At 32.9% G+C, this 143640-nt stretch overlaps 12 protein-coding genes, 3 non-coding genes and 3 pseudogenes across 23 annotated transcripts; 12 read left to right on the top strand and 6 right to left on the bottom strand.

Moving 5' to 3' along the window:
* The first annotated feature begins 14925 nt into the window (after positions 1–14925).
* Positions 14926–19801, top strand: LOC137809407 (homeobox-leucine zipper protein HDG12). The gene is made up of 8 exons (XM_068610525.2): positions 14926–15111; positions 15195–16142; positions 16248–16349; positions 16436–16642; positions 18062–18242; positions 18339–18610; positions 18693–18782; positions 19367–19801. The coding sequence occupies exons 1-8, from the start codon at positions 14992–14994 to the stop codon at positions 19742–19744; spliced, it is 2298 nt and encodes a 765-aa protein (XP_068466626.2). The 5' UTR covers positions 14926–14991; the 3' UTR covers positions 19745–19801.
* Positions 19802–27599: 7798 nt separating this feature from the next.
* On the top strand, positions 27600–30416 carry LOC137811674 (transcription factor bHLH89). Its single transcript, XM_068613497.2, has 4 exons — positions 27600–27760; positions 28056–29104; positions 29445–29840; positions 29962–30416. The coding sequence occupies exons 2-4, from the start codon at positions 28064–28066 to the stop codon at positions 30064–30066; spliced, it is 1542 nt and encodes a 513-aa protein (XP_068469598.1). The 5' UTR covers positions 27600–27760; positions 28056–28063; the 3' UTR covers positions 30067–30416.
* Positions 30417–33199: 2783 nt separating this feature from the next.
* POLH (Y-family DNA polymerase H) lies at positions 33200–39815 on the bottom strand. 2 transcript variants are annotated; one of them, XM_068613502.2, is made up of 16 exons: positions 39639–39815; positions 39415–39535; positions 39019–39130; positions 38756–38926; positions 37901–38065; positions 37673–37776; positions 37371–37490; positions 36974–37097; positions 36591–36704; positions 36227–36442; positions 35827–35935; positions 35637–35734; positions 34877–34946; positions 34669–34796; positions 33756–33864; positions 33200–33676 (listed from the first exon to the last, which is right to left on the bottom strand). In XM_068613502.2, the coding sequence occupies exons 1-16, from the start codon at positions 39712–39714 to the stop codon at positions 33414–33416; spliced, it is 2100 nt and encodes a 699-aa protein (XP_068469603.1). In that variant the 5' UTR covers positions 39715–39815; the 3' UTR covers positions 33200–33413. The 2 variants fall into 2 exon arrangements, with proteins under 2 accessions (XP_068469603.1, XP_068469602.1); XM_068613501.2 differs by having other exon boundaries at positions 35637–35716; positions 39639–39793.
* A 3752-nt stretch (positions 39816–43567) lies between these two features.
* On the bottom strand, positions 43568–49482 carry LOC137811680 (translocator assembly/maintenance protein). Of its 7 annotated transcripts, none has more exons than XM_068613503.1 (12): positions 49103–49482; positions 48782–48891; positions 48596–48652; positions 48418–48480; positions 48235–48303; positions 47937–48029; positions 47042–47146; positions 46891–46968; positions 46308–46436; positions 45363–45468; positions 44976–45196; positions 43568–44316 (listed from the first exon to the last, which is right to left on the bottom strand). In XM_068613503.1, exons 2-11 carry the CDS (start codon positions 48878–48880, stop codon positions 45006–45008), a joined length of 990 nt encoding a protein of 329 aa, XP_068469604.1. In that variant the 5' UTR covers positions 48881–48891; positions 49103–49482; the 3' UTR covers positions 43568–44316; positions 44976–45005. The 7 variants fall into 7 exon arrangements, with proteins under 7 accessions (XP_068469604.1, XP_068469607.1, XP_068469605.1 ...); XM_068613506.1 differs by having other exon boundaries at positions 43568–44334; positions 48782–48938; positions 49103–49444; XM_068613504.1 differs by having other exon boundaries at positions 48782–48938; positions 49103–49444.
* LOC137809408 (transcription factor bHLH10-like) lies at positions 43654–44475 on the top strand (annotated as a pseudogene).
* A 1063-nt stretch (positions 49483–50545) lies between the features above and the next one.
* LOC137811682 (uncharacterized) lies at positions 50546–52692 on the top strand. 2 transcript variants are annotated; one of them, XM_068613511.2, is made up of 3 exons: positions 50546–50782; positions 51958–52138; positions 52281–52692. In XM_068613511.2, the coding sequence occupies exons 2-3, from the start codon at positions 51968–51970 to the stop codon at positions 52350–52352; spliced, it is 243 nt and encodes an 80-aa protein (XP_068469612.1). In that variant the 5' UTR covers positions 50546–50782; positions 51958–51967; the 3' UTR covers positions 52353–52692. The 2 variants fall into 2 exon arrangements, with proteins under 2 accessions (XP_068469612.1, XP_068469613.1); XM_068613512.2 differs by having other exon boundaries at positions 50556–50782; positions 51964–52138.
* Positions 52693–66303: 13611 nt separating this feature from the next.
* UFO (F-box family protein) lies at positions 66304–67848 on the top strand. Its single transcript, XM_068610813.2, has one exon. The coding sequence runs from the start codon at positions 66435–66437 to the stop codon at positions 67737–67739; it is 1305 nt and encodes a 434-aa protein (XP_068466914.1). The 5' UTR covers positions 66304–66434; the 3' UTR covers positions 67740–67848.
* A 3565-nt stretch (positions 67849–71413) lies between these two features.
* LOC137811683 (uncharacterized) lies at positions 71414–77137 on the top strand. Its single transcript, XM_090298701.1, has 8 exons — positions 71414–71926; positions 72282–72454; positions 74006–74099; positions 74373–74484; positions 74586–74674; positions 76186–76271; positions 76352–76416; positions 76658–77137. Exons 1-8 carry the CDS (start codon positions 71591–71593, stop codon positions 76765–76767), a joined length of 1065 nt encoding a protein of 354 aa, XP_090154827.1. The 5' UTR covers positions 71414–71590; the 3' UTR covers positions 76768–77137.
* Positions 77138–79415: 2278 nt separating this feature from the next.
* Positions 79416–79487, top strand: TRNAG-UCC (transfer RNA glycine (anticodon UCC)). Its single transcript has one exon. It is a non-coding gene; the product is annotated as a tRNA-Gly (tRNA).
* A 138-nt stretch (positions 79488–79625) lies between these two features.
* On the bottom strand, positions 79626–84504 carry LOC137811684 (UDP-D-xylose:L-fucose alpha-1,3-D-xylosyltransferase MGP4). Its single transcript, XM_068613514.1, has 4 exons — positions 83795–84504; positions 82481–82642; positions 81329–81544; positions 79626–80184 (listed from the first exon to the last, which is right to left on the bottom strand). The coding sequence occupies exons 1-4, from the start codon at positions 84278–84280 to the stop codon at positions 79975–79977; spliced, it is 1074 nt and encodes a 357-aa protein (XP_068469615.1). The 5' UTR covers positions 84281–84504; the 3' UTR covers positions 79626–79974.
* Positions 84505–85119: 615 nt separating this feature from the next.
* TRNAG-UCC (transfer RNA glycine (anticodon UCC)) lies at positions 85120–85191 on the top strand. Its single transcript has one exon. It is a non-coding gene; the product is annotated as a tRNA-Gly (tRNA).
* An 11196-nt stretch (positions 85192–96387) lies between these two features.
* Positions 96388–96459, top strand: TRNAG-UCC (transfer RNA glycine (anticodon UCC)). The gene has a single exon. It is a non-coding gene; the product is annotated as a tRNA-Gly (tRNA).
* A 1433-nt stretch (positions 96460–97892) lies between these two features.
* Positions 97893–103523, top strand: LOC137811685 (cellulose synthase A catalytic subunit 4 [UDP-forming]). The gene is made up of 12 exons (XM_068613515.2): positions 97893–98077; positions 98194–98392; positions 98518–98609; positions 99016–99082; positions 99194–99341; positions 99557–100169; positions 100312–100449; positions 100717–100842; positions 100946–101158; positions 101252–101770; positions 101923–102273; positions 102571–103523. The coding sequence occupies exons 1-12, from the start codon at positions 98021–98023 to the stop codon at positions 103150–103152; spliced, it is 3105 nt and encodes a 1034-aa protein (XP_068469616.1). The 5' UTR covers positions 97893–98020; the 3' UTR covers positions 103153–103523.
* Positions 103524–105917: 2394 nt separating this feature from the next.
* On the top strand, positions 105918–106023 carry LOC137813085 (small nucleolar RNA R71; annotated as a pseudogene).
* A 3750-nt stretch (positions 106024–109773) lies between these two features.
* On the top strand, positions 109774–112943 carry LOC137809724 (polygalacturonase QRT3). Its single transcript, XM_068610814.2, has 3 exons — positions 109774–110167; positions 110291–110515; positions 111729–112943. Exons 1-3 carry the CDS (start codon positions 109985–109987, stop codon positions 112728–112730), a joined length of 1410 nt encoding a protein of 469 aa, XP_068466915.1. The 5' UTR covers positions 109774–109984; the 3' UTR covers positions 112731–112943.
* A 4410-nt stretch (positions 112944–117353) lies between these two features.
* LYM2 (lysm domain GPI-anchored protein 2 precursor) lies at positions 117354–120615 on the bottom strand. Its single transcript, XM_068613516.2, has 4 exons — positions 119926–120615; positions 118191–118311; positions 117889–118079; positions 117354–117746 (listed from the first exon to the last, which is right to left on the bottom strand). The coding sequence occupies exons 1-4, from the start codon at positions 120596–120598 to the stop codon at positions 117616–117618; spliced, it is 1116 nt and encodes a 371-aa protein (XP_068469617.1). The 5' UTR covers positions 120599–120615; the 3' UTR covers positions 117354–117615.
* Positions 120616–131466: 10851 nt separating this feature from the next.
* Positions 131467–136585, bottom strand: LOC137809409 (inositol oxygenase 2-like; annotated as a pseudogene).
* A 302-nt stretch (positions 136586–136887) lies between these two features.
* LOC137809725 (inositol oxygenase 4) lies at positions 136888–138910 on the bottom strand. The gene is made up of 11 exons (XM_068610815.2): positions 138880–138910; positions 138693–138786; positions 138507–138588; positions 138175–138379; positions 138005–138064; positions 137804–137856; positions 137591–137713; positions 137389–137458; positions 137201–137279; positions 137014–137095; positions 136888–136914 (listed from the first exon to the last, which is right to left on the bottom strand). The coding sequence occupies exons 1-11, from the start codon at positions 138908–138910 to the stop codon at positions 136888–136890; spliced, it is 906 nt and encodes a 301-aa protein (XP_068466916.1).
* Positions 138911–143640: the final 4730 nt, after the last annotated feature.

Raw genomic sequence — 143640 nt, 5'->3', positions numbered from 1 at the left:
TTACCGATAAAAAAAACACTAATATTTTAGATTCTAAATTAGTCTCTAAAAGACTAATAGAGACTAATTTAGAATATAAAGTAGTAAGTAGCTAACCTTGCCAATTAATAATTAGATACCAATTTAGAAACTATTTTATAATTTTTTATTAATAATAGAAACTATTTTAGATAAAAAAAATAATTTTTAATTTAATCAAATAGTAACTAATTATTTTGATCTCTAAAATTAGTTATATTTAATGATTTTCTTATAGTGAGTAAGCCAAAAGATGGATACCACATCCTTCCAAAAAAAATACATTCCCTTCCCACCATACAAAAAGCCATTCATATTTCTCTAAACATAGCCCCTAATATACATCAAACAAAATATCTGCAAACAACGTAATTAACTGTCAAAAAACCCAACTAAGCACCCAAAGTGATAGTTTTTCTTGCATTGGTGAATAAACGTGGTATGTCATAACAATCTGCAAAAGTACATTACATCTAGGTTTGGCAATCCAGTACCACCACAAAAAAATATAGAATTACATAGTCACTATTACATATGCATGTGTGTCATATGCATGTGCGTGTCTGAGGTTTGGAGATGCTAATAATGTTCCTTACTTTATCGTCACTTTTTTTAACAGCTAATAATGATCATACTTTACTATATATTATTATATTAAAAATTATTGTATACTTATACATAATTATTTACTTCTTTATTGTTAAGTTTTAATTCAAATAATTTGAGTTATCTTGAATTTAATTACATTACATATTTAACAATTATTACCTCTATTTACTATTCAAATGAGATATATTTTAAAATAATTAATATAAAAATAAATAAACAATATGTAATATTATCCTATTTAATGTTATTATTTAATATTCAACATAATATTTTATTTTTCTATTAACTGATATGAATATGTATTTGTTAGATCAAATTTTGATTTTTTCCTTATTTGCATGAACTTAAAAACAAAATGTAAAATATGATTTTTACAATAAGTTTCGACAGACATAAACAATGTAAGAATGTTTTATATTTTATATTCACTCTAGATACATCATGTATTTCTTAATGCTAAACTTAGGGGAAGTTTAATGCACAACCTAAAGAGATTTTGTTAATTTTTATAGAGAAACCTTATATACACTACAAGAAAATCATCAAATAGAAACTAATTTTTAGAGACCAAAATAATTAGTTGCAATAGTAACTAAATTAGAAACCATTTTAGAAACTAAAAAAAAAAAAATTGATTTCTAAATTAGTTTATATTGTTGTTAAATAGTTTCTAAATTGGTATCTAATTAGCTACCAAGGTTTTAACTACCAATTATTTAGATTTTAAATTTGATAGCAAAAACCTTGGTTGCTAATTAGATACCAATTTAGAAACATTTAACAATAATAGAAACTAATTTAGAAATCAATTTTATTTTTCAGTTCCTAAAATGGTCTCTAATTTAGTCACTATAACAACTAATTATTTTTTGTTTCTAAAATTAGTTTCTATTTCATGATTTTCTTGTAGTGATACCGTATAGCTAAAAATATGAGACAATAATAACAAAATTTATTTTAAATAGTAAAATTTGTTAATGTTTAACTTTGAAAAAATGTATGTAGTCTTGTTTGAATAAATTAGGACAAAAAAATTTCTCTTATTTGAGTATTATCTATACTAATTATCTTCTTAGAAAATAATTGTTGAAAACTTCTATAAAATTATCAGATGACCTGCTTACATTTAATAACTATAAAAAAATTACTAAATAATAACTAAATTTAGAGATAAAAATAATTAATCAATATATTAACTAAATTAAATATTAATTTAAAACTAAAAAATTATTCATATTTAAAGTGGTTTTTAATAAAGACTAATTTAGATTATAAAGTAGTAAATAGCTAAAATCTTAGTAGTTAATGATTATAAACCAATTTAGAAATTATTTTATAATTTTTTATTAATGATAAAAATTATTTTAAATATAAATGGTTTTTTTAATTTATAAAATGTAGGGATGGCAAAGCGGGTCAGTCCGCCCCGTATTGGCCCGCCCCGCGCTTGGCCCGCAAAAATGTGGGACGGGTTGGCCCGCCCCGCAAAATTATTGCGGGCTAGAATTCCCAACCCGCCCCGCATAAGAGCTGGCCCGCATTCTTTTTTTTATTTTTTTTTACATTTTGTTCTTAAAAAATTGTCAAATTAAACCTATATATTTGTTACTATCAAACCTAATTTTTTTTTCTTCTTTTTCCGACATAGTCAAACATCAAAACATTAAACATTAAGATAAATATCAAATATCACTATTCTTCCACTTTCAAAATATTAAAAATACCTAATTCTAAAACATAAACATAAACATTAATTCAAAAACATTAAACATAAACATTATAAACATTGTTGACATTCTTTCATTTCAATAACATTGGATATCGTCTTAGAAAAACTTTCATCCATTTTTTTTCTTGCGGGTTAGCGGGCCAGCCCGCCCCGCCCCGCTGCTGGCCCGTACGGGCCGCGGGCTAATGCGGGTTAGCGGGTTGAAAAGGTCAGCCCGCCCCGCGTTTTTTACCAGCAGGCCGCGGGTCGGCCCGCACGGCCCGCCCCGCCCCGCTTTGCCTTCCCTAATAAAATGATATCTAATTTAGTCAAATAGTAACAAATTATTTTAATCTCTAAAATTAATTTATACTCAATAATTTTCTTGCGTAAATTTTTTTCAAAATACTTAAAATAAACTCTATTCAATTTCTTCTAAAAGTAACGTATAACTTTAAAGATAATCAATGTCATTTCTGTATTTGTCACTTGAGATAACTGTAGTTTACTCTCATAAAAAAAGTTAAATAATTATTATATTTTTCAAATATTAAATATTATAATAATTGACCTTTAATATTGATCAAAAGAATTATAATGGATATGTAAATGAAGAAGCATTTAAGAAATATAATAAATGTATGACATTAATTTAATATGAACTTTATTAATATTATTTAAACTATTAATTATATTTTACTTTAATAAAAAAAATTTAAGAGTATTTTGTAATTAACTTTAGTCATTCATGCGTATTATTGCATTGTGATAAATACCATATTTATTCAATAATTACCCTTTGGAAAAGAGTTCTCTGTATACGTGAAAAACCCCACCTACAAATAATTTCAAATGCAATAAATTTAATGAATACATTATTAAATTTATTTAATTTCAATTAATAAATTTAGAATATGCTACTAATTTTCCTTAATTATATTTATTGATGTATGATTTGAAAAGTATTTGCGTGTGAATAACTTTTATACGTGGGAACGTATTAAATATACAAATAATTATATAATTTTACTGCAAAACTGTGTTTTTTTTATATTATTTACACACGTAGGACGTAGTTAAAATTATTTTTAAAAAGTTTTTATTTTGTACGGTGGCGGAGCTGCGTGGGAGGGAGTCTTCCTCGCATCCCCGTTTCTTTTAAGTATATATAAATTAATGTGTAAATAAGTTTTTTTTTTTTACTTTTAGTATATTTTATATATTTGGCACCTCATCTAATTTGACACATACAATATTTATTGGAGATAGGTAGTGGATGACAATGCGAATCAAGTCATGCGAGTCGAGCAGACAGATCATTAGAGAAAGTGTGAGGTGGACTAAGTATTTATTTCAGTGATCCGTCAAATATAATTCAAAGTCGGCACGAGTAAATGATAGGATGAAGCAGTTTAGTATGCATAATCTGCAACAACAAAAATCATTATGTATCGAGACTGAATAAGCCATGTCACTCGGTCTCTATGATCAACCGCCCAATTGGTCAACCACATTAAAAGCATAACTACAATAAATGATAAATAAGAAAATTTCCTATAAATCAGAACCACATCCCATCAAACCCGGGTGACACCCTGAGAAATCAGCTAACATTGATTTATTAAAGATATGCTCCAAACATACCTCCCTATAAATCATGGTTACATTTCGAGAAATCAGCTAACACGGATTTAGTGCAGATATATGACAGATACGACCCATCAATCAGATGGTCCATTACTAAATGTTATAAATAAGCCTTCTACAATAGAGTAAGGTACGTTTTTATCAATTTTACAGTATATACTCTCAATACAAAGTATTTACTTGATCGTCGGAGAACCTTCTACAGGTTTACTCCCGATCGAGCATTGAGGAATTAAGGAGAATAAGTGTTGAAGTATGAAGGAGTGAAGCATTGAAGCACAAGGACACAAGGGAGCACGAACAAGCAACCGACACCTACGACAATAACTACAGTCAATCTCAAGTACTATCTAGACCCACTTTGTTTACACAAGTACACAAAATATTTTAATGTTATTGAAATAAAACAACAACAATTGATGTTTTTGAAGTCAAGACAAAAAAAAATCAACAGTAAACGAATTAAATTAATGTAAAACACAAAGGTGTGCTTCATTCTTTTTACAAAAATGGGATTCATTTAAACTCCTTGAAATAAAGCCAAAACACATTGTCGTAGCCCCTCATTGTAAGACCTCTACTTTCTTATTCCATATAACGAGGTCAACTAACTATAAAATTATTCCTCTTCATAGCTACTGCATGTATGCTTAAATTATGACAACAATAGTGAGCAACCAAAATATGTATTTCATTTGGATTAACAAGTGTTGGCCAACATCCGCTCAGTTGTATTCAGTATGAACCATTATGGAATGTAACTATAGATCCTCAAATCAAGGGACAAATGTCTTTTTTTGTGTGTAAGGCCTATTGCATGTATTAGCTATGCAAGTAAAGTTGGACATATAAAACACAAGGATCGTTGAACTGATCAAGACTTAAGGCATATATGTCTACAATTATCTGTCAAAAACCAACAAATGCTTGTTAATCATAGTATCTCCACTTTATGGATTATTTGCATGGAAATCACCATGTCTTTTCAAAGTGGCAATTCCCATCAATCATACAATTACAACATGGGAATTCTATTCTCAATTTTATTCAAAGACACAAGTAGATCACAATGTAAGGTACCCAACTCAAGATTTGGTCTTGCTTATCTGTCGGAAGTAGCTATGAGTTCATATGTTGAGAAGGTTTGATGGCTACAAACATGTCTCACCACAACTTATGCTATATTTATGTCCAATGTTATCTTGGAAGCGAAGTATTTGGGAGGGGAGGGGAAGTGCTATGATGTAGGAAACTATATAGGTGCAGTGATTTTCCCAATTTGTGGAGTATTATAGCAAGCAACAATCTAGATGGATATCTTTTTCAAATTTTACTTATAGGAAGGAACCCAAAATTCTAGTAACCAACTTTTATGTGAATTAAGACTAATAAAATTAATCGAATTCTTACGTGAAAGGGTCAAGACCCTTTAGGTCTATTGAGGTTTGGAATTTAGAAAGGGGTTTCTAGGAGTTCGTGAAGGACAAGTGGAATTCATATACAGTGCAAGGTGATGGTGTAAGAAAATTCAAAGATAAGTTGGAGACTTAGAAAGTTGATCTTAAAACATGGAACGGGGAAGTGTTTAGGTTGTTAGATGTAACTAAGATGAAAGTGTTAAAGGAGCTTGAGGAATTGGATAGTAAGGATGATAATAGTGAGCTTGATGATAGTATAAGACTTAAGAGGATGGAAGTAGTCAATCAATTGAGAGTTATAATTAAAAAAAATTAGATTGGATTTTGCACCAAAAGGCTAGGGCTAGTTGGTTAAAGGAAGGTGCTCAAAATATTACCATTTAATTATTAAATGGAGAAGACTTAGGAATGAGGTTAAAGAGTAACTATGGGATGGGGTGTGTGTGTGTGTTGGGGGGGGCAAAGAATTTTTTTTAAATTAGCAATAAAAAGTAATATAAATGGGAGTACTAGGGGTACTCCAACCAATGTACAAAAAACCTTATATTTTGCACATATAGAACTCATAAGCCTAAACCTCAATAAAAAAAAAAATCTGCACATATACAATATACTACATCTACCAAAATAAGCCAACAACTTAGCCCAGGTCTAGGATATAAAGCATGGCAGTTATAAAGAAGGTATGTTGCTTCCTTGCTACCTATTGCAACTTCCCACGCAATAGTTGTGGCTATAGTTATACGCAACAAAGGATTTAGGTGTTAGGTCAGGAGCAGTAGAATTTAAATTTGTATTTGAGGAGGATAATGCAAGACTAATTGCAACTTTTTCAGAGGATGAAGTTAAGGAAGCAGTGTGGCAATGTGAAGGTTCAAAAAGCATGGGGCTTGACGGGTTCAATTTTAATTTCATCAAAAATTGTTGGTAATACTTAAAAGGAAAATGGAAAGAGATACTATTGTTTAAGTATGGTGTTGAATCAAGAAGGACACAGATTCAGACTAAATATCAGTCCTGGTGGTGGAAAGATTTAGATGAAGTGTGTGTGAAGGACAAAGTGAGATTGGTTTGAAAAAGAAACATGTTGGAAAATAGGTGTAGGGGACAAAGTCAGATTCAAAGAGGATGTATGGTTAGGGCAAGATAATCTTATGCATAAATGTCCTAGACTTTTTCAATATCATTAGATTAAGATCGGAAGGTAGGCGAATTAGGAACATAGGCGGGTTTAGAATGGTCTTGGAGATTAATTTGAAAAAGGAATAGGTTTGAGTGGGAGAGAAAATAAGAAGATGAGTAGTTAATGGCATTATCAAATGTACATCTGAATAGGAAAGCTAAAGACTTAAAGGTTTGGGAAGGTGAGGATTCATATCAATTTACAGTTAAATCAACTTACAGATGTTTATTTAAATACATCAAAAGTCAAAGTAATGATATTTATAAATGTCCATGGTCGTCAAAGCGATGCCTAATACTTTAACTCTAGCTTGAAGGATTTTGTTGGAAAAAATTCCAACTAGGGTGAATCTAATTAGAAGAGGTCTTCATGTTAATGTATCAACATGCTCTTTATGCTAATTAGGGGTTGAATCAATACAACACTTATTTGTGGAATGTAAAACAACAGATCAAGTATGGACTCATTGTTATAAGTGTATAGGCATTCAATTTGTTCCACATAAGGAAGTGAAGCACAATTTTGAAAATTTTTATTTGGCTCACGTCAATGTAAAACAATATCTAGTATGGAAAGGGATTTAGGTGATAGTTGTTTAGAGCATATGGGATCATGAGAACAAAGTTATTTTCAAAGAGGGTAAAGTTGACGAGGAAGAAATTTTTAATATGGCTCAATTTTTTTTTTTATTATCAGCTCATATGGCTCAACTTAGAGCTTGGTCATGGATGAAGTATAAGGTTAGTGTTTTTAATTTCTCATTTTCTAATTTGCTTTTGAATCCTCTTTTATACATTAAAAGTGGTGTTTACTAAGCTTTGTAGGTATAATATGGGGAAGAATTATGAAATAAAAAGCATGTATAGGAACTCTTTTAAGGAGACTTAGTTTGTTGTTTTGAAAATTCTGGTTTATATTAGGATGAGAAAGATATTGGGATGTTTTGGGTTAGAGGAAATGGAATATTATATATAAAAGTAGTAATCAGTATTAACAGTTTTTTATTACTACAATGATGGATAACAAAAGGCTGGAAAGGTTTTTCTTAGTAGATGTGCAAGAAATCAAACAACAAAGGGGATAATGAAGGAAAATTATTATGATATGAAGCATGTGAAGGGCGAAAACCAAAGGTGTAGAATCAGGAAGGATTGATCTTGATGATATATTTGGAACTAGTACAATAGAACAACAACAAGGTTTTGGAAAGCACCTAGAAGAGACAAAATAGCAAAGGCACACAACAATGGAATTAAAAGTCTGCTGGGATAGATACAATGTAACAAACAAAAGCTTTGACAAGGTGAGGAATAGACGTTTGTTGGATAAATATCCTGAAAGAAGAAATACTTTGACAGTAGGGCATAAGAAGAAACAATGGATGCTTTTAACTACTCCTTCTTCAATTGGCATATGAATCCTATTATCTGCATTAAGAATGTCTTGTGAGAGGAAGGGTGCGGTAGGGAGTTTGTGGCTTGTGTTGTGATCAATCTTGTTGGATTCAAAGAGGAAGGGTGTGGTAGGGGGTTTTGGAGACTGTTATTCTGTAGAAGCAGTCCAGGGCGGGCGTCTTTGTTCATTCTATCTAGATCTAAAATCTTATTTATAAAGCTCATCCTTTCTTTTGATGGTTGGTTCCCTCTAGCACTAAACTTGTCTTCTTATTCTGTTGCGACTTTCTTTGTTTTGTGAGATGCTCTTAGTTGATATAGGGTCGTGTGTAGGGTGATGCGCAGTGTATTGTGTTGCTATCTATGGGCTCTGCTACTGCAACAAGGAGCCATCGATGTTGTTGGTGCACTTTTTTACTCTTATAAATTTTTTTTGTCAACACTTAGCTGCATAATTCTGCAGTAACCATTTCTGCAACTGGTGCATAATTAATTTAGCAACTATAACAATTTGAAGGTCTTGAAATGAGGAGGCAATCTCAAGCTTTGAGTTTGTTCAAATTAGTTTTGGGATTGTTGTTTTAAGTAACATGGTTTAGATTCTGTATAAGGGTTGGGACACCCTTAAAGTGTTATCTTTAATTATTTTATTAATGTTTTGCTGATAAAAAAAAAATTGACAGTAAGGCAAAACAAATTTGATGATTAGAGTAAAGAGAAAACAACATTTTGATAGGACAGTAAGATCTTGTTGGAGTACACTTAAGTAGTCAATGTAAGATCTTAGTAGGAAGTTATTTAGTGATAACAAGAATATGTGGCTAATAGAAAGAAAATACATATTTTAATTAGTAATTCTAGTAGAATATAATGCATATTTGTTTTATTATGAAATTGTTTCCATGTAAAGAAAAAATTATTAGATTTTTAAATATTTTTATAGACTCAATACCTCATATAGCACTACTTACACTTTTATTTCCCTATCTAGCACCCTTTTGTTTTTATTTCTCTATCTAGCACCCTTTTGTTTTTATTTCTCTATCTAGCACCCTTTAGTTTTTATTTCCCTATCTAGCACCATTTCAAAATTAAAAAAATAAATTAATTAATAAATTTTAAAAAAATTGGTAATTTTAATTTTGAATGCATTAAAAAAATAAATATTTTTAACTATTAAAATAGTTAGAAATATAATTAATGAATAAAGAAATAAGCTTTTACAAAATAAAAATAAAAAAGTAATAAATTAAAAATATTTAGTTTAATTTATTTTTTAAGAATGAAGAAAATAAAAAATTAAACCCTACAAGAACATAAAAGTTGAATCTATAAACAAAAATTAGTATTTATTTTTATTATTATTGATGATGTAATCATGTTAATTTCAAGTAAAAAATACAAGACATAATTATAAAAAAAATAAAGTCAATTAGTATTAATTAGTAGTAGACATAGATAATATTGAAGTGTCTACCCTAAATGCAAAATCCTAGAAAAAAACTAATGCAAATGCTACACTTAATGCTTAAAAATGAGAAGAAGAAAAATGCAAAAATAAATAAATATAGAAAATAAAAACAACAACAATACAAATAAAAACAAAAACAGAAATAAATAAAGAATAGCAGAAAAAAAATAATAACTAAAAACATAAAATATATAAAATAAAGGAAAAACAAAATAAAATAAAGATAAAAGATATAAAAAAAATAAAAAAAAATAAAAACAAGATAAAGATAAGAGATATAAAGTGATATTAAATAATAAGTATATATTGAACATAAAAAGGAAAATAAATGAGAGATGATCATTCATTTAATATTTTCTTCCATGATATATTAAATGGTTTGTACAAAATGAAAAATAATTAATGACGAGAGGTAGACGATCAAATAATGTTAAAACACGTTCTTTTTGTGTGTTTTTGTGTTTGACAATATGAACATTTTTTGTTCGATTATATTGTTATCTTATGTCCATATTAGTTCTTATGTTTATAGATTCAACTTTTATGTTGTTTTAGAGTTTAATTTTTAATTTTTTCATTCTTACAAAAAAGAGTAAACTAAACATTTTTAATTTTTTTTTAATTTTGTAAAAACTCATTTTTTATTATTAATAATTATTTTAAACATTAAAAATATTTTTTTTAATGCATTCAAAATTAAAATTATTAATTTTTTTATTTTTTATTTTTACTTTTGAAATGGTGCTAGATAGGGAAATAAAAATAAAACAGAGAAATAAAAACAAAAGGATGCTTGATGGAGAAATAAAAGTGCAAATAACAAAAGGATGTTTGATAGGGAAATAAAAGTGTAAATAGGTTTATATGTGAGAAATTATTTTTTATAAAGATTGAAATATCATTAATGTCCATCTTTAATTTAATTAATTTTTTATTAATAAAAAAACATGAAACCACTTTTGCATGACAAGAGAGGAGCATCCCTTTTTTGAACTTAATTACACTGTTTAGTGGATATAAATGTAACCTTGATCCCTTATATGGTAAACTTGCTCCTCTTATTAAATTAATTTCTCACTAGTAAGAACTTATAATTTCATAAAAAAAATTATTTTTTACTTTTATATATTCACTAGACTGAGATATTTATTAAAAAATTATGAAATGTAAAAGCTATCTTCAAAATTCACTAAATTTTTAACACAATTATGAGTTTTACAATTTTTTTTTCATTTCCGTTTAGTCAAGAAACTGACTTCTATGTTAAAATGTTTTACATATTTTTTACTTAATTCTGACTAACGTTTATAAATCTATAGTTATATATGTTATTCATTATTTATATTAAATTTTTTATAATAAAATTAAAATTGTGGGGCTAAAATTATATTATTTTATTGAAAACCCAGTTGACTTAAAGGTTTAAGACAAAGTTAAATATCAAATTATTTTTGTCCTTTTCTTTTCCTTCTTTAATATTTTTTCTCTTCCATTACACGTTTTCAACCATCTCATGTATATGCATGGTAAAATTATAATATATGAGAATATATAAATTTTATCTTTTAAATCAGTTTTATGTGATTAAATCAGGTTTAAAATTGAGTTTCTAAATATTCAAATAGAAAAACTCTGGAAAAAATATTATAAAATGAATTTATTTGTAGTTTATTTTTTTATTTTTGATCTTCATCCCTCACTCACTTTTTTTCATATTCATACACTTGTGAAACACTATTTGAGTGTGTTTTGCTTTTTTAAATAAAAGTTTTCATGTTAGATATTATTATGTAACTTGAAATCTCAACTTTGAATGAGTTTGCTTTAAGTTTGGTAATATATGTTAGATATTATTATACAACTTGAAATCTCAACTTTGAATGTGTTTGCTTTAAGTTTGGTAATATTTGGAAAAACTGAAGTAATTGAAAACCTTCCTTAATTAATCTGAATTTCCCAAATTTATCTTTTCCATATTGGATATTGTTCCAAAGCATTTTTTTACTACCTTCTAAATTATTTACCCGTTTTGGAGAAAAAAAGTGTTCAGAATACCACTTCATCTTATAAAAAAATAATCCTTTGAGATTTAGGGGTTTTATAAGATTGGACAAATTGACCCGTGTGGGGAGACGTGTGGGGAGAGGTGTATACGTGTGAGCATGCTTTAAGCCCTTGTGAAGTGGCATATAAAAACATCTGAAGAGTTCACTTGTTCACACAAGGTACATTTGCTTACTAGGGTTGAAAGAATGAGTAGTTCAAAGTTGAGTGAGTCAGATCGTGGTGAAGAAGGTATTTACCATTGTCGTCATCGTCATGATCCAGAAATAATAGCTAGACTCGAAGAGTAAGATCATCGATCCTCTATTCTTCACAATTTTTTATTTTTTTTATTTTTACTGTCTTTGATTTCAAATGGAATCTTGTTTTAGGGTTAATGGATAGGAAATGTATGAGATTTGATGAATGCTATCACTTACAACTATTAAACAATTGAATTTATTACTAATGTTATTTTATTATTTCAAACATTACGAGATGGAGAAATATTGAATTTTGGAGTTGCAACACGATTCTTTTGACTTTATTGAAAGATTGTTTTTATTTATACTTTTCAAGGAAACACACAAGCCCTTTCATGATTCAATTTTAATTTTTACATGAGAAATTACAACAATTTCCTACTTTTTATGGGATATTTTTTTTAAAATATCTTTTTTATGATAGTTTTTCAAGTTTTTTTGTATTTTTTTTTTGTCCAAAACAAGGATAAATACTTGTATAAAATAGTAAGATAACGCATTCCTCACTCTCTTGTAGGGACTAAAAAAATTAAATAAATAAAAAATAGGATGCTGAGTTAAATAGTTTTAAAACATATTTTATTTATCTTAATACTGAATTAACTAGTTTATTATTAAGAAAATTACTTAATTTATTTAATAATATTAATTTTTTCTAAAATTTAGTATTTTTTCTAAAACGATCAATAATGGGAGATGCTTTTATTTTTCTTTTCTTTTCTAAATATTTTTACTTCTTTTAATCTCCCTCGTCACTAATATATGATGATTGTGAATAGTAGAGAAATAGATGAACTTAAGGTTTGAAATTATAAAGAACTTAAAAAAAAAAATATATTTTTATTAATATTTAATTTTATTATAACTTATTTATGTTTTATTATTATCACTATTATTTATTTTTAAAATTCATATATTGCTGTTGTTGTTTTCTTGGTTGTACATGTGAATAGGCAAACTAAGAATACCAAAACAAAGTTTTCTTAGTAGAGAAGAAGAAAATCAAGGGATAAAGTAGATGGTAAAGAAAATAAGAGTAATAAATTAAAAATATCATAAATAGAGGTTGTTTGATAAAGAAACTTAGATGAAAATTAAATTTATTATCATGATTTATTTATTAACTATTATTGATTGTTCATATCACAGTCTCTTTTTATTTTCAAGATCTTTTATTAGACTAATATAGGCACATTTTTAAATTTGGACTTTGATATCTTCACATCTATTTATAAAAATAATCACTTGATAACTAATTATCTCAATATTTTAATTTTCTAATTTTTTTTTAAATTTAAAGTATTAATATATGTTATATATTATTAAAATGTAGTTCTTAAGTAAGTGTTTTTTATACAAAAGTGTTAAAGTATAATTTTTCTTTAAATTTTGTTAGAAGTGGATATTTTATCTTATTAATATTTTTTCGTATCTCTTTCCTTTCAAGTGCACGCAACATTTTAGAGAGGTGTCAAAAAATTTCTAGTTCAATCTTTTTCTATTTAAATGACTTTCAAGTTTATTATTCCCTTTTATTGGATGGGAATAATTAATTTCTATATTTATTTTTGTTGGTCTTAATTTTGGAAAGTGTACAAATTTTTTCATGTTCTCCACAAATTATATCTCTTAGGAACTGTGTTTTTTGTTCACAATGATTGGTATGCCAAAATTATTCTAAAAAGTGGGAGACATGTCTGTAAAAGAATTTATTCCTTTGAGAATCTTTGATATCTATCTCTTTCAAGAAATCTTTTTGTGAAAAAATTAACTAAAAATATTCTTGGAAATGTTGGGCTTCTTTAAATGATTTTTAAAATGTTCATATTTCTGAACTTAAGATTCTCAGTAAACATAAAAAATTCTCCTATAAAACACTCTTTTAAGCTTTAAGGAGACTTAATTCTTTTTTTATTTCCCCTTAATAAACTGCAACTATCATCCATTTTTAGTTAATTGAATTAACAAAAATGGTCTCTCTTCTATGATTGGTAGTTATTCCTCTTTTTTTTTTATCTCTTTCAAATTTGAAAAAAAAAAAAACCATATTTGATGGTTATTTGATTTTGATTCCAAAAGACAGAAATGTCATATTTAAGTTTAAACTAAAATAATAACGATTTCAGTTCTAAAAGGCAATTTTTACAATACCAGATTTTTAGATATTATAAGTATTTTTAGTATCCTTCTCTGATCAAAATTTAAATTTTATACTCTAATAATCTATCTATATAAGGATTTATACTAAGAGTTAACATATGGAGGTAAAACTTTATTGAAGGTTTAATCTGTGTGCATGGCATATATATTTTAATTTCTGGTATATACATATATGATACCATGATTTTTTGTTTTGCTTTTGGGACTAAGATGGGTACTGTTTTTCAACATGCAGGTAGAAGGTAGATACAGAGGGATTGGGAACATGTTGGTTGGTTACGTTTTATTTTCATGCATAAGGGTTCACTATATTTAATAAACTTTATATATATATATATATTGAAAAACAGTACTCAAAATATATAAAGAAAACTGCGTAGAAGTTTTATCCCAACATATACATAGAGACATAAAATACAATCCAGAAGGTACACCTGGTGCTCGAGCTGAACATGCTGAATGGTTAGGTGATTCCTCAGAAGTTCAAATTTAACCACTTTTCTATTTCTTTGGTTTCTGACCCTAAGAACTTTCATTGTGATGTGTCTTATATTTTAGATATCTTTCATGTGTTTATTGATCTCTATATATATATGCAAAGTATAATACTGTGCTTTCTTGTCTCGTTGATTATGGATTTCCTTCATCTATTTATTGTTCGTGCCTTTGCTCAAAAACCTTGATACATGTAGTATTGTTTGGTATTCGATATTTAACACTCTCTCAATGCTGCTGAAAATCTAACTATATTTTCCATTTTGAAACTCAGAATCTTCAAAGAATGCTCACATCCGGACGAAACACGACGCCGTCAAATAGGAGAGGAGCTTGGGCTTGATGCTAAACAAGTAAAATTTTGGTTTCAGAACAAGAAAACACAATTAAGGGTTAGTCTCATGATACTTCATTTTTAAGGACAAATATCTTACATGCTTATGCTTAGTTAGTTAATAGTACGTACTTAGTCACCATCTTGTTCATTAACTGATTTGGTGCAATTTTCAGACTAAAAGTGAGCGATTAGATATCGATGCTCTTCGTCTTGAGAATGAAAGAATACAGACAGAAAACCGTATAATGAGTGAGACTTTGAAGAGTGTAGCATGCGCACCTTGTGGGGGTCGATCCATGGGACAAGAAGAGCGAGAACTTTCTTTGCAAATCTTGAAGGTAGAAAATATTCTATTAATCAAAGAGGTTAGTATATAATAAAGTATATTAATTAATTGCTTCTCTTGTGGTGTGAATCTCAGGACACACTATTCTGAATTATTTTTCAGTGTGAGAGAGTAATCTCATTCATGGCAAACAATGGGGTTGATCCACAACTACTTCCTGCTATTCCTTCTTCTTCTTCTTCTTCTTCACTTGATACCTTACGAGCAAGTTTGACGGTTGGAACTTCACAAAACCCATTCATTCTTAATGATGATCCTCACATTCCTTCCCCTGCTCAGCATAATATTCCAGCAGTTAATCAACATGTTCCTACTGCTACATCAACCCTTTCTCAGGATATTCCTATTCCTATTCCTATTCTTAATCATGGCCATAGTCGAGAAATTCCTGCTCCTGCACTTGTTCAACGTGTTTCTTCTCTTACTGCTACTTCTCCTGCCATTCTTGATCCCTTTCCCAGTCAAGATGATTCTCTTTTGATTTCATGTCTTGAGTATAATATTCCAGCTTTGGTTACTGCTCTTGATCAAAATATTCACACACTGGCTTCTACTCATAATCAAAATAACAACAACGTTCCCGCTGCTGAGGAACAAAGCCAATTGCAAGGACCAAATCCATGTTTAAGCGTTCCTTCTGTTACTCCTACCCTAGATCAAGATATTCCACCTCCTTGTCAAGACATTTCGTCCATTCTTCAGGACCATACGCCATCTCTTGATCTTGATCTGGATGGGATACTTAAAATTTTGAACAGCGATAGGGCATCCCAACCGACGAGCATCGAAAATAGAGATACGGAAAAGGCACGAATGCTGAAGATTGCGAATACTGCGATGGAAGAGTTGATGAAACTCTTAAGTATGAACGAACCCTTCTGGTTCAGGTCTATGGTGGATGAGAGATTCATTCTGCAGCGTGATTGCTACCAAAGGATATTTCAAAGGAGTAATACCTTAAACGGACCTCATGCTCGAGTAGAGTCTTCGAAAGATTCACGAGTGGTGAAAATGAGTGGGACGGAGCTTGTGGAAATGTTTTTAAATTCGGTTAGCACTTCTATGATTCTATTCCATCAAACATTTTACTGGTTATCTGCATATTTGAAACATGAATACTCTTAAAATATGTTATATATACTTTGATCTTTGAAGGAGAAATGGGTTTATCTATTCCCAACAATTGTTAAAAAGGCCCAAACAATTGAAGTACTCGAAAGTGGTTCGTTAGGAAACCGAAATGGAGCTTTGCAGTTGGTATGTTTTCCTGAAAACCTTGCTTCATGTGATTTTGGTATAACAATATCTCTGGATTAGGTGATAAGTGAAGAACATTTGTATAGATGAATGCAGAAATGCACATTCTTTCACCTTTGGTTCCAACTCGGGAATTCCACTTCCTTCGTTATTGTAAACAAATTGAAGCAGGTGTATGGACCATAGGGGATGTGTCAGTTGATTCTTCGACACACAAAACCTCTACTGTTTCCACCACTCGGAGGCTCCCATCTGGATTGTTGATTCAAGAAATCACTGAGGGATTGTGCAGGGTTAGTAACTCTTCATAGCTCTTTTCTTTTTCTTCATGTCCATCTCACGCTAACCAATTTTGAATTGCATTTATAGAATAGGATAACTATGTTTATTTAACTGAATAAATGTCACTTGTGTATTGTTGTTACAAGGTAAGTTTTTTTAATCAACAATAAAAAAATATATTAAATTGTAGTACTTCATCCTTTTAACAAAAAAGAGACATGGATATATTCCATCTATATCTAAATTGACTCAACCTCTATATTGAGGACCGTGAAGTTGCAGTTCCTAATTATAGAAGTGGAAACCTAATAATTCATCACTTCACTCCACACAAAAATTCATGTCAAAATTTTAGAAACCTCCATCCCAAAAAGCCTCTAAGTTATTACATTAATAAACAAGTTTATTGATAGCTAATAATTACAATCCAAAATACTATAAGCATTTAAGATGTCAGAGAATTACCATGGTCACCCTTCTCTCTATAAAAGAACAGTTGTGAAATAGATCTGAAATTGAAATTTAGTTATGTAAGTGTAATTTAAACCCACCTCCTATACTACAACAACTTCCAAAAAGTCAAACTTGATGTCCTCATATCATTTCAAAAAGAAAGAAAAAGCTAGCACTTTAGATATGCTGATCATATTGCAAAACCACAACAATTTGTGTAGACCGCAGCAATAGAAGTTAACTGTAAAAACATTGGTTAGGGATTAATACATTTGTAACTAAGTTTTCATACGGAGTCACTAGTTTGAATAAGAACACAATTGTTTTTATTTAGATTTGTAATTCATGTCCAACATTTTAATTGTGTTAAAAAAAAGTCTCTCAAGCACATACTCCATTTTTTAATACCATTTTGTTTATGTGATTCCAAATTTCCCTCATGACAGCCGCCACATTATTTTTCATAACATATTCTATTTTTTGTTGAAACCTGAATAATTAAATTGATAGAAGTGATTGAAAGTAGAGTTATATGATACAGTTAAAATTCCTATCTACTTAGAACAGTGGTTCCAAACAGAATTAGCTAGTTTGTATAGATTTAGTTTTCATCTGGTACACAACATAAATTTGCATCCAAGATTACACCCCTTTTTTGTTACAAGGTGAGTAATGATCATTTATGACCTATATGAAGCATGGAGCCCATCAAATAATTAATACAGTGGCACTTAATATGTCTTCCATTTGTTGGTTAAAAAACAATTTTCATTCATGTTTTTGAGAATTTAGTGTATTGTACCAATATCTCGAGAAAAGTTTGGAAAACTATATTTTTCAAAAGAAGCTAGTGTTGTTTTCACTCATTGCCGCACTGTTTGCACAGTATTGTTGAATCTCAACCATATCCTTTCCTTTCTATGCCCTAACAGAATGCTAGCTAGTTCAAAAACACTCCTATTGTTTAATTTTGACAGGTTTCTTGGGTGGAGCATGTGGAAGTGGATGATAAGATCCAAACTCACGATCTTTTCAGAGATCTTATTTGTGGCAATAATGCATATGGAGCAGAAAGATGGGTTTTGGCACTTGAAAGAATGTGTGAGAGGATTGCAAGTGCCTCAAGTGAAACTATACCTAGTTGTGAAGGTGGAGGAGGTTGGTTACACTTGGTTTTCTTCTATCCAAACCCTACTTCTCATTTTTAATTTGTGATCTATTATTATTTGTTCATATGCCATTCGTTTTTCTCAGTGATTAGGACAGCTGAGTCAAGAAGGAATATAATGCGCTTGACTCGTCGTATGGTTAAGTGTTACTGTGAGAGTTTGTGTATGAAAGATAACACGAACTTCCCACACCTAACCAGGATGAACAATTCTGGTGTTAGAGTTGCCGTTCGAGTGAACATGAGCGACCCTGGTGAACCTAAAGGCATGATTCTCAGTGCAGCTACCTCCTTTTGGCTTCCTCTCTCTCCACAACATGTTTTTGACTACTTGATAGATGACAGGAAACGAGCTAAGGTTCAAACCCCAAACTTTTTTATACTAAATTTTAATCTTGCATCGCAAAATCATCAATGCTTCCATGTTATTTTCATTGTAGTGGGATGTTCTGTGCTCTGGAAACTCAGGGCACGAAATTCAACGCATCACAACAGGTAGTAATCCTGGAAACTGTATTTCAATCATGCGGGTACGTACTTGTTATTTCTATTTCAGTTTCATGCTTCCATGCTATATTCAGAACTAAATTAGTATGTTTTTCAATAAGATTACGTTAAACATATTATTGAAACTCACAAATACGTGTTTCAGAGTCAATAAACATGAATCAAGGAAAATATTAAATGGGGCTGATACATTGATACCATCTACTTTTCTTTGACACTGCAAATAGTAGGTGGATTTTTTATTGTGGACGATGGTGTGAATGTATCAGTACCCTTTTCCATATTTAATACACTAACTTTCTCTTCTCTCTCATTTTCTTTTCCATAGTATAAGCTATCACTTCTGGAACCTGTTTTAAAATTCTTCGTCATATCTTCTCTTCTTTCCATCTCAAACTCCATTTTGAGACAAGTTTTTTGTAACTTGTAATGCATATGAGCTAATTTTTTTACCAGTACTGTAATAACATAGTGTATCTAGTTTAGACTTTGTAACTTGTTATGCATATAAACAGTCTTGTCTATTCTTCTTCATATCACTTTTAAATTTGAAGTGTTGTTTTACTGAGAAGTATCATAAAAATTAATTTGAATTGTTCATATGCAGCCTTTCATCCCTAAAGAGAACAACATAGTGGTTCTCCAAGAAAGTTACGTAGATGCTTTGGGATGTGTGATGTTATACGCTCCTTTTGACATGAAGGCACTGAACTACGTGATGAACGGAGATGACACATCACTGTTTCCGATTCTTCCCTCTGGTTTCACCATATCTAGGGAAGGGAAAGCAAATGTTCCTGAAGGAGAATCTGGAGAAGTTGGGAAATCAGGAGGTTCCTTGGTGACTCTAATGTTTCAAATTTTGGCTTCTAGTCCATCAAGAATGAGCATGGTAGACATCGAAGTGGTAAGTAACGTTAATGCACTTGTCACCTCAACAATAGAGAATATTAAAGATGCTTTGAATTGTTTAGATTCAAAGTAATATGTTTTCAAATGTACATTATTTTTGGAATGAAACAAAACATCCAGTTTTTGTTAATGTTCTATTCTGTCGTTAGTTAAATTGAAGTCAACATTTCTTTCCATGTTTTATTTGTTATTATAAATCATGTCATAAGATTGATGTAACTAATTTCAGAATTTTTTTTTTACTATTTCTGCCTAATTGAAGTTCTCTAGACAAGGTAACTGAATAAAGCAAAATGAATTAAGCCCACAAATTTTAAGTGTTTTTTTTGAAATAAATATAGGTAAGTTTAAACTTAATACAACATCACAAAACTAATTTATAAATTAAAGCTTACTCTAATTGTGAGATATACTTAAATATATAATATTTAATATTGATTTTAAAGTATTACTAGTATGATATATTAGTATAGATATGAGTACTTTAATAATGGGAAGTAAATATCATATGGAAAAATATATCTATATTATATTTCTAATTATTTCATAATATATTTTCTATAATAAAAGTCGATCTCAGCCAAACAAAATGGCATAGCACAGACTAATTATAACAACATGTTTTGATGCAAAGATTCAAAACGTCCATGAAGTCTTGATTTATGCAGTTTCAAGTATTCCTTTTGAAACTAGGGTGAAGCTTTTACTTGTATCAAACAAGAGCAACAAATAATTTTCAACTCCGCAACAATCTTTAATAATTGAGAGACTCAAATTCCTTGTGAAACACTATCTACTTATGCCTTTTCTTATCTGTATTCATACTATGATGGTTGGATTCAGAACAATAATAAACAAGAAAATATAAAAATAAGATTAAAAGAAATCACTTTTATTAGTATTGAAAAAATTTACAAACAGAGAATTTATCAAATTACGGTGTGTCGTCTATATACCAAACAATATGTACATATAGAACCTAACTTAAAGTAAATAACATAAAAACCATTACTAGATGATTTTTTCTCCATTCCATCATACGATCTAATAGAGACGATCTAATAGTTTAAATGATCTCTCTAATAGATCTTGCTGAACATAATTTAGATTCGATCATCATAATTCTCCCATTCTATGATCTCTCAACATTATCTTTCTATGACCTCAAACAAAAAATTTAATCCATCCAAGCACTATTTGAACCTCAATCTTGGCAAAAACTTTATAAATATATTTGTGGGATTCTTCTCCGAGACTATCTTTTTGATTTTGACCTCCCTAAACTCAACAATGTCTCTCATGAAATGCAGTCTATCATCTATGTGTTTCATTTTCTCGTCGTAGATTTGATGATCATCTAGATGTGACACTTTGACTATCACAGATTCAAGGTCCCAATTTCAGTATGTAATGCAATTAAGATTTTGCAAAGAAATTTGTTATGGGATTGGGGTAGTTAAAAAAAGGAAAATTGCTTGGATTAAATGAGAGTCCTTATGCAAATCAAAAAGCGGGGGAGGGCTGGGTTTTAACGATATTAGGAGTTTTAATAGTGCGTTGCTTGCAAAATGGAGTGGAAGTTGTTAGTAGACAAATCGGGTTTATGGAGAGAAATGGTGCTATCTAAATATGATTTTGGTGATAATAATATAGGATTCACAAGTAATTTACAATCATGATGGTGGAGAGATATTTGTAAAATTTGTGAAGAAGGTCAAACGGAAAGCTGGTTTGATAAACAGGTAGTAAGGAAACTAGGGAAGGGATAGACTATTTACTATTTACTTTTGGGAAGACAAGTGGTTTGGCAATTATTCTTTAAAATAAAGGTACCAAGGTTATACCTTATATCTAATGACAAAAGGAATTTTGTTAACCAAGTTGGTTTTTGTTAGGGATGACAAAGCGGGGCGGGCCATGCGGGCCGACCCATGGCCGCTAGTAAAAAACGCGAGGCAGACTCAACTTTTCAACCTGTTGACCTGCTTTAGCCCACCTCGCATAACTCGCAGCCCACGCGGGCCAATGAGGGGGCGGGGTGGGGCAGACTGACCCGCTGGCCCGCAAAAAAAAGACAAAAAATAAAAAAAGAAAATATGTGTGTTGCGCTACGCCACTACTACTGCACAAGCACATCTAGGTTTTCTTCCTTCTCCATTCCATTCCACTTCAACCCACACACATTCACGGTCACCAGCGCCACTATCACGCCGCTCTGCTATCGTGCCACCTACAACGTTGTTGTACCGCTCTGTATGCAACGCTATAACAGAGGTAACCCACGAGACGAGCCTCCACGGGGCGGGCGGGCCCGCTTTTTCATCCCTAGTTTTTGTAATGAAAATGGTTGGAATGAAATTTTGATTAGATAAGGCATACTTTCGAATGGGAAAGAGAACTTTCACTTCTCTCTAATGAGATAAATAGTGTTAAGTAAAAAAGAGATAGGATAGGTTGTTATGGCTAGCTGATGAGGGTGGAGATTTACTTCTAAGAAGAGGAGTTATACTTCCATCTTCGATAATGCCCTTTATGTAATCAAGCAGAAGAAATGGTTCATCACCTTTTTGTGGAATGCAAGATTGCTTATCAAGTCTGGTCAATGGTTTCTAAGTGGGCAGGGATACAAATGGTTTATAACAACGACCTAATATATCACCTTCTACGATTCTTATTGCCACATTTTAATTAAAAAAGGAACCATGTATGGAAGGGAGTAAGGGTAGTTGTTTTATGGAGTATTGGGGCCAAAGGAATGGGGTTGCTTTTAAATAAGGGAGAGGGTGGATGCTGAATGGGGTTACTTTTAAATGAGGGAGAGGGTGGATGCTGAAGAAATTTTTCATTTAGCAAAGTTCCAAACATGGTCTTGGATAAAGAGGAAAATAACAAATGTTAGTTTTGCATATTATGACTCGGTTTTATATCCTATGAATTGCTTGCAATCCATGAGCTAGTTTCAATTTACATTGGTTCTAAATACAAAATAAGATTGATATAGGACTAAATACTTTGCTTTTGATTAACTAGTGTAGAAAGGAGTTAATGTAATAGTTGAAGGAAGAAATTTGTTCTTGCCGGTTGACACTCTCGCCAGTTGACTTGGTAAAAAGCTTCGCTCTAGATTCTGTTATGCGTCTTCTCCTTTCCTGATACATGGCTCCGTTGGGACAAAGGGATCACACTCTGACGATCAAGTCAGTGAGAACATACAAAATAAGATAAGTATTCAGTTTCAATCTAGTATTCAAAAACACCATAGGGTCTCAAGCCCTTTTTTATAACATAACTATCTCTTTAACGACTTTCTCTTAAAAGAATATAACCTCAACAGAAAGCATAACAAAAGTAATATTCTGCTTACGGGCACCTTTACTTACGATGCTAAGTAATATTCTGCTTACGGGGACCTTTACTTACAATGTTAACTTGCAAAAGAGAATCTTGAGCGCCCTTATTCTCGGGTGCTCACCATTTAACTAATATCGTCATGTACATTCAATTAACAATGCACATATTTATTTAACTAACAACTACGTATATTCACATATATTCTATTCTAACAGCTTAATGTATATATCTATATCTATCTATCTATATATATAACTAATAATCTTATATCAACATATGACCAACTTGTTATTTTCTCTATTTAAATCATTCACCATCGGGCTTACTAATGAAACTGGGTCAGACTCATGACCACCCTTTGGGCCCAATAACCGAGTTGACCACACCCACGGACTGAGGTCCCAAGCACATGAACACTTTGTCCAGTACACAAGTCCCCAAACTCGAGTTGAGTTTAGCTAAGCGAAAAGGCAAATGATCCAACAACCCATGTGTTAAGTTGTTCATGGACGAAGCATCTGTTAAAGACTTAACTAAGGAAAACACATATGCAACATCAAGTTTAATGAAGACGAAGGTGTAGGAAGAGTAGGAAAAGTCTAATGTAAATGTTTTTAGGCTACACAGTTTGATGGAAGCATTTTCTTATGTAAATGGACCTAATTACTCAAACTCCAATTCGCTAATTTGAAACATATTGAGAAACAAAATATACTAACAATTTGAAAAGAAAATGAAACAAAATAATCAGTTACATAATACTTATAATATCTAATTATATTTTATTTTAATAATAATGGAAATCCGACATCAACTAAAAATAAGATTAATTTACAATATATACATAAGGTAAACCTTACCTTGTTGAGTCAGTTTTGTAGGGTTGAATTTATAGGTTTTTTTCCATATTTATGAAGTTTCACTAATAAAGAGTACTTTATAGAAAGAAAATTGCTCAATAATAAAAAATAAATTAATAAAAATAACCACTACAGATGTTTCAACCCATATATAATAACAAAAAATTATACTATATAATTCCAATAATTGGGTGTATGCAAAAAAAAAAACATATAGTCATGCAGTAAAAATATTCAAATAGCAATAATTTGGACCCATATAACACTGAACAAAAAATTGTTTAAAGTGAATTTATCCTCTCAATTTGTTGGTAAGATCAAAACTGATATTTAATATTCATGCTTTTATTTGCATAGTTATAAATATTTGTTGTCTATATGGTTAAAAATAATATTGTATCTCATATTCTATATGTTCAAAACCGTCCAAATAATTTTCAAATTCAGTTTTTGTTAAAACCCACCAAATAAAAATCACATAAATGTAAGTTTGTTGTATCATGATGAACAGATAAATCCTTCCCAACATCAAACACTCTATATATAAATATTATTTTCTCACTCATCAAATACTCTTAAAATAAAACTGTAATTAAATTAAAGTAAAATAATACTTCCAATGTGATGATCTTACCTATGTTATTATATTTCTCGATAACAAACCTACCAAAATAACCATAACTAGCAAGAAACATAAAAGGGAAAGGGAGTTGTTATGAGGAAAAGGGTTCCTATAAGTTAGTTTAAGTTACCAATCTGCATGGAGATCAATTTCTTGGTGCTGTGGGGACCACAAGTGCCGTTAATTATACATTTTAGAATCCCAACTAACGCGTTTTCTTCTCAATCACCTTTTGTGTGAACCCTCCTATTCTACCTCATCTTTGCTTCTCCATAATTCCCACTTTAATTCTTTTTTTTATTTTCTTTTCTAAAATATGTTCACAAAACAAAAAACAAACATTTCTATTTCAATATACTTCCCTTCAAAAATTGAACAAATGTTTTAGAATGTACTTTTTATATAACAACTGAAATAATGTTAAAGCTTTATTCCATATTATTAAACTCTAATTATTGTTAACTTTATACGATCAAATGAAGAAAATGACACCAATCCAATTATTTTCACCTTTTTATGATGTTATTTTGTTATGTTCGGAAGGATTTTCTTAAACAATACCATTTAATATATTTTTTGATTAAATGTTTTTTTTACTATAATACGATATTAGTTCTGCTTTATGCCAAATTTTAAATAATTCAGGTATTTATAGTATGGAAATTATTAGAATAGGTTCTTCTCTATATGAAATTAATTTAATTTGACGTTCCACTTCATCAACTCATGTAAAATTAATTTAATTTTCACTTAATCAACTCACTAGAAGTAGTTAGTTATAATAGACATTGATCTTCAATCAAAACAACAACTAATTTTGAAAAGAAACTAACAATCTTTTAAGAAAAAAACTACTAACAATCATTTCATATACAGAATGACACATTTTAATCATTTTCATATTATAAGTGTTTGGATGGTATAAAGTTTGAATCATAAACAAAAATCAATTTTATATTATAGTAGAGTAAAAAAAAATATTGACTATATTTTTTTTTACTGATAAAAAAAAATTAAAAATCTTCTTAAAAGGTTGATTGAAAGAGTATTATACTTCTAAATACGAAACTTGAACTAATTTGGTGGTAAATGATAAAAGAGAGATTAGCATAAGTGAAGATATTATCTTAAGAAAAATAATATTGTTAGGGTATATGAAATTATGGCCGAATAACATAACTCATTTTATCTCATTTTCATTCTTCTCTTTATATCTCTTCTCTTCTTGTAATTATAATAATTTTTATTATCCAATTTCTTTCCATGCCCCAAACGTATCAACATTTTATATATATATATATATATATATATATATATATATATATATATATTATTTATTTATTTTAGGCATCTATTACACGTTAGTTGAAATAGGAGACAGGATTAACGTATGAGTTTAGGACATTGTTTAGGAAAGAGATGTTAATAATATCTCAAACAAGACAAAATTAGACATATACAACTATGGGAAACTATGCAGAATACATTTTAATAATATCAATTAAAAAATAATCTTTATTAATGTCGACTATAAAACATTAACTTACATAGTCTAAAAAATAGTGTAATTACCGTTGGTGAAAATTTTGAATGGTATGTGAATTTTAAAATAGAGACTTTTTTTTTAACACTTCAATTGCTTCCTTTTAATTTAATTTATTTTTTACTGATAGAAAAATATAAAATAAATTAAAAATGCATCATATTAGAAAGACCTAATAAAAAAGTGTTAGAGAACTTATGGAAAATACAATTAATATATATGTATGAATGATTTAATTATAAATATATGGTAATAAAAACTAATCCTTAACGCTTGAACTGTGGAGACTATAATTTAATATATTTTTACATATAGGAAGAAAATTGAAAATTTTACATGTGAAAATATTACGTTATATGTTTAACTTATTTAAAATTCAATGAATAGACATGCATAATTATATATTATGGTATTTGATTCAAATTTATAGTTTGAAAAAATAATTTGAAGATTATGAATGTATTCTTTTAGGGATATAAAAATGCTTATGGTTACACACAAAAAATGCTTACTTCAGTTAAGAAGTTTTTAATTATGATAAAGGGTTACTAAGAGAGTTGGTAAAGGTAAATAATGTTATAAAATTAGTTGAATTACAAATACTATTCTGTAATTTTGTTTGATAATAATAATATTTTCAACTGTATTGTTAAATGGAATCACGTAATACTTGTGTAATGTGTTTATAATACATGCAGTTGCTATAATTACTCACATTTATCAAAGCAACTTGAGAAAGGGATGAAGATGGAACATTTTGAAGACTTTTATAGCTTATCAAACCAATACTTTGTTTTATGTGCATTATATTGATGTATAGAAATTATTTAGACTTTTAGAAATTACTAGAATTAAAAAAAAAATTATATCATATTCTTTTCTTATACCAAAAAAAAGAATTACTTTTTTCTGTTTTAGTTTTTCATGCATGTAATCTACATTGTTTTGGAGGTTTGTAAGGGCTTTACCTTCCTAATAAAATAATGAATTATTTCTTCCATAATTACAACAAGATTAAACATTTCGTAAAAGTTATTTATATATGATATTTCCATAACTATTCTAACTTACTTCAATACCATTTTTTAAATGTAAATAAAGTTTTACAAAAATAAAATATTTATTTTAATCTTTAAGAAGATCCTATATGATATTATTAAATTTTATAAGGTTGTTTTACCATTAAAATATAACTTCAAAGGCCACTTCAACAATAAATCAGAGATTTTTTTTTTTGTCATAAAATTATAATATTAGAAATTGATTTAAATATTTTACAAATTAAATTAATATTTTGACTCTTTTAAATATTAACTTAATAAAGGGTTTCAAAGGAACAAATTGTTGGTTTATTTTTGTAATGAACCTATTACATGGTGGTAGTTTAATTTAATCAAATGTGACTTTTTAATTATAGTGGTCCTACAATGTGGGTCCTGAAAGCAAGAATCTGAATTGTTTGTAACTGAATGACTCTTTTTTCTTCTTTTGTTCCAATTCCTATGCTTAAAAGATTAAACTAAACATTGAGATATTTGCCTTTTTTAAGTGACACCATAGTTCCTACCTCTCCTCTACTTTGTCTCTTCCTTTCTCACAACAAACTCTCTCTAAAGAAAATAAAGAAAGGAATTCCAAATCCCTCTGGCTTTCTATATGAAACTACTGCTTCCTACTCTGCATTATATTTAGTTTTCTTTCTTACTAGTATAGGTAATTTTCAAGTTTACAAATACAATAGCAAGTAGTTACTTTCTTCATTCAATGGTATCAATTTTTCAATTTGATGTTAGAGACACCTACAGCAAAACAAGATTCAAATGATCAAATTTAAACATCTTTTTCAGTGAATTCTCAAATTCTGGTGTCTAAGTGTTGTGTCTTTTTTCCTTTGTTTCTTTTTCCCCTTTTCTCTTTCTTGGGTGATATTTTTGTATTCACTCAGATGGTGTGTTCTTTTTGTTTATTTTAAATATCTGATTCTGTTGATTTGTGTCAACTACTGCAGAGAGACCAATGAGTACAGGAGACAGGGCAAAAATGCATGAGCAAACTGGTTGCTTTGATCCCAACACTATGGGAGAAAGCATACCCTCTCTAAAGGATAACTTCCCTCAAACTCTTCCAGACCCTCTACCTCCATCACCTATGGTTCTAGGCAACACCACAAACACTGATAATGGCCTTGAAGAGAATCTCAGGCTTTCTGTGGAGGAGCTCTCCTTTAACCATCCTAATCTACAACACCAAGATGTCTCCATCTATGCAAGTGGAGTCACTTCCACATGTATTGACATCCCTCATTCACAGCATCTAGGTTTGAACATGGGGAACTCCTACATCAACAACACCAACAACATGGATAACCATTTGGTGCAAGAGGTCATTGATTCCCTTCCCTATCAGCAGTCCACTTGGGACCCTACTACTGTTCAGGAATTGCAAGACATAGCCTATGCTAATCAAATAGAACAGCAACAGCAACAAAATGAACAACAATTTCAGCAAATGGAGACTCAAAACTGCAGCCAAAGCTACAACCCCTCTTCCATACTAGACCCTCCTTACACTTCACCAGATCTCCTAAACCTTCTCCACTTACCAAGATGCTCAGCCTCATCTTTGCACACCAATCCCACCATTTGCCTCACAAACCCAAATCAGAACACACCAAACTTTCAGAATCCACTGGCATTTCTTGGAGACCTTCCAATAGGGTCAGACAACACAAATGCATCCTCAGTTTTGTATGATCCTCTATTCCATCTGAACCTTCCTCCACAGCCTCCAGCCCTCAGAGAGCTGTTTCAGTCTCTCCCTCGTGGCTACAGCTTGCCAACCAACTCAAGGAATGGTTCACTCTTTGGAGGGGATGAGATAGAGGGAGATGGGAGCCAGCTTGACATGGGAGTGCTGGAATTCAACAGGGTCACACCCTCTGTTAGCAAGGGAAGAGGAGGAAAAGCTACCAAACATTTTGCAACTGAGAAACAAAGAAGAGAGCAACTGAATGGAAAATACAAAATCTTGAGAAATCTTATCCCAAACCCCACCAAGGTATACATCATCTATGAATTTTCTGACTAATAAATAACATACTAATTCCTACAAATGTAACGATGTCTCCAATTTTAATTTCTAAAACATAAGTATCTTCTAATCCTTATGAAAATATGTTGGATACAGTCTTTGTCGGTATCTATTTGATTCCATGTTCGTGAAGTAAAAATCATAGAAGACCCATTTCTATACATGAAAGACTAAAAGAAACTGATCTTTTTATGAAAAAATAAAAGTGGACATTCTCTTAACTATATGGACTTAAAATATATTTGAACTTTTATTTTTTTTATGGATCAACTGGTCAATCTTATTGGTTAGGTTTGATTAAACACAGATTGATAGAGCATCCGTAGTGGGGGATGCCATTGACTACATAAGAGAGCTTATTAGAACCGTCAATGAACTCAAACTATTGGTAGAGAAGAAAAGGTATGGGAGAGAGAGGTGCAAAAGGCCCAAAACAGAAGAAGATGCTGCTGAGAGCTGTAACATAAAGCCTTTTGGTGATCCAGATGGGGGCATAAGGACCTCATGGCTCCAGAGGAAATCCAAAGACAGTGAGGTTGATGTCCGGATTATAGATGATGATGTCACAATCAAACTCTTCCAGAGGAAGAAAATCAACTGCCTGTTGTTTGTCTCCAAGGTTCTGGATGAACTTCAGTTGGAGCTTCATCATGTTGCAGGTGGACATGTTGGTGAATATTGCAGTTTCTTATTCAATAGCAAGGTTGGTATATATCATTTGTCATAAAACTAGCTAGTAGTTAGAATTATGAATTCTTTGCAATAATAGAATTGTCACATTGGTCTGATTGTGCGTTTAATTGTGACTTGTTTCACTGAGGCAGATAATTGAAGGTTCCTCAGTCTATGCAAGTGCCATAGCCAACAGGGTCATCGATGTTTTGGACTGTCAGTACACAGCATCAGTTCCTCATACAAATAGCTACTAGAATAGTGAAGATCACCAAATGTTTGAAACAGTATTTTATAGTGATAATAATAATAATGATAATAATGGTTATAGTATTAGTATTCACTAATAAATTCAGAGAGACTTTCAGAAAATAGGAAATTTTATGTTTCAAAGTTTTAAACTTTCTCATTCATAATATAATTTCTATAATTATCATACAAAGTTATTGTTAAATTTTGTTGGGGTATGTTGTTTTGGGTTACTTTTATAGTAAAAAAAGGTTGTTTTGTTAGCATGGCTTGACATTGTGGCTGAACATGCAAGATATGAGTGCTTTATTTTTTGTTTTCATAGTAGTTGGTTAATTAGTTGAGTCATGCATCAGCTTTTAGAAATAACTCCTTTAGTATACTTATTACTTTCCATTGTTGTTAATTTCCACGATATCACATTAAATTTCCATGTCTATAGAAAGACTATGTAATAACAGAAGTCTTAATATCTGTTACATGATCTAAATAAATACAAAATTGATCTCGTGAAGAGCTACAAGTAGAGAACCTGCATTGTCGTTCTAAAACAAACAAAAAAAATAAATGAGGAGAAATAAATAAATAAAAACATTAAAGGAATCAACTCCTTGAATTTGCATGTTTTTAACAATTTAGATTCTAACACGTTTTTATTTAAAGCTTTCATTCATGTCAAGTTTGTGTAATATAAATATATAGTGTAATTTAGATATAACATTATTTAAAACTCTGATCATATGAAATGACATTAAATCAACTAAAAAAATAAAATTCATAAAATAATCAAATTTAGATTTAAGTTTAACTTGAAGGTTTCCATAAAAAAACTAAATTATAATTTTTTTTATTATATATACTTTTTCAACTTTGTACAACATAAATATTTGATTTTTAAAACAATAGTTAACATGTATATCAAGAAAAAAAATTTCAAAGTAAATACTTTTATCTAATATATATATATATATATATATATATATATATAATATTTAAGTTAGAATTTATAATTATAAATAAATATAATATAAATGAGAAGTGCAACTAATTTATTGAAAAAAGAAACATAAGTAAAGTTAGGTTATACATATAATTTATGAAAGCTCCATAAACATTTCTAATTAAAAAAAATCCAAATAACTTTTTATAAGCTAAAGATATTCTGTGGATAAGTTATTTTATAGAAATTTCATTGTAGAACTTTCTAAAATCTTTATTTTTAACCTGCATAAGCTAATTATTATATCTTACAAAAAAAAAACTTACTTTCATTCTTTTTCTTTAACTCTTTCTTTCTTAGAAGTGTTTATGGATAAATTCATCCAGACGGATCCTAAACTTTTGTTTAAAGTTTTTTCGTAAGTTAATTTTTACATGTGAAGAAACTTTTTTTTATCATCTTATTAACATTTTTGTAGACTAGAGTTCCAAAACTTGGTCTCTTCGAAAGGGAATTTAAACTCTTAAAATTGATAAGAACTCAAAATTTAAAAATAAAATGGCGAACATACGAAGATACAAAAAGGGTCTAGACAAAATACAGGTGTTCTAAAAAACTATATTCCATTTTCCTAACAAAGCATGGCTAAATTTATCTATAAAATGTACTGACAAACCAAACACCCTGCCTAGGTTGCCAAGTATCTGTGGTCACAAGAGAATTAAGGATAAGAGAATAGGAAAGATGGAAATGAAAACAGAAAATGGTCACTAATCTAAGTGTAAACTTTCCAAGATCAGCAAGAAAACCTCATCCTTATGACTGTTTACATTTCAATATTTTTATCACTTAATGTGTTAAATAATTGATTTTGCTTATAATACTTTCATTTATGGAATGTCACAATGGTTAAAGCAAGAAAAGAGCAAAACAGGTATTCAGACTATGTCAAAATCTACAATATTGGGCATTTGTCATGAATCTTGTTGCTACATTCAAGTTTATATCACATGTGCTTGCTTTAGAAAAATGCTAAAGATGATTCGTGCAACAAAAATTGTCTAGACCAAATAAAATTTGGGTTGAGGGGAAAACTTTTCACATCCTTCACGGTAAATAATAGAGTCCAATACTACATTCAAAACAATTTTGTTCATGGTTAACAGAAATGACCACATTCCATTCCTCTAAACGAGCCAACTTGGCCACATTCATGACCTCCCTCTTCTCTTTGTTTGAAGTGTTTGATAACCCCTTCTTAGGAACTTCTATCCCATCCTTCAACTTCCCTTGCAAGGAAACCCCAAAATATACTATTTTACTGAGAAAATGGGTCTAAAGCTTCTTATTTTTTATGAATTTTCAAAAAACAAATACCAGAAAAAATTATCCAGTTCTTAAATCCAATCATTAATTTGAAAGAGAGAACTGCCTTCATTTCTTTAGCATTTGTGACAATACAAAAATAATGATAAAAATCACAAGTTAAATCAACTATTTAACAGAAATTAAGGATCCCAACCATGAGAGAGATCTGAGTATCTCCAGAGAAAACATGAGAAGTTGAGGAGAGGAAGGGGAAGCACAGCACACTGAAGAGGAAGGAGAATCACAAAGAGAAGATTCATTTTTTAAATCCAAGCATTTAATGGATAAGTGAGAGAAATGTCAACCAGAACAAAAAACATTGACCTATTGACACTTGACACATCATTCTTCAAATTACCAATAGAGTTACTATATTATAGAATGAGTATTTCAGGGTTTAGCATTCAATAATTCTATGCAAATGCAAAGAAAGTGTCTTGGTGCAGTGGCGTTATTGCACTTCAATCACTTTCAGGTCAAGGATTCAAGCTTCTCTCACCCACATGATTTACTGTAAAAAAAAAGTCTTCGCAAATGCTAATAAAACTATGCAAAAAACCACTTCTGGGTAAACCCTAATCTTCAATATTTAACATCTTGTTTTTAGAGGCAATGAACTAACTACTACAACGCTGACTTGGAACCACTTAACCAAAAAACAAAAAGGGCGCATTTATAACCTATGCTTTAAGCTAAATTAAGACAAAGCTTACCCAGCTTAAACAATAGTCCTTATTTATGACATCTAAATTCTAATACTTATTTTCTTTTCTTTTTTGACAATATCTATCGATATAAGATAGAAATCCACTTACTCTCGAAGCAGCCAAAAATGAGAAAAATAGCAATTTTTGGCTGAATTGGTTGGAGAGAATCATAAGAATATTTACATGGCATCTTAACAAGGAGCATCATACAACACAACCAGAAGGTTCCTCGTGCTGATTCCATAAAACTTAACCAAATAGGCAATCACAAATCAGCTAGCTTACATATTTCTAATAAAACATTCCAAAATATGTACATTAAATCAAAGTCAACAATTATTTATCTACTTTTGTCAGGTAAGAAATAGTGAGTAATACTAGAACCTCGTTTAGCCACATTAGGCCGCTTTTGTGGCCTAAGCCAGGTTCGAAACTCTTCCTGAATTTCTGGTGGTAATTCATCAATGATAGAGGGATCAATCTCATCAATATTATAACTACTCCAAGTTTCCCTCCCCTGTGGTACACCTACACTACATCCACCCTTGTTGGTATCAATCTCTTCATTACAAGTTGAATAACTATCATCAGCAGACTGGGATTCTGCAGTATTGATGATATTAGCATAAGAAACAGAGATGGAAACCGAAATGTAAGAAAAGGAATGTGATTAGAAAATTACCAAGCGATAATGATATTTTAACATCGTGGGCATTTGAAACATTCTTCTGCTCCAATGAAGACCGGGAATTATGGTAATTATTGAAGATATTTATAATTGAACAGTTCTCCTGCAACAAAAAGAAATCTTATGCTGTAAAAACTTAAATGCAATAGGTTCATGGCTGACACACCATATTTTTATATCAGCATATCATGTAAGTTGATTAGTTGATATGATATGACAGCAATTCTTTTCATATCTGAGACTTCTTCAGTAATATATATATATATATATATATATATATATATTATTAAAAATTAGAACAGGCAGATTGGGAGCCAAGATTCTGAAAACTTAACCATGGTCAAACCAGACTGCACAACATGAGACATTATCCCCACCATTTACATGTAAAAACCAGTAATGACATGTCATTAAAGTTCCCCACTAAACACAATATCTATTCTTTCAGACACAAAAAAGATATGTTGCAAGGAGTAGCTGGACATAAATTGTATATTCATTTCTTCTTTAATAATTGAAACCATATTGGTTTTGGAATTAGCTGAAAAGTATTAAAGAAAACTTTGAATCATATGACCTTGTGGAAAAGTACTGCACTGACACCTGGTCTCAACCAATGTTTACCAGTTGTTGAAATAAATAAATTTATATACTGCAATTGGATCAGAATTATGCTGCAATTGGTCTTCTGGCATAATTACCAGCTTAACCAATCTCATCCAGTTTACAGAACTATGTTATGATCAGAATTTGGAACAAAGATAACTACTCTCGGTCAAAAACATTATTCCGCATCCTAGATCCTTGCATAACATTATAACTGATTTGAAGGTTTTTTATGTTCATGATTGCATTTAAGATATGTAAAATTATGCAATCAGTAGCTAAATAGTGTCAAAAAGCATACATGAAGCATCTTTCCTGCTCTCTTTTTCTTCCCAACTGCTTTCAAACTAGAGAGATTTGAAACATGACTAAGATCTTTTTCAGGTAAAACTCTATGTGGCTCACCGTGTGTCACTCTGTCTTCACTTCCTGAAATAAAAAATGATCAAATCTCCAAAAGGAACCAATAGAAGAGAGAATGAAGAGCTAAAACCAGTATTTCACAGTACCTGAGGGTGACATGAAGGAGGATTCTTCAGTCAAGCCTTCCACTTTAGTGGTTGAATGATTCGATGGATCCTGCAAAGGAAAAGGATAAATCCCCATGAATCATTACTGAACATGAAGCATTTGTATTAGTGAATAAAAACCATAGGTTTGAACTCTGATGCACACGCACATTGAATATTAACAGCCAGAAAGAATATAGATCAAACTCTTCTAGTTGAATTTCGTTACAAATATAATAATCTTGCCTACAAGCAAGTTTGTTTTTGAGTTCTTGGCTCTGAACTTTATAGCTGATAGACCCTACCTAATAAATGTACCTCATTCTTAATGGATCTAGTAGTAAAAGCTTAATTCTCATTTCTCTGAAAGTCATACATTTTGCTTCAAGAATTCTACCCATGAAGAAAACCCAGTAAAATGAAAACTAATATTAAGTCTGATAGATCACCAATAAGCAAAACATCTATATGATGATTCATGAGAAATTTGAGTTTTGGGATACTTTAATATATTATGCTTATTTATAAAAGCATGACATGTCTATTTGCTAACTGGTATAAAATATTTCTACCAGATCCTCATATTAGCCATTAGAAACCCTTCAAAATCTATCCCACCTGGCAGTTTTGCCACTTAAAAATAATCGGGTAGATGTCTCATCTGAGAATAATATTAAAAGAAATTGTTTTATATGGGTTATAATATTATACATCTTCTTAACATGAAATCTGAGCATGATATATACTTGCTTTGATATACCTGTGGATCCAAACAAGCATTTGAATGCTTCATTTCTGCATAATCAGGATATTGAAGCTGTAAATCATAGGGAACCATTCCTGTACAATTTTCACTACCTGCTTAAGCACATAGCCTTCATCAAATTAAATGTGAATGCAAGAGAATGAGTTCTTTGATAATTAAGCAACCAATGAGATGATGTTAAAACCTGAAGGTGATGATGGTACAGCATCATGAATGACAATATCTATTGATGGATTTGATGTAGAACTGGATGGAAATTGCCCACCAAAGTATTTAGCAATTGAATGTGTTCCCTAGACACAAATGTCATTTAATATGTAAATTTTAAATAACATTATATGATCCTAAAAGGTACCACTTGCTAAGGACCAACCTAAAATAGGAAAGTAAAACTGCAAGGCTCATGTTAAGCAGTATAAACCAAACACTGAACACATATCCCTCAGAAATACCAAATACTAGTAGTAACAGGTATACTTAATAGTAATTCAGGTTATTTCATTTCAAATGCTGGTTATGTTACTCAATGCTTTAAGGTGATCCTATATCAGGAAAGTTCAGAAAATCAAACAGTTCTAACTTACAGATGGTATGGACACAATTTTACTCGCAGAAACAGAAAGTGATGTCACTCCCCAGATGCTATTTTCGTTTCCATGAACCTTAAAGCTGTAGGAGCCCAAAAAATCACGTAACCCAGCTTGAAACAGAATTAGGGCGTCCTCTTGAATCTTTCTAGTCCCATATCTTAAAGGACAAGATTTAGAAGGGAACTTTCTAAGTGAATCTGAATCCCCTGTCTGCAAGATAAAAGCTCAAACAAAATATACATAAAATAAAACCACTGAAGAGGATAAAAGAAAAGTTGGTAATCAGAGATGAGAAAATCTAAAAAATGAATATCCGAATAAAAGAGAATTATGTAAAGATCAGTCACAGAATACCCACCTTATATGCTCTACCATGTAGCGTCAGTGTCTGTGCAATCCGTTTGTTTTGATCCAGATCAGAGTAAAGGCGTTCATTGAGCTCTTCACACAGTTGATTAAGCCAATGTTGAACCTGAAAATAAAAAATGAATCACAAAAAGAGATGTACAAGCTTGTAAAACTACACAAAATAATAAATCATAATCCTGCAAATGCCAGCCAACAGAAACTATAAAATACACAATATTTATGAGAGCAATAAAAATATCTGATCCAAGGAGGCATTAAAAAATAAAGCACAAGCAGTTTTCATCGTGCATAAATAATAAAATGTTGCTGCACTCAGCATCACCCAAAATAAAGTGCTACTGCTAGGAGTAATGCTCATATGAGGACTCTTACGGAATCAATTGTCTTCAAAGCCTGAGGCCCAGGAAATGTCTTGCCAGAACCATGGCTCTTGGGAAGGAGTCGCCCCTCAACTTCTTCCCCACTGATTCCTCTTGCAATATTCCACAACCAAGTACTGTAATGCTGTAAAAGCTAGAATCAGGAGTAGAATACCAACATATTGCAATGGAGACAATCAAACAGACAGTAATGAGCAACTAAGACACTGATCAGAAATGCAAGCCATTAGAGGATGACACAAAATTGCTATTTAAATGAGATCTCAAAATTTAAATTGGCAGACAGCCAAACGATATTCTGGTAGCAGATATAATATAATATATATATGTGTGTGTGTGTGTGAGTGTGCATTTATATAACTCACCCATGTTAAAAGACAGAAACTCACCCAGTATTGATCCCATACCACTGTTGTAACTTCTCCTCTGAAAACTGAAGCAGATCACCAACGGTGTTGACACCTAGATCACACTGTAAAGAACTCCCCAACTTTCCTCCGAGGTGTTTCCTGCAAGTCAACTTTTCTTTAACAACATGCTTTATGATATCAAAGATCATCATGATCAAAGAAATTTTAACAGTTAGAAGAGTTACACGAAAAGCTGAAACTTGAAAAATGTAAATTCAAGACAAAATTGGATAAGATTTAATTATGAGTGAAATACATGATAACATATAATGACACATTACATTTTCTTTATTGGCAAAGATGCAAGTAACCCTTCAACCGATGAGTGTGGCACAACAGTTTGTTGTGCAGGTTTGTTCATAGCACTTGCAAGTTTAGCCAGCATCTGAGAAAAGCATCAGACACTAGTTATTCGTCATAAAAAAATATCAAGGATCCTTAGGAAGAAAGATGTCAGAACTTATGACAGATAATATATGGATATATAAGCATATCAAGACTGCCTTTACCTTATTATGAGCAATACCGGCAGAGCATGTGAATTCTGTGTCTTTCAGCACCTGCATCCTGAGGTCACTAACAATGACAGCCCCACAAGCTAATAGCTTATCTTGGTAACTAGCATCACTTCTACAAAGCCACTTCCTAACCTCTTCTTTGGTATCACTTCCATCCTGAATAAGAAACCAGTTTCAGTACTGCCATATACTCTCATGCCTGTGCTGCCATTAACTTATTTAAAAAAAATTAAAGATAAGGTAAGCTAATTGAGTGCATTAAAATTTCCAAAATCAATGGTCCTGATAAATGGACAGGACTGAACAAGCGAGTTTGACAGGTATTTCAGTAAACAGGTAAATGTAAATTCCAACTGAAGTTTCAAGTTGTACTGCATTTAATGTTATTATACAATTTCTTATAATTGTATAATATTTATATCAAAAGTGATGACATTGAATTCTTTTAATATAGCTATGAAAGTTAATATTAAACAATGTTTATAACTTAATGGCATAGAAATTTTGAAACATTCATTTTACAAATCAATTTTTTATTCAATTGATATTTTATGATATATTTTAACATAATTTGATCTATATACATGTGCCCACATACAGACACACATTAAAATTAAGATTCAACTCCTGTTTCACTTCTGAACTAGAAAACACCTTTTTTCAGTGCATTGATTGACTGCGTTTACAGAATTTTGATTTAATATTGAAAGGTTTGCCTACTAAATAAAACATTTTCTTTTAAGACAGACAGAGAACATGTAAAATAAACAAAAAAAGAAAAAACTGTATTTTGTATCTTGATAGTAACATCAATAAAGCAATCTCAGAAAAGGGAAGGCCTCTGACCTCAATTTCCAGCCCCAAAACATGTGACTTGAGAACTTCCTCCTCAAAGTCTTGCATGCTTTCTGGAGATGTTTCCACAAGCATGGTTTCAGCTGCATGAGTTAGATCAAGATATACCTCATCAATCGAAGCCCTCTCACAGCGACCCTTATGCGAAAGAACTGAAACAACCTGAAAATTTTGAAATCGGGCACAATTCAACACAAGGGAATGAATGACTCCAAAGGTAAACAATCATTTTGAAATGCCAGTGACACGCGCACCTCTGAACCCGCATTCCTATAAGAGTTGAGATCAGCCTTACCACGTGCTACCGGAACTTGGACCAGTTCAATTTGCGGGCATGCCTCCTTGGCTTCATCACCTCGCATTGAACTAAAAAAAGGCCAGGGAAGATGATCGCTAACGCAGATAATAGAATAAAATAGAAAGTAAATAGTCAATTTAGTATATGAAATTGCGATTTATTGTCATTTTAATCTCTAGAATTAGCAAAAAAAGTTCCCGTATTTGTTATCCGTGACTAGTCCAAAGTCACATACAAATGACTTAAGTGATCATGTTAACTCATTGAGTTTAAGCACTTAGATGAAATAAAATACAATATCAAAATTAAATTGGGTATTTCTTCTAAAATCAAGGGTTTGGTTCAAAATTACCGTTTGACGCCACATCTGCGAGCCTCATAGCTGACAGCAATGAGAGCCCCACCTTTGTAGGAGTTGTACTGTATGACTGCAGCGGGCAAGCCCCTTAAATTTGGTTGTTTTCTCTGTTCCACTACACCAATCAAACAACAACAACACAATCATCATATAATTGGGAATTATTTGCAGAGAAGAAGAAGGAGATTGAGTTCAGAAATGAGAGAGAAGAAAGGAACCTTGAACGTAGAAGCAATCCATGTCTACGTGAGCAATCACTCTTGCATCGCAAGTTTCTCGCCTCGCTACTGGCATGGCTTCTACAACCCTTTTTTTCCCTCCAAATCTCTTCTCTTCCCTCTTTTATCTCTACGCCACACTCACTCCCCTTCTCTTTTTTACTTTTTTTTTCTTTTAACATTTATCATCTAGATTCTTCTAAATAACCGTTTTTTATTATTTTTAAAAAAAATTATCTTTATATTAAAATAGTTATAAGAAGATTTTAGTTATTTTGTAATTTTTTAAAACTTTAAAACAGAACTTACTTATCAAAGCTAATGGGAAAAAATCCAAATTACAAAATCCAATCCATAATTTTCCAAATCCATATTAGTTTTCATCCATTTAAATGGATTTATTTCAAATCCAAATCCATATTTTTGGATTTCAAATTCAATCCATTTAATTGGATATGGATTAGATATGGATTGGATACATTTTTTGATTATCCAATTTGTATTTTGGGTTGAATTTTGACTTGGCCCGATCCAGGTTGAGCCAAGACAATTCAGGCGCAGGTTGAGCAAAGTTGACCCAAGTCAACGTCGAGCTGAATGGGCCCGGACCGATGTCAAGCAGAGCGGGCCCGGACTGATGTCGAGCCAAGAGGGTCCAAGCCGATGTCGAGCCGAGGGGGCCAGGGTCGATATCTAGTCATTCGAGCTTGGGCCAATGTTAAGTCGTGCGAGTCCGGGCCGATGTCTAATCGTGCGGGCTCAGGCAGATTTTGAGTCATTCAGGGCCAGGCCGATGTCGAGCCGAGCGAATCCAAATCGATGTCGAAGTGAGCGGGTCTGGTCGATGTCGAGACGATCGGGACCAGACTGATGTCGAGGCGAGCGGGCCCAGGCCGATTTCGAGGCGAGCGGGCCCGGGCAGATGACGAGCCGACCGGGCCCGGGCAGATGACGAGTCGAGCGGGCCCGGGCCGATTTCGAGTCGAGCGGGCCCGGGCCATTGTCGAGTGAACTGGGCCCGGGTCGATGTCAAGTCGACCGAACCCGGACCAAAGTCGAGTCGACATCGGCCCGGGCCCGCTCGAGTCGAGCCCGGTCGAATCGATGTCGACTCGAGCGGGCCCAGCCCGATTTTGAGGCGAGCCAGAATGGACCGATTTCGAGGCGAGTGGGCCCGGGCAGATGTCGAGACGACTGGGCCTGGGCCGATGTCGAGGCGACCAGGTCCGGGCTGAAGTCGAGCCGACCGCGCCTGGGCCGATGTCGAGGCGACCAGGTCCGGGCTGAAGTCGAGCCGGGCCGATGTCAAGCAAGCTGGGCTCGGTCAGATTTCAAGCGGGCCCAGGCCATTGTCGAGTCGAGCGGGCCCGGGCTGATGTCGAGGCGAGCGGGCCCGGGCCGATGTCGAGGCGAGCTGACCCAGGAAGATGTTGAGTCGACCGGGCCCGAGCCGATGTCAAGCAAACTAGGCCCGGACAGATGTCGAGCTGAGCGGGCCCAGGCCGATGTCGAGTCGAGCGTGCCTGGGCCGTTGTCGAGTCGGGCGGCCCCGGGCCGATTTCGAGGCAACCGGGCCCGCGCCGATGTCGAGCCGACCGGGCCCGCGCCGTTGTCGAGCCGACCGGTCAGGCCGATGTCGAGTTGAGTGGGCCCGGGCCGATGTCGAGTCGAGGGGGCCCAGGCCGTTGTCGAGCCGAGCGAGCCTGGGCCAATGTCGAGTTGTGGGGGCCCGAGCCGATGTCGAGGCGAGCGGGCCCGGGCCGATGTCGAGGCGAGCGGGCCCGGGCCGATGTCGAGGCGAGCGGGCATGGGCCACTGTCGAGCCGACCAGGCTTGGGCCGATTTTGAGTCGATCGAGCCCGGGCCGATGTCGAGCCGAGCGGGCTTAAGCTGATGTCGAGTCGAACGGGCCCGAGCCGATGTCAACGGGCCCGGGCTGATGTCGAGTTGTTCGGGCCTAGGCTGATGTCGAGTCGTTCGGGCCGTGCCGATGTATAGTTGTTCGGGCCCGGGCCGATGTCGAGTCGTCCGGGTCGAGGCCGCTATTGAGTTTTCTGGGCTCAAGCCGATGTCGAGTCGTCCAGGCCCGGACCGATGTCGAGTCGTCTGGGTCGAGGCCGATGTCGAGTCGTCTGGGTCGAGGCCGATGTAGAGCCGAGTTGGTCTGTGTTCAAGTTGAGTCGACTTAAGCCCAGTTCGAGTCAAATTGGTCTTTATCCATATCAAAATGGATTTAATGTAATTGATAAAGTGAATTTAATATAATTAACAAAGTGGATTTAATCTGGATTCAATCCACTTTAAATGGATTTTAAAAAAATCCAAATATATATTTGATCTAGTTAAAGTGGATATGGATTTTAAATCCAATCCACTGGATTTGGATCTAGATTAGATTTTGGAAAATCCAATCCATGTCCAGCCCTACTCAAAGTTACATCTTCAATCAACTACATTATAATATTTAATTTATTAAGTTATTTTATCATTTATAAATTTATAATTAATTTTAATAAATACAAAATAACTATATAATAAATATAAAATTAAAAAATGTGGACACATGCACGCGTAATGCTCTACGTTTCCGATGATCTATATAATGAAATTTTAATTTGATAATTATTTTCAAATTATTTTTAAATATAACTATTTTTTATATATAATATAGATTCCATTATATTTTTAATAATACATATATACAAATAAAAAATTTAATTAAAATTTCTTTAAAAATACTTTTCATAATTTTTTTTAAAGTGTGAATAAAAAAATGACTCTTGTATTTTTTGTAATAAACTTTAAGACAATATAAGATGTAATATGATGTAATATGATTAAATTTTATATTGCTTAAATTATTAAAAATCAAAATATAATGTTATGATATATTAAAAAAAATCACTTCCTTGTTTCTTTATAATTTACCTGACATTAGTTATCAATTTTTCAAAATTAAAGAGAATTTAAAAAGTAAAATTATTCTACACAAATATTCACCAGAGTTTAACTATTCTAGTATAGTTAGTATTTTTAGTATAGCATAGGAATAATATTTTCATTTAGTATATCATCTCATTACTATCTAATAATAGGATTTTTTTATTAGATGTTTATTTTAAAGAAATTGACAAAGTATATAAATTAATATCATAATATATATATATAATAAAGTGATACCAACTTTTAATATCTAGATTTTTTTATCATTTTAATTTTTAATTGTTGTTTATGATGCTTTGTAATTATAACTCATTTTTTTTATGCACCAAAGACTAAAAATGTTGACATAAAAACATTTTATCTTCTTCTCACTAAATATAAATATCATTACTATTACTATTATTAAATCTTAATAATATTTTGATTTATTGATATAAAAAACATAATTTACTAAATTTTAGATGAAATCACATTGGTAAATTTCACATTCTTTAATTGATCTAACTCCCGGGTGATTTTGTAATTTTTTTATAAAAAGGATATATTTATAATTGTTTCTGGTATAAACATTTTCTCACAATTTTATTTTAAATGCTACTCTATAATAATTGTTTTTTATTACTAATGAAAACACATAATTCATTTTTATACTAAATGTTTTTTTTGTTTTTATTTAAGTATTTTAATTAATTATCTTTGTTTAAAATCCATTAGTACTGCTTGTCTTTTTTTAAGAAAAATGAAAATTGATCGATTAGTATTAAGGGATGGAGGTAGTGTCGGTTTCCCAACCCATTATTAGATCCATCACTTCTTAACAGAGTTAAGTGTTATGGATGATTAAGAAATATTTCATATCATTTGTTTTGAATTAGAGTTTTTCATATACTAATAGGGTTGAGGAAAATTATAAAAGTGAAAAAAGAAATTAAAAAAAAAAGAGTATGAATAAATTAAATTGAGGTTATTTGGATCGAATAAAGAAATGAATAAAAAGGGAGATAAATTTGTTTATTTATATAGATATAATTTAACCATCACAATCTACAACACCAAGATGTCTCCATAACAGCATCTAGGTTTGAATATGGGGAACTCCTACATCAACAACACCAACAACATGAATAACCATTTGGTGCAAGAGGTCATTGATATCAGTAGTCCACTTGGGACCCTACTACTGTTCAGGAATTGCAAGACATAGCCTATGCTAATCAAATAGAACAGAAACAGCAACAAAATGAACAACAATTTCAGCAAATGAAGACTCAAAACTTCAGCCAAAGCTACAACCCCTCTTCCATACTAGGCCCTCCTTACACTTCACCAGATCTCCTAAACCTTCTCCACTTACCAAGATGCTCAGCCTCATCTTTGCACACCAATCCCACAATTTGCCTCACAAACCCAAACTCAGAACACACCAAACTTTCAGAATCCACTGGCATTTCTTGGAGACCTTCCAATAGGGTCAGACAACACAAATGCATCCTCAGTTTTGTACGATCCTCTATTCCATCTGAACCATCCTCCACAGCCTCCAGCCCTCAGAGAGCTGTTTCAGTCTCTCCCTCGTGGCTACAGCTTGCCAACCAACTCACGGAATGGTTCACTCTTTGGAGGGGATGATATAGAGGGAGATGGGAACCAGCTTGACATGGGAGTGCTGGAATTCAACAGGGTCACACCCTCTGTTGGCAAGGGAAGGGGAGGAAAGCTACCAAACATTTTGCAACTGAAAAACAAAGAGCAACTGAATGGAAAGTACAAAATCTTGAGAAATCTTATCCAAAACCCCACCAAGGTATACAATACATCATCTATGAATTTTCTGACTAATACAGAACATACTAATTCCTACAAATGTAATAATGTCTCCTATTTTAATTTCTAAAAAATCAGTATCTTCGGATCTCTTATTTAATAAAATATATTAGATACAGTCTTTGTCAGTCACAAAAAACGTATCCATTTGATTACGTGAAGTAAAGATCATATAAGACTCATTTCTATATATGAAAGACTAAAAGGAACTGATTTTTTTGTAGACTAGAGTTCCAAAACTTGGTCTCTTCGAAAGGAAATTTAAACTCTTAAAATTAATAAGAACTCAAAATTTAAAAATAAAACGGCGAACATATGAAGATACAAAAAGGGTCTAGACAAAATACATACTGGGTGTTCTAAAAACTAAATTCCATTTGCCTAACAAAGCTCGGCAAAATTTATCTACAAAATGCACTGACAAATCAAACACCATGACTATACTTGTTGCCAAGTATCTGTGGTCACAACAGAATTAAGGGAAACATTACCTCCAAGAGGAAAGGAGGAAATGAAAACAGAAAATGGTCACTAATCTAAATGTAAACTTTCCAAGGTCAGCAAGAATACCTCATCGCTATGACTGTGAATACATCAAAATCATCTCCATGATTTCCAGGCTTTGCTAACTTTTTTAGCAAGGTACCTGCTTGCATTTACCGCACCAACAGCCAGAACACCAGATACAGCCTGCCTTGCACTTGAAATCATTACTCTACGCCTTAGAATTCTCTGTAAGCAATTGGCAGCTCCTTCTCTTAAGCTGTTTCGAGTATCATTTATGGCTCTTCCTGAAATCATAATACCCTTTTTTCACAATTTGACACACATCAATGTTAAGTGATTATCTTGTTAAATACCCCCTTCCCCCTTTATGTGATTTGGACCTCAACCATATTAGCAGTTAAGAACTAAAGCAATAATTCAGAGAAACGTCTAATAATATAAAAAACATACCAGTTTCCCATATTTTTTCTTTCTCTCCTTCCTTCATTCTGATCTGGTTTCTGATCAATGGAGGAAGTGCAGAAACTATAGAATAATCAACTGAAAAGTCACAATCCTGTTATAGAAGAGTAAGGAAGTTTCTTTACTTGGTATGTAAACTCTGAATATTCATTTTGTACAACTTGCCTGCTTTTGCAAGGTATTTTGACTTAACGAATTTTCTATGCACTAAAACATTGGGAAGAAGCTTTTCCATTTAGTACTATTAATAAATGAGCCAGAGTGCCATACCTTATCAATAAATGTAATGAAATATATACATATAGCAATAACTTTCAAGAACAGAAGGAAAGCTATGCTGTTTCTACAAGATATAAACCTCAAGAATGTCTTCAACAATTAAATAGCACCCAAAGATTAAAATTAGAATATGTAGAAGAAGATGAAAGGTACAAAATAACAGTAGAACATTGTTTATATTTCTCCTAAACAGAAGCTACAGAAAAAGAAAAAAAAAACATGCAAGAAAGAAAAATGCATTCTCATGACAACTTCAAGTGGAACCAAATAACGAGATGGACATAAACAGAAGGAATCACATGTTCATGCATTACAGGATACATGCCTACTCTTTTTTGTAAAAAACAATTCAAGGGAAGTGAATCAATACAAGTTTGTTTGTAATATTTAATTTTCAAGACGTAATACTTTAGCATATTGTTTAAGGCACAACAAAGCTAAATTCCTTCAAATGCATGAGAGAACTATCATTCGGGATACATGGTTAATAATTATATAATTCCAATTAACAACAAATGAACCAAAAAATGGTTTATCAGATTTTTTTTAATATTGTCGACAATTATTTTAGTTCATTGTCCTAAATTGGAAATATGTTGGTGAAGATATCCAAAATTCTAACACTTCCAAAAGTCAATACCAAATAATATAGACCTGAGAGATATGTATTTGATTATTGGCAGTTGATGAAAGTCTTAATAACTTCTTAGCCTCATATTCTTCAAGAAATGGCTTATACATTGAGTGGAATAGATCAAACTGCCCAGAAACGATCTTCTTCACCTGGACAGAATGTGAACATAAAGGAAGCTCAGTAAAACATAAGGCAACAGGATCCATATTTGCTCAATCCAGCTTCCTTCACAAAGAATATGCCACAAATGCAAACAGTTTCTAACAAGTATCTGTCAGTTCCTAAGAGGACCAAAGAAATATGTGCAGATTCAGCAAAAAAATATTCATAATGTCAGTAGATAGTTCTAATCACGCTGATGAAAATCCAGCCTGACTGTCAAGGATGGGGTAGACATATCAGTAAAAGGACAACTATCCATTGTTTCACATTTTAACTATAAGAAACAACAAAAATTTGTTAGCAAACTGAGATATAACTTCTGTAGACACAAGTTCCTCACATGGGATGGTATCAAGTAATCATGGAGAATTTAAATATATCTAAATTTAAAGACATTAACATTTCCATACCACATCCTACTCTACTAGTAACAAGGAATACCTTGTTTTTATCCTCAGCAAATAACATGCGTACATCACCCATGTAGGAGAGACTACATACTTTCGCATACAGATCTTCCTGCAAGGGGATGGTTAAATCAATTCAGTTGTCCAACTCTCAAAGTAAATAATTTAATAAGAAAAAAGTATACCTCTGTAAATTCCGATGGAAGCAGGAGAAGAGCAGCTGACACTGCAGCTCTCAAGTTAACAGAATTGGTGCTGTTGACATCTAAATTGTCAACAACAATATGAACCTGAATGAAACACGTCAAAAAATATAGGGACCAAATTAGACCTCAATCATGGAACCAAGTTATCAAGTAAATTGAGGACAGGCAAACTATGAGATAGATATGAGAAACTAGCACTAGAGCATTGTTACATGAATTTTTGTATATTTTGTATATTTCGTTATCTCGTATTGAATGCATACAAGTATACAAAACAGGACTTTTCTTGATATGGAATACAGGGCAGCGACTTAGTCGATTTGGTATTTAAAATCCATATTCACCTAGAATTTTATCACCACATATAAACTTCCAATAATTGCATAGTCTCTTGCTCATTTTAGAAAACTAGCCAGGGCCAGTAATTTCTTTTATTTTCTTATTTTTCCTATCTGAATGATCCTGAGATTCTGAGAACTAGGGGTTATTTTTCTTCAACCCTTCCTTTTTACCACAACCATCTTCCTCTCCCTCCCCTTCTTTGCAATGCCAATGCCACTTTCTTTCCCCTCTCTGTCACTAGAGTTCTGTTTTTATATCTAACTACACTCATGACAGTAGTCTCCAATAAGATGTAAATGATAAAGCTTAGAATTAGAAGTACTTGTTATACTACTTTAAATCTCTCTCTAATTAAACATGAGAAAATATAAATTAGCATAAATGTCATATATAAAATATCTATAGCTCTCATACTTAGAGAATATTTCATATAAGAAAATTAAGAATTTTGTAAACAAATAAGCTTAGACCACAAGGAATATCAAGAATCAACGATTCTAGACATGAAGAGGATAAAAAGCATATAACATACTGGTTTCTGTAACCGACCACATAAGTAGAATTTCTCCCAATAGTGTACATCTTGAAGTAAGTCATGCATTCTAACAACCCCATACTTGAACAACTGCATAAATTTGTTTGTAGAGACAAGGAATTCGTGAAAAAAGGTAATCTTTGTTTAACAAAAAAGCCAAAAAATATGTTAATAGAAAACTATAAATATCCCAGCATTCTAAAATAATTTCTCTAGAAGGTGAGTTTGCAGGAACTAAACTAAAGGTCTTAATCACACACTACAGCACTGAGTCATGATGAGAGGCTACCGATACCTTTCCATTCCAACTAACAAAAGGGTTGAAATGTACTCCCACACCAATTTTATCAGCAACTCCCGTAATCTAATATGTCACATCAAGATAAACCGTGAGATAAGACTGCCCATCTAATGAAAAACAAGTCAGATACGAGAGGCCAAAAACAAAAGGAAAATGAAACTAAATTTGAGCAAGTACCAGCCTCTCCCCACCAAGATGCACCATCCAGGACGCATAGTGATGCTTGTTCAATTTCAGATTCTTGATTCATGTCATTGCATGACCAGTAAAAGGAAAAACAAAAGATATCAGTGGAGCAATCAAACAATATTAAGCAATTCATAACAAATCATCAGTCATGATCACATATCAGTACCTCAGAATGCCACTGCTTGGGGTCAGCCACACCAAGAATATAATCTGTCATGGTAGTCTAGAAATCCAAAAGCAGAGAACAGAGAACAAATATTGAAACAACAATTAAATAGAGAGTGAAAAAAGACCCATAACAACGAAGAGGGTCAACAAGCAAATAAAAACTATGGGTTTAACAAAAGACGACCTTGTCGCGGTTGGATGGATGAAGAGATGATCCATAGACGCATGCAAACTCAACGGGGGGAAGAACCTGAAGAAAACTGCCAAATGCTGCATTGTCCATAATGCCTATGGCTACAACGAACAGTGTAGGCACAACTTCAACTCAGCGAATAGCTTTTCTATAGTGTGATCATCAAATAACTTTAGTATTAAAAAGGACGAAAAACAAGAAACTAATAATATGTTCGAAAAAATTAAGGATCAGTGGAGAGTTTCTTCGAACAGTTTAAGTGCATCGGAATCGGAAACAGAGCATTCGATAAAACTGTCCACGTAAACTCACTTTATCTATGACGAGACTTCCACGCAATTCGTCCAGGCCGCGCCCCCCGTCACCGAGTCTGAGCACCGCAATCCTCCGCCGAATGAAATACCGGAGGTCGTGGTCACCCGCCCCTCGCGCCCGGAGGCTCGCTCGCCCGGCGCTGGCTCCCGCGGGTGAACCAGGGCGGCGTCGCCCTCTGCTATTGTAGTGCCGAAAAGAGAGGTGATGCTGAAAACGGTGGCGTTAGGGTTCCGGTTGAGCGAGGTGGTGTTGTGTCTGATTTCGTTTTCCGTTATGGCCGCGGAAAAGACCAGTGGTTGAAGCGGTGCCTCTTTTGATCGTTACAAGGAATACAGGTTTAAGTTTTTTTTTTTCTTTTGAGTTTTTATTCATTGATTATTTCTTTTCTTTTCTTTTCTTTTTTTGTTATTAGGGTGAACGTGTTATTTCTTCCTAGTAAATATATTTATAATCATTATTATTGCTACCGGAACATAGTCACAATAACACCTCTCAATTTATATATTTTAATCTATTATTTATATATACTCATATTTAATATTAAAATTTGAATAAAAAAATTATATGTATCTATTATATATTTAATAAGTTTTAATAAAATTAAATTTATCAATTAAACATACTAATAAAAAAATATTTTAATAACTTTAGTATCAAACAAATAAAAATATATACTTGTATCATTTTCACTTCGCATCTCTTTCTTTATTTACATAAAAGAGTTTGTGAAAAAAAAAACAAATAAAGAAACACTTGTCAATATAAAAAATATATAATAAAGAAACACTTGTCAATATAAAAAATATATAATATTTCCTCTTCAATCCAAACATGGTATAAAGAGCATATAATATTTTAATTAATTTTTTCCATATACTAATATAATTAAGGAAAATTATGAAAAAAATAAATGGGAATAAACGAAATTGAGATTATTTGAATTAAATAAAGAAATGAATAAAGAGGAAGATAAATTTATTGATTTACTAAAGATGTAATTTTCTTTTTTTACTTATTTATAATAATTATTATTGATTATGTAAGGTAAATATTTATTTACATAATCAATTATATAACTTTTCATGTAAATCTTCTCAATGAAAAATTGTGATGGGTTTCTCCTTCTGCTTATTTCGCGTGAAACAAGCGAGTTTGGGAACGTTTATAAATAAAGAAGGCTAAATTTATAAGATGTAATGAAGTTAATTTTTGTAAGAACGAAATATTTATTTTACTTACTGAGTATGTAAAAAGTCTTGTAATTATGTCCTACTCTTAAATTTTATATGATTATTTTATTATTAAAATATAATTTAAAAAATCAATGTAAAAATAAATTAAAAATTATTTTTTCATTAAAATATAATATTAAAAAATAATTTGAGTTTTTTTACATATTTAGAAACTACATCAGTTTTAAAAAAAAATCAAGGATTAAATTAACAGAGTCACGACCAATTTGGTAAATCGACGCCCCTTGGAAAACCCTAAATTTCGAAATTGCCCAGGCCCAGGCCCATCATCTTTCACTTCCGCTGTATTTTCATTTTCTATTGCGTTTGCATTCACTTCTCTGATTTTCTCACACTCTCCGATCGCCGGCGTCTTCTCTGTTTGTTGCAGACTTAATCTCGTCGGATTTCTTCTTCAATTGGCGTCTCCACTCTTCTATCTCCGGTAACCTCTTTATTTGCTTCTATTTATAATTAGATTTTCACAAAGATGTTTTTTTTTTTTCATTTTCTACAGGGTGTGAGTTGCATAATAGAAAAGTTAAATACCTTCAACAGTTATCACAGGCATCGAATCTCCTAAGAAATATTAAAATTAAGGGTACCATTTGGTGAAAGACGAAAGAGTTTCCTCTAATTACTATCACAATTATTTCCTATTAGCTATAATACATTCTGCTTGAAATCTTAAACTGTATAAATTGCAGCAAATTGCACTATCCTTTTCTTGTACGCGTTGATTTTTGTTTATACTTATTTAAATATTAAAAAGTAGTATTTTACCAAGCATTCAGGGAATAAATTGTTGTTTTAACATTGGGTGAGAGGTGGATTGTAAGGGATGAGTTGATATATAGATAAAATAGGATTACGAATTAATGCATTAGAGAGAAAGTTGGTTAGTACCTATTGTAAAAATTGGTAAAATCTTGGCATGAGTTGCTTGAAATGTGTGACGGAGACCCGAAGAAGTTTAAGGAGAATAAATTAATGTAGTGTGGTTGGTTCCATGGGGTAGAGGAAGACCAGGAAAAATTAGAGGTGAAACCATTACGTCTTGATTTGCAGAGATGAAAAAATAGTTTAGATGGAAATAGATGATAAATAAAGTAGAAATTAAAGGTTTTTAATTGAATAGAAATAGAGAGGAAGTGAGGAGAGAGATGAGTATAAATAAGTGAAGGACAGTAAAGTGGATCCACCATTATTTAAAATTATTTCTCCTCTCATGTTAATTCCATCTTCTCACATCCTCTCCCATCTCTCAACCAAACGGGCTAAGGAGAATTTAAAGGTCTATGGTTTGTTATATTTTTTAGTAACATGATTCGCAGAAGAACATCATGATATTCCGTGTTCATGTCTTATGATTTGTAATAATAGCAGTAAGCACTTGGCAGTACTACAGTATTTTAAGTTGTTTTAGTGATCAAATGACCAACTGCATTAGACTGTTGTTAGTGTTGTGTTGACCGTTCATTTATAACTTTCTTGATGTATAATTTCTTTTTTTAATAAAAAGGTACATAAAGTTTTCAATTATGGGTTTTTATGACATGTTTATGTATCTGTATGTATCAATTGAAAATGAAGTTAACATTTTCCTGGATGTATGTGAAGTTGCAGGATAATGGGTCGGAAAGCTGGTACGCTTTTTATCAACCCCAAGAGATTTGGTTCACTTCATAAACCTTGCATGAAGGAAATGGCCATGTTTCTCAGTTGTATGGCTGCAAACCATAGCGACATGGAAGCCTGTGCTCGCCAGAAGGAGCTATTAAATGCCTGTATGGAATCTCAGGTAACATAGACATAGTTTGATGAAAACTAGCATCTTTTGTTGCACTCCAATTTTCTCAGGCTTACATTTTTAGTTGCTTTTACCTTTTAACTTTAGAATTAAGTAGTGAAAAAAAAAAATCACTTCAATTTTGTTTTTTCAGAGTAAAAAGAACAGAAAATCTTGGGGGAGTATCAATTATCAACTGCAGAGGCTTAGCAGAGGAAGGAAGTAATTCAAGATTTTCTTATATTTATTGTTTTTACCATTCAGGATCGATATTTGGAAAGCTTGGGGTGTGTTATGCACTGCTTTGTCAACCTAAGATAACCAACTGTATTCTCTCTTGAAGTATCTTGATGATAAAATTTCTACTTTTTGGTTTTTTTAAACCATTCAATTAAGTTGAAAGAGATGACAGAATAATGTCGAAGAATACCAGTGTAATTTATTTGTTGTATCAACTAAAGCTTTAATATACTGCATATCATCTATGACACACCATCACACTAAGTGATATTGGCACTGCCTGTGAAAAAATTCTTTTATAATTGATGAACATGATAGGTTGTTTATGTTGCATTGTTTTTCGGTGATGAGTGCTGATGGCTGTTGATCAATTTAAGTAGTTTTGGAAGATTGGCAACACATTCTTTCACAATCACAATTGATGAAGGTAGTGAATTATGTTGTTTTTGTTGCTCAATGGTGGTGTGCGTGTGCTGGTCATTAATGCTTACCTGCTGCTTTATTCAAACGGATTTAGGAAGTTTGGAATATTTTAGCGAGGGCTAGTATTATTAGTTTTAGCCTTTAAACTAATCATGGCTACGAAAATGAAAATAGAAGTGTACTGGTCTTGGCCAATAAAAATTTTCAGTTTTAATCAGGATTGGTCTTCGAAGAATGCTGGAACTGGTATTTGAAAGAGTAGAGGTAAGATTTTTGCAGTGATTTCTTTTACTCTGACGTTTAAACAAGGTTTGAATTTTCAGACGAGTGAGTTATCGGGTATCTATTCTGTTATTTAGTTTTTGGGTGGGATGAAAATTTGCTATTTACTTTATAATTAGTTTGTGTGAACCAACATGCTACCACAAACCACTAATTATTTGATATTAACTTTTTTGTTTCACTTGTACAATACAATGACTCGTGCATTCCCTAACTTCAATTCCATTTCTGAAGTTACTCATGAAAGAGAATTGGTTATAGGGTGAGATGGGAAGGGAAAAAAAAGTGATTGAAAAGTTTGTTGTAGATTTAATTAATAACAAAGTTTAAAAAATTTAATTAATTGTATTCTATAAACATTTACCAAGATGACATAGTTTATAAATTAAGAACTGTATAAATTAATTTTAAAACAATTAATTATGAAGAAATTAATACATGAAACAGAAAAATAAAAAATGATTTTTTTTTAAAATTAAATACATATATATATATATAATATTTTAGAAATGATGTCAAAATATTTTTCTGATTTCGAATTTTGTAAAGGTAAGAGCGTATTAAAAAAATTGTAATAGAAATTGGATTTGGGAAAAAAAATGTAACACTTTTTAATAAAACTATAATATGCACCAGAGTAAATAACATTGATACCATGCATGCATCAAATAAAAACCTATCCATACATAATGGTGAAATAAAAAATGGTGTAGGATTTAATAATCAACGCTAGAAATAGGTTTGAATAAGCAATGTTTCAAAAATTCCTTGTTCCTGTATAAGTAGGTTGAAGAAATTGGTTTTAATGTAAATGCATAATGACAAATATTCAAAATAATATATAATACTATGTCTGAAGTCATAATCAAAATTATATGTCAAAAGGAATAGTATTTCCTAATCCAGTTCTAACTTTTGCTTGTGATTTTTAATTTTCTTTACATGTAAAAGAAGATACATAAGATTAAGAACAATAATACATGGCAACTTGTTAAGTGACTCAAACATAAAAAGATGATTGATGTAAAATTGGTTTACAAAATCAAACTAAGTTCTAGTGGATTTGTAAACAACAAGGAGTATATTACTCTTATATGTTTCCTTTCCTCTAGTAACTAGACATGATAGTGTAAGGTTGTTGACAATCTTAGATGCAACAACATTGATGATTACCTTCTGGAGCAAGAATTAACATAAAGTCACTTTTTATGTCAATTGTAAAAATCACAAGGTAAAACTCAATATTCCCCTTTATATTGATGATTTTCCTCTTGTTGGTATTGAGTCTAACAATTAGATATTAATGTCATTTTTATTTCAAAACATCTAAGTTTTTTATAAAAAATTTACAATATTGAGCACAACCTAGATGATTACAATGGACATATTTAATATTCTTTTTATACAAATTCATTTTGAGTTTTTTTAAAAAGAAAAAAATTATAAAATGCAAACAAAATACAAGAAAATGAAAGATCAAATCACATCTTCATGATTCATATTATTCCTCTTATCATAGTTCTCTAAAAATCCATATTTAAGTTTGAACAATTAATCAATTCAATTAATTAACTCAATTGAACAAATGTCATTGAACCAAAGATACAAATCAAATTAAAATATTAACTTCAGAAAAAATATGTATAAACTTAAAAAAAAAGTGTTCAAAATAGCAAAAAAATTCAGCACATTATATGTTGATTTTGAAGCCTTAGAAATGAAGAATGCAACTAGAATTAACTAAAACTAATATCTAAACAAAAAGTTATAACCAAAAGAGTAAGAAAATCTTAGATTAACTAAAGTACAAAATTAAAGTAACTAGGTACATTGAATCTAGTTTATTACTACTAAAATAAATTTAAACACTAAAAATAAAGCATATAAAAGTGTTTTAAATGTACAATAAAACTATAATTGTGTCCACAAAATATGTTTTATGAGCTATTTTGTTGGGATGGTGATACTCCAATAATTTGATGAGATCTTTATATCTCAAAAGAAGTATGCTAAGGAGATTTAAAATATGTCTCATTTGGATGATTGCAAATATGTTGTCACTCCATTGGTGGTAAACGAAAAATTGTCATAAATGAAGATGAGACCACAGGAGATGCATTTGTCCATAGAAGAATAATTGGAAATATATTGTATCAATTTGCCACTATACCATATTTAATGTTTGTTGTGAGTTTGTTATCTAGATTCATGCATTCTCTTAGTCAAATTCACATGGATGCAACAACACAAGTTTTGAGGTATTTCAAAGACATAATTATAATGATTGAGAAAGAAACTCATATGATGCAAAAAGTACACCAAGGTATGTAGTTTCATTTGGGACTGATTTTTTTTTTTGGTACTCAAAGAAACAAGACGTAGTTGTCCCATCTACTAGTGAAAGCTTAATATGTTCCATAGGATACTCAAATCATACCATTTGGCTTAGAATTTTTTTTGTCAAAATTGGTTAAGAACCGTATGAAAAAATCTTTTAAGAGTTGATAATAAGTAAAGTAAGTTTCTTGAGTGACAAAGAAGCTTTAATCACTACACCAAACAAATTCTTTTGTTATATTATAATTTTTATTATACTTATTATTATTAATATAAATTATATATATATATATATTTAAATATAAATTCATGTGTATTATTTGTATGTATGAGATATATGTTATTGAGTTTCAAAAGATTTGAGGAAGAAGAGAGATAAAATAAAGAGAAATTTTTTTAAAAAAATTGCTTTACATTTAGGTGACAACAAAATAAAATTATTGATGGAAGGGAAGGAATTATGTTTCCACTGAGAGATGGAAGTGTACCAGCGGTTGAAAGGGTATCTAAGTCCGCTTCATTAAGGGAGTTAAGGTTAGAGATCTTCATTTCAGATAACAGTAATAAATTGGTTTGGATGAAAAATGATTCTAGATAAGCTCGAAAAATGTGAACATTGGTAAGGAGATGGGTTTCACTCTGTTAGGGGAAGAAGAAGTCGTTTTAAACAGGCTTTGTTCTTTGGAAGACCAAGACAACATGAGTATACAAATGGAAATTTGTGTTTTTGATGACGAGTCTAATTAATATGAATATAAGGGGGTTAGGAGGAAACACTAAAAGAAAATATTTAAGTGATTGGATCCGAAGTGAGGAGGTTGGAATGGTTTGCTTACGGGGACAAAGTGCTTCGAGTTTGGTTAGGAGAGTTCCTACCATTTGTGGGGTTCTAAAGAAATTGATTGGGTTGAAATCGGGGCCATTAATACTGTAGGAGGAATTATCACTATGTGGAGAAGAAATAGTTTCAATTTGACAAGCTCTTTTAAGGGAAGATTTTTTCAGTTATCGAAGGTTTTTGGAAAGTAGGAGGAGGGGTACAAATTACTATAGTAAATGTGTATAGTTTTGGTTCCTTGAAAGATAGAAAGGAGGTTTGGGATGAGATATGTGAAATCGGGAATAGTCGATAGAACAGGGCGTGGTGTGTCATCGAGGACTTCAATTCTATCAAACGAAAAGAGGAGAGAAAAAGTGTGGTGTCGGTATCTGATTATAGTAGAGAAATTGCTCGGTTCAACAAATTCATCAAAAATTCCGAGTTGATGGATATTCCAATGGTTGGAAGAAAGTTTACTTGGTGCAAGCCGAATGGGTCAGTTAAAAGCAGAATAGACAAAATCCTGGTTTCCAGGGAATGGTTGTATGTTTGGACGAACAGTAAATAATTCGTTCTCAGTAGGTCGATCTCTGATCATTGTGCCCTAGTGCTTAGAGTTTCGTCGGTGGATTGGGGGCCAAAACCCTTCACGAGTCTGAATGTGTGGCAAAGAGATGGAACATTTTTAGCTTTCGTTCGTAGTATATTGTAAAGTTATGAGGTGTACAGTGGAGGGTTGTTCGTATTAAAAGAAAAGTGAAAAAGTTAAAACTAGATACGAAAATCTAGAATAGAGAGGTCTTCGGGAATGTTAATCAAGCAGGGGAAATTTTACAAAAGAAAATACAAGAATTAGATGCAAAAGATGATGCAGACGATATAGATGATTTTGGGAGGGAGGGAGGAGAGGAAAATCTTGTTAGCCGAACAAAGTCAGAATTTTTTCAAACAGGAAGTGGTTATGCGTAAAAAAGAACGTACAAAGTGGTTAAAACAAGGAAATCTAAATACTAAATTCTTCCATTCGTCTGTGAAGTGGAGGAGAATGAGGAACGAGATCAATGATGACTTTTTACGGCAAGTGCACCGTGTTTGTCAGAAGTAATAATTGTCCCTAAGGACGGATATCGATCCCACAAAGAACAGTGAATCATCGAGTACAATATTCGCTAAATATAACAACAGAACAAAGAAAACAAACAAAGAATTAGTTGCTTCAATTGGAAAAATTGGGATTAAGTTTCATCTCTCTCACTCTCATGTATTTTGATTAACATGTTAATATTAAGTTCTTTAATTGAAATTGATGCCCATATAAAAATCATTTATATCGATTCCTCGCATATAAAATCCTTAAGAATGTTCCCTAACTATCGATCCCTCGCATACTTATAAGAACAACTTAGAACTAAGCTCAGACGTTTAATAGCAATTAACATTTCAAGTCTATTCCTAGCACTCAAATATGTTAAGTATTGTTGTTTAGGTCCGAACCCTAAAAATACCTCCCGGTCAGATTTAAGATTCTCAATTTGTCACGGAGAATTAAAAGTAAAACAACAATATCAATAATCAATCAAGAACTGAATATTAATATATAAAATATCACCTCAATACATAAGAGTTTGAGCAGATTACTCCCAATCCCAAAGGGTAGAATTAGCTACGCATACTTCTATCACCTTCCATTCTCCCAATTGGGTTACAATTCACTCTATGGTGTTTTCCTCTCAATCTGACACACTAAGGTTGAGCCTCTAGCCCTCTATTTATCCTAGTTTTCTAGGGTTAGGTTGTTTATTGTGTCGCGCTAATGGGCTAAATGATAAAACATAAAAAAAGGCCCAATCTTTCTTTGCATCTTTTCCATTCTGGGACCTTCTATCTTTATCTTTTTAGCTCAAATCATTCATCTTTAATCCAAATCTCCAATCTTCTTTAGAAATCTGCAATTAACACCAAATTTGGGAATAAAATACTCTTATTCAAATAAAGATCATAAAAAATGTAAAAATGTATAAATTCATAAATTAGGGATTATTTTATATGTAAATTAGCAATAAATCCTCATAAGTGCCTATATTTTAATATGAAATATTACTGAAATTAGACACTTATCAATCAACGGGGTAGAAGTGAAGGGTCAATGGTGCGATGATAAGAGAAGGTTAAGGCTAAAGTCCGAGAGTTCTTTAAAGGCAAATTTGATAGGATGTTTGAGCCTCAAGTTAGGTTGGACAATATTTGTTTCAACTCCATTTTTTATGAAGATATTGCGTTGCTGGTTAGAGCTATTTTTGATGAGGAAGTTAAGGATGCAGTTTGGAGCTGTGATAGTTTGAAGAGCCCTGGTTCAAACAGTTTCAATTTTAGCTTTATTCAATTTTGTTGGGAGTGCCTAAAGGATGATTTCATTTCGGTAAAGAGATTTTCTGGTCAACGAAAAGTGGCCTTGGGGATCAAATGCTTCGTTTATTTGTTTGATCCCTAAGACTGATAATCCACAATAGCTTAGAGATTTCAGACCCCATCTCATTGGTAGGGTGCATGTATAAAATCGTCTCGAAGATTTTATCCATTAGGCTGAAAAAGGTGATTAACAAAGTCACCGAGAGCACCTCATTTTTCATTTTATTCTTGCTTGAGTGAGAATTATCTTGCCTGAGCGAGAATTATCTTGCCTGAGCGAATTATGCAGAATTTTTTTGCATAAACTTGTTATACCTATTAAATTCTAAACCAACATTTCATTCAATTGATAAATTTATAAATCTACACATTACATTGACAATTCCTGCTCATAATTATACAAACACTCTCTTTGAGTCATTGAGCTAGTATATCAATCTATACATATATATGATTTCTAAATCAAAATCATTTAAAATCAAACAACCAATTCTCATCAAACATTTCATTTAAATTGATACAACAACCTATTCAAATACATTCATTAACTCATTCAATTTCGAACTCATATACATTCTACAACATCTACTATATCTAAAATTTCACATTTCAACCTCAAACAAATTCCAATCTACACAAAAACAATAAATCCTGCAAGAAATTTTGAAATTGGTGAGCACATCACTCCCACATCCAGATCTTTTAGCCTAGGATTCTATTGGAAATTTAAACTAGCTTTCCTTACGTTTAATTGAGCAGATGCTCCCTAAGAGCTTTAAACCTACCACAAGCTTCAAGAGTAGCTTAACTTGCACCAAGGAGACCTGATAAAAAATCTATCTATATTACTAGGACTTTGAACTAACAAAAACTAATCCTAAAGATAAAAGAGTCACATCCGTAAACTTAGATCGAGACAGACCTATAAGTTTCAAAATTCGATTCAAAGAGAAGAGTAAAATTGAACTTACTTTATTAGAGATTTTGATCAGGCAGTCTTGTAGTCTTCGTTGCCAGGAGTCTACTGGTGCACTCTGATCGTTAAACTGATGAGTGAGGAAGTCAGAATCTTAAAGATAAGGGAGAGGAAAGGAAAAAGGAAACTTCAAGAGAATTGAATTCATACATTTGGGATAATGTATGGACTAATATTTTTGTGTGTATTAAGTATTGATGCATATGTGGTACCAGAGCTCTCCGAGCTTCATTGATGATCTAAGTCACATATAGACTAAGATATCAAGTGGTGAGAAGTTGATGAGGGAGTTCATGCACACGGTGACATATGAGATGCACGACTTGGGTTGTATTGAACTTACTATGATCCTTTCTCTTGGATTCGCTGGTAATCTTTGAATCAGGTGTTAGTCTCTGGTAGGACTTACTTAATACGGGTCTTCCGAAAGACGTCAATTGTTATTCTGTTTGTTGAATATCCTGGATGTGTAGATCCGTGTGTGATCTATGTGATTGTTTTATGTTGGAATTAGAAAAATATTGAATAATTGAGAAATTGATCCATGTAATTTGGTTTTCTCTTTTGATTTAATTTTGTATATTATAAAACTTGATATTTACTAGCTTGTCCTTGTTTTTCTTGTTATGTTGTGAACTATGATGACTGTACTATGTATACAAACAGATGATCATACAAGTGTCAGTTTCTGAAGGGCTTTAAGATGTTTTTTTGAACCTTATATTGTTAATATTTATATTTCTATAAGTCATAATATTGTAATAGAAATATTTTTGGAAAACTCCAAGTCTGTAGAATTTTTATTGTAATATTTAAATGTATTTTTTTTTAGTGTTAAATCATAGAAAAACTAACATTTCTAAGTCCTATAAAATATGCATCTAAACATACATAGATTTAAGACTTGTCCAATATAACTTACATAGATTTAAAATTTGTCCAACATAACATAACAGGAGAACTCCAGTACTATTGCATCCTAAAGACAAAGTTTTTACGTTTTCATTTATCCGAAAAATTTATATTTACTTTACAAAAGAAATTAATGTTCCACCCAATTGCAGTAATCAACATTGTACGTGATGCTTTTTTATTTTGAATTTTCCTTATGTGATCTGGTAAGTGTAAAAGGGTTGAGATACCACTTTTGTATTCCATTAATTTAATTTTATTCTTTGCTGATAAAAAAGAAATCTCCACCCAATTACGTTTCGTTCTTAATTTGGTGATAGGTATATCATGTGATATGAAATGGTAAGAGGATTAACATCCTTTTAAGTAACAATTTTTCTAAGATTACAAGACAAGATACGAGTCGATCACACAATTTATCACTCTCTACCCCAAAATCGAAAGAAACTTGAATGAAAAAATTATATGAAAAACAGTATGGTGTTGTTTTTGTTTGAAAGAAGTATGAAATGATGAATATGAGTGGATGGTTGAAGATAAAAGGAAATAATTTGTGGAGTTGTTTGAAGTTAGGAGAATTGAGTATTGATGAAGATGTTATGGCATGGAAATGGAAATGGAAGTGGTGCAGAATAATGAGATAGGTAGGTAGGGTTATTCGTTGATGAAGGTAGAGTGAGCTTATAGAGAAACACTTGAGAACCACTTTACACTTTTGTCAGTTCAATGCTTCCTATGTAGCCCTTGTTGCGTGTTAGTAAACTACCTTTCTTCATCATACCATGCTTCTTAATTCCATTTCCTTTTTTACTTTATTTAGAATCAAACTCAAATACAACATTATAGCAATACAATTATTTAATATAAATCAAAATGTGCATATTAGTAATATAATATTTGTTAAATAAAGACTATGCTTAAATAGTTTCCTTTTCTACTACGTTTGTATACTATTAATCTCGAAACCCGTGGAAATTCCTCAAGAATGGATGTAATAAAATTATTAGAGGAAAAAATAAAGAGTTGGTTTAACTCATTTAATTTATTTAGGAATATCATTCCAAACTATAATACTGGTCATTTTATATTGAACTGCTAGTAAATAAAATACTGACAAATTTTGTTACTGTGCATATTATGCAGCTAAGCATGTGCAATGGACATTATCTAATAATGGCAGAACCCTATCTATCCCTATCCATCTATGTATTTTTTTATGCTTCAAGCATGCACGTCCAATTATGGTATAGTCACCTCTTCCTAGTTTTGTTTATCGATTGCTAGCTACCCTAACACCAGACTACACTATATACATAATATATATATATATATATATATATATATAATTTTTTTTTTCTAGTATGTTTAATAATTTATATTATTTTTTTTCTATATGTTTAATAATTTATATTAATTTTCTTTTCTTAATAGATTAAGTTGTTTTTTAAGAATAAAATCATAAAAAAATTCTGAATTTCAAAATAGAACGATGATTAATCTCAATATAATTTAAGGTCGAATAATATTAACATATATTTTTTTAACCATTATTTTTATTGTGTTTTTACATGTTAGTATTGTTTGAATTTTCTTTTTCTTATTAATTGATCATTGTCTAAAGAAAAGAAAGACAAAAATTCATTACATGTAACATTTGGATAGAAATATTAGGGTTTGTTAGATAGACAAGAGGAAAAATGAGTGAGGGAGAATTAATTTTATTAGTTTGCATGAAAGAAAAAGAGGAGAATACCTACATTTTTTTACTTATTTTTATCTTTATTTTCTACTAAATCAATTTAATTATACAATTTTTATTTCATTTTTCACTTATTTTTATTTTTATCAAAACTTAAACATTCAATTTTATTTATAATCTATTTCTTTTTTTTCTCCTCAAAATCAACCATGTCATTAGTTTATTTACCGTTTAAGGTAATCCACACTTACTTTTAAAAAATAACTCTATTTGACCAAAACATATTAAGTATGTAAAAACTACTAGTACATTTATTTTTTATTGTTGTAAAAAATAATAAATACTTTTTGTGTTTTAAAGTGACAAATAATTTGAGATAAATAGTATTCTAAAGTGAGAAATAAAATGAAATAATGAAATGGGAAGAATATCAATGGGAGTCAAAATTGAAGTGAAAACATAAAGAACACAAAGTACACTTAATGGAGAGGAATTCCAATAATATATGTTCTAATTAATTTATGTGGCCTGTTTTATTAATATTAAAATTTATTGAAAATTAATAAACAATGCGAAGGATTTACAAAAGAATTATATTTCTTAATAAATTTCAGTTATTTAATAGAATATATTTGACAGAAAACGAGTTACAGAATAAAAAAGTGTCAGAATTAGTGTTTACCATTATATACATGCAACTACAAAATGTTGGAGGCATTATATTTCATAAATTAAAAAATAATAAATATCAGTGAATACTGCAGTTATAATTAAAAATAAAAAAATATATTAATATAAAAATACAATAGAAAAAGGTGTTGATAGTAAAGTTTTAGAATGACAATGTGAGAAACCAGAAACTGAGTCAAAATTAATATCAGGAATGTGTCAGCAGAAGTGCTTCAGTTTGCGTTTTCTCTTCAGAAATCATCTTTGGATATTTTCTATATAAACGTTGTTTGCGGTCTCTTATTTTCCACTACACTGCATCAAGTTGATGTCTACGTCGATTGTGAAGGGAAATTCGAAGCAGACACAGCCCAGCAAGGGGTTCTGGTCAGTGTCAAAACTGCTACACATCAGTAGTGACACAATCCCACCACGAGATTTGGCACATTGTAACATTACAACAACACCAATGATAAATATCAATGAGGAAAATGAATAACATTACAGCACAAGTTAGAAAGGTTTCACATGTGTTTTTTAGCAGATGAACCCTAAGATGGTTATATATAATAGAATCATATATATATATATATATATATATATATATATAGAGTGAGTTAAAGAAAAGGAGAAGTAGGTAAGATGGTTATATATATTAATGAATATTGGATGAAAGTGGAAGGAGGGTTGCATTGTTTGACTTTGTGTAGGGAAATTAAAAAGAAAAAGGTTGGTGGAGATGAGTTGATATGTAGGGTGTGGGATTGCTTGGGAGTGAACATAATTTACTAAATATGTTTGGTTAGGCTTTTTCTGAAAATAGAGATTTCTTGAAGGAACAGAAAGATTTCCAAAGCAGAGAAAGAGCACTTTTTCCATAAATTGAAGGAGTGTTGAATGGGAGATAGAGAGGGAGAGATTGACACGAACAAGACAGCGTGACAGAAGAGGGGGGGAAGGGGGGGCTTTTCTGACTGAGATTTGCTTCCCTTAACAAAACCAAACAAAAGCCAATTGGCTAAGAGAAAGGGAATATTATGACTCATAGAAAGAAGAAAGGAATAGTGATGTAGAGGGCATAATCTGAATGGGAATAGGAATAGGAATAGGAATAGGAATAGGAAGAAGGTAGAAAGAAAGAAAGAAAGAAACTGATATAGCTTGGTGTGTGGCATGAGATGAGTACACTCTCAGGCTCAGACTCAGGAAGCTTTAGCAGCACCAAAAGCTTTTCCTTTTGGTAGTTCACGCCTCCCTGTGCTGTGTAAACTGTAAAGAAACCTATCAGTTCGATGGGATTGGACGTATGCATGTATGATCTGACACCACACTTTGTATCATTCTGATTTTATTCATAATCATTTCTGCACCAACTCATATATAAATCAAACTTCTCATGCATTCATCATTAATTCTTTTCATTTAAACTCCTTTCAACTTAATGATTTAAATATATATGCACATATCTTTAATGTTTAAACAAAATTTGTGTTCTTTCTATTCATCCAATCTCATTAAAAAATAATTATCTCTTTCAAAGAAAGAGGATTTGTTCTATACAAGCCTTTCTTATATCTACCCAGGTGATTTTTTTTTGCATCACTGTGATTATTAACATCCCCACAAATGACAACAAGTTGGCAGCTTAAGATTCATCATGTGAAAAAAATTAAGATCCTAATTTGTTGATAATCTAAATATTTTTTTCACTCCATCTTATTATTCTTATATTCAATAATCTAATTGAATTCAATATATTATTATTATTATTTACCATTGTTATAAGATGTCAAAACAAAACAGTGGTGTCATAATATATTTTTTAAATATTTTTTTATAAAATTAAAGTGTGATGTCTTGGTTTATTTTTAACAAAAATTATCTTTTTTTTTTCTTTTAAGTATTTATATAAAATGGTAAAAGTAATATTTTTGTAGTTACTAAAAATGTTTTCTGAAATAAAAATGTAAAAGTATTTTAAATAAAATTAATAATTTAACCAGTTATCTTGAGTTTGATTCATTGTAACTACATAAAAAATTCATTAGTCTTTTATAATGCCTCCTACACAAAATATTATAAATTTTAACTTTTATTTTATGATATATATTAGTTATTCAAGTTTCCATATCTATTTATATTAAACATCCAAACATATATTGCTTATTAGAATTTTAACGAAAACAAATAAAATAATAACCTTTGTTTTTAGAGAATAAAGGACATTTAAAAAATTAAATTCATTTAAGTATTGATTCATATAATGAACCGAAGGTTAGATTAGTGAAAATAATATAAAAATGTTTAGAATTTAATTATGAAATAGTTAAAAACTTATGGGTGTGAATGGAATGGGAGTTTGAAAAACTATTGACATTGATTTTTGACAGGATTTATTAAGTTTTATAAGAAAACTTATTAAAGAAAGAGAAAGTGAGTGGTGAGTTTTGAGGAAGAAATATATTATGATATAATGATTTTTTTGAAGTAAGATTTGATGCACCTTTTCCATGGAAGAGTTGTCATCTACATACATATGAAGTGTACTTCTCATTGATGGCATTGTTTTGTCCCTTTGTGGGAATAACCTGCGTTTGAACAAGAGCAACGAGAAAGAGAAAAAGAAAAAGGAAATGCCGCTAGTGTTCTTGAGATTTATCTGTTGAGACAGAGAAATTGGTTTGGATTAGGATGAATATTGAATAAAATAGTGATGAACACTGTTTTATATCCTCCCATGTGTTTGTACTAGCAGGGTGTTGCGCTTTCATCAATTGCATCTGTCTCACTTTTCTGCCACTATGTCCTTCCAACCTCGGCCTTGACAAAACAACACTGAAATGATAGATGCATTCATCAGAATCACTTCCCTTTTCTTTCTCTTTCTTTCTCATCTCATCCTCCAAAAGATGCCAAGAGAGAGAGAGATATACATCAACTCATTAATTAATCATGCTATTATCAATAAATGAAGGGTTCAACAAGGCCTTTTCATCTTATATATACACTTGTCCCCACTTACCACCAATGCCACAACACATCATAACCATCCCCAACTTCTAAATCACACGTCTTTTGTTCCATTTCTGGTTGTGTTGCATCACACTTCTTCACTTCCAAAACCGTCTTCCCTTCTCTCCATTCTCCAAAACCCCACTGAAAATGAGGAACAGAAACAACCATCCCAGGTGATTGCTATAGCAGCTAGGAGGAGTCAGCAAACACAACATGACAACAACAACATCAACAATTATCCTTCCAAAAGCCACCTTTTTTGTTTTCCCTTGTGGAAGCTACACTGCTTTCCCCTCTTAGGTTGTTCCCTAAAAACGTTTCCACGGCCATTTTCCCCACTATCCTTCCAAGGAAAATTTACACAGCAAAAGAAGAAACCATGCATAACCTTTCCTTTAACATTAAAGGTAAGCCTAGCTAGTATAAAAAAACTACACTACACTACACTCCTCAACATTTCCCATTTCCTCCACTTTAGATAATCTTATACATATCCATCTGGAGGCAACCGAACATATTTATATATATGGAAGGTTTTCACCCTTCTATGACGTCTCCTTTTTCGTACACATTCCCCATCAGTGGTGCTGGTAGTAGTACTAATACTAGCAATCTTACCAGTGCCACTTACAGCACTTCTACTCTATGGATGAACAGCAGAATATGGAGCAAGCTCCCTCAGAGGCTTCTGGAGCGTGTCATAGCCTTCCTTCCTCCACCAGCTTTCTTTCGTGCACGTTGTGTTTGCAAGAGATGGTATGCCCTTCTCTTCTCCAACACCTTCCTTGAATTATATCTCCAAGTCTCTCCACACCGCCACTGGTTCATGTTCTTCAAGCACCACAAAACTCGCAAGAGCTACATCTACAAGAACAGCAACAACGGTAGCGGCTGTGGTTCCTGTGAAGAAGGGTACCTCTTTGATCCCTCTGACATGGCATGGTACCGCATTTCCTTTGCTATAGTCCCTTCTGGCTTCTCTCCAGCCTCATCTTCAGCTGGTTTACTTTGTTGGGTTTCTGATGAGGCTGGTCCCAAGACCATGCTTCTGTGCAACCCTTTGGTTGGTTCTCTCACTCAGTTACCTCCCACCTTGAGACCTAGACTCTTCCCTTCCATTGGCCTAACCATCAGCCCCACCTGCATAGATGTCACTGTCGCCGGGGATGACATGATATCTCCTTATGCAGTGAAGAACTTGACATCTGAAAGCTTTCACATCGATGGAGGAGGGTTTTACTCCTTGTGGGGCACTACCTCTTCTCTGCCTAGGCTTTGCAGCCTTGAATCCGGTCGAATGGTTTACGCTGAAGGCAAGTTTTACTGCATGAATTGTAGCCCTTTCAGTGTGCTGGCTTATGACATCACATCAAACAATTGGTTCAAAATACAAGCCCCCATGAGGAGGTTCCTCAGGTCTCCCAACCTCGTTGAGTGCAAGGGGAAGCTGCTTCTTGTTGCGGCTGTTGAGAAGAGCAAGCTGAACGTGCCAAAGAGTTTGAGGGTGTGGAGTTTGCAGGCTTGTGGGACAATGTGGGTGGAGTCTGAGAGAATGCCGCAGCAGCTTTATATTCAGTTTGCTGAATTGGAAGTTGGAAACGGGTTTGAATGTGTAGGGCATGGGGAGTTTATTGTGATCATGATTCGTGGAACAGACAAAGCGTTGCTGTTTGATATTTGCAGGAAGAGGTGGCAGTGGATTCCACCTTGTCCTTACATTGCACATGATGGCTTTGAATTGCATGGTTTTGCATATGAACCTAGACTCGCCACTCCAGTCACTACCCTCCTTGATCAATTGGCACTTCCCTTCCAGACTTTTACTGCTTAATTCACAAAATCATTTGCAAGTTTCTCATATATATGCAATCATTTTATCATGCTATGCTAATCAAGGAATGCATGTTGCACATTAGCTAGGAGAGAACAAAAAGTTAATGCAGTCCTAGTGATTTGGTTTGTAGAATTAATACTAGTTAATTACTTAGCTGTTACAATACTCTTTGAGGTGTGTTTTGAAATCTAATCAACTAGCTTGTGAATGCAATTTTAAGTGGCCTCTTTTTTTTTTTATGTTATCAGCTTCCACATGCAACAACAGCTATAAATGTCTGCTATTTTTTGGCTCCCTCCAATTAGGTCTCATGGAGAAAGTTTAATTAGTGATTTATTATCATATATACTGATATGAACGTTAAAAATTTCCCTGTCTTCTATAGATCTAAATCAAGTCTCTTGAACTCTGAACTTCTAAATACAAGATATAATTAAGCTGTTGCTTTTTTAACGAATTGTTCCATGTTTCTTCAGTGATATTGATACAATATTTACAAGAGGAGTGATAGTATGTATATTTTTTTTTGCATATAATTATTTGAAAACTTTTGAGTAAGTATTTTTTTTAAAATATTATTATTCTTGAAGAAATGTCAACTAGTATATAAATAATAAGGATTTCAAAACATTGTTTTCCTATTTATAATACATTTTATAACATTATTTAAATTGCTCATTTTTATAACATTATTTAAATTGCTCATTTCCTCTTCTAAATTTAATTGTAAGAAACACAATTGGGAGCAAGGTTGACAAGCTCAAAAGTTTAGATAAACTTACAGAAACTTTATGAACTTGACTCAGATTTTTATCTCATAATTAAGTTAGTATAAAAAATTATTAATGGCATATGTACCTAACATGTAATTCAATATTTCAACATCATTAAAAAGTAACAAATCCTAATACTAAATAATACATTAGTACTAAGTAAAATTAAACTAAAAGACAAAAAAATACATATATTTCCTATTAAGGTTTATACAAGTTTATTACGAATTTTAAGAATTTATATGAAAGAGTTTGATAATAAGTTAACAGTATCATAAACTCGTAGGAATAATTAATTTGAGAATTTGAATTTTTTTAAAGGAGTAACGTTCCTTATATAGTCATATATAACTTTTTTTCTCAACTAAAAATAAAATTAATAAAAATAAGATATCCGAGGAAGTATCAACCTTATAAAAAAAAATATCCTCTTAATAATCTACAGTCTTATATTCATCAAAACAAATCCAACATATATAACCTTTGACGAATTCAAAAGTTTTACAATGTAATTAGCAAGTAATAAAAGTTTACATTATTTTTAGTTTCTCAGCTTTAGCTTCATCTCATGTAAAGTGCTTCTAAATTTTAACACAGTAAATACTTTCTCAGTATTCAATTAAATAATTTTCATCTATTTTTTTTTTATGAATATGCATGTTTTTCTGAGTTCCACAACTTACAGATTTCCAATAATAAAGAAATTAAATTAAGGATTAAATATGTTTTTGACTTAATATACTATAAAATTAGTTGTTTTTCTCTCCTTCAAATTTTAGTTCTTTTGGATACTTGATATTTGTAGGAAAAAAACTATTGAAATGAGTTATTATTAGTGTTTTAGTGACGTAACAAACGAATCTCCATGAAATGTACTATAATAATATCCATGTCAGCTATCAATGAGTCATCATGAAATCTTAGCATCCTAATTCAAACGGTGTGTCACGTTAAAAAACTTATTCCAATATTTTTCTTACTAAAAATATTGAGGAGGTTTAAACTTTGAACTAAAGATAAAAATCAATTTCAATAGAAGTAGATAATGTGGAATTTAAAGCCCTAACAGACTTAGTGGGAGGTGAGGATAAGGACATTTTTGAAAGGTTCTGAAAGGTGAAGGCTCTTCTTCTGCACAAATCACTGCTTGGAGGGTGTTGAATAATAACATAGCAACAAAGGTTAATCTGTTGAGAAGAAGAGTCTTAATGGGAAGTTGCTTGTGTGGGTTGTGTGGTGAGGGAAGAGGAGACTATTTGTCATCTATTCTTTAAGTGTAAAGTTGTGTGGAAAATTTGGAGAATGTGCTTGTCTTGGTTGAGATGTTTTTTGGTGAACCACTTTGATGCAAAGACACACTTCATGATGTTTTTCCCTCTGAATGTTAATGGTTAGATTCTCAGAATCTAGGGAGTGGTGTGGATTGCAATTGTAGGTGAAATTTGGAAACACCGGAATAAACGTGTCTTTAATAATGGGAGAGTTGACCATATTGAGGAGTTTACGGTGGCTCAAGGAAAAACTTAGGCTTGGTTAACCAGTAAAGAAAAAGGTGCAGATTTCTCTTACTCTGATTGGTGTTTGGAACCTCTAGTATGTATGAATTCTTTGAATTAAATTTGTTCATTTTTCTTTGGTTTGGCTCTCTAACCCCTTTTCAGAAGGATGGCGTTGTGTGTTTTGCAGATTAGTCTTAAGCTTCGTTTGGAGGTCCTATCTTGGTTTTTGGATTAAGTAACTCTAAGGAGGAGCTTTTGTGTTGGGAAATGATTCTCTTTGGTTTTTGTGTTGACCTAGTGGGATACAATGTTGTTGTGTTAGAGTAAAGAGGGGTTTGTTAAGTTTTTTAAGTTCTTCTTTTTGTTGGAGTTTTATGTTTGCGATTTGCTTATGGTTTAGTTCTTTTGGATTTTGATGTGTTGGTATATTCTGGCTATTGCCAATGGTGGGTTACTCTTACGTGATATTCTTGAGTTTTGGATTAGTTGACAACTTTTGTTAAGAATTGGTTTAGGTTGGGATGTAAGGGTTTATCATTTTTTCTTTTTGTATAAGTGTTGGGTCACACTTCTTTTTATGGGTTTTTTTTTCAATTTTTGAACCTTTGTTTTCTATGCCTTTCTTTTTTTTGTTATTTCCACCACTCTAATCATAATTAATGTGTTAAAAAAAATTAAAATAATCTTTTTCATAACTTTTTGATTATAATGTTAAATGTTGAACTTGATAATTAAAATTTGTATTCACAATTAAATTTTAAAAAATTATTAATTATCGTATTGAATTTCGGATTCACTTTATTATTAAAATTTTCGCTTTTGTAAAATTTAAAAAATGATCTTTGGAAATTTCAAATTCATTTGACAATTAAAATTTTTATTTTTTTAAATTTAAAAAATTATCATGTTGACTCTAAAATTTACTTGATAATTAAATTTTTTGCTTTTAGTCAAAATAAACAAAATTACAGTCCAATAATGATATGTCAAATAATTACACAAAAAAATTCTTGAAAAGTTATGTATAGATGATAATTACAACACAGCAAAGTATATCATGATTAATTTATAGACTCGCTTACACTTTCAGTGAAATTTCTAATCTCAATCACGTTTTTTTATTCATTTATAAAATCAGAATACAATACCCTATTTAAATGATCTAAATACAAGTTCATTCTAAGAAACACTACCTGCATTTTAATATTTTATGGAAACAATTGCATTCATAGTAAAACAAAAAGATTAAAACAGAGAACGTGTAAAATTTCCAAAAGAAAGTATACATATAATTGAAATTAAAAAATAAAATGAAAACCATATGTTAATCTTTATAAAATAAATGTGTTAATTAAATGAAGAAAACAGAATATAAAAATGAATTCAATACAATGTAAAAAAAAATGGTATTGATAAATGCTGCAGACTTGATGGCAATTACTCTCACATGAAAGCTCTCTTATCTGCAATCTGGCAATGTGTAACGCTGTGTGGGCATTTCAATCCATAAAGTCCCAAAAACATTGACAGTGAGACCAACACAACAACCTCTTCCAGTTGCAGACTAGACTTCCTTATGATTATGATGGGAACTACATGTTTTCCAACAACTAATGTTCTTCTCAAACCTCAAAAGCTATCTGGGAATTTCTCTATCGTCTGTGACGACGTTCGGTGTCTCACTTTCCTCACTCCTAAACCCCACCTTCGATCCTCTTATTCAAACTTAGGAAATAGAGTAAAGTTTGCATCTTTTTCGATGTCCAAGACAACCCATTTGAAGGTCTCACAAGATGCACTTTCTCCCACGGAACAATCACTCTCTTCCTCTCCTCAGGTAATTGGAGAACATGACTTACTCGTTGTGGGTCCCGGGGTTCTTGGTCGCTTGGTTGCTCAGAAATGGCTTCAGGTATTCTTTCTTTTTCTTGGGCCAATTAATTATCGTAAATAGGAACGTTAGCTCATGCTAATCTTTGTTAAGGACGAATTTATATACTGGTTGGAGTTTTTATATTTTTAACTTTTGTTCCCTCTATATATTATGTTTATCGACATTGTAATCAGAATTTACTTGTAGCAGAATAATATATTGTGATGTATGATAAAATTGTTGAATTTTTTAGTAATTACTTTTGAAGTCATGCTTAAGGTGATTTTTATTTGGTTGACAATGTAAAAGTTTTTACTTTGCTACTCTTGTGATTAGTCGATATTCAGTAGCTTGTTCTCTGTATGTTTGTGTCTATTTATGTGTATGCAAGCAGGAAATTCCAGAATGTCAAGTTTATGGTCAGACAGTGACTACTCATCATCACAACGAGTTGATACAAATGGGTGTTTACCCGTCTTTGAAATGGACGGAAGCTACTCACAAATTTCCAAATGTCATTTATTGTGCACCACCTTCCCGCACACCGGACTATGCTGGAAATGTTAGGTGAGAAATCTTCAGGGTATGGCAACATGCTAATGAGTTTGTTCAAGACTTGATTATACATGAAGTGTTGGTCAGTTAGTTTGGTTGTTTCCAGGCCTTGAGTTGGTCAACTTGTGCTAATGCTCACCCTTGTTCTGGATAATGGATTTAGCTCCTGTGGAGTGTTCTTTATGCTCTGAATTTAGTCTTCTAAACTCCTACAAGTTGTTTTTGTGCTGATATATTATGTGTGGTTTTGATGTTTCCTTATTGGTTGAATATCATGGATAAGATAGCACATCAATCTATATTTCAATGCAAATCTTGTTAATATCCCATTGTACTTCATTTATATCATAGTGACATATTTTCCTGAGCATGATCATGTAACAGCTTAAAAAATATAATTCGTGTAATAAAAGCTTTTTCACCGGGAATGCCCTTGGATTCTGCTTAATGATCTTTGAAACTTGATAATCTTGGCATGGCACTCCTGGAAAATCTCTATTTTTGTTGTACTTTTTGTTTGTTTGTGTGATTTACCTCTTTTTGTAAATTTATCTGTCGGTTTTTGGCTCAGATTCTTGTTAGAAGATTCAAATTGTTATAAATAGTGTTAAGGTAGTGAAAGTTATTTGTAAGATATTTTTTAAATACCAATAGGAAGTGAAGGAATTATTATCTCAATGATAATGGAGTGTAGGAGTGATTGTTGCCATGTAAATTGCTCTGGGCTGTGAATGCTTTTATTGGGGACTTGTTTGATGCATGAAAAAGGATATGAGATTGAGAGACCTAGTAAATAATGTCATATGGAGGGGCAGTTGCTAGGTGGTTAAGCATGTTGAGTCAGACCAATGTGATTTGTTTGTGGTAGTTTTATAAGAATTTGTCAAGGTATGCGAATGAAGATTTGAGGTACTCTCTAACACTGAGTTATAAGCTCTTCAAAAATAGAATTTGAAATTATTATTTAGAGAACTAACTAGTACTTCTTTGATTTTTTATTTTTTTTATGGTTTGCTCAGATATCTATCAACAAGATATAAGTTTTAATGTTTAAAAAAGTTATACCCAAGGAACAAGATTTATAAAGGGTGGGTGGTTTGGATTTTGGGATTAAAGGGATGGAAGGGTAAAATTTTCATTTCTCATAAATATTCTCTAATTTGATAAAAATAAATAAATGAAAGAAATAAAATGACAGACTAACATAAACTTAATGTCCTAATATATTTTTATTTTTATAGAACTTATATTGTTATCTTATTTTAAAAATACAAGCTTTTCCCTCCCTTCCTTTCCCCTTTAAAGCCAAAAGTATTAATTGCATTCAATCTCAGAATTGTCATTCTTAATAAAGAATTTGACAGATTGGTTGCTTGTTTACATCCATGCTGTTCATAGGATGGTGAAGGTCATCTAATCTCATCTCAAGCATTTGAGTATTCTGTTTGATTGCTTACATCATGTTCCTGTAGTAACATTGAATTGATTGGTCAGGTCAACTTGATAGTGCAGTAGTTGTCTTCTTGTGAACTCGTTTATTGATATGGATGGTTAACTAATCAGGTTAGCTGCATTAAGCTGGAATGGGGAAGGTTCTTTCTTATTTACGTCAAGCACTGCTCCATATGATTGTAATGATAATGGATCATGTGATGAGGTGGGTCATAGATCCAAACTGTCATATTCTTTTGTTGTTTCTCTGTTTTGATTTTATTTAATTTAAAGGAGATAATTACAGTCCACATGGTGATACAGGTTTTTTTTTTCCAGATAATGTAATACACAGATTGTTTTAACTACACTTGTGCAATTACAGTATTTCTATTCCTATGAATCTTGTTCACATTTGCCAACTGATACTGTCAGATTTTCCTCTTCAACGGTGTTGGATGTTTGTTGATTTATCCTGATGGAATATACTTCATTTTAGGATTCTCCAGTTCTGCCAATTGGGAAGACCGCCAGGGTTGATGTCCTTCTAAAAGCTGAAAATGTGGTACTAGAGTTTGGTGGTTGTGTTCTAAGATTGGCAGGACTATATATATCCTTGGTTATGTTCAAATTATCAGGATTGTAGGAATTTTTTAACCTCAGTAATCTTTGCCACTATGCTTTATTTGTTGCAACCTTGACCAATTTTACAAAGAAGATAGAGGTGCACACAATTATTACTTGGAAAAGGGTACTGTTGATAGTCGTCCTGATCACATCCTGAATCTTATACATTATGAGGTCAGAATACCATTTTCTTTCTAATTACTTCTGTATTTACTTTCCTTATTACTCCTGTAACTTTTGTTTAATATCATTGAGCCATTGAAGTGAACTCAGTTGAGAGCTAGAGAAAAAAAGTTGGGTGGTGGTGTTAATGAGTTTCAATTAGAAAACTCACTCAGCCCTAATTTACTGATTTCTTCTCGAAATATCACAAAAGGAAATAAAATATACCCATTTGGTGGTTTAAACTTTAAATATATTTAAAGCAGAAAACAGAAAATGAAATGGGCAGATTGCATACCTGAGAAACTGAGCAAGCACAGAAATCAACTATGATGCAGAGAGACAAACTGATAACAAGACAAAAGCTTAGTGCATATTTCGATTAGTTTTGTTCTTTATTTTGTGTTTATGAAAGCATGTGAATATAGGACAGAGAGCTTTGGGCTCCCCCAACCCTCAAGAAACTCAAGCATGGGCCGAATGATTATCTAAAATCTATGCTTTGGAATGTAAGCTAATAAGCAGCCATTATAGTATTAGATTGTGTAAATTAGATTATTTCAACTACCAGTGGATTACATGTATATAATTGATTATTGTCATAATTAATTGTAGTTAGAATCAGGCTTTTGTTTGGTTAAGTTTGTTAAAAAGTAGTTTTAAGATAACTAATTTTGTTTAGAGATAAAAAAAACAGCTTTTACTCAAGAGTATTATGAAAATGAAAGGCAATAAAAATAAAACAGTTACTATTTTTTAGATCCATAAAAAAAAAAAACCTATATTTTAGAAAAAATTACAAAATTATAGCTGTCATCCCAAACATTCAACTTATCTTAAACAGATTATTTTCACGAAAAACAACTTAAATGTTTAGGAAAAAGCTTTTTAACGTTCTTTTAATCCACCATAGCCTTTCCAGGCTTCGTGTTTAGTTATTTACCTCAAACTCTCAGAACTACAGTTGACTAAAAACGCATAACTGTCTAATAATAGTGGTTGGATATGGTTTCAACAGTGTCATGCTGTCATTTTTTATGGTTTAAAGTTGTCTTAATTTTGCTCTTAAGCTTTTTCGTATATTCTAGGAATTTCCAGAAAAGTGTTACTTTGACTGCACCTCAGCAGACTTATCCCTCAACATGAGCATTCTTATCGAGTCTACTGGAGCTTGTCGAATCTCTGTTGTACATTTGAAAGCATGAAGTCAATCATTATTTGCTGCTACTTTAATGCTTCTAGTTTTGATTCATGGACTCTCATTTTTGTTTTAAGTTTTATAAGTAATAGCTGCTTGGTTTTAAGAAAATATTGAATATAAAATGCAAGGCTCAAGTAAAAACTAACATTAAAGATGAAAACATGCTTATAATTATCACATTATCTAAGAAACCTTGAGCCTATGTATGCTAAATGAGGTTGTGCTCTCTGTTTTCTTCTACATTTAGCGTTTTTTAATGTATTTAGCTGTGTTTTATGATGGTATTAAAACCGGTGCTCATTTTTATATGTTTCCACAACAGGATGCAGCTTCCCTTGCAGTTGCAATCTTGAAGAAAAAATTCCGTGGACAGATTTTCCTGGGTTGTGATGATCATCCTTTGTCTAGGTTTGGTGCTTTGTCTTTTAATTGTCAAATTACACTCTGAATATTTAAAGAACAATCTCACACTAATCATGGGTTTGCAGGCAACACATGATGGACCTGGTTAATGAAAGTGGGAAATTCAGTAAAAAGTTTGATAAATTTACTGGTGAGTTCTTTGATGGTGAAGCATTTCTGGAACTGATACTATCATATTACTTCATTCATTGTATGTTAATTTAACCTATGCTGTTATCATTTTTACATACTGTGTTGGTATGAATTTTAAGGAAGTTGTTTTGAAAATCAACAAGCTTATTATACCTGATGATTTGTGATTATATGACTGTAAGAAATACACCACTTTTGATTTTGAAAGCATAATGGCTCTTTTATATTTGGGTTTGCAGGAACGGATGATCCTCTAGGAAAAAGATTAAACAACACAAAAACTCGCCAGGTGGTTGGGTGGGAGCCCAAGTACCCTAGCTTTGCTCGTTTTCTAGAGAGCAGCCTGTGACAGACTCCTGAATTTATCTATTGCTGTTCATTCTGATTAAGCTGGAAACCACCATACACAGGTGCATAGTTAGGGAGTTCTTGATGTAGATGAATAGTTCATACTCGTCTCATCTCTGAAGTGTGCACATTTTCCTATTTCTTCGTATTTGACCTTAGCAAAAAGGATGATCAGTTATTGAATTGTCTTGGAACTTTGTTCTTTGATCACTTTCATAGTGAATGCATGCTGTAGATGGAATACGGATACGCTTGTAGTAATCTTTTGTAGGAGACATTCATTCATAGTTAGGAACATGGGACCTTCCTTCTTAGACATTTAGCATTTGACATGTGTTGTTAGAGGGATCATGCTGGAATTACCTGGTTTATTGCATTCCCCTCCTCTAATTGCCTAAACTAAATTTTACCACCCATCTGTTTTAAAAAATTTTCTTATGAGAGGCTTTGATGAACTCTATAAATTGTTTTTCTTATTTAGAGACTTTGATGTAGTCTATATAAATTGTTTTTCTTAAGAGAGATTTTGATGTAGTCTATAGATAATGTAGGAATATTTGATCTACCAAACTAGGTACATGAATGTATTTCAATCATAGAAAACCAGATCTCTCTCTATTGGTCTAGAAGTGTTTTGGAACCGTTGGAAAATCATGTTGTGTTTTAATAAATCAAAATAAGTTTAATATGTTAAAATGTTCTTATTCTTTTTGAGTTTGCAAGGAATAACGTTTTAAAAGCACAATTTAATAAAATAAAATCACTTAACCCTTTTCAGCTTACAATTAAAACAAAAAATTTATCTATTAAAATAACTTCAAATGATTTACTTAAGTAATTTAACATATTCAAATAGCACGACTTTGCATATAATTTTCTTTTTTAATAGATTAAAATGTGTTTTAATATATTAAAACTATCAGCTTTGTGACCAATCTAACTCATTCAAATTTGCATCAAATTAATCCAATTTTTTTTTCTTAAAGTACACAAACACTTTTAAAATAAGAATTGTTTGATTATCTTGAAAATTAACTTTTGAATTTTTTTAGTGAATAAATGGATTAAAATATGAGATTGAGAAGGAAAGATTTAAAGATCATTATTTTTTTTAGAGTTATTATGAACTTAAATTTTCAGGTGATCTTGGCTTTTTTTTCTATATTCTTTTATGTTGTTGGTTATTGATCAAGTCTCTCTGACTAGGTTTCATAAGGATTTATGTTGAGATCGTGTATAGTTTAAGATCTTGGTTATTGAGTGTCATTTTTATTGATTTTCTAGAGTGTTGCAAAAGCTTGAAAATATAGTAGATTAGATTTGTGAAAGTAGTTGAGCATCTAAATATAACTCATGTGTAAAAGTGAAGTGGTATAAATATTGTTGATCTTCTCACATTCTTTATCTTTTGTTTAGTGTAATTTAATCATTATATCTTTAATAATTTTGGAAATTAAAGATCAATAAAACTAGCATCTTTATTTTTTAATAAGCTAAATTTTTTTTCTCTCAAAATATACTTTAATTTTTTTAAGAAATATATCATCTATTTGTGTAAATATTTAATAGTTCAATTCAACTGCCTTTTGAACTGAGTCTTTTACTATTACAAACTCAATGAAGTGGTTTGATTTTCATTTAAAAAGTCATTTGAACCAAACATCAAAATCAAATGTGGTTATATTTAAAATTAGTATTAACCAAAGCAAATGATTATTTTAAGCTTGTGTAAATAGATTTTTGCAATTTTTGTTACTACAAAATTGTAAATCACTCAAAAAAATGTTAAACATTATATAATAAAAAAATATAAAATAAAGATATTTGCTATGAATTAATTTTTTTTATAATTATATTTATATTCATGGTTTTAACTTTATATCTCATATTTGTATACAAATTATATAATTACAAACATGGTATGATGTTTGGATAAGTATAAATACACTCTAATTACAATATATTTAAATTGTAAGACAACTTTTAAAAGTGACATCTTATTTGTTTATTTTCAAATTGAAGAAGGGAATGAATTATGTTGATTGTATTGGTGTCTACATCAATTATCCCTTCTACATCAACACAACCATGATGCCATTTAAACATCTCAACCATTTCAGATTATTCACAATCCAACAATTTCATGTTATTAGTGCATCTAATAAAGTGATTTTTACATGGTTGATCTTCACACTAACTCAGAAATCATAGTTGTTTCAAGACATTTTAATGAAGTCAAGCAGCCATACGATAAAAATGATTCATTCAAACCATGAACAAATACATTTAGCAACAAACAAACCATTGAAACAACCACTACCAAATATACGTTCTCACCAATCAACTACACACTAAAAATACACTTGAACAAAGAGTGTCCTCACCAAAAAGAGAAGCAAGAACCAAACTTTGTAACTTTTATTGTGAACAAATTAATTGGATTAAATTTTATTTTATAACAGTATATATTAATTTAGTATTTTACTAGTACATTATTCATATAAACACATATTACTTTCAATAATAAATAATTGTATACTTATAGAATATAAGTCATAATTTCATAAATCCATGTATTAGATAAATATGAATTATAGTTAAAAGTGATTCACTTACATATAAAATGTTAAAGTTTTGACTTACATTAAAGCGTTTGTAGTCCAACGGTTAGGATAATTGCCTTCCAAGCAATAGACCCGGGTTCGACTCCCGGCAAACGCAATAATTTTGTAATATATGATTTTGTTTTTCAGTTTTATTCACACACTATTCTAACAGTGCCCTAATCACTTTAGATTTCATATCCAAATTACAAACAATCCAATTGCCAATTATTATTTCTACTTGTAGCGGCCAAAATGTAGAATTTATATTTCATATTATATATGCCAAATTAAACATTCTTACAATAAGAATAATATTCTTTGTAAACAATTATACATCAGGTACAACTCTCAAAAACCAAATAAAACTCTACCCTTCTCTTCCTTCTACATTTTACAAGCTCCTTTTTTCTCCACAAAATTGAAACCAAAAGACAATTTTTCCCAACCCATCATTTACTCAGTGTTGCATGTTGACAGCAACGGTTGTAATTTCAAGTAAACACCCACTAAGCAAGTAGGATGAACAACTTGGCAGAGCATGGATTTTTCTGAATCTAAGTGCTTGGATCAAAGCTAAAGAAAGTTGTGTCATCTACCATGGATCATAACGCACCTAGAGGGGACTCGTGTGCATGATCATCCACCAACCATAAGCCATAGTCACGAAACCGCTTTATTTTCTTCTCAAAACCAACGATATAGTTATTATGAATGATAACATGATTTCCTTTAGTTTCCTTGACCCATGTTTTGTTCTTGAAATATAATCCGCCTGTAGGGAATGCTGCCTGTGGAAGCAGATACAAATCAACCTGCAATAGAAAAAGTAATCATGAAAAGAACAATATATACGATATGTATGCATTTTAAATGTTCTAAAAAATAAAATAAACCCACAAACTCCTTCTAGTTGGGAAATAAACCCATGATTTAAAATGGTTATATATCAGACTAGAGGTCAAGCTTTAGAACAAAAGAACCTTTGAAGGAGAACATTTGGAGACCAAATGACGAAGATGAGAAGTGCAAGCTCTTTTTCCAGTGACAGTGTACTTGTGCTGTTAGTTTTAGCACTTCAATCGTAAAAGAATTTTGGGCTCGATCTATTATTCACAATGTATCACAGCATAATCCCTCCCCTCACATTCACACAAAAGTTTCTTATTTATGATGGATATATATTTTCACTTTCAAAAACAAAATATCCATTTTATTATGATCGAGAACTAAAGACATTTTCCTATTTTATGCTTTTTCCTTAGGAGGAGGAGGTTGACAGTGAATTGCACATCTTTTCTTTCTAATGTAAGCAAAAATATCCATAGGGGCATACATAATATGGTGGGAATTTATCAGGAAGTTAGTGTTCATTGGAAAAGGACCTTACAGTGAATTCATGGAGGAGTGTGAAACATAAGCCTTAAAAGTCAAAGTCACTTTTAAGATATGATTTACTCTATAATGCCTGACAAACCAGGGAGAACAATCAACAACCAAAATGAAATCGACATTTTTATAGTAAATTACAGAATAATTAACTAGTGCATTTTTATATTTTATTTTAATAGTAATATGCCACAAATAATCCAACAAATGAAAAATAAAGCAGCATTTTCTAAGCCTCCACCAGACCTCATATTGGAAGGAGACCGAAGCCTCATTGGGCCATACTTATTTAAGTTTTAGATCTAGGGAATTTTAAATCACGGTCATGAATAGAAAATAGAAGTAGCCCTTGGACAGACTTTCCCCTTAAGTTTATAATAGCATCACTTTGCTAATGTATCAGAACTCAGAAACAAACTACACTTATTACTGATTGGCCTTAAGCCTATGCGACTTTATTAGAAACAAAAGATCCTGAATCCTGATTGACTATCCAAACAAGTTCCTAACATATATCTGTATAATTTGTCTACATGAGCTATATATACTAGAAAAGAAAATACAACAAACCTCTTTAGCAATCTTCATTAAAGCCCAGTTAAAAGCAGGCTGATCATTAGATTTCACAGTTTTAGACCAAGGTTGAATCTGAAGTTCCTCAATCCACTTTTTCAAAACTAGCTTTGCTGCATCTGTAGGGCGGAGGAAAATCATGCAACTACAAATGTAAGGACGGCCTTTTTTACCTGGTGGTGGTAAATCGTGAGAATGGTTCAATGGTTTGATCTGATCTCAGAAAGAAATTAAAAGATGAAGTCAATAATACAAAAACAAAATGGAGTAACACTAAAATTGCAGCACATATTCAGACATGGAAAATGATAAAGAATAAGAGACAATTTACTGGAATCATGTGGAAGCACCAAAGGATACCCAAATGGATCACAATGGAATCTCCTTTGACATTATTTGATTACATTTATGATTACCTCTTTTAGTCTTTAAGAGACAAGAAAACTCCCAATGGATCAGACAAGGAGGATTTTTATATCATTGAATTTCTTGATATCCATTTTAAGTACTATCATGGATATCTTTATGTTCTCTACAAATTTGATTCATATATTCACTAAAAATGGGAATCCGAAAACAGACTACATATAACAATGTTTATATTCAAATTATCAATCATAACGAACATTATCACTCTATCTATACGCTATTCACAAGGCAATGACGATGACGTGAAGGAGGGTATAGCATGATCAACCCAATTCTAACCAAGTCTTGTATTAAAATTTAAAAACATTGGCAGTATATGGAATTGCTAACCATTTATGAATAATAAGAAAAACCAATTTGGTTTTTGAAGTGTATTCTTGATGAAATATCTAGTAATAATAATAATCTCAACCTTCACTTCAAAAACCATGTATAAATCCTTTATGTCTGTCAATCTTGGATCAACCTTCACTTATTGCATTAATCCAATATCTGACAATCTTGTAAAACATAAGCCATGCATCATATCTCCTAAAATTAAACATAGTGAACCTATAAAAACCACAGCACCAATTTTTCACAAAATGATTTCCAATATGAATTATATACATTGCTTGCTTAAACCTAAACAACAAGTTACCAAAATTGATGTAACTCTTTGTTATTACAATAAAATAATTAAAATCAAGGACAGAAGGAAAATTATAAGAGAACACTCACTGCCGTCATATCATCAGTAAAGTACACATCATGATTCCCTAGAAGATAAGGAAATGGATCAGCCAGCCAAACCATATCAACATCATTGTACATCACACTATATCCAAGCTCCAAAATCTTCAGCAGATGGCTAGGTCTCCTGGCTGTAAAGTTGAAGAAACCCTAGACAGTGAAAAAAACAATCACAGATCTGAAAACACAGCACGACACAAAAATAATAAATAAAATCAAGTTCTTATCATAGGTCAAGCACATTGCCTAGAAGTTGTGTTGGAAGAACTTATTTACAACTTATGTGAAATTTAGAAAAGCCTATAAAGTAAATGATACATTTTTAATACACTATTTTCAGGCAGTGCCAATAAGCTCTTCAAGATTAACTTATGAAAACAACTTACAACACCCTGATTAAATAAACTTCTTAATAAGTACTTAGAGAAAAAGAAAACAGGAAGACAAAATGAATTAAGCTTCTCCCATAAGTTTAAATTAACTTATGTATAAATTACTATATAGAAGCTTTTTCACTTAGAAACACTAAAAACTTATTTTAAGTTGAGTGAAAACTAATTTTAACTTAAGAAAATTTTTAATTCATTTACCTTTTTATTTTCTTATCTTGGATATGTTTATTGAAAAGTTGATCCACACAGACTTACTTACTCTTTGATTATACAAACAACTTCTAAACAAATGCTTACAAAGCAAGCACTTTTAATTAGGATGTATGTATACCCAAGATTTTCATGGAGACTTTCACCATATAATCTCTCATCCAGAGTGGAGATCAGTGCAGTCTGCACCTTACTTTTATATATATATATATATATATTATAATTTGATCATATCTATAACGATGTGAGAACTCCAACACCCCGAAGAAAGAGAGAACATGTCAAATGTATGCGAGGACTAGACATCTTAAACGTGAGAATAGAGAGTGCATAATTTTGAGTGACATGATAGACTCAACAAATCTCATTAGAATAGGTTTTGATTCTGTCTTATGAAAATGGAGTTTTAGCCTGAGTCCTCCAGACTCACCTATCAGTTCTAGGTTTGCACCTTAATCTAACCTATAAGTAGACTTTTATACAACCCCACTCTCAATGAAAGCTCCAGTTGTTATAACTTAAGCACAAGAGCAGTGGGAGACTCCAAATCAAAAGACTAGTCCATTAGATGGAAGGGTCTCAAACCTTAACTAACACATCATGTAGTGATTCTATTCAGAGTGTAACTCCTAATATTTTCCTATTCTTATTACTGCATAAAGGAATCTAGTTAAATGCAGTGAGAAAAAAAAAAAAAAACCTGAGAGCCAAACTTATGGGCAGCTTCAGCATCAAGCACGGGAGGGATGAGAACAGCGTGGCCAGGCCAAAGATCATTGACCCGGTGGAGAGAGGCGTAGTCCTCGGCAATGACAAGGACCATGTCCTGGCGATTCTGCATGGTTATACTAATCAACCAGTTGTTGAGGAAGGGCAAGTAGGGTTGGCTGACAATGCAGACGATGAGGGAGCCATTTCTGGCGACGAAGGAGAGAGCTTGTTGAAGTGTGTAGTGATCCCATTTGGAAGCTGAGGTTGAAGTTGAAGTAAAGGAGAAAGCTTGGGGCATGCCGACCCAGGGGCAGAAGACACCCACTATGACCACAAGAGAGAGAAGGGCAAGGAGGGTGGTGGGGCCCAGAATGGAGGAGAAGGGTCTCTTGGAATTGGCTGAAGATGGAGCTGAAATGGGGAATGGGTTGGAGAAGGGGTTCTGGAGACTTCTCTGGTGGAGGAAAGAGGACATTGCTGATTGATGAACAAACACAAAGATTCGGAATTTCTGGAGAACGAGGACGATGGATTTCTGATTCCCTCAGATCGGGTCAGATCCCTGCTCGCTCCAATGCCTTTCTTTCTTCTTTCTATCGCGTCGGTTCGTTGCTAATATTCACTCACAAACTTCACTGCATCATCTCTAATCTTATTTTTCTCTGTCATTACATTTTTTTTCTATCACAACAACATTGAAATAAAATAAGAAATACAAATAATATATTATTATACTTTCATAAGTACTAATAATAAAATAAGATTTTGAAGGTAAAATTTAAAAATGATAAAGTATTATCTTTTCCGTTAAATCTTTATAATGTAAGAGGAGAGCTAAAAACAGTGTTACAGTTCCAAAATGTTTTGAACATGAATAGAATAAAAGTTCTAATATAATATTGGCTTAAGTTTTTGAAGGGAAATTTGTAAATGCTTCTAAAATAAAATAAAATTAAAAAGATTAGACGTATATATCAAGGATATCATAGTTCATAGAATAAACACATGTTATTTGAAACTCAAAACAAGCTTATTTGATAGGGTAAGTTCATGTTATTTTTTATCATTTGTTAATGTTTAAATGAACAAATTAATTAGATTAAATTTTATTTTATAACAGTATATATTAATTTAGTATTTTACTAGTACTTTATTCATATAAACAAATATTACTTTAAATAATAATTATCTCTTTATTATTAATAAAATTTTAGTAAATAATGGTATTGTTATAGAATATACATCATAATTTCATATATTAGATAAATTTGAATATTTTAAATGTAGAATGTTAAAGTTTGTTCTTTCATCAAAGCGTTTGTAGTCCAACGGTTAGGATAATTGCCTTCCAAGCAATAGACCTGGGTTCGACTCCCGGCAAACGCAGTTCTATTATTTTTAGTTTTTATATTTTTTTCACACAGTATTCTAATAATGCCCTAATCACTTTAGATTTCAGATCTAAGTACTCTACTTGCAGTGGCCAAAATGTAGAATTTATATTTCATATTATATATGCCATATTAAACATTCTTACAATGGAAGAATATTCTTTGTAAACAATTATACATAAGGTACAACTCTCAAAAACCAAATAAAACTCTACCCTTCTTTTCCTTCTACATTTTTAGAAGCTATTTTTTCTCCACAAATTGAAACCAAAAGACCATTTTCAAGTATAACAAGGCTTGTATAGTTTGTCCAAAAATGTTTTGTGTACTCATGTTTAATTTAAATTTATTGTCTAAAGTTATTTTGTGCATTCTCCAATTGTAGTGTACTTAGAAAGCTTAAAGCACTAGTGCAGAAATGTAAAATAAATGCGGATATTTTACATTTACAAATGCGGCTATAGAACCGCATTTGATCAGCACGCATTCGTAAATCAGAGAGATACAAATGCGGCCATAGAGCCGCATTTGTAAATTAGATTTACAAATGCGGTTATTTAAAATAACCGCATTTGTATCTTCTTCTGAATGAGGGTTTAGGGGTTTAAGATTTACGAATGCGGCTCTGGTAATAACCGCATTCGTAAATCACATTTACAAATGCGGCTTTGGTAATAGCCGCATTTGTAAATCTTAATTTTTGATTTACAAATGCGGCTTTGGTAAATAACCGCATTTGTAAATAGTGTTTTTTTTAAAGTGCAATCTGTATTGTTCCTAAACCATATAAATTAACCTGCATAATGATCAAACCCAGCCAGACAAATACAGAAATATAGATATAAATTGAGAGCATCAAAATGTACATTTACAAGTAATCAAATTACATATAATAAAACCACTATTGATTACCTATGCTAGAGTTATAAAAATTTATGAAATATGTGGACCAAGATTCTCTAACATATGAAATGCCTTCCGAATTCATTGGTGTTTCTTCTGTGAATAACTGCATTGCAAAATATAGTTGACATAAATTAGTTTTTAGATATATATATATATATATATATATATATATATGTTCAAGAATTATAAAAATGATTTAACATATAGTACCTCCTTCCAACCAGTTTTAACACCTAGTCTTATAATGGTAATCATCCATTGCATAATGTAATAGCCACACTCATAGCTTCTTGGTTGTTTATTACACTATAATTCAATAAAAAAGTAATATGTTAGTATATTGATAAACAATGATAATAGAGAAAGAAAAAAATTACAAACCTTTATTCTTATCCAGTTCAAATTATTTGAACTGGATCGACCTTTTAGGATGTTATATCCACGCCATGAACTGGTTAATACAAAAAACCTCGTTAGTAGATGGTTAATTAGTAACATATACAAAGTTAAGTTTATAATGTACTTACATATCAATGATATCCTTAAATTTTGTGGGAATCTTCTTGTGTAGGGAACAGAACCACACAGCAGTCTTATCAACCATTGATAAGACAAGTAACTGTCAATGATGCCTATATCATCCATGAAAAGAGTTAGTAAATATTTAAAACATGAAATAATAATAATTGATGACATATAATTAAACTTACTCATTAATATAAGGGCATAAATAAATTTGTTTTCCCTCTTTTTCCAGGGTGTTAGTGATGTATGCTTGAGTCTCAGATGAGTTTGGTCCAACGGGATTAGTATATGCAGGATCTAAGAATCCATACATATTTTCCTTCCCCTCAGTGATACAGACTCTATGCAAAAACCTACAATTTTTTAGTTAAAGCATAATCAATAATAATTTAACATAAAGTAAATTGAATAATAGGTAAAGATACTTACATTATAAAAAATTGAATTATACTTATATTGAGCTCCTGATTCCTAGATATAAATTCTGATAAATCTGTATTGTACATCAACAGTGGCAGTTCAGTGTTTATTTTAAAAAATGTATCATCCCACGAAACTGGAAAAGGTTCATTGCCAATCTGACTAGCAATGAGACGTAAGGAAGCTATAGGATCGTCAACTGGAACCTCACGCTTCTTTTTCGGACTTGGTGACCGAAAAGGTTTCTACAAGATAAACAACATTTGTATTAAATTATATGTAATATATAAATATAAATAAAAAATAATATAATGAAATGAAATTATTACATGAGGTTCGGGCATAAATCGAATGAGCTCTCTGGGCCAGGCAACGAATGTCTAAAATGCATCGACCACAGTGGTTACCTCATCCGAAGGTAGTGGAACACGAGCATAAGGAAATCATACTTTTTCAACTATTACCTTCGCCACATCAGGGGAGAGAGGAACGTTATGTAAGGTGGTGGCGTCTTGATAGACTTTTCCAAGGGCCACCACCCGAGGAAGTTTGCCGCCCACTACCGGTAGCTCACAATCCTTCGTCTGCCCATTGATATCATCCCCTGATGTTGGAGGAGCCTCACAACTTCCCTTTGTGCTCTTGGGAGTGGGACTAACAAGGGGTTCAATCGGCTCAGCACAAACTTGTTGCGATAGAAACTCTTGTCGCATTCGATCATTCTCCTTTTTCATCTCTAGCCACATCAAATCAGTCTCCTTTCTCTCATCTCCTCCATTAATTCTTCACGTATCTTAGTCTTCATTTGAGTTTCATTCTCTTTGGAGGAGGAGGATGACTGTCGTTCTGAAACTCCAAAATATAGTTTAATTCCGACCCCTTGTCCATCTGCACGAACACGACCAGAGTGCTCAGGTCGTCCAATTGCTTCAACCAGGATATCGTGACGACCTTCAACAACAAATTTACCGTCGAATTCCAAGGAATCCTGCAAGAGTACACAAAAATCATATTTTCAAGCATTAATATAATTAATGCTTTAAAATAAATGAAAATAACAAAAATAACTTACAATTTTTTTGATGATAACCCCGAATTGCTCAGAACTTGGTGCACCCGACTTTTTAATTCGGGCCCTCTTCCATTTTACATGGCGAAAATGTGGTGATGGAGGAGAAGTGACCCCTGTTTCCACATTCTCAGACAACGTCCCCTGTTTAGATTTCTCCTTTTCCACCATCAGTGCTTGCTCAAGTTTTCGATACCCCGAACGAGACATAACGTGCGAGCTATCTCTTGAGCTTTCTTCCGACGATCCTGTCATAATTGAAATAAACAAACTGAAGTAAATAAGATAAACTTATTAATGTTATATAAACAAAAAAAGTTAAGTTACTTCACTTACCATCCAAGCCTTATTTTGACGGCTTTCTTTAAAAAGACGCCATGTCTCTTCATCAATATGTTTATACTTTAAACATGGATTTTCGTCTTTAAGGTCGCCAAAAATGTATCTCGAAGTCAGTCTTGACTTAAAGGTACACAATTTGAGTCCGATATTGGATATAATCTTTGATCGAAGCGGTTCCACATCAGGAATTTCAAAGTTTGCCTGCAAAATAACATCAGCAAATTAAAATTAATCAATGAATATTAAAAAACATTATATCAAAATGTAAAGCTTACCAGAACATCCTCCCAGATCATGTTCCGGTCGACCTCTGACACCTCATCCCATGAATTAATAAGAATGGAGAGCCTCTCATGAGAAACAACTCCAAGATTGCTCATAAACTCATCTGCCTTAGGACCAAAAGCCACTCCAGTGTTGACGTCAATGTCAACACGTGTCTTCTCACCAGCAGCACGTCTCAATGCGAGACGCTTCAATCTAGTAGGTTCTCTGCTGCCTCGTCCGAATCGAGGTTTGAGTGGGGTCTGATCGTCATCCATGTCTCTGTTAAAAAAATTAGGTAACAAACATTAGTTAATCTGCATCGAATTAAAATCTTATAAAAATAATACATAAAAATCTAAATCTAAAATGCTTATTTACAGGTTGCATGGGGGTTGAAAGTTCATATGTAAATTCCTTCACTGTGGTCTTTACGGGTTGCATGTACATCATCAACTACATCGTCATCTTTATTAATTATCTTTGGTGTGAATGAACAGGGGTCACCATTTTCAATATCATCTATGGTCTCCCCTTATTTTTTGCCGTGTAAAACGACATACCAATGTTATGATGTAGGATCTTTCACGTAGAAAACTTGATATGCTTGTTGAACCATTATAAATGACTCATCTCGTTACCCTATCTTTCGAAAGTCCACTAGTGTGAATCATGAATCATCAATTTTAACCCCACTTTTATTGTCAACCCATTTACACTTGAAAACTGGAACGAATAACTTAGTGTAGTCAATCTCCCATATCTCTTCTATAAACCCATAGTATGCCATTGATCCAAGTACTGAATTTGTATCTTTCGAAGTCGAAAACTGCATTGACTCGGCTTCAAGAGTAACACCAGAATTTTGAACTGTACTCTTTTCATCCATGGACTTCGTGTAAAATATACAATTATTCACTTCGTACGCTGTACATGAGATGACATCAAACTTCAATGCAGCAGCCAACCAGGTCAAGGTCTTTGATGCCGTTGAATCCTTGAACACCTCGTCTTTAAACCAAGGCATGAAAGTTCTATTATGTTCCATCAAGACCCATTTCTCTGCTTGTCTTGGGTTATTTGCCTTCACAATGGCTTTATGAGCTTCTATGTAAGGTACAACTTCATCTGTGTTATTCAATATGTACAAATGTGCTTGCAAGACTTCTGATCGAGATTTGCTTACAATATTCACACCACGTAAACATTTACTTGTAGAACGCCTGTGGTGCCATGAATTAGCTGGAACACCTATTGGATTTGCTTTTGTCATGTACTCTGAACAAAATTCAATACTTTCTTCAGCTATGTACCTTTCAATCATTGAAGCCTCTGGACGATAATGATTTTTCACATAACCTTTCAAAATTTTCATATACCGCTCAACAGGATACATCCATCTTAAGTACACTGGTCCACACAATCTAACCTCTCTTACCAGATGCACCACTAGATGAACCATGATGTCAAAAAAAGATGGAGGAAAAAACATCTCCAATTCACACAAGATAACAACAATTTCATTTTGAAGTTCATCTAGTTTTGAGGGATCAATGACTTTACAATAGATGGAAGAGAAGAATGAGCACAAATGGGTTATGGTATGTCTAACATTTTTTGGTAAGATCCCACGGATAGCTACCGACAATAACTGTTGCATCAAGATGTGACAATCATGAGACTTCAACCCAATTAACTTCAAATCTTGCATTGACACTAGGCTCTTCACATTTGAGGAATGTCCTTGTGGCACTTTCACACCTTTTAGACATTGACAAAAACTAATTTTTTCATCTTTTGACATTGTGTAACAAGCTGGGGGCAAATATGTACGCTTACCCATTTCTATGGGTGCCAACTCGCCGCGTATGTTCATCTCAATCAAATCTAAACGAGCATTTAGACCATCCTTCGTCTTCCCGTTAATGTTAAGAAGTGTACCAATTAAGCTATCACACACATTCTTCTCAACATGCATTACATCTATACAATGTCTGACTTCTAACCTCGACCAGTACGGAAGATCAAAGAGGATTGATTTCTTCTTCCAAATATTTGTCACAGATGACTTTTTTTTTTACTTACCGAAGGTGTGGTCTATGTTATTTACCTTTTCGTAAACCTTAACACCGGTTAATGGAGTTGGTGGACCACTACCCTCTTGGTGCCCATTAAAGGCTTTTTTCAACCTCCGGTAAGGATGATGACTTCTAAGAAACCTCCGATGCCGAAGATATACTGTTTTCCTTCCATGTTTCAATTGTTGAGAAGCAGTTTCTTCTTCTCATATTGGACACGCTTTATGACCCTTCGCATATTGGACACGCTTTATGGTAACCTGATAAGTTAACATATGCCGGAAAGTCATTGATGGTGCAAAATAACATGGCATGAAGCTTGAAAGTTTCATTAGCAAATCCATCAAATACTTCAACACCCTGGTCCCACATTAACTTCAAATCTTCAATTAGGGGACTTAGATAAACATCAATATCATTCCCTGGCTGTTTCGGACCGAATATCATCATAGACAACGTCATGTATTTTCGCTTCATGCACAATCCAGGAGGTAAGTTATAAATAACTAGTAATACAGGCCATGAACTGTGATTTGTACTCATATTACCAAACAGATTCATTCCGTCTGTAGCTAAACCAAGTCGGATATTTCTTGATTCTTTACCAAACTCTGGAAAGTCATCATTAAATTTCTTCCACTGAATAGAATCAACTGGATGTCGGTACATGTCATCGCATTTCCTCTAATCTGCATGCCATCTAAGATTCTTAACATTGTCTGGGTTTGCAAACAAACGCTTCATCCTTGGAATGATGGGAAGATACCACATAACCTTCATTGGGGGTCCATGCTTTTCCATCTCATCAATAGAATCATCATATTTTTGTTTCAACTTATAACGTGATAACCCACACCTCGAACAACTTTTCAACAATTCAAAATATTTCCAGTATAATATACAATCATTAGGACATGCATGTATCTTTTTGTACTCCATACCCATTGGACAAAGAATCTTTTTGGCCTCGTAATTACGATTAGGTAGAGTATTTCCCTCTGGAAGCATATCCTTCAATAGCTGGAGCAATTCCGTGAAGCTTTTATCAGCCAATCCGTTTATTGCCTTTAAATTCATCAATCTTAACACCGCCGACAACCATGTGAAGTTAGTTGATCTAGGATACAAAGGAGTCTCTGCATCTCTTGACATACTTCCATATCCATGCGCTTTTGCAAAACACTCAGCTCCCACATCACGAATCATGTCCTCCAATCGATCATCATCTCCATCATCGTGTACTGCTTCATCCATGTAGAACCCACATATTCTTCAGTTACGGAAACACGTGGTAAATTTAATAATTCACCATGCCATGTCCAAGTTGTATAAGATCGAAGAAACCCATCACATAGCAGGTGTTCCCTCATGATATTCACATCCAGTATCCTTCCATTCAAACAGTTAACGCACGAACACCTGATCTTTGCTCCATCATGACCACTAATAATCGCGTTACGCTGCGCAAATTGTATAAATTCTTCTACTCCCCTTTCGTACTCATCACTTATATGAACGACATTAATCCAACCTCGATCCATTATATATTCTGGAATAGTTAGGATTTTCTAATAATTAGTATTCTATCTCACACATTTGCCGAGGGTCAAACACCCCCAGACTCAATCCAAACACGATAATTCTATTCTAAAAGTAACAACTAACATAACATAAAACTTTTATTAAAACATAATTAACAACTAACTAAATATATAATATAAATTTAAGAAAATACAAATTATATAATACAAATTTATATATAATATTATATAAATTATAATACACAAAAATATAAATTCAAAATATTAAATAAAAATTCAAAAAAATTTAAAGAGAACACCAACCTTTCCGTGAACCAAGGTTGGTGGTGATCAGAGTGGCGACACGCGACAACGGCGGCGGAAGCGGTGGCGGAGCAACGACAGACCAACGAAGAGCAAATATGAAAGAGCAATTCCAATGGAACAGTACCCTAAAATGCCAATGCGCCAACGAAAACTAGTAAGGAACGAAAATGCCAATGCCAACGAAAACTAGTAAGGAACGAAAATGCCAATGCCAATGAAGAGATTCGCGAAACTTACAATGGCAAAAAGGAACAAAGATGCAGAGAAGATGCGAGCGCAAGAACAGTGAAAACGAAGGCCAGAGCGGAGAAAAAAGTGAAAGTGTGAAACTGGAGTGGTGCGCTTCAAATTTTTAGGGTAAAAAGCATTTACAAGTGCGGTTGTAAAGTAAAACCGCACTTGTAAATCAATTCCAATGATTTATAAGTGCGGTTTTTCATATAACCGCATTTGTAAATCATTGGACATTGATTTACAAGTGCGGTTATATGAAAAACCGCACTTGTAAATCAAATTAATTTCAAAAATGCCACTGCGTTTTTTACAAATGCGTTTAAGCGCAAACCCGCACTTAATAAGGAGTATTCTTTTAATCTTTTTGCACTAGTAAAGAAGATTTATGTATTTATTGTAAGTCAATAAGTGACAACAATTATACTTATAATTTATTTTATATAGTGAAACCCTTTGTCATTAGTATTGGAGAATTGAATATTGTTGGGTTCTTTTAAGGGAGATATATTTGAGAGATTCAACACTAATGTTGCTTTAGCAAACCATATAAGAGATAAGATACCACCTTCAACCAAATTCACTTATCTCCACCTAATGTGGGTGACTCCCAACTCATCACTTGAATTTATAACAATCTCCCCCTCAAGTGTGAGTCCTTACCACAAAGTTCAAATTCCACCTTGAAATCCAAATGTTCTACCATGAGTCTCGTACTCATATAACATTTTCCACAAACAATATCAATTGTTGACTTCTTCGATTGACGATATTGGGGAGAGTCAATACGTAATTGGGGAGATTTGGATTCTCTATTATACCGAGATGAAGCGATATTCCATAAAAACCTGTTTGAATTCTTAGAGTCGAAAGACTTTGCATTTTTGTTGGGAAAATGATTCTTGTATGGAGAATTATTATTCTTGTTGAAAGAACCAAAAAATGTATTACGCTTATTTATGCTAGATGAATGAGGTCAGAAAACAAGATTGATACTCCTATTTTTAACAACTTTGTATTTTTCCAAATACTTTTCTTAAGTACAAAAAGGATTCAGTCCTCCATTGTGTAAGGATCAATCCGTGTCAAAATAGAAGTGAAGAAACTGTCATATTCTTTTGATAACCCATCCAAGATGACTTCAATTTGTTCATTAGTTGAGATAGGAGAGCGATAGGAGAACCTATGGCAACTAATGTATCTATTATTTTCTTGATGTCAAAAAGATAGTTGGTATTGTGTTTCTTTTTGGTATGCGCAGTTGGATTTTCAGTTTCTTGATCTTGGCTCTTGAACGAGAAGCTGTGCGTAGCTTTGTTCGGATTTGAGAAGAAAAAGATAAAACCTACCATTTTGGTGAGGATAGACCTATGCATGAATGTTAGAAACCAGACAACCAACAATTGATCTTGTTGTTCATAGTTTATGTAATCTTGACTTATCGTGTTGGTTAAAGCATCTTTTGGTGTGAGAAAATAGAGAGGAACATCATGTCCTTCTAGAAATTTGGTTTCATTCAAACAATATCATGACATTTTTTATATGCTCTAAGTATATCAACTCTTGCTTATGATGCACTTTTTCTGGTCTAGATAATGGTATTTTTCGTACTACTTAACATACATAACATATTTAATTAAACAACAATGTAAATGAGTGTAAATATTACTACTTCCATAAACTTTTCTAATTATTGTTGTAAGTGTGAAATTAAATTAAAGCCCACACCTACATCATTGTTATTCATGTCTTCCTTCTCTAAATGTGAAAAATCTCTTCCACATGCCATGTCAAAATGCAGTTCACAAATACACATTTTTTTACACACAAATTAAATCTTAATTTCAAATATTACACATCATTTACTACAAAGTTACACCTATAATAATAACAAATTTGTAATTAAATAAACTCAAGCCAATTTTTTTTCATTTTAATCTAAATATTGTATTAACAAATATAATATTTAATAATTTTCTAATTACATATGAAAATTATTTCATATCAATATAAATATGTATTTCACAAATATAATTTATTTCTAACTCTGATATAAATAATTGTATTACACCCTCCAATACAATTTCAATTGAAAATTTATATTCTTTACTAAGACATATTTCATTTTAAAAAGTTGCACCTGAAAAAAAATATAATTGATTTCCACAACACTATAATTGATTATGCCATCACATGGCAACTATGCAACAAATTTCTTCATTCTATTTAATAAAAATCACACTAATTCAAGACTCTTAATCTATATCAAGAACTTTATATGAACCAAATCAATTCAACATATCATTTTCATAACCAACCCATGTGAACATAGTAAGTTGTTAAACTATGAACAAAGGGATAATCATTATGGAGGCCCATAACACACATGATAATGGGTTATATTGGGATAGTTTATTATGGAAGTTGCAACACAAGTAGAATAATCAATTCATAATGAATAACTTCACACTCCAAAAAAGCTAAGCAACCACACAAGACTAAACATAACTCATACAAATCACGAATAAATACATTCAACAACAAACAAACTAATGAAAAAACCACCACCAAATGTATGTTCTCACCAAACAATATCCACACCATAAACACACATGAACAAAGAACGTGCTCATTAGAAAGAAGTAATAACCAAACATTGCAACTTTCATTGTGAACCAAATGAGATTTTGGAAGAGTTTATAATGCAAATTCAAAACTCTTGTAAGATTACCGTCAACTTTTAGTCAAGGATTCCCTACCATGTAGAAGGAATCTCTATCATGCCTTACACAAGCTTCATAGGTCAAAAGAATCAAAGCACGTGAAAATGTATAGTACATAAATCGAAAAAGTAAGGTTATACGTAAAATTGTCCTTGTACAATTGGTTTCCTTTGACCTTTTTCTCGCAAGAGAAAGGTGCCCTCAAAATCATCATTCCACATTTCATTGTTGCATTTAAACTCAAATTAGTGAAAACAAACCACCTTCATTTGGATTTTCCATCTATATGAATAGTACAAACTCATATGTAAGCAAAGTGTAAATTGATTCAGTTTGAACTCCTTTAAAACTCTAAATTTTAAAACTAAATTCATAACTTACTCTTTCATTGGTTTACATAACATTTATTTGATGATTTAAGTACTTGTTAAAATTAAATATTTTCAAATATATTAAGATATATAAACAATGTTTATTTTTATTTTGATACATCACCCCATTTGATAGGTAAATTCTTGTTATTTTTCATCATTGTTATTGTTTAAATGAATAAATTAATTGGATTAAATTTTATTTTATAACACTACATACTAATTTAGTATTTTACTAGTACTTTATTCATATAAAAACATATTAATTTAAATAATAATTTTCACATTATTATTAATATTTTTTTTTAATAAATAATGGTGTAGTTATAGAATATACCTAATAATATCGTAAATCATGTATTAGTTAAATAGCATTTCTTACATCTAAAGTTGTAAAGTTTTAACTTACATTAAAGCGTTTGTAGTCCAACGGTTAGGATAATTGCCTTCCAAGCAATAGACCCGGGTTCGACTCCCGGCAAACGCAATTTTGCTTTATTCATTTTTTCAATTTTTTTCATAAACTATTCTAATCACTTTACATTTCAGATTTCAGATCAAAGTACAAAACAAACCAATTGCCAATTGTTATTTTTACTTGCAGCGGCCAAAATGTAGAATTTATATTTCATATTATATATGCCAAATTAAACATTCTTAATATTCTTTGTAAACAATTATACATCAGATACAACTCACAAAAACCAAATTAAACTCTGCCCTTCCCTTCCTTCTACATTGTACTAGCTCCTTTTTTCTCCACAACATTGAAAGCAAGAGACCATTTTTTCCCAACCCATCATTTATTCAGTGTTGCATGTTGACAACAACGTTTGTGGTTTCAAGTATAACAAGACTTGTACAGTTTGCCTAGAAATGTCTTGTGTACTCATGTGTAAACTTAAGGGGAATTTAAATATATAGTTGTTGTGTACTTAGATAATTTAAAGAGGATTTATGTATTGTAAACGAAAAAGTGACAATAATAATATTTATTTTATATAGTGGAACCTTTGCCATTATTATTGGAGAATTGAAATTGTTGGATTCTTTAAAGAGAATATACCTGGGAGATTTCAACGTTATGTTCAAGAGCAAACCATATAAGAGAACCTATGACAGCTATTGTATCTACTATTTTCTTGATGTCAAAAAGATAGTTGGTTATGTTTCGTCTTTTTTTTTTGTGTGCGCAGTTGTATTTTCAGTTTCTTGATCTTAGCTCTTGAGTAAGAATTTGTGTATAACTTTGTTCGGACGTGAGAAGAAGATAAAACCTATCATTTTGGTGAGGATAAACATATGCGTAGTTGATGTAATCTTGACTTATCGTGTTGGTTAAAACATCCTCTGGTGTGAGAAACTGGAGAGCACCATCATGTCCTGAGTTGAAGACTTTTGACAGTGTTGTTGCCAAATTAGTAATTATGATCATCAAGTTTGAGAAAATAGGTGCATTGAATGCGTGAGAGGAAGAAAGGAAGAAGTGTTTGTGGAATTTGCTGAGTGCATAGTGGAAGAAAAAAAAAATTAGAGCTCATGATAGAAGCTAAACAACTCTTGATACCATGGTTAGAAAAGAAAAGGAAAGAAGAATATTCTTGATAAAAAAATGTGTAATACACATGTAGATAGAAGAAGGATATATAGAAATGCTACACAAAAATATATTTCTGTTAATTTTGTTATGTGCTATCACCCTACAAATTTGCTTTTTCTGTTTTTGGTGTTGTCAACTAACGAATGTGGGGACAAGATATTATAAGAAGAAGCTTGTGTAGTTGTGTGCATGTGCATGAGCAGTATTTCAATATGTTTCATGTTGATGTATTTAGAAGCAGAACAGAAAAGAAGCCTCCTTTGAGTCCAAGCAAGCAAAACCAAAATAACATTCTCACCTATCTTTCCCTTACGTCTCTTAGACTCAAACCAACCACTCTCTAACTCACAGTTGGTAGATACATACACTACTCTTCCATAATAATATTATTATTCATATAAACTCCCTCACCATTTCTTATAAAACCCACTTCTCCAATAGAATCACCATGGCATTGAACTCCATGGCTGCTTCTCATTCCCATTTCCCATGTGGCTCAGGCGAGGTATTCAACTCCTTCCTTTAGTACAAATAACTTGTTTTCTTACTAGTAAGTCAATTTCTTCCTTGTTGGTTTCAGTTTCTCATGAAGTTTTACTATATTTTGTTATGATATGACAGCATCGACCTCCTACTCGTCATTCTGCATCAAAAGTGTGTCGAGTTTGTAGTGATCAGATTGGACATGGGGAAGATGGGAAGCTGTTTGTGGCTTGTCATGTGTGTAGTTTTCCCGTTTGCCAACCCTGCTATGAGTATGAGAGGAGTGAAGGGAACCAATGCTGCCCTCAGTGCAACACCCGCTATAAACGCCACAAAGGTTATCTTAGCTTATGATCGTTGGCCTTTTACTTTGTTGTTATTCCTAAGAACTTCCTTTTGTTTTTGGAAAAAACTAAGGTAGGCTAACTGATATAAAGAAAATTTGGCATTGTCTTCCTGCAGGTTGTCCTAGAGTAGTTGGTGATGATGAGAAGCATTCTGATGCAGATGATTTTCATGATGATCCAGAAGAGAAATATGATGCTAATCATTTGGTAAATTTTTAATATGATGGCAAAATCCTACTTCTTGTTGCATGATCTTTCAAATATCTCACATGATTTAATTACAAAATAGAAAATCATTGTTGAATTTATACTGCACACACAAAACTAACACAGTGATGCATTAGTTAGCTCTACCAGTTTATTGAAAAATAATAATACATATACAAAAATGTTAATTTTAATCTAATGATTGTGATCAAATGTTCTTGTTCTTAAAAAAACTAAAACTCCCACCTTATATACCCGTATAATAATGCTAATCTTGTGCTCTTATTTTTAATCAAACTTCAAATGATACATGCAATGCAGACATTGTTCCTTCCCTTTTCATGTTTTTTCACAAATTAGGATTTATAAAAGTGAATGAATGTGTGGTTGTTTGTGATTTCTATAGGAAAATAAAGACTACAAGGAACAGCAGTGGCATCAGAAAGGTCAAGCTTTCTCTACAGCCGGAAGTGGTAAGTCAAAATTGTTATGATCAATTGCTAATTATGTTCCATATAGGTAATTTTTCTTTCTTTTATCTGTAATTTATGAATGCTTCTCTGAGTTGATCCACTGTTCTGTAGTGGCTGGTAAGGAATTTGAAGGGGAGAAGGAATTCTTCAGTAATGGAGAATGGGAAGAAAGATTAGAGCAATGGAAAGCCAGGCAAGAAAAGAGAGGTCTTCTAAACAAAGAAGAAGGCAAAGATGAGCAAGTAGAAGATGACTACGTGTAAGTGCAGGTTTCAGCATAGGTTGAAAATGTCACATTCTTCTCTGTGCAGTTTGGTATCCATTTAAAAACTTCAGGAATTTACTATATATAATTCAATTTTATAAGCAATACAAATAATAAATTTAGTGTCTTACGAGTTCATGAATGTACCGTGCTATACAATGTTTACCTTGCAACATGATGCATGCAACTTTCATTTTTGCACCTTGCAGTTTGGCAGAAGCTAGGCAACCGTTGTGGCGTAAGGTCCCAATATCTTCAAGTCTAATAAACCCATATCGCATAGTCATAATCATGAGGCTCTTTATCCTCGTTTTCTTCCTCCGTTTCCGTGTCTTAACTCCAGCATATGATGCATATCCACTGTGGCTTGCCTCTGTGATATGTGAAGTATGGTTTGCACTGTCATGGATACTTGACCAGTTCCCCAAATGGTTCCCCATCACTCGTGAAACTTACTTGGATCGCTTGTCCATGAGGTTTGAGCGTGAAGGGGAGCCAAACCTTCTAGCCCCAGTTGATGTCTATGTGAGTACTGTGGACCCTTTGAAAGAGCCTCCCATTATAACAGCAAACACTGTTCTTTCAATCCTGGCTGTTGATTACCCGGTTGAGAAGGTGTGCTGCTATGTATCTGATGATGGTGCATCTATGCTCCTTTTTGATGCACTTTCAGAAACTTCTGAATTTGCACGAAGATGGGTTCCTTTTTGCAAGAAGTATAGCATAGAGCCAAGGGCACCTGAGTTCTACTTTTCTCAGAAGATTGATTACTTGAAAGATAAGGTGCTTCCTACCTTTGTGAAGGAACGAAGGGCCATGAAGGTAGGACAAAAAGGTTGTGTGTGTGTATGTTTTTCTGAGAAATTATTACATGATCGGACTTTTATTAACTCTCTTTTCATGTAATCATTTATCATTTTTTGCTTCATTTATATTTGTTCTCTTTTTTTTTTCTCCACTGCAGAGAGAATATGAAGAATTTAAAGTAAAAATTAATTCCTTAGTGGCAAAAGCTCAGAAGAAGCCAGAGGAGGGGTGGGTGATGCAGGATGGTACCCCTTGGCCTGGGAACAGTACTCGTGATCATCCAGGAATGATTCAGGTTTGACTATGATTCACATCCTCTAGTTAGTTCTTGTTTTGTGCATTCTTCATTGTCTTATAATGAAGGAATAAACAAAACATAATGTAGGAACATTTTAATATCTATATTTTTTGGCCCTCTAATTAATTCTTAGAGACAACGGAGAAAAGGAAAAATATAACGCTTATGATTTACAAATTTTCTTTCCTTAGAGGGTAACATGAAAAGTTAATGATTGGAATAACTGGTTTTCTGGTGATGTGGCTCATGGATTTACCTTGGCAGGTATATTTAGGAAGTGGTGGTGCACTGGACGTAGAAGGCAAGGAACTGCCACGGCTAGTGTATATTTCACGTGAAAAGCGTCCTGGCTATAACCACCACAAGAAAGCTGGTGCTATGAATGCTTTGGTAGGTCCAAAATCTAGAGGTTGTGTTGGTTATTTCAAGTATTACAAGAATAGTACAATTATAGCTGTAACATAATTCTTTCTTTGTTGTCTATACTTTAAAGGTTCGAGTTTCAGCTGTGCTTTCAAATGCACCTTTCATGCTGAATCTGGATTGTGATCATTACATAAACAATAGCAAGGCTATAAGAGAGGCCATGTGCTTTTTGATGGACCCCCAGATAGGAAAGAAGCTCTGTTATGTCCAATTTCCACAAAGATTCGATGGTATTGATCGGCATGATAGATATGCTAATCGCAATATTGTATTCTTTGATGTAAGTGGCGTTCATCTACTATGTAACTTAATATCTGCAAACAGCATTGGAATGATCTGTAATGTGTGTTTTCTTTTGTTGCTTACATGGCAGATAAATATGAAAGCCCTTGACGGGATTCAGGGTCCAGTTTACGTTGGTACTGGATGTGTGTTCAACAGGCAGGCACTATATGGATATGATCCACCAGTATCTGAGAAAAGGCCAAAGATGACTTGTGACTGCTGGCCTGCATGGTGTTGTTGTTGTTGTGGTGGTTCAAGGAAATCCAAGTCAAAGAAGAAATCAGGAGGAGGAGGGGGTCTCTTTAGTAGATTATACACCAAGAAGAAGAAAATGATGGGGAAGAACTATGTTAGAAAAGGGTCTGAGTCCTTGTTTGATCTTGAAGAGATTGAAGAAGGACTTGAAGGCTACGATGAGCTAGAGAAATCATCCCTGATGTCCCAAAAGAAATTTGAGAAGCGATTTGGGCAGTCACCAGTTTTCATTGCATCCACTTTGATAGAAAATGGTGGACTTCCTGAAGGCACCAATAGTCAATCACTAATTAAGGAAGCTATTCATGTTATAAGTTGTGGCTATGAAGAGAAGACTGAATGGGGAAAAGAGGTAATCATCTCATTAATTACAATAAGACTGAACTTTTAAGGTGAAGGAACTTTTGGGTTTGCTTGGTACTTCATTTTATTCTGATTAAGCATTCATTTACTTTAAAAACCATGCACAGAGTTCTACTAAATTTTATGAATGTTTCCATGCAGATTGGATGGATATATGGCTCAGTCACAGAAGATATTTTAACAGGGTTTAAGATGCATTGTAGAGGATGGAAATCAGTATACTGCATGCCAAAAAGAGCAGCTTTCAAAGGATCTGCCCCAATAAATCTATCAGATAGGTTACACCAAGTTCTGAGATGGGCCCTTGGTTCTGTTGAAATTTTTCTTAGTCGCCATTGTCCATTGTGGTATGGCTATGGAGGAAAACTGAAATGGCTGGAGAGGTTGGCTTATACCAATACCATTGTTTATCCATTCACTTCCCTCCCTCTACTTGCATACTGTACAATTCCAGCAGTTTGTCTTCTCACTGGAAAATTCATCATCCCAGCAGTAAGTACACAATTATTACTTCCTTTTTTATCATTTTACTAGGATAACTAGTTTTCTTTGCTTTGTTGTGATCAATTTCATCCCCGGTGCTTGAGAAATTATCACCTGGTTCTGGGTTATTATGTTGTGGTCATGATCAATCTTAACACGGCATACAAATAGAGATTTTAAATTCACGAAAAAGAACTAATAGCATTTGCTTTATTGTTACACTACCCTGATGGTCTTGAATAATGCAATAATTTCTTAGTGTTTCTATTGTTTTCATGCCTTGCTGACAAGGTCTACTCGATGCAGTTGACCAACCTTGCTAGTGTATGGTTCATGGCTCTCTTCATCTCCATCATTTTAACTGGTGTGCTTGAGCTGAGGTGGAGTGGTGTTAGCCTTGAAGACTGGTGGCGCAATGAACAATTTTGGGTGATTGGAGGTGTATCTGCTCACCTTTTTGCTGTATTCCAAGGTCTCCTTAAGGTTCTTGGAGGAGTGGACACCAATTTTACTGTCACAGCCAAAGCAGCAGATGATGCTGAATTTGGAGAGCTGTACCTGTTCAAGTGGACAACACTTCTCATCCCACCAACCACTCTTATTATCTTGAATATGGTGGGAGTTGTGGCTGGAGTCTCTGATGCCATTAACAATGGCTATGGTTCATGGGGTCCTTTGTTTGGGAAGCTATTCTTTGCCTTCTGGGTTATTGTCCACCTATATCCCTTCCTCAAAGGTCTCATGGGAAGGCAAAACAGGACTCCTACTATTGTTGTCCTTTGGTCAATTCTTCTAGCATCAATTTTCTCTTTGATTTGGGTTAGGATTGATCCTTTCTTGCCAAAACAAACTGGTCCAGTCCTCAAACAATGTGGAGTAGAATGCTAAGGCAGTGGAGTTGCACATGACTGTGCAATGAATATTTTTTAGGGTAGCACTTGATATTCACCATGCTCATGTTTAGTGAGTAGATTAAGAGTACTTAATTCTCAATAGTGTACACACAGGAATGTAAAAAAACCTGTATGAAACCAAGAAAATGGGGCTTGAATTCCATTACTTACTATAAAAGAGAAAAGGGAGAGAAGGACTAAAGTTTTTATTGTTTCATTTATTATTTTTTTATCAAGATTTGTTATTTCTTTATCTTTACTTGAGTCATAGTTGATTTGGTATACTTGTTAGGATAAATCAACAAGTTGGATTTTTGAGTTTGTAGCAATTTGGGAATGAAATCATAGAATGAAGAATTGCTTGAATGGAATGGCAACAAGAATGACTATGAAGATGGTAGTGGAAGTACTTACCTTGGTAATGGAAATTTAGATGAAATGCTTGAATGAAAATGAAAGCTTTGGATGAGAAGTTTTAAAACTGAGAGTAAAGTAAATGAAAATAGGGCTCACTGATTTTGATTGAAATTTTAAAATGGTAAAATTTTGAGTTTTTATTTTTATTTTTTTTATTTTAGAAAATCTCCACCATCAACAAAGTAACTTCTTCTAGCCTAAGTTATGTCTTTTTAGCTCAAGCTAAAATTTGGTCGAGAGCATCATATTTTTCTAGCTCAAGATAGGTCATTTTAGCTCAAGCTAAAATTTGACCGAGAGAAACAAATTTTTCTAGCTCAAGCTAGATCCTTTTAGCTCAGGCTAAACTTGCAGAACAAAATTTCTTTGTTTTTCTGCATATCTAGCTTAGGCTATAAAAACTTAGCTTAAGCTAAAATTACCCTGCAATGAAATTTTCTTGAAAATTTTCATTTTGTCTTTGTCAATAGTTTCAAACATTTTTAAGCTTTCTTTCATCCATTCATTTCACCTAACATTTCAATCCAACATGACCATTTCAAAAATCAAACTGGTTTTAAAGACATCAAATATTAAAACATACTACTAAATCAAAAGAAAATTAAAGACACACTTCAAAATAAAACATTGGGTTGTCTCCCAGCAAGTGCTCGTTTAACATCATATAGCTTGACGTCTGATTAACGTCATTAAAGGTTCAACAACAATCATATCCATTCTGAAACACTCTTTCTGATCATTTGAATATTTCATTGCTTCAAAAACATTAAAGCTTACTTCTTCATCTTGAACACAAACCTTCAATCTTCCTTTGTCTACATCAATTATAACTTTGGCAGTTTTCATGAATGACCTTCCCAATATTAAAGGTACTTCAACATTTTCTTCAATATCCATAACAACAAAATCTATTGGGAATAGAAATTTATTTACCTTTACCAACAAATCTTCAATTATTCCATGTGGATATTTGATTGATCTATCATCCAACTGCATAGTCATTCTTGTTAGTCTCACTTCTACATCTCCAATTTTCTTCAGCATTGATAAAGGCATCAAATTAATAAGATCCAATAATGCATTTCTAATAGTGAGATTTCCTATGGTAACTAGCAAACTGAAACTCCAAGGATCTCTAGATTTTTGTGGTAATGATTTTTGAATTATTGCATTGCATCAAGCTTCTAATTCAACTATCTCCTGGTCATTGAATTTTCTTTTCTTTATCAATAATTCCTTCATGAATTTAGCATATGTAGGCATCTGCTCTAAAGCTTCAGTAAACAGAACGTTAATTTGCAATCATTTGAGAATATCCATAAATCTTGCAAATTGTCTTTCTTTATAGGAGCATGTGGATAATGTACATCTTTTATATGAACACTCCTCTCTTATTTTTCACTTTTTTGATTCTTTTCTATCTTTTCTTCAATATCTACAATATCTTCCTTATTCCTTCTTTCTCCTCCTTCAACCTCAATTTGTTCTTTCAATCTCTCTATTTTTTAAATCCTCCTCCTCAACAACTAAATTATTTCCAATCCCTTTTCCTATAAATTTCCCACTTCTGGTAGTGATAGACTTGGAATGCTCCTTTGGATTGGTTTGTGTATTGGCTGAAAATTGACTTCCTTGATTTTCAGCTAACTATTTAGCCAACTACCCCACCTGTGTCTCTAAATTTCTTACTGATGTTTCAGTATTTTTCTGATTGGATAGAGAGGTTTGGATGAACTTCTCAAAAGTATCCTCCAATTTGGATGTTCTCTCATGAATGGAAGGATAATGTGGTTGTTGTTGATAAGGAGCTTGCCTGTTAGATGATCCAACTTCTTGCTTCCATCCAAAACCTTGATTTGGATTATTCCTCCACCCTTGAGCCATGTTATTTGGATAGTTAAATGAAAGCCACGTTTCCTTCCTTGATTGTTCATATACTAAACCTCTTCCACTGATGGATTTTGATAAGAGCATTGTCCATTAAGATGATCTCCCCCATAAAAATCACACTTCGAAACTTGATTCTGAATTGAAGGAAAATTTACTGCATGTAATTGTTGAGGCAGTCTTGACATTTGCTTGGTTAATACCTCAATTTGCTGAGTCAAAATTTTATTTTGTGCTAAAATTGCATCTGAAATACTAAGATCTAGCACCATTTTCTTTTGCATTGTATGTTTATCGTGTTGAGCTTGGTAATCTGTTGAGGCTAAGGCATCAATGACTCTTGTAGCTTGCTCTGCATCAACAATCATTATTGTACCTCCTACTGCAGCATCCAAGATTATTTTAGTATCAGGCCTTAAACCATTGTGGAATATGTTCAACTGAGCAATATCCTCAAAGCCATGATTAGGACACCTTCTTAACATCACTTTAAAATGTTCCCAAGCTTCACAAAAAGGTTCATCTGGCCCTTTCCTGAATGTGGAGATATCAGACTTAGCCTTGATATATCGAGAAAGTGGGAAGAATCTATGTAGGAATTTCTCTTCTACATCATTCCAGCTACTTAAACTCTGGTTTGGATGCGACTTTAACCATTCTTTTGCCTTGCCTGCGAGTGAGAAAGGAAATAGACGCAAATAAACAAATTCAATATCATTTTCCTCAAAGGCCATGGTTCCAACCAACTCATAGAATGTTGATAGATGAGTATAAGGGTCTTCATGATCCATTCCAATGAATTGATGAGTACTGATTAAGCTAAGAAAAGTTGGCTTCATTTCTAATGATTTGGTGGCAGGAGGTATGACTATGCTGGAGAAATGCCTTGGTCCTTGTTGCATGGCATAGTTTCCCAATGTCCTTTTAGGTGGATTTTGTCTATTATCAGCCATCTGTAACTATGTTTGATTGTGTGAGTTGAGAGTGTTGGAAGATTCTCCTTTTGCTTGTCCTTGCTTCTTCTTTTCTTTTCTCTTCTTGCTCTGATTTCTTCTAGTTGTCTTTTCAATTTCTGGGTCAAATTCCAATTGATCTTCAGGAACTTGTCCTCGTAATAACATATATCTAAGACAACTTAAGCAAGGATTAGCACAGGACAAAAGAATAAGATCTAAACACATGTCTATTCACAAAGAAGACAAATTATTCACAATACTTAATAAGTTATACTTCATAAATTCTTAAAAGAAATTGTTTCCCGGCAACGACGCCAAAAACTTGTTGATTTATCCCGGCAAGTATACCGAATCAACTGTAATATAGTACCATTTAAAGTACGAATGTCGAACCCACAAGGAATAATTCTAATTAAGATGTTCTGTTATAAAACTCATCAAGTATAGAAAATAACTTTGAGAACTTTTTCATAACTAAATTAACACTTTTACCCGAAATAACTCAAAGTTTAAGATGTGATTAAACAAGTAATTACGAAACTAACTTATCAAATATAGATAAAAATACTTGGGATTGAATTGCGTTTATCTTAATCATTTGTATTTTGGAATAATACAATATATAATACTCAAAACTACTTATTCTTGATGCTTAACTTAAAGTCATTCACCTTGATTCCTCACAGATGAAATTCATAACATGATTTCTCAAACACTGATTCCTTAGATATCTAAAAAACCATCCAGCTTTATGAACATAATTATGATGCAATTAATAACTTGAAACCTATTCCTAGCATTACAAGTTGTCAAGTGTTTTCTTCTTTTTCAGATCCTTAAAAATACTTTCCAGATAAATTTAAGGATCAAAACCAAGACTTCATTGATCAGATAGAATCTAGCAATAAGCATGAAGCGAAAATACCAAGAAAAAGTAGAAAAGAGAATATTATTTATTTATATATATATATATATCACCAAGAATACATTTGATCATAGTAGATTACATTCAATCCCAAGTTTGAAAACACTTAGCCACTGATGATAGCTCCTCCAATCTTTATTCTTGATCTGAATTGCATAAGAAGGGTTGATCTGAGCAGATTCTTCTCTTGAGAACAAAGTTTTCTTCTTCTTCTCTCACTAACTTCTCTATAAAATCCTCCTATTTTTTTTCCACTGCCCCTGTTTTAACTTTGTTCCATAATTTATTTAATTAAATTTAACTCAAGCGAGCCAATCTAGCTTAGGCTAAATCATTCAGTGTTATTTTAGCTTGGGCGAGCAATTCTAGCCTGAGCTAGATTAGTACTGCATCATTAATTTAATATGGATAATTTTAGCATGAGCTAAATCTTCTTGCTTGAGCGAGATGTTTCCTTTATATTGTTCTTCTTTACTTCTTCTTTCTTGTGATCCAATTAAGTTTTTACTTTCTTTCTTTTAATGCTTCACATTCATCTGAAATTTACACAAAAATTGGGATTAAATTTCTTCATTTGTTTCCTGGTTCAAAATATATAATCAGATTTAATAATTCTCGGATTGTAATTTTCTTACATTAAGCAACAATTAAGTTTCGAAATGTTCAATTTTCTCAATTCTAAAAATTACACATTGACACTTATCTGTCGTCTCAAAATATCACTCACTCAAGAATTGTCCACAAAAACCATGTCAATTAGGCCCCTCCATTCTTGTTGTAACAAACATAACATTGCTCACAAAATTCACTCAAAAATTGTCCTAAAAAACCATGTCAATTAGGCACCTCCATTTTTCAATCACAAGAATTAAAATTCTTTACATCCTTACACTAAAGTCATGTGAATGTTCTTCTTAATTTCCCTTATATAAAATAGATAAAAAAAAACACCCAATTTTCTTACCAAAATCACACTGCTCATTTCTTCATTTAAAAAAAGTGCTCCCTCTTTTCCTAACATTTAATAAGAATTATATTTTAATCTATTGAATATAAATAATTCCCTTTAAAAGTTATCTATTTGATTCTCATCCTAGGAATTCAATTTTATCTTCTTTTGCTGCTCATTTTGACACTTTAGAATATATAAAGTTGAGAGATATTTGACAAAAATATTACTATTAATAATAGTATCCGGTAGAGTAGTATTTAAAAAATTTCCTTATATTAATTTCAAAAGAACTTAATAAAAATTATTTTCATTACTGAAATATTTTTCATAACTGAAAGCCACTCAAAGATATAAAGTTCACATGCTTAAAAAAAAAGTATACTTATCTATATAAAAAAAATTGCCCCAGATATAAAGAATTTGAACTAGAAACAATTGAAAAATCTTGATTGTTTTTAGTATAAAGAGAATAGAAACTTTCTACTTTTATATTGTGAAATAAATAAATAAAAGTGGGTGGAGTTGATGCATGTTTGGCTAGTATGGAAGATAAATATGTTTTATTTGGTAAAAGATAAAAACAATATTTACTGTAACAATGATTGAGATTTTGTAATTAAAAATAAAATTTAATTATGTGCATAATTGAACGAGAAGATTGTAGTATATCCAGTTTACTAAAACTGAAGTGGGGTTGTTTTAAGCATAATTATCCTTAAAATGTTAATTTATTTTTAATTGAAAATTGGGTCAAAAAGAAAGTCATTAAATATTAATTTAATGAATTATGATTTTTTTTATGATAAAAAAAACTGCCTTAATGTAGCTGTCCTGTCCTTGACCATGTTATAACACATAATTTTATATTATTTTTATAATAATTTATAGTCATTAACTTTTGAATTTTCAGTTTTACTAAAAATATAAAATTGTAATAAATAAAAAGTTTCAAATTTTCAAAATATTTTTTAATAAAAAATCTCCAATTGGTAGTTCGCAATTAATTGAGGATATTTTTTAGGTTTAATTACATAAATTTGTTCTGTGTTAAAATTCGTAATTTTCGTCCTCAAAACTTTTCTTTTTAATTTTACTCCCAACCTTCTTGAAATCAATTCAATATAATAGTTATCTTTTTAAAAAACGATTTAATATGATAAAAGCACATATAATTTAATATACAGTGACAGAATTGTTAAGATAATTTGGTTCTAATAAAAACAATCTAATAGAAGAAACTAATTTAAATTATTTTAAAGAAATTTGGAAGTTTTGGTAACTATGAAATTTTTAAAAAATTTGGATGAATGTGAGTTTTTGACCGTTGACACAGAAATTAAAAGGGAATTAAGCTAATTAAGTTTTGACTATGTTCCATTTAAGTCTTTTTTGTTGAATCTGTTCATTCAAACAAGATTAAAAAGAAGACACTGGGGGCGAGTTTATTATTCCTTGCAGAAATCCTAGTTACAACAACTTTTGGTGGTTTCGCTTTTGGTGTCTTCTTTTAAGGCTTACATCAGACAGATATTTATAGGACTCAACATGTCATTCATTATAAATACTCAAACTTCAAACAAAGAAAATGTTCACTGTGCCCACCAACTAGTCTTCCACTTCTCTACTACATAACCAGCACAAACTCAATTCCTTTTGTTTATTTCAACACTGTTTGTGTTTTTCAAGATCAATGAGATTCTTAGCGGTGTGTTCTGTCTTCTTATTGCTGCTGCTACAACTAGAAGACACCACATGTTTCACTTTCAGCAGGGAGAAAAAGCTGTCAGCATTCTGGACCAAGCTTGATAGAAAGATTCAAAATTTTGCTACAACTCCTTTGGCATCACCAGTTGCTTCACCAGAAACACATAGGGTAACCAAGACACACTTCATTGCAGAAAAAAAAGTGTTTTTTTTTTTCTTGTTTCAACTTATTTATCTGTAGAACTTCTTTTGTGACAAGCCATTAATGATATTGTTTGGTTGTTTATGCTAGAAAGGGAGAGTGTTGTACGTGACTGAGTATGGTGCGGATCCAAGTGGGAATGAAGAGAGTAGTGATGCCATTTTGAAAGCAGTGGAAGATGCTTTTGGTTTGCAGAAGGGTTATGAGATGGATGCAGGAGTGGATGAGCTTGGAGGGGTTGTGATTGATTTGGAAGGTGGAAACTACAAAATCAGCAAACCCATTACATTCCCTTCTGGTACTGGCAATGTTGTGGTTAGTATATATCTATCTATCTATTTTCTTCTCCTTTGTTATCTCTGCCTCAAATCTATGTTGTTTGTAGTTCAGGTAGTTTGTTTCTTTGTATGTTTGATTGGAATGATAGTGTGTTTTTTTCTTCCATGGAAGATATTACTTTCTTTTCATGTTTTTAGATGTTGTAGCATTTGGTCTAATTATATTTTCAAATACACTTTTTCATTTGATCACAATTCTTTTAATTAGTCTCTTAAAATGTGATGCTTACGATTAAATTTCAAAATGAAAATGTTCTTTTATCAGATATAATTAAATAATACCTTAAGCTTAACGATCTGAATCTGATTATTATTTATGTGGCTATAATTGCAGAAAGCACATGAGCATAATTTATATCACCATGTGTCATAAATTATCTGTTTCTGCTTTGCTTCCCACCAGCAACTAACAATTTTTTGAAAGATGTTTATGTACTACTTTAATATTATCATAGTAAATTGGAACCATTTTTGCCATGGTTCCTTTTAAAGCTTTCATTACAAAAACAGCTACTATGTTGCTAAATGTTCACTTATATATATATATATATATATATATAACATTTTTCCTGAGAAAGAAAGATTAGCCCACAGCAGTAGTAAAAGAAGTCAGAGAATCAGTGACCAATATTAAGAAAAACCTTTGCTTTACTACCATTCTTCACCTCATGCAAAGCAGTCAATACTAAGCAAGAACTTTCTAACTTTTTGCTGAGATAGAACCTACAAATAGCTATAGTCATTTCCATGATGAATCTTGCACTTCTCTTTCTGTGAGCAACAACCAATTTAGTGTAATTTTGGCACAACCTTTTTTAAAAAAAAAAACAACTTTCTCCTAATGATGATTGGGTTTCTTAAAAAGTATTACTAAGTTATAATTTCTAGAGAAAGTTTTATATTAACTTATAGTAACTTTATTGACTTTTATAATGACTTAAAACTCATACTTCAAATGAATTCACATAAATACTCATACCCAAACACTAATACAATAAGCCATGCTTTTTTTTAAAAAAAATCTATAAAGAAAAGTTTGACCAAATATACCCAAACAATTGATTTAATATAATTGGTTAGTAGTGTAAAATTTTGGGTTGAAAAAAGGACTTTTGCTGTTGTGCACTTGAGAACATAGTTTATATGTTGAAGCTTTGCTTCTGAAATTCACAAAAAGTATTATTGATTAGGTAAAAGAAGGAACGTTGAGAGCATCTGATGAATTTCCTGGTGATCGACATCTTGTCGAGTTATGGTCATCAAAGTCTGATCAAAATGGCAATGGTGGAATTTACTATGAAGACATAACTTTCAGGGACGTTCTCTTTGATTCAAGCTATAGAGGAGGAGGTTTATTCATTGTTGATTCGGCTAGAATCCGGATCAACGATTGCTTCTTCCTTCACTTCACCACACAAGGAATTCTGGTCAACAAAGGACACGAGATCTACATCACAAGCTGCTTTCTTGGGCAACACTCAACCGTGGGTGGAGACAAAGGTGAGAGGAACTTCTCAGGGGTGGCCATTGATCTTGCTAGTAATGATAATGCAATCACAGATGTTGTGGTTTTCTCAGCGGCCATTGGTGTTGTTCTAAGGGGTCAAGCTAACATTCTAACAGGGGTGCATTGTTATAATAAGGCAACAGGTTTTGGTGGCATAGGGATATTAGTGAAATTGCCTGGTAATTCTCTGACTAGAATTGACAACTGTTACATGGATTACACTGGAATAGTCATGGAAGATCCTGTTCAAGTTCATGTCACAAATGGGTTATTTCTAGGGGATGCTAATATTGTATTGAAGTCTATAGAAGGTAGGATTTTTGGCCTAAATATAATGAACAACATGTTCAGTGGTGATCCCTCAAGGAAGGTTCCTATTGTAAGTCTGGATGGGGAATTCAGTAGCATTGATCAAGTGGTGGTTGATGGCAACAATGCCAATGGCATGAGCTTGAGATCAACCGTTGGGAAGTTAACTGCCAGTGGAAATGGCACAAAGTGGGTGGCTGATTTTTCATCGGTTTTGGTGTTTCCTAATAGAATCAGTCATTTTCAATATTCATTTTATGCTCAAGATGAACCTAAATTTGTAACATTTTCTGTGACCAATATGTCAGATAACGTTGTTGTTATGGAGAGTGAGAAAGAAGCCAAGGGGTTTGTCTCCTTCACAGTTGAACAATAAGAAATAAGATCTTGGCTTGCTTTCACTGAAAGGATTTTATAAGTAGTGCTGCATACTACAAGGTTAAGAAAACAGAGAGATCTAATTTTGTCATATTATGGAGGGATGAAATCTTGAAACTGTTGTGTGGCTTATAATATGGAGGTTTCAATTATACAGTCAATTTTCTATTCGATTACTTCTGTTGTCATGTAATGCTAAATGCAGCACATTAAATTCTTATCACAGTGTCATCAGTGGCATACTTTTTCTGTCTTAATTCTGATTCTCATATCAATGATAGTTATATAAGCTCAAAAACAAGCGATTCTAAATTTTATTCTTCTAATTAATTCTGAAGATGTGTTTTTCCAACGCAAATATTAGTGAGTTCTTTAATTTGGAAATAGCTGCAAATTTCGACCCTAAATTTTTTTCTTACTACTAAATTCAATCCATTAAAACTGGTTTCGGATGTGTTTGTAATATCCAAACAAACACCATTAACAAACATCCATATAATGGTATAAAATTTGAGTATATTGTATGAGATTAAGAAAATATCTCTTTGACATCCTATATTTCATCTCCATCCACTTAGCAGTTATTTATAATAAAATATTATATTCAAATAGTAAAGTTTAATATAAATTAAATATTATAAAAAATAATAATTTATAGAGTATAATTTGAATATGAGATAAAAGTGATGGAGTCAACCTATCATCAACCATAAGATTATAAGTTCTTATCTCAATGTCATTTTTGTATGAAAAAAAAAACATTATTATTGTTACTTTTATCCTTAATATGTTATTTGTGATTAGAGGATAATATAATATGTTTACACTATATTACTATCGCTTATTCATTTGACAGGAGTTTTACTTTTATACATGGTTATTGTAAAATAAATTATTCTATGAGTCAAATAAAAAACTGTTATATATGCATTTTTAAAATTAATTATTATAAAAATAAATAATATCATCATACATAACAATTAAATAATATAAAATTAAATTTTATATTCATGGTATAATAATAATCTATACCTATATATAAATATAAAAAGAGGATTTCTTTTTGGGGTATACACAATTTTTTTCTATTTTATCTTTATATTAGTATAACATTTTATTTGGGTCATTTTGTCATTTTGTTATTGATTAAAAAATTGGTATACACTATAAAAAAATCAGTATTATCTACGGATTTTTATCCACTATATCTGAATTTGTAGGTAAATTCAGTATTACCTACGGATATTACGTACGGACAACATTACCTATGGATATTATCCACGAACCTACAGATATTACCACAAATTTGAATCTGTAGGTAAATTCAGCATTACCTACCAACTATTACTCACAAAAATCTTATTACATACCAACTTTTATCTATGGATCTCTATTACATACTAACTATTACTCACAGATCTCTATCACCTACTAACTATTACTCACAGATCTCTATCACCTACTAACTATTACTCACAGATCTCTATCACCTACTAACTATTACTCACAGATCTCTATCACCTACTAACTATTACTCACAAATATTTATTACCCACGAATCTCTATTACCTACGAACTATTATCCACGGATCTCTATTACCTACTAACTATGATCATAATAATTATATACATAATATTAAAAATATTATTATCAAATGAATAATTATAAAATCATAACTAATATTCATAAATCTATACATATACATACAAATACACATGAATTTATATTTAAATAAATATATATATATAATAAAAATAAAAACTAAAAAATACGGATGTACAGACACAAGAGTTTCTGTGTTTCCGTTAGTAATAATAATAATCATAACTAATAAGTATAGATATTGTTAATATTATAAAATTAATAATATTAATATAATAATATAAATAATATTATTAGATTTATATTAATAATATGAATACTATTATTATTAATAATAATAATAGTATTGGTAATATTAATAGTATTAATGATATTAAATATATAAATTAATAATATTAGTAATAATAATATAAATAATTTTAATAAAAATATTAATAAAATTAATATTATAATTAATATTAATAATATTAACACTATTTATAATATTTAATAATACTAATAATATTTAATAATATTAATAATACTAGTAATATTTAATAATATTAATAATACTAGTAATATTTAATAATATTAATAATACTAGTAATATTTAATAATATTAATAATACTGACAACATTAATAATATTTAATAATATTTAATAATATTAATAATATTTAATAATACTTAATAATATTTAATAATATTAATAATACTTAATAATATTAATAATAATAATAATTAATAATATTTAATAATACTTATAATATTGAATAATATTAATAATATTTAATGATATTAATAATACTAATAATATTTAATAATATAATAATATTTAATAATATTATTATAATAATTAATAATGTTATTATAATAATTAATAATGTTATTATAATAATTAATAATGTTATTATAATAATTAATAATGTTATTATAATAATTAATAATGTTATTAATTTGAATAATAATAATATTAATGTTATTAAATATATGAATAATTTTAATAATTTTATATTATTAATTATATTAATATTAATAATAATTATAATATGACAACAAAAGTTAGTTGGTAGAATGTTAAAACTTTGCTGGTCATTTTTCAAGGACTTAATTTTGAGTTACTTAGTTTTAACTTTAATTATAATTGTTATAGTTATATAATAATTGGCTTAGTACTTTTTAGTTAACCTCTAGCTCTCTTTTGACTCATTATTTTAAGTTTCAAAAATATTTTAACTCTCCACTTTTTAATTAATCTTCAAGCTTTTCTAACTCTAATTTTAAGTGACTAATCCACAATCTTTTTGGGAGAAAGGCAAAAAAAAGAGGAGTGTCATTCTTTTTGTTCTATGTTTGCTCTCAAACGCAAGTTCCTTTCTTCTATCAAAAAAGGTCGAACAAGTCAAAACCAAGATTATCATATTGCGGTGAGATTCGACGGGATCGTGAAGGTTGAGCTTGAAGAACGTCAAGACTTGGATCTCCACAACAGTAACAACATCGCAATAGACACACGTTTAAGAGAATAACACAAAGACAACAAGAACGGGTGAACGAGTGTGAAGTTGTTGCTTACATTACTCCGAAAAAAAAAAGGAAAGTTTGGGGTGATGTGCTTCCGTAACAACAACCATTTTTATCTTTTTTTTTCTTCATTTTTTAATCATTTATTATCTATGTGTCCCTCTCTCATCTTTAATGTATAATTTTTCAACCATTCAAACCAACCATTGTCTCCGTTATCTTTATTCTGTTGGATCTTGAATCTACAAACTTTTTAACTTTTTTTTTCCTTTTTTTTTATTTTCTTTTAAATTATTTTTTATTTTTTTATTTATACTTATATATAAAAGAGAATTTCTATATATGTAAATAATAAAAATAAAAAATGCAAGAGTGCTTGCCGTTAATAATAATAATAATAATAATAATAATAGTAATAATAATAATAATAATATTATTATTATTATTATCTAACTGTTTAAATTTTTATTTTATTAGTTGAAAATTTTCTTGGGAAACAATTGTTCTACATTAAATAGGTCTCATTATCTCATGTTACTTTTAAACAACTCTTACAAGTTAATTTCGTAAGATTTTCTTATTAAAACTCAGTATCACTTCATTCAATGCTTAGATATGGGTTTTTATACTGAAAAAATTATTCTTAGGACTTAATTCTTAATTTTAGCACTCCCCCACCATGTCATACCAGTAAGAAAATTTCTTCTAAAATTTGAGTCTTGATATAAAACCCGTATTAATGCATCTAAATTGGAAATGCTATTAGTGTTTCAAAACTATTCTTATATTAGTATTTAACATATAATTATGTCTGGTGCCTTTGAGCAAGGTGCTTGTGTTGTGGCTGTTGGAGATGAAGACAGTGGAAGAAAGAACAACAAAGTCTAATCCGGCTGCTTTTGTTCCTCCCATCAGGCTTTTGACTGAGACAACTTAACCATCTATTACTTCTTTAGTGAGGTAACACAATAAATTGTACGTAGCAATAATGATGGAAGAAAAATTATGACAATAGAAAAGAGCAATTTAATACTTCTATTAGGCAAGTCTCCACTCCATCATGGATGACTTTGACCAAAAACCTCAAGTTATTAGTGTGCAATCGAGTGTAATCAACCTGTGATAATGGACTGACGAGGATGCCATTAATATTGCAGGGATTTTATTTTTATGTTTTTTACTTAGAAAAAAATTGAGCTTTGGGGTTAAATGATTGCATCATGTCATCAATGAGTGACGCAAAACATCCTAGTTTAGTTTCAGGAATTTGCCTGTGCAAAATATGGTATTTTGCTTTTTAAACAGAACCAAACTGCACGAAAAGTTTGCAGCTAGACCATTTTCTGATACATAGCAGGGAAAATCTTGTACTGAGGGCAGCAAAACTATTGATGGGGATATTTATAGAAAATTTAGCTCACATAATTTACTTTGGAACTCTAGGATTCTTACTGATATTACATTACATTATCGGATGAGTGTGAATTCAAGTTGTAAACATTGCAAAACAAAAACATACAAAACAAAATACATGTGAACTATTTTAATTACAATAAAATAGTTCAGACATGACTCTTATTCTTCTCAACAAATTTATTCAAGTTACAAACTCTGTAAAGAAAAAACATAAAAAGGTTGGGTTATGGCAACACTCGCAACACAACCCGATCGATCTTAACTCACAAAATTACATAGTGGTCTAGTCAAATAAAAAATGGCTAAAGGAGTGTAGGGTGTTTCATTTTTGCTACAAATCACACAAAAGAAATTTTATTTCACTAAAAAACATAGACAAGAAAGAGGACCAAGTGAATAGCAATGAAAAGATTACTCCAAAGCAAGCCTTGCACAGTGCTCCTGGGCGCTCCTGAACCAGAACCACTAGATCCTCCTGAAGGACTCGGTGGCACTATTTGAACACAATCAGAAAGAACCAAGCATGTCATTAGGTATGTGTCAGTAATGTCACATTTATGCATGCATGCATATCAAGCAATTTTCTCTCTGGATTTTGATACAAACAAGAAATTAAAGTCCTTATTAGCACTAACCTGCACAAGTGTTCTGCGTTACAAGTTCTGCTGAGATATTGCGGAATGTATAACCAGTATAGGCACAGATTGTGCGATTGCAGGGATCTGTATGGGAAGTGATGTTGCCAATGAAGACGTTGCTTGAGCATTGCGCAGAAGGACAAATAGACCAGTTGGTAGGTTTGAGTTCGGATTGCTCGCATTGTAATCTAAATACAAAATCAACATAACAAATGACATCACACGTATATATAATAATACCAACAGAACACAAATTAAAGTAGTAACATAATATGTGAAAAACAAATGGGGGCACTCACATGTAGTTGTTGCTGGAGTCACACTTGCATTTGACGCATTCGTTGGCAGTATAGGCGTAAGAAGAATTTGCAACAAGCAATGGATAATCCAATGATTCATTTTTCACACTCGAGGAACAAGCTGCCACAACCAACAAATTCAATCACCCCAACATATAAATTCGTCCTTATCTCTCATCTACGCCACTAAGTGATTACACAAAGCTACAATTGCTCGGATAGGATTCTAAATTCTCTTACATCATCCTTCTACTAATTGTTTGTTTTATATGCTAAATATTATTTTTTATTATACTTTTAAGATTACAAATCAGAACTTGACTGACATGATAGACATTATCATGTGTTTGAAGATTCTAGAAATAAACATTTTTCATAGTATATAAAAATAAACATCGATTTTATAAAATTAAGTAGGCTTAAATCCGTTTAATACCGATAACAAAGAGTTTATCTTTATTCCATGGAAATAAATGATGAATATATATAAAAAACTGATCAGTCAAAACAATTCGTCTCTTTCTGTATAACTGTTTGAAAATTATTCAAAAAATCAATTATTAAAAAAAATACTATTTTCAATAGATTAACATTATGGACTTCTATTGACTTCATGAATCAGGTACACGACAACACGTAAATAATGGACCAGGAGGTAGCGTAGTCATGTTTTCTTTGTGTAAAATAGTGGTATCGTGTAATCAGACTTCAATTTGAAACTCTATGAATAAATTATCCAACTTAATTATACTTACATATACACTACGATTAGATAAATCCTAATAGATTAACATTATCCAGACCCCAAAAAAAAACAATTTCAACTTTCGTGTATCTAATTTACATAATAATTCATTTGTTTTAATAAATTTAAATCGAAACCTAGCAAATGGATCTTTGTATAATAATTTTCTACCCGAAAGTTGTTTGTATAAAAAAGTAATAAAGATGTTTGAAAAAAATATAAATATAAGAAAAAAATAGTTAAATATATTTAGCTCTTTTATAAACTAAAATCAATTTATAGCTTTAATTTTAGGGAAATGAAATGAGAAGTCTTTCTACAAAAATTAAGTTCACGACGCAGTTTCAAAAAGTTGGGTGGATGTGGCTTTGATTTCTTAAGTTTTTTTGAAAAAATTCGAGGAATAACTTACATTTGACAAAAAAAAATATATTTTTTAAGTCCTTATTACTCTCGTCCATCTTTCTACAGATTTTAGAATTAATTGACAATTTATTTTGTTCTCATTAAATATTATAAATAAATGTGTTTTTTGTATAATCAGAAGATAATTTTAAAAAATGATTAAATTTGATATTAAGATCACATACACTAATTAAAATGGTATTCTCGAAAAATACTTCCAGTTCCTAAATAACAAATTCAAGAGACTAATATAGCACAGTTTTAAATACAACTGACTAAAATATTTTTTTTAAAAAGTACTTTCAGTTTTTAAACAATAAATTTATGAAACTAAAATCATATATTTTTAAATTTTTAAAAAAACTAAGTAATTTTAAAAAAATGAAAAGAAAAAAAGTAGATCGTTTTGAATTTGAGAAAGTAAAATCATAGTTAGTAAGTAGAAAAGGTGGATGAAAGTTAGAAGGAACAAAATCAAAATTATTGTAGGTTGGGATTGGGAATGCGTTTGGAAAGAGGCGCAATCATAGTTTGCATATGAAGGAATCGAAAGAGGAAGAGAATGAGATGAAAGTGGTAGGTTACCTTGAAGAGGAACATCAAGAATCTGACCGGCCTGAAGCGTTTTGGGGTCGGAAATGCCATTGAGTGTGAGGAGGATCTGCTGACTGGTGCCAAATTGTTCAGCAATACCCTCCACCGTGCTCTGTGCCGCCACCAGGTGCGCATAGTGCACCACTCTGCTCCCATCCACCTCGTCGCAGCTACACGGCAGCGGAATATAAATCGTGGCCCCGGCGGTGATATTATTCTCGTCCGGTATATTATTCGCCGCCGTGATCTGCGGATACTTCACAAGACCCCCAAACGTCGTCGTCGCTATGTTGTACAGCGTGTCGTCCTTTTTTATCTTATAAAGCGGAACCCGGTCCGAGAGTCCCGTCCCGTTGAGGCACCTGCACGGCAACGGCACCTTCACAACCTCGCTGGGCCCCACCTCGTGGCGCTTTGTGGTGTTGCTTGGGAGGTTGTTCGCGCCTAGGATGTCCACAAGTTTCTTCACGTTGAAGAGGGTTTGGATGTCGCCCAGGGTGGTGCCGTTCACGTGAGAGTACCCAATCAGGGCGCCACAGGCGGAGTTATTCGCGCTGTTGCACACGAATTTGGCCTCCGGTTGGGCCTCTACAGTCGCCACCACCGCGATTGCTACCACCGCTATAACTTTGACCATCCAAACAGCCCCTTTCCCCGCGCCCATTTTGTTCTAGTGTGGCTGAAGGAAAGAGGATTTTCCAATCTTTTATAAAGATAAGGTAGGAGCTGTTGATTTTGGGTTGGGTCTTGGTTTCATACGTGTGATGTGGTTTGAACAGAAGTGGTGTGTGGGCAGAGAAAGTAATTATAGTAATAAAATATTAAGGTAGAAGCATAAAATAGTTAGGAGGAAGCAATTAATTTGAAGTCTTTGGGGATACTGTAGATGTGGAAAATATAGATTATTTGAAGTGTGGTGGTGTCTTTTTTCTTTCTGTGGATAGATCCTGGAAACTGCCATGCGCGCTTGCTCGCTGAATTCTGCGTCCGAGTTTGTGGGTGAAGTTTAAAGTTAATTCACGCGTTTACCATTTATTTGATTCTTTAAGAAGAAAATAAAAAATAGTACTAAGTATGAAGGCATGTTAGCCTCATAAAAGTCAGAATGAAGCATGGTGCGGCCACGTGGCTTGACTCCCAATATATAAGACTACTTATTTTGATTGAAAAATCTAATTAACTAAAAATAAAAATATATTTCATTATTATTAAGATAGAAATAGATATAAATTTTATTTTATAATTTATTTTTTATAAAGTTAAGTTAATTTTAAAATTTATTTTTTAATATGGTATGATTTATTCTAATAGAATTTGTAATACTTATCAAACTATCATTATCGAAATACCTGTTATATATAGTTTCACTCTAGAAGAGTGAGTTAGAGATCCTATATTTTATGAATCTATTTTATAAAACTGTGTTAAAGTTAAAAGTCTATTTTTTAATAATTATCAGTAATTAAATTTTGCCTGCAATTTGAATTGAAGGAGGTCCTTGTGTTTGAACAAGAAGGGTATTTAGTTATGGTAAAGGTCGTTTAGAAATATAAATAGAAATTAAAAAGGGTATTTACTATTGATTGGTCTATGTTGGAATTTAGACAATTCAATTCTTGTGTGGGAAAATATTGAGCAGATAGAGACGTGACTGAAGTTCCCTTGCGAGGAAGTCGCCCAATATGAAAACGACCGAAACATAAAGAAAGAAGGAAAGCTAGTATGAAACCAGAATCTCTTGTGCAAGACTTTACTGTGGCTTCTCTTCAGTCAACTAGGTTAATTTATGTCTCATTTTTTAAATTTCAAGTAATTTTTTTATTGGTTTCATAATTTATTTTTTTAATCATTAAAATCATAAAATATCAAATTAGATATATTAATAATCGATGTTTTAAATAATAATAATAAAAATACTAATATTGATTTGTACTATTAATTAAAAATATAAAATTAAATTTTGTCATTATTATTACAAAAACTTTCACAAATATGTATCACTAAATCTATTTGAAGTTGTTAATAAACATTTCTTGTACCCATGTAAAATCCCTGAAAATAACATCTAACTATTACAATACAAGTTTTACTGATTTCTGTACAAACTTGTGTATTTCAAAACATTTCATTTAAAAGATTATGACTTATAGAAATACAAACATTTACAATATAAGATTTAAAACATCCTAAAGCTTTCTAGGACCTCCTACACCTGCATGATAATTTGCTCGTGTACATAGTACCGTCATTGCAATTCACAACAAGCAAGAAAAACAAGGGTAAGCTAGTGAAAATATAGTTTTATAATGTGCACAATTAAATCAAAAGAGAAAATCAAATTACATGAATCAATTTCAGAATTATTAAATCTTCTTCAAATCCCAACATAAAGCAATCACATAGATTTCACATGGATCTACACATCCAGGATATTCAACAAATATAATAACAACTAACGCCTTCCCGAAGACCCGTCTAAGTAAGTCCTATAGAGACTAACACCTGATCCAAAGATTACCAGCGAATCCAACAAAAAGAATCAATGTAAGTTTAATACAACTCAAGTCGTGCATCTCATGTATCACGGTGTGCATGAACTCCCCAGCTTCTCACCACTAGATATCTTAGTCTTTGTAACTTAGATCATCGGTGAAGCTCGGAGATCTTTGTTACCACATAGACATTAATATTTAATACACAAACAAATATCACTCGATACATTATCCCAAATGTATGAATTTAATTTCACACAATTGTCATCATACAATATCATTCAAAACACAATCCACAATATTTAAAATCTTATTTAACACAAAAAAACAACACTTAAATACTAAACCATCAAAATCTAATATTTTTACAAATTTAAACAATATATAAACAAATACGACATATAAACAAACAACATCCCTGCAAGATAAATTGAATATGGGACCACGTCTCTTCGCCATCCAGGTCTTCTAGCCTAGGGTGCTATTAAAAATTAAATTTAACTTCCCTTACCTTAATTGTTTGCTTTCCAAGCAACTTCTAGAATTTTATTTCCCTAGTCTAGATAAGCTTCAAGATTTAAGGGCCTAATGCAAGTTATCCAAACAAAATAGAAATTCAGTATGTAGTAGAATAAGTTAAGAGTATTACTTTTCTCAACTGACCCCACTAAGATTAATGACTAAATCCTAAGGAAAAAAGGAAAAACAAAGAACAAATGATCTTTAGAGCAAAAATGAACTTATTCTGTTTAAAAATCTGATTGGGTAGAAATGTTCCTTAACTCTTCAGTTACAACGTGGTCCGATCAGATTCTAAAATAGATAAAAATTGGAGAAAAAATGAATAGAAAAGAAAGAGAGTTGGAGAGATGCAGAGAGAGTAAAAGAAAAGGAAAGACACTGTGTGGGGGGTTGTGGCTCTCTTTTTTATTTTTTTTAAGTCGTTACACTATTTTTTTTTTTTAATGTAACACTATTTGAAAATCTCTTCATGATTATAATTCTAATTAACATTAAAATTAATTTATCTGATTTATTTTCAATAATCATGTTATGCAATGCATGTTTTGTTCATTGTATTCATGTGTCAATTATGTGATGGACTGCATATAATTGCAAGTCGAGATTTTAAGACACTAAATGCTCTTTCAACATCTTTTTTTAACTCCTTGAAATTTTGCCAATAACTTTGTTGTTGTTTTTTTCTCTTCTTACATTGGAATGCCTTTGATGAACCTTGCCCAATAAAGGTAAATGTCATATGCAACATAATGTCTTATAGGTTCTATTATTATGAATTACACTAAAAAAGTTCGAGTTTGTAAAAATCATTAAATACAGAGATGATTTATTCAACACATTAATATAATTATTTGAACCTCTAACTTTAAAATATGCATGTTAAATCCAACAATTTTGAGAAGGAACAACCTCACAAATATGTCTAGACCATTTACAAAAGCTTCTAAGCATTTGAAGAATTTAATCGTATACATCCACCAATTTAAACAGTTTTGATTGTGTGGTTAAACATCTAAATATAAAATATAATTTTAATATACGGGTATAATGGTTGAAATATGATAGGAAATGTTGCAGGAATAGACTGCTATTGAGAGTTCAAATGTCGTCCAATCTCATGGAGAATCATCTTCGTTGTTTTAGACATCTCATATATTAAAGATGTTGACTCATATGTGTTGTGGACCTTCATCGAATAATATGTCACTACCATACTCATAGGTTGTTAACACATTCAAATTATTATGAAAGTGTTGTCATGTAATACACATATACATATAGTCATTGTATCAACCTATAATGAAATCTTAAAAAAATAATATAGAACTTTGTACAAAACCATAATTTAAATCAAAACTTCTAACACGTGCAAATGTTATAGATGTAAGAATGAACTGTCATGGGATCTCAAATGCACAATTATGTTATCCTTTATATTAAAAATATTAGACAAATAAATTAAATTACTCAACGAGAATTATCGTTGACAATATAACAAAATAGACAACTCTCAATTATATATTATACAAAAGAAAAAATAAAAATAATGATATTTATAATGATCACAGTAATAATACATTAATAGTAACTGTAATATATTATTATTAGTAATAAAAAAATTAATAGTACTACAATTTTTTTTTAAAATAAACAACAATATAATAAATACAAATGACAATATAAATTCTAGTACTATAAATAATAATGAATTTAAGAAATAATAATAATTAAAATAATTAATTGATAGTTATAAATTTTTATTAATAATAAAAATTATTTTAATACCAATAATTTTTTAGTTTATAAAATACTATCTAATTTAGTCAATATATTAACTAATTATTTTTTATCTTTAAAATTAGTTTTTATTTAATTATTTTCTTGTAATAAATATAAATTTTCATAAATTTATAATATTTTTGAGAATTATGATTATAATAATAATAACAATAAATATTCTTATCAAAATTTTATTACATGTTTTATATCGTACTGGTATGGACCGATCAGTCACTACCATGACTCCTACCTCTTATCAAACATCGACTGCCTAATAGATGGGGCGACCGACCATAAAATCCTAAGCTTCCTGGACACTTATTCCGGCTATAACTAGATAAGTATGCATCCCAAGGACAAAGAGAACACGACCTTCATGACGGTCGATGCCAATTACTACTATGAGATCATGTCATTCGGTCTCAAGAACGCAGGGGCGACCTACCAACGCCTCATGGACAAAATCTTCCAAGGACTGATCGGCCAGTGTATAGAGGTGTATGTGGACGACATAGTGGTGAAGTCCGACTCTTTCAACAAGCATGTGGAAGACCTCGAGGAGGTATTCAAAGCCCTCAGAGGGGCCAATATGAAGCTCAACCCCGAGAAGTGCACATTCGGGGTTTAGGGAGGGAAGTTCCTGGGTTTTATGCTGACCCATAGGGGGATAGAGGCCAACCCCGACAAATGCCAAGCCATTGTTCGCATGAGAAGTCCAAAGAACATCAAGGAGGTGCAACAGTTCCTAGGGCGCTTGACAACCCTTTCTAGGTTCGTACCTCGGCTGGCCGAGAGAACAAAGCCGATGGTACAATTGCTTCGGAAAGCCGTCAAGTTTAGTTGGGATGATAGATGCAAAGAAATCTTCAAGCAACTGAAGGATTTTCTAACATCCCCATCGGTCATACAAAAGTCGAGACCCGATCAACCCATCCTGGTGTATTTGGTGGTCTCGGAGGAGGCAATCAGTGTTGCGTTGGTGCAGGAGATCGAAGGCGAGGAACGACCGATATACTTCGTCAGCCGAACGCTTCATGCGGTCGAGACGAGATATCAGATTATTGAAAAGGTGGCGCTCGCCCTAGTCCTCACAGCAAGACGAATTTGCCCCTACTTCCAAAACCATTCAATCACTGTAAGGACCGACTACCCCATCTTTAAAATTTTGTTTGAACTCGACCTTGCAGGACGGATGATAGGATGGTCGGTCGAGCTGTCCGAATTCGACATTCGGTATCAACCAAGAGGGCCTATCAAGTCCCAGTGCCTGACCGACTTCTCAACCGAGCTCACACCGCTACCCACCTTGTCGGCCGGGTGGACACTCTACGTGGATGGCTCGTCCAACAAGACAGCCTGTGGAGCCGGAGTCGTCTTGGAAGGACTAAGCAATCTCCTCCTAGAGCAAGCACTCTAGTTTGGATTTAAGGCGACCAACAACCAGGCCGAGTACGAGGCCTTGCTCGCTGGGCTAAACCTAGCCTACGACATGGGAGCACGTGAGGTCGTGTGCAAGATCGACTCCCAGGTTATGGTCGGCCAGATCAAGGGAGAGTTCAAGGTGAAAGAACCCCTGCTACAGTGCTACTATCATGCTGCCCGGAACAACATCGCCTGGTTCCATAAGGCACCTGTGGAACACATACCGAGGCAGGAAAACAAAAGGGTCGATGCATTGTCTAGGCTATCGGTCACAAAGAAAAAGAGTCACCAATGATCAGTTATGCAAGTGTGTCAGAAACCGAATGTCTTGCAATAGTCGAGGCCGAAACTGACAACTGGATGACCCCAATCATCCAGTACCTCGAGGATGGCACATGTAAGCCAGAAGAAGCAAAAACAATGAAGCAACAGTGTGCTCGATACACTATGATAAACGAAGATTTATACCGAAGAGGCTACTCGACCCTCCATTTGAAGTGCATCACCAGCGAACAGGCCGAGTACGTTATGACTGAGATTCACCAAGGAGTTTGGAAAAACCACTCGGGGGCATGGAAGATGGCCTCTAAAGTTCTGAGAGCAGGTTATTACTGGCCGACCGTCCAGGGAGACTGTGCCTACATAAAAAAATGCACCAAATGTCAGGAGTCTGGCCTCCTCCATCATACTAAACCGGAAGTGCTGCATAGTCTCATCTCCCCATGGTCGTTCGTCATCTGGGGGATGGACATCATCGGCCCCTTCGCGCTAGGAAAAGGACAGACCAAGTTCCTCCTAGTTGGAGTCGACTATTTTACAAAATGGATCGAGGCTGAGACATTCGCGTCCATTTCGGCCAAAAACGTTCAAAACTTCGTCTGGCGAAGCATTATGTGTCGATTTGGCGTTCCGAACACGATAATAACCAACAACGGTCGACAATTTATTGACCGAGGACTACAATCCTTCTATGACGACCTCAGCATCAAGTCAATCATGGCCTTGGTCGAGCACCCACAAACCAACAGGTAAGCTGAGGCCGCAAACAAGGTCATATTGAAGGAGCTAAAGAAGCGCCTCAGCAAAGCGAAGGGTCGATGGACATAAGAACTTGTAGAAGTGCTATGGGCGTACAGATGCACCCCCCCAGACAACCACACAAGAAACACCATATAGCCTAACATACGGAACTGAGGCGATGATCCCGGTCGAAGTGGGCGAGCCCACCATACGAAGGCAAATGTTCAACCTCACCCTAAACGAGGAAAGCCTAGCAGTCAACCTCGACTTGGTAAGTGAGCTTCGAGACAAGAGCAAGATTCGAGAGACCGCATGCAAGCTTAGGGCGTCAAGGCGTTACGACACGAAAGTTCAACTGGGGACTTTTTAGAAGGGAGACCTCGTCTGGAGGATGCGCAGCAATGCAAGAAGAAATGAAGGGAAGTTCTCGTCCAACTGGGAGGGACCATTCCGAGTCCGAGAAGTCGTATAGGGGGGAGATTATCACTTAGAATGACTTTTAGGAAAAATTGTACCAAGGACGTGGAATGCCATGCACCTTAAGTTTTATTACAACTGAAAGAAATAAAATCACGCACTCTTTCCTCACCCTATCAGGGAGGTTTTAATGAGGCATTTTTCTCAAAGTACTAACACTGCTTTCCTTCAAAGCCTCAGTTCGATCTGGATGAAGTGTAACCGGCATACCCTGCCAACATCGCCCAACTAGGTTTGGTCTGGACGTAGCCCTAACCGACATACCCTGCCAACTCCTCTCACTCGGTTCGGTCTGGATGAAGCCTTAACTGGTATACCTTGCCGACACAGCTCAACTAGGTTTGGTCTAGATGTAGCCCTAACTGGCATACCTTGCCAACACCTCTCACTTGGTTCGATCTTGATGAAGCCCTAATCGGTATACCCTGTCGACACCGCTCAACTAGGTTTGGTCTGGACGTAGCCCTAACCGGCATATTCTGCCAACACCTCTCACTTGGCTCGGTCTGGATAAGCCTTAATCGGCATACCCTACCGATATCGCTCAATTCGGTTTGGTCTGGGCGTAGCCTTAATCGGCATACCCTGCCAAGACCAACCATCACAAGCAAGTTAACCTTTTAACTTAACGCAAATAAACTTAAAACCAAATTATTAGTTATCAAGAGGTTGATCGACCATTCAACTTGTTCGATTAAAGACTCACATTGAATGTCAATCGCCCATTCAACTTGTTTGATTAAAGACTCACATTGAAGGTCAATCGCCCATTCAACTTGTTTGATTAAAGACTCACATTGAAGGTCAATCGCCCATTCAACTTGTTTGATTAAAGACTCACATTGAAGGCCGATCGCCCATTCAAATAGAGACCGACATTTTAACTTGTGAAAATTTAGCTATAATCCATTTAAACCGAGTACACAATGAAAAAGAAACGACTGATATATTAATAATAGCAAAAAGGGGGAGGCCACACCCCGGCCTCGGAGGAGAGAGATTAAAAAGCAAAACGACCACAACACCGACCAAAGGCGAAACTAATCTTCATTCTCTATGTCTTCCTTGCCCTCGATCGGCCCAGATTGCTGCCTCGCCGAAACTTTCATCTCGACAATGGGCATGATCCGACCCTGGTACACTTCGTTGTCAAGATCGAAGGTACCAGAGGCCGGCGGCCCCCCATAAAGTACATGGGCCTAACAAACAGCTCGGAGGAAGCTCTGCTTCAGCAACTCCTCGGTCTGGTCGAAGTTGTGATCCAACTCTGCCTCAGCCTCGTCCCTAGCAGCTTGTAAGGTAGCCAGCTCGATCATCGAGGATAAAAGCTTCTCGTCCCTCTCCTCGAACATCTTCTTCAGCTGGGTGTTTTCAGCCACCACCCTAGCCATCTTGGCCTCCACCTCCACCAAGCGGCGCCCAGCCTCAACAGCCTTCTACTGAGCTTTCTCCTTCTCGGCCATCTCCGAGTCCAACCTCTTCAAGAGGTCAGAGTTAACAGCTAGAGACTGCTTCAGATGATCAGATGCCTCGGCCAACTCATGATCCAACCGGGATATGTCCTTGTCATGGCGGTCTCGTTCTGGACACCCCAGCTGGATCATAACCATCGAGCGGCACAACATTTCCAATCCACCCCTCAACAAGTTCAATGAGGGGACTGTAAGAATTTATGGCTTAAACAAGAGGGGGGTGAATTGTTTAGTGAAATATTTTCACAAAGACTTGATTTGGAATGAATATTTATCAAACAATCTAGATAAACAATTGAGGAAAGCAATCAAACAAAAACTGTTATCAGAATTTTAACCGGTTAAAACTTCATTTTAATCGGTTGTTTATACCAGTAACAAAAATGAATTAACACAAACAGTTATATAGAGTTTGAGAGAATGAGAGATTTACGCAATAGGTTTATACTGGTTCACTCACACATAGCTACATCTAGTTCTCAGACAATCCTTTGAGTTCCACTAGTAATCACAATCAGATTACAACACACACCACAAAGAGGTGACTTTGAATCCCACAAAGCCTACTCACCCTCTTTGCAACACTTCACACCTCAAGACAAAACAACCCTCTATCTTTACAGGATTTCAAACACACACAACATTTAAAACAAGTATTATTACAAGTAACTAAACAAGGATAGAAAACACATGGATTTGCACAATACAGGAAACTTGTATGATCAGAACTTGTTACCACAACAAAGCTTGAACAACAATCTTGCACTTTTGAGAAACTCCTTTAAAAAACAAATCTCTTTCTTTGATCTCAAATATGTATCAATACTTGTTGTATTTGAATGTGTATTTTGCTTTGAAAGAGAGACTATATTTATAGCTCTGAAATGTAGTTGTTTAAGACAATTTTAATTACTGAATCAGTTAAAACCAATTTTCAAAAATTTGTTATGAAAACACACATTTAATCGGTTGAAACCATGATTTAACCGGTTCAATGAGTTAAGAAGTTGCATAACTAATTCAAAAAGGAGTTTTAAAAACCTCAAGTCAGCTAAGTGACAAACAACCGATTATCTCGATGATTCAACCGGTTGTTTTCCCTTTACTTGGAAAAACACTTTGTTTCTTTTAAAATTGATTGATCAAGCTTTGTGTAGGAATTAGAACTGATCTTAACAAAGATTATAAACAACCTAATCTAAACCCAAACCAAAAAGCAGCACAACTTCAGGCTTCACGTGGATTTGAAACATCAAAGCTCCAAAGTTCAACAGGGAAGACTCGGATAACCTCTCGGGCACCCCCTGAGTAAATTGCATGTCACCCCCAGAAGGGTCAGGAGTGACATCGATAGCTCCATGGATCACCCTGCCACGGGAGGGGTGACCGCCTTAACAACACGCTTGGGTGAGGGCGAGTCCACCTCAACAATCTCCCGACGAGGAGGGGGTGTCAACATGGAGCCAGGGGAATGGGTATTGGTAGCAATGTTACCACCCTCCCTTGACCTCTTCTTGGACTTGCTGGAAGGGCCGCCCAAGCCCTTGTCAGCACGGGCACCTGAGCCCTTCGTCGTATCCAGTGCGTTGATGTCACCATGCCTTTTCCTCTCGGCCGCTCGTTTTCTATAGGCATCCAACACGTCACCACCAGCAGGCGATTCTTGGACAATGATTTTTTCAAAAAAGAACAAGTGTTAGAAGATGAAGTACAACACCGACCGATAGCAGAAAAAGTAAAGTTTCGTACCCTTAACGGCTACCCATCACAGATATTATTTAGTTGACTTCATTCATTTTATTTTAATTTCAAATATCAATAATTATTAGAAAATAAATAATTTAATTAGAAATTTGCAATTAGATTTCACCAGTAATTTTCTATTAATAGAATATTCAGCAATCAAGGAAAAATTAAAAACGAAATTTTAAGAAAAAATGTGAACCATAACTTAAATCGTGGATATTGAAGAGAATGTATCGTTTATGTTAATATATGAGTTTTGGTTTAATCCACCTATATTTTCTTCTATTTTTTTTAATAATATTTTTTTCATGTGGTACTAGATGATTGTAATTACTTGAAGTATCAACGTGGTTGAGATGTCAAGTTTCATAATGATATGAGAGTTTTGGTAAAAAAAAAAACTTACACCATGGATATGAATAATTCTATTATTATTCAAAGATTGCAAATTCCAAGTGAATGATAAATGCATTTCAACATATTTAATTGCAATCTAATATGCTTGTGTATAAAAGATACTAAAAAAATCAAGTAATTCGGTAAATCGCTTGCTCAAAATAATTAAAATTATTCTTCTCTTCATTCCCTGGATCTAAATTGAATCACCACTTAAGCTTCGAAGGAAAATACTGCAAGTAACAATAGTAACGAAAATAAGAACAAACATTGAAAAAATAATAATAACCATGAAATAAAATTAGTCAAAGTTGGAATCTAACTCTCACCTTTTCAATGAGTGATATATAGTATCACTACAAGAAAAACATGAAATAGAAACCAATTTTAGAGACAAAAAAAAAATTAGTTGCTACAGTAACTAAATTAGAGACCATTTTAGAAACTAAAAAAAATCGATTTCTAAATTAGTTTCTATTATTGTTAAATGGTTTCTAAATTGGTATCTAATTAGCAACCAAGGTTTTAACTACCAATTATTTAGTTTCTAAATTTGGTAGCAAAAATCTTGGTTGCTAATTACATACCAATTTAGAAATCATTTAACAATAATATAAACTAATTTAGAAACCAAAAATTTTTTAGTCTCTAAAATGATCTCTAATTTAGTCACTATAGCAACTAATTATTTTTTGTCACTAAAAATTAGTTTCTATTTTATGATTTTCTTGTAGTGTATGGCTTATCTTTCTCTACATCAACTAGAACATTGCTCTTGCTATAAATATCGTACTTGTTGTAAAATTATATCAGAGACTATATATGTGAGAAGTTGTGAAAGATGTGCACAAATAACCAAATTCACAGAACTTACAACATAAACATACTTAAATACTTTGAGCTATTTCAAAGTCTCAAAGTCTTCTTCATTCATCAAGTGAGTGTATGCACCTTTCTTGTGTAAAGCTGCAGAATTATGTCACACATGTTATATATGTTGCACAAAGACACCAAACAAAGTTTATAGATAAAAAATACACTGAGGAAAAGGCTTCCGATAGAAAGAGTGATATCTGATAATGAACAATCCTGCAGATGGAAAAGTGGTGCCATTTTCCTTAGCAACCTTCAAAGTACCAATGTTTGAGTGATCCTGCCTGTTGACCAAAACGTTGGAGCCTTGCCTCGTCAAACCTGGATCGACTTCTGCGCCGTGTTAGCCTCCGTCCTTCACCGCGATCCACCTCAAGAACCTATAAAAGACAGAACGACGCCACTGCAGCCGATCACGCTCCGACGCCTAAGTCAGCGACTGAACCACCAATTACTAAGAGAAAACTCAAGAACTCTAAGGAACCGTGCAAAGTTCTCTCTCAGCGTACTCAAAACTTGCAAGCGTAAAGAAGTAATCTAAACGTGCGTACCTCAGAAGTTCGTTGGAATCTCTTATATACCTGCGCATTTTCTCTCTCCAGACAGTTACACTTCTGGACACGTGGCTCGCATCCAGCTGTACACGTGTCACCATCTGGAGCATCCTTGACTTGGGCGCCACTTCTTACTCTTCAGGTTTTTGGCTAAGTTACCTATGCATGACACAGCTCAGTGCATAGTTGCCTTGGAGCGTGATCTCTTCTGGGTGGCGAGTTCGGGTGCTTTCGTACACACCTTCCCTATGGTCTCGCCGGCCGCCTTCATGATCTACTTTACTTGCTTCACCGTGTATGTTCAGGTAAGCGGTCTCCCGAGCTCATCTTCTGGCCAGCTGGGAAATGACGATCTGCCTTCATCTTCGGCGATGTCCTTGTTTCGGCGATCTCTAATCACTTGGTCGCCTGGGTTCATATTTGGTGACTTCATCTTCAACCCGGTGACCGCCGGTTTAGGTATGCTGGAGATCGGAGCACGTCAACTTAATAACCGGCGACTACACGAGCCCCCCAACTTCCTTCCCTTCTGCCAGCCAGGTGTCCCGTCCAACACGCCTATATAATAGCTCGATGCCACGTCATCACTTCCGACTACCAGGGCGGTACACAAGCCCCCCAGTCTTAAGCGAAGACTTGTCCAGCGAAAAGACTAAAGGAGTCACGTCACTACCGATCTACGTGGCGCTGGCGCAGAATTCCAAACGTTCGCACCTTCTACTTTCCTGACGCTCCACCAAACACTTTCCCAATCGCTCGACACGTGGCCTCATCAACGGTCATCTTTAGCTGTCGTTTACGCTTCCACAAATTATTTGAAAAACCCTTAAACCCGTTTCATTTCTACTGTTCCATCATCTCTTTGCCTTCTCAAACGCTTTGAGTTTCTTCTGCAAAACCCACGACGCTTTTCAACTCTCTGAATCCCCAACTTCCTTCAGCATTCGCCTGATCATCGAAAGGTACTCCCTTTACTTCTTCTGTTGATATTTGCTGCATTTTAACCGATTCGCATCATCCATTAACTGCTTGGTGCATACGCTGTGGGTTGTTTTCTTCTTCTTCTTCCTTTTCGCACTTAGGGCTTCGTCTTCCATTTCTCCCATCATAACGAACTTTCGTTCGTTCGTCTTTTTCATCCTTCGTTCACAATCAAGTCGACCTTTGCAACCTTCGCTCACCTTTCTTTTCTTTTTTCCTTTGCAGTTCCTGCGATGGCTCGAACAAAGACTACCGCGAATCCTCCTCCCTCTTCACAAAACCCTCCATCTCAAGCTCATAACCCACCACGAGCACCTGGTGCTTCCCCCTCCCAGGCTGAGAGGCCTGCAACCTCTCGCCCCAACCTTGCTCAGGCAACTCCACCCATCGCCGGAGGTGCCTCCATCCCTTCCCCAGACTATAAGAAGTTATACCCATGGGCCACTTCAACTTTAATGAAGGAGACTTCTTCAGTAAACTCCGCTGTGGCAGTGCTTCGATTGAAGAAAGGGGACGAGCCCAACCTTTCGTTCCACAAGGAGCACGATGAAAAACTGACGGTGCTGCCTTACCCCCCCCGACGTGCCAGTCTGCGCAGATGACAAAGGGAACAACGGCGAGTTGTTCTGCTTTGTGTACACCACCTTATTCAAGAAGGTGAAACTTAGGTTCCCCCTTACCCGTTTCGAGCGGGAATTACTAACCGAGCTCGACATCGCCGCCGCCCAGCTCCATCCCAACAGCTGGGCATTCGTGCGGGCGTTTCAAATCATATGCGCACATCTGGGACTACCGACCTCGGTAGACGTGTTCCTCTTCCTGTTCGAGGCCAAGAACCCTGGAGATCGCCTTTTTGGGTGAGCCTGAACGGGATTGCTGGGAGGTCAATCCTCTCTATCTTCCAGCAATCTTACAAGGATTGGAAAGGTAAATTCGTCCAAGTGTGCCAGAATGATCGGGACACTTCGCTGCTCGACGGCTTTCCCTTGTACTGGGTAAACAAGGGAAATAAAGACTCCAAGGGAAGCTTTAGAAAGCCAAGAAGCCCCGATAACATGGGCGCTTTGGACAAGGACCTGTGCCTCTTTTGGAAGAGCGTGGCAGCCGCGAACATTACCTTTCTTACTTCTGCAATCATCTCCTTCGAGTTCTTCGAGGGCCAACTCGAGGCTAATTACATACCAATTTAGAAATCATTTAACAATAATATAAACTAATTTAGAAACCAAAAATTTTTTAGTCTCTAAAATGATCTCTAATTTAGTCACTATAGCAACTAATTATTTTTTGTCACTAAAAATTAGTTTCTATTTTATGATTTTCTTGTAGTGTATGGCTTATCTTTCTCTACATCAACTAGAACATTGCTCTTGCTATAAATATCGTACTTGTTGTAAAATTATATTAGAGACTATATATGTGAGACTAAGTTGTGAAAGATGTGCACAAATAACCAAATTCACAGAACTTACAACATAAACATACTTAAATACTTTGAGCTATTTCAAAGTCTCAAAGTCTTCTTCATTCATCAAGTGAGTGTATGCACCTTTCTTGTGTAAAGCTGCAGAATTATGTCACACATGTTATATATGTTGAACAAAGACACCAAACAAAGTTTATAGATAAAAAATACACTGAGGAAAAGGCTTCCGATAGAAAGAGTGATATCTGATAATGAACAATCCTGCAGATGGAAAAGTGGTGCCATTTTCCTTAGCAACCTTCAAAGTACCAATGTTTGAGCATTATTAGATCTTAAATGAAGTACTATATATATTAAAAATATGTATATGTGTGTAAAATTTGAAACATAAGAGTGATAAACTTATACACAGACTCACCATATACATGTAATCATCATGTCCCCATGACATGGCAACGTTGTCTAGTCCACATCCTCCAGTGTAGATCCCATTTCTAGTGTTATAAGTAGAGCATTTGTAATTAGGGTTGTCCTTAAAATACTGCATAAGGAATGAAATTGGGATAGTTAATAATTGATTAAGAAAAAAAAAACACTTTATCCGCTATTGGACGATTCATAATATGTAGTCTCATGCATGATGCGATATTCTCAATGAAGTGGTGTGTTGAAGATCTCGCATCGACTAAATAAGCATTTCATAGTACATAAATCTTACTTTATAAATCAGTTTTATAAGATTGAGTTATACTTAAACTCCGTTTTAAAATCTTTGTTGGGAAAAATTGATTACCTTATGATGAATATTTGACTTGTCAAAGGCATAACCTACAGGAAATGTATCTCCTGCAAATATCCCATTAACCATTCAATTCAATTAAAAGGTTGAATTCAAACTTCAAAACAAAAGCTAATTATTATGCAAATAATGATAATAATGATTGAATCAGAGCAGAAGGGTTCTCACCAAAAACAACCCATTGAGGAAGCTCACCAAAAGCAAGAAGGACAGGAATCTTTCCAAGATCTGAAAAGTTAACAATATCATGTGAGTCCCTATTGATTGAAAGAAAGAATAAGATCTAAATATTCAAATCATAGGGTCAAATAATGATAAGAATAATCATCCCTTCTAAATTATATATTAAACTTTTAGTAAACAATCTTGCATAAAAAAACAAAAAGAGAAAAACTTTTAACATGTTTATTATTGTTCTTAATTCGTAGAAATAAAATAATATATCGGAAATGAAAGTATCATCATCGTTTATAAGTGTAAGCCAAAGAGTCTACGATGGAGTAAATTTTGTATATAGATAAAAAAATTATTATAACTTTATAGGTGGAAATCATTTAGTAACATATGTAAATGATTATTTATCAAAGTTATACCAACACGGTGTATCTTAACTAAATATTGCTATAATTTATTATTACAATTTCTTTCATAACTTCCGCTACCATTAGTAATTACATCAATTACCTTCTCATATAACATGAATTTTTTTCTTAATTCTTTCATTGTGAAACAAATATTATAATGTCAATCTATATTTTTACAAGATTTCAATTTAAACAAATCTAAGCTTTCAACATCTATAGAACAATTTTTTAATCTCTATTCTTTAAGAAAGTTTATCCTTCATATCTTGAAATTTATGACAACAGTAATATCAACTGCTCCTTAATTTTCGATAATCCTTTGAAGATGCTTGGGGTGATGAAATTTTATTATTATTCGAAGAAGCATTTCAACATCATTTAGTAAATCGCTGGTCTCACAAGGTTCACCATCACCATTTAAGCTTGACAGGGAAATACTGCAATGCAAGTGGCCAAATTCAAAGAAAATAAAAACCCCACATATAAATATACATCAACAAGAACCGTGACAGAATAAAATAAAATAAAAGATTCACCTTCTCGATCAGTGACATATAGTATGGCTTAACTTTCTCCACGTCGACCAGAACTTTGCTCTTGCTATAGAGATCATATTTGCTGCATGAATGTACAAAATTATATATATTATTTAAAGGTTCATTATGAAGTGAGAAGAATTTATGGCAGTAAAATAAACAAATTGTCAAAATTATAAATACATACTTGAATACTTCGAGCCATTTCAAATTCTCAACGTCTTCTTCATTCATCAAATGAGTATATGCACCTTCCTTGTGTAGAGCTGCAAATTTAATTATAAGTTGTTGTCATTTACGTGGTAATGGAGAATGGTGGAACAGATACATTGAAGATAAAAAAACATATATATGGTCGGTGTCGAAACTGCTTACGATAGAAAGAGTGAAATCTGATTATGAACAATCCTGCAGATGGCAAAGTGCTGCCATTTTTCTTAGCAACCTGCACATTCCAATGCACCACCATGTATGGATTCATGCATTATCATATATTTTTACACACACACACACACATATATATATATATATATATATAAATTCGTGTGGTGAAGTTTATATGCATTTATAGGCTCACCAAATACATGTATTCATCGTGTCCCCATGACATCATTACGTTCTGCAGTCCACATCCTTCGGTGTAGATTCCATTCTTAGTTTGATATGCAGGGCATTGGTAATCTGGGTTGTTCTTGAAATACTGCATATTCATCAGGATGCAATCAGGGTTTGCGTTGATAATCAATTCAAGAATAAAATGTTTCTTAATTGATCACACGAAATTGATTACCTTATGATGAATATTTGACTCATCAAAGGCACAGCCTAAAGGGAATGTATCTCCTGCAACAAACATGCCCTTAACTTGTTCGATCAAATGCCGAATTCAAATTTCAAAACAAATTGGAATAAAGAAACAAAACAAGAAACAGAGATCATCTAAGTGTATACACATATAATAAGGATTAAATTAGATAAGAAGGGTTCTTGCCAACAACAGCCCATTGAGGAAGTGCACCAAAGCGAGGAAGAAGAAGGATCTTTCCAAGATCTGAAACAAAACCAACAACATCATATACATATACCGATCTCTCTTTCTATCACGTTGCAAATTTAAAATTGATCAAGCTTTTAATTTGCATGTATATATAGAGTATTTACCATGGATAAGAGCGGTCAAATGCAACCAATCTTGATCAGGATAATCCTTTCTGATTGCCTCAGCAGATTGCAACAAATGCTGAATTTGAGCTTCGTCCAAATCAGGATCGCTGTCATCCACCACCTCATTCAGCAGTTCACAACATTCCCATATGCCCATTTCAGCTTTGTCCAGTGTCACATATATCTCCCTCATTCTCTTGGCCTAGATCCATATCAATCATTATCAGTTATTCGCAATTTCCATTTTAATCAGCACTGTCATTCATAGTTTGCAAATGTAAATCCATACAAGTATTAGTGAAAACAATTCAACATATTGCTTTGCTTACAAAGTCATATGTCTGGTTTATGTGTTGCAACCTATAAAATTCCTCCACGCCTTTTTGTCTTTCGCTTTCAATGTCATAATCTCTGTCATATACCAGTTTCATTAAAAATGGAACTTTAAAATCATATATAAAGAATACTTGAAATTAAAAACACAAGTAGTTAACTGAACATATGAAATTAAAAACCTAAAGGAGTGGCCATATGCATTGATATCTGGAGCCATAAATTCATCTTTTGCCTCATTATTATTCTTTGGCACATTATTGCCTTGTTGAAGTTGTGAACGTATGCATGCAATATAACCATGAGAAATTAGTTTGTGCAACGTAAAGGACGAAAACAAAAGCTAGCAAAAATAATATTGATGCTTACCAAGTGCAGGTTGGTCATTGAGGATGGCCATTTTGTTCTTCAGTGAGAAGTGAAAGGATAGGGGAAGAGAAGAAAAGAGAGAAGATGATGTGATTCCACTAGCCACATAGAACAAGATTCTTGACATTCTTAGGAATCACCTTGAGCTGGAAAATATAGAGGCACTTTTCTTAGAGTTGGATCATTGTTCTAAGACAAGAACTCACCAAAAACTAGTACCAAATCCCAAACTCATTTGGATGAACCAAATATTGTCAAATTGAATCAACAAAGGGAATGAAAGCTGGAATGTCCGAACAGAATTAAACAACAATTCATATGAACCAAACAGAATTAAGAACAAAACAGAACATAGTGCTGGAAAATAGAAAAACCAAAACTGAAAAACTCAAGAACACAAAGCAACATGAACAATTGAAGAAGAAGAAAGGAAGGAGAAGAGAATGCTCATGAAGATGGAAGGAGGATGGATGATCTCGCCACTAGAAGTGTGGAATGCTCCTAGATGAGAGTGATGCCGCCACTTGAGGACTCCATTGATCCATCAAGATAAGACTAGAGAAGAAGGCTCCAAAAGCTCTCCAAAGGTCACTCAAAATTTGAGTAGAGTTTTCTTAGATTAATTCCAATCTGAATTTTACAAAGAGAGCACCTATATTTATAGCCTAAGGTGCTGAAAAGTAAGCTACACAAATTCAAAAACTCCCTCCTAAAAAGCTTCTAGAATTTGCGCCTAAAACAAAGCATGAGGAAGGTGTGATCCCTTCTCTCACTTTGGCACCTCCTTATTTACTCCTACACCTATCTACTAATACACCCCCCCTCCTAAAGCTCCTAACTAAAGCCTAAAAGATGCTAAAACAAAAGAGGTTTCTAATGTTTCCCTCTAAGCACCTCCAACTAAAGAAATTACAAAAAGAGAAAATAAATGTCCTCTAGCTCCCAAAGCTTTGAACATGCTTCTTGTAATCCTTTGAGGTGGACTTTGACCTCCATGGGCGTCCTCCATTTGTGCCTCCACCTCTTCTTGATCTTGTTGATTGGCCTCCATGTCCTCTTGAGCTTGATCTCCATCATACTCCCCGAGTTGGAGAGAATTCGACCACGAATTCTGGAGACCTACAGAAAAGGGAGTTAGATCGCTGACATTAAAAGTATGACTACCTAAGAATGTATCAGGCATATCTAACTCATAAGCATTGTCATTAATCCTCTTGAGGACTTGGAAAGGTCCATCCCCTCGAGGCATTAGTTTGGACTTCCTTTGGGTAGGAAAACGATCCTTCCTCAAGTGAAGCCAAACCCAATCGCCCTCATCAAACAACAATGCTTTTCTCCTTTTATTGGCAAGTTCAGCATACTTGCCAACCTTCTTCTCAATTTTCTTCTTGATATCTTTATGCAAAGTTTTCACAAAAGAAGCCTTTTCATCCCCATCTTTGCACAAGACATCTCCAAGAAGGGGAATAGGAAGAAGATCAAGAGGTGTTAGGGGATTAAACCCATAGACCACCTCAAAAGGAGAATGGGAGGTGGTAGAATTTACTACTCGGTTATATGCAAACTCAACATGGGGTAGTAAATTCTCCCACACTCTAGGATTCCCTGAAATAAAGCATCTCAATAGTTGTCCCAAAGTTCTATTCACCACCTCGGTTTGACCATCAGTTTGTGGGTGGCAAGTGGTAGAAAATAAAAGCTTAGTTCCAAGCTTGCCCCACAAGGTCTTCCAAAAGTGACTCAAGAACTTAGGATCTCTATCGGACACTATAGACCTAGGAATCCCATGCAAGCGAACCACTTCTTGGAAGAAGAGGTTTGCTATGTGGCATGCATCATCCACTTTGTGGCAAGGAATAAAGTGAGCCATCTTTGAAAAACGATCCACTACCACAAAAATGGAGTCCTTTCCCTTTGATGTCTTGGGTAAGCCTAAGATGAAATCCATAGATATATCTACCCAAGGCATTGAAGGGATAGGAAGAGGAGTATAAAGACCATGGGAATGCATTTTAGACTTAGCTTTGCGGCAAGCTATGCATTTATCACACAAACTATGAACATGTTTATGCATATGTGGCCAAAAGAAATGTTCATGCAACACATCCAAAGTTTTAGCAACCCCAAAATGTCCCATTAAACCCCCCTCATGAGCTTCTCTAACAAGAGATAATCTAATAGAGCTTTGGAGAACACAAAGACGTTTTCCTTTAAAAAGAAAGCCATCTTGAATAAAAAAGTCTTTGTGTCCTCCTTTAAGACACTCTTGATAGATGGGAGAAAAATCAAGGTCATCATGATAAAGTTCCTTAATGTGATCAAAACCAAGATATTGAGAGGTTAAAAGATTTAGCAAGGTGTATCTTCTAGAAAGAGCATCCGCCACAATATTTATTTTGCCTTGCTTGTGTTTGATCACATAAGGAAATTGCTCAATGAATTCCACCCACTTAGCATGCCTCTTGTTAAGTTTGTTTTGGCTTTTCAAATATTTAAGAGATTCATGATCACTATGTATCACAAACTCTTTGGGAAAAAGATAGTGTTGCCAAGTAAACAAAGCCCTAACAAGTGCATATAATTCCTTATCATAGGTGGAATAGTTGAGATGACTTCCCTTCAATTTCTCACTAAAATAGGCTATGGGGTGGCCCTCTTGAAGGAGAACAGCCCCAATACCTATACTTGAAGCATCACACTCAATCTCAAATGTCTTAGTGAAATTAGGAAGGGCCAAGATGGGAGCATTAGTCAATTTTTCTTTCAAAGTATCAAAAGCATTTTGTTGTGCTTCTCCCCAATGAAAGACCACATCCTTTTTCACTATGTCATTGAGTGGTGCGGCAATGGTACCAAAGTTTGGGACAAATCTTCTATAGAAAGAAGCTAGTCCATGAAAACTTCGGACCTCATTCAAAGATTTCGGTGTAGGCCAATTTTGAATGGCCACCACCTTTGTTTTGTCCACATGGACCCCTTTACAACTCAATACAAACCCTAGGAATTCTATATGATCAAGAGCAAACATACATTTAGCAAGGTTAGCATACAAATGTTCCTTCCTAAGGGTTTCTAAAACTTGCCTAACATGCAACCTATGGTCATTCAAAGATAAGCTATAAATGAGAATGTCATCAAAGTAAACCACAACAAACTTACCAATGAAAGGTCTAAGAACATGATGCATGAGGCGCATGAAGGTACTTGGTGCATTAGTTAAACCAAAAGGCATAACTAACCACTCATATAAACCAAAGTTGGTCTTAAAAGCCGTCTTCCATTCATCACCCGGTTTGATACGGATTTGATTGTAGCCGCTTTTAAGATCAATCTTTGAAAAGATTTCTGAACCATGTAATTCATCCAACAAATCATCTAGTCTAGGTATGGGATGCCTATACTTAATAGTTATGTTATTGATGGCCCTACAATCCGAACACATTCGCCATGTGCCATCCTTTTTTGGCACTAAGATGATAGGCATAGCACAAGGACTCATGCTATCTTGCACCCACCCTTTCTCAATCAAAGCCTCAACTTGTTGGCGAATTTCCTTGGTTTCACTTGGATTGGTCCTATATGCTGGACGATTTGGTAAAGAAGAGCCCGGTATCAAATCAATTTGGTGCTCAATCCCTCTCAAAGGTGGAAGTCCATTTGGAGGATCTTGAAACACATCTTTGAACTCTTCTACCAAATTTTCCAAGCAATGAGGACTATCAACAAGTGAGTCTATTCTAAGAGTTCTAGGGATGGCTAAGAAAAGAGGATGATGAGCCACTATTTCCCTTTCAATATCACGCCTAGACACAAGGAGTGTAGGCTTAGAACTCTTATCTTTTTTATCTTTTTCACTCTCCCTCTTTTTCTTCATGATAACTTGGTCCTCATGGACTTCTCTTGGAGAGAGAGATTTTAAAGTAACCTTGTGACCATGGAATTCAAAAGATAGTTTGTTGGTAAAGCCATCATGTAAAACTTTTCTATCAAATTGCCAAGGCCTTCCCAAAAGAACATGAGTGGCTTCCATGGGCACAACATCACATAATACCTCATCTTTGTATTTTCCAATGGAGAAATGGATGAGGACTTGTTTATTAACAATTATTTCTCCTACTTCACTAAGCCATTGTAATTTGTAGGGCTTTGTATGAGAGATAATAGGCAATCCAAGCTTATCTACTACTCTTGTACTTGCCACATTTGCACAACTACCCCCATCCACTATCAAGGAACAAATGTTGTTTTGAATAAGACATCTTGTATGGAAAATATTTTCCCTTTGACTTTCATCAAAAGGTTGTGAAACTTGTCCAAGAAGTCTTCTCACAACTAACAAGTCCCCTTCAAGTGGACATTCACTTTCTTCCTCACTAGATGCATGAGAATGCAATGAATGCTTTGGAGAATCCGAATCATGCTCACTAACTACAATGCCCTCATGCATGTACATACTTCGTTTGGAAGGACAATTTGCAGCAATATGACCATAACCCATACATTTAAAGCATTTAGTGTTAGATGTTCTAGTGGGAGACTTAGGTCTAGAAGTAGATGGCTTAGATTCCTTGGGTTTGAAAGAAGAATCTTTGGAAGGATGTTTAGAAAAAGAAGTTTTGTTTCTCCAAGACTTGGAGTAGTATCCATCATTGGAAGCATTTTTAAAAGAGTTTTTCTTAGCAAGTTGGGTTTCCACCTTCATTGCAAGATGAACTAAAGAACCCAATGATGAATACTCTTGTAACTCAACAATGTCTTGAA

Source organism: Phaseolus vulgaris, chromosome 2 (genome assembly GCF_051622355.1).
Source record: "Phaseolus vulgaris cultivar YP4 chromosome 2, ASM5162235v1, whole genome shotgun sequence".
Taxonomy (NCBI): domain Eukaryota; kingdom Viridiplantae; phylum Streptophyta; class Magnoliopsida; order Fabales; family Fabaceae; genus Phaseolus; species Phaseolus vulgaris.
Note: the sequence above shows the minus strand (reverse complement) of the source record. Positions and strands in the feature narration are given on the sequence as shown.

What these genes read in the sequence shown, in the direction of transcription:
- LOC137809407 (XM_068610525.2), top strand. Translation starts at nt 14,992, where the DNA reads ATGAGTGAGACTTTGAAGAGTGTAGCATGCGCACCTTGTGGGGGTCGA. An exon ending in TGGAAATGTTTTTAAATTCG is followed by an intron (nt 16,143 to 16,247) that starts GTTAGCACTTCT and finishes TGATCTTTGAAG; the next exon opens with GAGAAATGGGTTTATCTATT. An exon ending in TAGTTGTGAAGGTGGAGGAG is followed by an intron (nt 18,243 to 18,338) that starts GTTGGTTACACT and finishes CGTTTTTCTCAG; the next exon opens with TGATTAGGACAGCTGAGTCA.
- LOC137811674 (XM_068613497.2), top strand. Translation starts at nt 28,064, where the DNA reads ATGAGTACAGGAGACAGGGCAAAAATGCATGAGCAAACTGGTTGCTTT. An exon ending in TTATCCCAAACCCCACCAAG is followed by an intron (nt 29,105 to 29,444) that starts GTATACATCATC and finishes GATTAAACACAG; the next exon opens with ATTGATAGAGCATCCGTAGT. An exon ending in GTTTCTTATTCAATAGCAAG is followed by an intron (nt 29,841 to 29,961) that starts GTTGGTATATAT and finishes TCACTGAGGCAG; the next exon opens with ATAATTGAAGGTTCCTCAGT.
- POLH (XM_068613502.2), bottom strand. Translation starts at nt 39,714, where the DNA reads ATGCCAGTAGCGAGGCGAGAAACTTGCGATGCAAGAGTGATTGCTCAC. An exon ending in ATGCTTGTTTGGATCCACAG is followed by an intron (nt 34,947 to 35,636) that starts GTATATCAAAGC and finishes TTTCCTTTGCAG; the next exon opens with GATCCATCGAATCATTCAAC. An exon ending in TAAAATATCATTATCGCTTG is followed by an intron (nt 33,677 to 33,755) that starts GTAATTTTCTAA and finishes TCAATACTGCAG; the next exon opens with AATCCCAGTCTGCTGATGAT.
- LOC137811680 (XM_068613503.1), bottom strand. Translation starts at nt 48,880, where the DNA reads ATGGACAATGCAGCATTTGGCAGTTTTCTTCAGGTTCTTCCCCCCGTT. An exon ending in TTCCATCGGAATTTACAGAG is followed by an intron (nt 46,969 to 47,041) that starts GTATACTTTTTT and finishes ATCCCCTTGCAG; the next exon opens with GAAGATCTGTATGCGAAAGT. An exon ending in ATCAAATACATATCTCTCAG is followed by an intron (nt 45,469 to 46,307) that starts GTCTATATTATT and finishes CTTCTATAACAG; the next exon opens with GATTGTGACTTTTCAGTTGA.
- LOC137811682 (XM_068613511.2), top strand. Translation starts at nt 51,968, where the DNA reads ATGGGTCGGAAAGCTGGTACGCTTTTTATCAACCCCAAGAGATTTGGT. An exon ending in ATGCCTGTATGGAATCTCAG is followed by an intron (nt 52,139 to 52,280) that starts GTAACATAGACA and finishes TTGTTTTTTCAG; the next exon opens with AGTAAAAAGAACAGAAAATC.
- UFO (XM_068610813.2), top strand. Translation starts at nt 66,435, where the DNA reads ATGGAAGGTTTTCACCCTTCTATGACGTCTCCTTTTTCGTACACATTC.
- LOC137811683 (XM_090298701.1), top strand. Translation starts at nt 71,591, where the DNA reads ATGATTATGATGGGAACTACATGTTTTCCAACAACTAATGTTCTTCTC. An exon ending in TTGCTCAGAAATGGCTTCAG is followed by an intron (nt 71,927 to 72,281) that starts GTATTCTTTCTT and finishes GTATGCAAGCAG; the next exon opens with GAAATTCCAGAATGTCAAGT. An exon ending in AAAGTTTGATAAATTTACTG is followed by an intron (nt 76,417 to 76,657) that starts GTGAGTTCTTTG and finishes TTGGGTTTGCAG; the next exon opens with GAACGGATGATCCTCTAGGA.
- LOC137811684 (XM_068613514.1), bottom strand. Translation starts at nt 84,280, where the DNA reads ATGTCCTCTTTCCTCCACCAGAGAAGTCTCCAGAACCCCTTCTCCAAC. An exon ending in CCCATAAGTTTGGCTCTCAG is followed by an intron (nt 82,643 to 83,794) that starts GTTTTTTTTTTT and finishes TTCACTGTCTAG; the next exon opens with GGTTTCTTCAACTTTACAGC. An exon ending in TTACTGATGATATGACGGCA is followed by an intron (nt 81,545 to 82,480) that starts GTGAGTGTTCTC and finishes TTCTGAGATCAG; the next exon opens with ATCAAACCATTGAACCATTC.
- LOC137811685 (XM_068613515.2), top strand. Translation starts at nt 98,021, where the DNA reads ATGGCATTGAACTCCATGGCTGCTTCTCATTCCCATTTCCCATGTGGC. An exon ending in CCGCTATAAACGCCACAAAG is followed by an intron (nt 98,393 to 98,517) that starts GTTATCTTAGCT and finishes GTCTTCCTGCAG; the next exon opens with GTTGTCCTAGAGTAGTTGGT. An exon ending in ATCATCCAGGAATGATTCAG is followed by an intron (nt 100,450 to 100,716) that starts GTTTGACTATGA and finishes TTACCTTGGCAG; the next exon opens with GTATATTTAGGAAGTGGTGG.
- LOC137809724 (XM_068610814.2), top strand. Translation starts at nt 109,985, where the DNA reads ATGAGATTCTTAGCGGTGTGTTCTGTCTTCTTATTGCTGCTGCTACAA. An exon ending in CTTCACCAGAAACACATAGG is followed by an intron (nt 110,168 to 110,290) that starts GTAACCAAGACA and finishes TGTTTATGCTAG; the next exon opens with AAAGGGAGAGTGTTGTACGT. An exon ending in CTGGTACTGGCAATGTTGTG is followed by an intron (nt 110,516 to 111,728) that starts GTTAGTATATAT and finishes ATTATTGATTAG; the next exon opens with GTAAAAGAAGGAACGTTGAG.
- LYM2 (XM_068613516.2), bottom strand. Translation starts at nt 120,598, where the DNA reads ATGGGCGCGGGGAAAGGGGCTGTTTGGATGGTCAAAGTTATAGCGGTG. An exon ending in GACTCCAGCAACAACTACAT is followed by an intron (nt 118,080 to 118,190) that starts GTGAGTGCCCCC and finishes TTTTGTATTTAG; the next exon opens with ATTACAATGCGAGCAATCCG. An exon ending in AACGCAGAACACTTGTGCAG is followed by an intron (nt 117,747 to 117,888) that starts GTTAGTGCTAAT and finishes GTGTTCAAATAG; the next exon opens with TGCCACCGAGTCCTTCAGGA.
- LOC137809725 (XM_068610815.2), bottom strand. Translation starts at nt 138,910, where the DNA reads ATGGCCATCCTCAATGACCAACCTGCACTTG. An exon ending in AGTCAAATATTCATCATAAG is followed by an intron (nt 137,714 to 137,803) that starts GTAATCAATTTC and finishes ATGAATATGCAG; the next exon opens with TATTTCAAGAACAACCCAGA. An exon ending in ACGATGAATACATGTATTTG is followed by an intron (nt 137,459 to 137,590) that starts GTGAGCCTATAA and finishes TGGAATGTGCAG; the next exon opens with GTTGCTAAGAAAAATGGCAG.